Source organism: Microtus pennsylvanicus, chromosome 16 (assembly GCF_037038515.1).
Source record: "Microtus pennsylvanicus isolate mMicPen1 chromosome 16, mMicPen1.hap1, whole genome shotgun sequence".
In the NCBI taxonomy this organism is placed as follows: domain Eukaryota; kingdom Metazoa; phylum Chordata; class Mammalia; order Rodentia; family Cricetidae; genus Microtus; species Microtus pennsylvanicus.
In genome coordinates this window covers 13,071,805-13,215,983 of record NC_134594.1, presented here as the reverse complement: position 1 = coordinate 13,215,983, position 144,179 = coordinate 13,071,805, and the positions used below count along the sequence as shown (strand labels likewise).

At 44.5% G+C, this 144,179-nt stretch overlaps 1 protein-coding gene and 1 long non-coding RNA gene across 5 annotated transcripts; both read left to right on the top strand.

The window, feature by feature from the left end:
• Window positions 1-15,556: 15,556 nt before the first annotated feature.
• On the top strand, window positions 15,557-52,856 carry LOC142836270 (uncharacterized). Of its 2 annotated transcripts, none has more exons than XR_012908035.1 (3): window positions 15,557-15,691; window positions 26,216-26,280; window positions 52,765-52,856. It is a non-coding gene; the product is annotated as an uncharacterized LOC142836270 (long non-coding RNA). The 2 variants fall into 2 exon arrangements; XR_012908036.1 differs by lacking the exon at window positions 52,765-52,856 and adding an exon at window positions 42,813-43,022.
• A 15,387-nt stretch (window positions 52,857-68,243) lies between these two features.
• On the top strand, window positions 68,244-137,272 carry Trpc3 (transient receptor potential cation channel subfamily C member 3). Of its 3 annotated transcripts, none has more exons than XR_012908083.1 (12): window positions 68,244-68,570; window positions 87,886-88,657; window positions 96,634-96,822; window positions 105,714-105,878; window positions 109,053-109,269; window positions 110,467-110,700; window positions 113,092-113,356; window positions 116,643-116,838; window positions 118,739-118,948; window positions 121,940-121,976; window positions 132,406-132,481; window positions 136,435-136,452. XR_012908083.1 is itself a non-coding variant. In XM_075950707.1 (12 exons), the coding sequence occupies exons 1-12, from the start codon at window positions 68,389-68,391 to the stop codon at window positions 136,575-136,577; spliced, it is 2,733 nt and encodes a 910-aa protein (XP_075806822.1). In that variant the 5' UTR covers window positions 68,244-68,388; the 3' UTR covers window positions 136,578-137,272. The 3 variants fall into 3 exon arrangements, 2 of the variants coding, with proteins under 2 accessions (XP_075806822.1, XP_075806823.1); XM_075950707.1 differs by having other exon boundaries at window positions 121,893-121,976; window positions 136,435-137,272; XM_075950708.1 differs by lacking the exon at window positions 121,940-121,976 and having other exon boundaries at window positions 136,435-136,708.
• The last annotated feature ends 6,907 nt before the right edge of the window (window positions 137,273-144,179 follow it).

Sequence of the window (144,179 nt, the reverse complement as noted above, 5' to 3'; positions counted from 1 at the left end):
TTCTGAGAGTTTCCAAATGTATAAAGTCAAAGGATCCAGGTTCTGGCAGGATGGCTCAGTGGGTAAGAGTGCTTGCTTTGTAAGCATGAGGCCCCAAGTTCAAATCTCCAGCACCCCTATAAACAGCTGAGCATGGCCACCCAAAACCCCCGCGTTGGTATGCTAGGTAAATCCTGAGCTCTTGCTGCCAGCCTTCCTAGCCCAAGAGGTTAGCGCTCAGTTCAGTCCGTGTTCCCGCCTCAGCGCGTGGGGTGGAAAGCAATAGAGGGATGTGCATAGTCCTGCTATGGGCTCTGCATGTCCGTGCTCGTATGTGGGTGCCTATACATGCAATTGAAAGACAAAAACCTACTTTTGTGAGAATGGCCAACTATAACATAGATTCACAAGGAAATATTTTGCAGCTATTAACCGTACTGTGTTCAAGAGAAGATCCAGATTTAATGTTATTAAAAAGGTTTTATCGGGGTAGCCACAGAAAGGCCCTCTCATTTTCTTGTTTCTTAAGTGCACGCTGCGGCCTTTTAAGGACACGCTCAGACTTTACCAAGCAAGTTTACCGGAAGCAGTTCTGACGATGGCACCTTTCAAGGAATCATGGTAGCAATCGGGGTTTGAGTCTCAGCTTGCACAGCTGGTCAGGTGGAGAAGGAGAAGGAGCAGATCGAAGGGGGGTGGCTTTGAACTCAGCTCTGAGCGTGTGAGACGTGGTTTCTTTGCCACGGACAAATGGTGCTGTCAAGTACACATGCAGCTAGCGGGCAGGTCAAGGCTGGATGTGAATTAAAAAACAACAGTGATCATTTAGTTGGTTGCTAAGACGCAGGTCTGGAAGCCTGGAAGGATCTTGAACAAAACTTTAACAGGAGTTTTGCTGTTGATGTAAGTTTTTCTAATGTATGTCTTATTACTCTTTAATTAAATGTATTGTGTCCAAGGTATGTCATAGTATTTTAATATAAGAACAATGATTAAATTGTACTACAAAGATGCCATTTTTAAAATGGATTTGTATTATTTAATATAAAAATATATAATCTCAAGCTCTTCTTACACTAGAATTTCTAGTGTGTACTTATTCACTTGAGTTAAGTGGGCTAATACACAATTCCTATTTTTTGTTTAGTTTTTTTGTTTGTTTGTTTTTTGAGATATGGTTTCTCTGTGTAACAGCCCTGGCTGTCCTAGAACTAGCTCTAGACATTAGACTGGGCTCGAACACACAGATATAAACCCACCTCTGCCTTCCAAGTGCTGGGATTAAAGGCATGTGCCACTACCACCCAACAATTAGACAATTTCTAGCTACTTTATATAGGAATATAGTTATTGCACAATCACTAACAGCAAGCATACCTAAACCATGGGCAGAAAAGATGCCAGGCTGTTGAGAGCCTGAACTTATAGGTATTCTCAGTGTTTGAGAAAACGGCGCTTGTCTCCTGGTACCCCACTGCCTGAGAACACAGCATCTGGTTCAGCAATCAGGAAAAACTTAGTGTCGGTCACATGACCTATCAGACCACATCTGGAATCCTGCACTCCACTCTGTATTCCCAGGAAGCCACATTTAAACATGCAGTCCAAAGCAGTCTTCAAAAATAGGGTCTATAACTTTGTTGCTATACTACTAAAAGATGGGGCAAAAAAGCTGAGGAAAAAGAAAAGCAATAACAAAACAGAAAAACATAGGAATGAATTAAAGATATCAGATTATAATAATCTGATTAAACAAAGGGAATTAATTTTGAAAGATTTCTCTATTTTTGATTTATGTATGATTGTTTTTGCCTGCATGGGAGTCTGTATGCTATATGTATGCAGTACCTGTGGGAACCAGAAGAGGACATCAGATTCCCCTAGAACTGGAGTTATAAATGCCTTAGAGCTGCTATGTGGCTACTGGGAATTGAACCCAGGTCCTCTGGAAGAACAGCCAGTGATCTTAACCACTGAGTCATTTCTTTAACTCACGAAAAGATCATTTTTAATGTAGTTTTAAAATCAAATTTCAAGTCAGTGCATAAAGTAGAAGGTTTCATTGTGGCATTTTATACATAGTTGTCACTATGTTCATTCTCATTGGTGCATTGGTGTCACTTCCTCATTGCTGCCCCCCCTTGTCCCCTGGCTAGGTCCTTTCCTCCCAATGTCATGTTGTCATGTCATATGTATCTCATTCCCAATCCTTCCTGTTCCTCTCTCTCTCTCTCTCTCTCTCTCTCTCTCTCTCTCTCTCTCTCTCTCTCTCTCACACACACACACACACACACAGTTTTAAAGCTAAAAAGTTCCATATGTAAAATAATGTGGCATTTATCTTTCTAAATTTGGCTTATTTTGCTTAACATGATTCTAAACCCCATCCATTTTCCTTCATGCTTTCACTTGTCTTTCTGACTGAGTAAAACTCCATTTTGTATATGTGGCCCATTTTTGCATGCATCTGTTGATCAGCGTGCAAGCTTGTTTCATTTCCTGGCTATTATGAGTGCAGCAACATAAGCATGGATGCACAGATATCTCTGTGGTATGCTGGTTTAGAATTCTTCAGGTATTTCCTGGAGCAGTACAACCAGATCACACAGTAGCTCTATTTTCCATTTTCTAAAGACCCTCCATACTAATTTCATAACGGTTATACCAGCTTACATTCCTACCAACAGTGAATAAATAAGTTTCTCTTGAGGTTGGAGATCTAGCTCAGTTGGTAATTTTCCTAGCATGCAAAATTACTTAGATTTGCTCTCCAAGGCCAAATAAGTCAAGTATGGTGGGATAGATAGATGGATAAATAGATAGATAGATAGATAGATAGATAGATAGATAGATAGATAGATAATAAATGGATGGATAGATGGATAGATAGATGATAAATAGATGATAGATGTATAAATGAATGGATAGATAGATAGATAGAGATAGATAGATAGACAGATGGACAGATAGATAGATAGATAGATAGATAGATAGATAGATAGATAGACAGACAGACAGACAGATAGATAATAGATGGATGGATAGATAGATAGATGATAAATAGATGATAGAAAGAAAGAAAGAAAGAAAGAAAGAAAGAAAGAAAGAAGATGATAGATAAATAGAAATACAGATAGAGAGATGATATAAGTATGGGTATGGATATAGATATAGATCTATAATACAACACTCAGGAAGGAAAGGCAGAAGGATTGGAATGTCAAGGTCACCTCAGTTGCCTAGCAAGCTGGAGATGCCTAAGTTCCATGAGAGACCCTGTTTTAAAAATAAATACTCCTCAAGGGTTTCTCTTTCCCCACATCCTCGTCAGCAAGTTTTCTTGGTTACTGCCACTCTGACTGGGGTGAGATATAATCTCAACGCCATTTTAATTTGCTGTAAGCCAAACTCAATGGCTAATCGTGTCAACCGGTTTTCTCAAGTATTTTTTGTGTGCTTGCATTTCTCTTTGGAGAAATATCTATTCAGTTTATTAAAGCTTGTTCTTACGATTTTCAGCACAGTGCCGTCACACTCCTCTTTGCCTGGCTTTATTTATGTATATTCGTTCTCTTCTGCAGCCTGTGTACGTGAGATGCCTGTGTGGCAGTGGGCGGTAGCACACACGCTAAGTCACACACGTGGAGACCAGAGATCAACTTTGTGCAGTTGATTCTTTCCTTCTGTGTTTACATGGTTCTGGAGATTGCATTCAGACCGCCAGACTTGTGTGGTACACACTTCTTCTGCTGGTTTGCATGCCACCCCCACCTTGAGACAGAGTCTTGCTGTGTAGCCCAGAATGACTTTGAACTTGAGATCCTCTTGTCTCTGTCTTCCAAGCACTGAGATGATAGGTGTGCACCCAAGTCCAGGTTACATTTTTATTATAGCATTTAATTTGCTGTAGGAGGAGAGTCATGCAGATGGGAGAAATCTCCTAACAAATGATTATTCTTTGAGATAGTATAAGTTTCTCATAAAGAATAACAGAAAATCTGAAAGAAGCGGGGATGAGGATTCCAAAAGAATGCGACAGAACATTCCATGGGGTTCACAGCTCTTGCATCTGTTAGAAGAGTATGGAGTGGTCAAGTCTACCCCAGGTGGGCAGATATAGACTGATAACCACTGCGTGTCATTTGGTATATTATTCCTCAACCCAGATTATTTTTGCAATGTTGGGGATCGATCTCAAGGCTCATACAATGTAGGTAACCATGCTACCTTGAACTGCGCCTTTAAACCAAATTCTTTTTATGTAGTGGATAGTTCTGTGTTTACTTGACACAAACTAAAGGCATTTGAGAGGACTGAACCTTGATTGAGAAACTGCCTCTACAAGATTGGGCTCCACAAGATTGGGCTGTAAGCCATTTTCTTGATTAGTGGCTGATGGGGGAGGCCCAGCCTATTGTGGGTGGTGCCATCCCTGGGCTAGAGGTCCTGGGTTCTATAAGAAAGCAGTCTGAGCAAGTCATGAGGGACAAGCCAGTAAGCAGCATCCCTCCGTGGCCTCTGCATCAGCTCCTGCCTCCAGGTTCCTGCCCAGTTTGAGTTCCTGTCCTGACTCCCTTCCATGGTGAACAGTGATATGAAAACATGAGGCAAATTAACCGCTTCCTCCCCAAGTTGCTACGGTCACGGTATTTCATCACAGTGATAATATAACCCAAACTAAGATACTCTTATAACCCAGGCAGGCCTTGAATTTGCCATCCTCAGCCTCAGCATCCTGAACAGCTGCGACATACAGATGTACTTGTTACCAGATCAGACTTGAAAAGGGCCTCTGATAACTGATGTGTCGCATTTGCTCAGTAGATGCTACCGGTGCGGCTCTGTGTTCGCCTGGGTTTTAATACAGCTAATGCAGGGGAACTTTGTGGAACAAGGGTCCAATAAAGTAAGGCCCCTCTGGAAGCCTCTATTCCAGAAATTCTGCATCGTAGGCAAGGATTTATTGTTGTTTCCCTAGTCCTTCAGTTTGATGGCTGTTCGTAGGGTGCTGGCTGTATTATGTAGCAAGCACTGAGGATACAATGAATGTTTTCTGTGAGCTTCTGCGCTAAGCATCCTTTATTGGGGCGCTATTTAATACCACGAGATGCTAATGGAGCAAAATGCTTGGGGCAGCAGGGCCACCCTTCTCTGGGCTTTCTTCCTCTCCTCCAACACCAGCTTGTTGTGATTATTACGTTCTGTTCACTTCCCTTTTACCAAACACAGGCTTCCAAGGCGGGCAAGTGGTGCGCTATTTACTCTTTTCTAACTCAGCGATTAGAACGCTGGTCCGAAACTCAAGAGCCCCCGTGACTTTCTATACATTCGTTCAGTGCATACTGTTGTCAGTGCGGCCGTCTTCTACAGCAGGGAGAGGGGCGTGGGGCACAGGCGCATAATAGACCACCCGAGGCCATTGATTTCGTCCCACAGCAACGATTATTTCCATTTAAAGCTCTTTATTTCCCTATGAAACAAGATGAAATGTTTCTCTCCACGCCCTAATTCGCATTTTGGTTCATGTCGGTGATATTTTTCTATAAATACCCAAATTCAGAGTTTAACAAATGAGTTAGAGTTCTAAGGAGAAAGAACACGCAGGATTCTTTGGCGCTACTGAGGGGGGGTGGACCAGTGGCTGAGGATGCTGGCGTTGGTGCCCTCCCATGCAATCTCATCTTTCACGTTCCCTGACGTATTCGCTTCCATCAAATCAAATCAAATCAAAAGTGTCAACTGCATTTGTGTGTTTTGTTCACATCCATTTTTTTTTGAAATTTTATGTGAACTTTATGATTTTTCCAATATATAAAAGAAAGTAGAAAATGAAATAACTAAGGACAATAAAAGTTTGGATCCTATCGACGGGCTGTGCTAAGATATAGGAAGTGGGAGAATATTCCAAGCAGGTTTATCTCTATGGCTGGGAGGTACTTTGCATACTATGAGAAGAGAAAAGTAACCATCAATGTCACCCAGCTACATACCCTGCGACACACAAAGTGACCTGCTCATAAGATAGATGGGTGCCATTGTGATACAGATGCTTCAGGAGTAGCCAACCACTTTTTAAATTGGATTTAAGGCCCAGTCCATGAGATGGAACCCATACTTGGCACTGCAAAAGTGGCCAAGAACCTGAGACTAGCTAGATCATGGGCCTAGAAGAAAATCTACTACTCTTATTCTGCTAAAGGAACATATGAATAAAATAACTCCTAATGGCATAGTGCTATGCCCATATGTAAGAGCCTTCATCAGCTACCATCAGAGAAGCTTCTTTTTGCTATAGATCGTAATTAGCACAAGGACTCATAACTGGAAAATATGCAGATAGTGAGCAACTTTGGAACACTCAGTCTTAAATGTCTTCATCAAAATCCTCACCTCAAATCTCAGGAATCTTTGGAGGGGGGTGGGAAGAAAGGGGATCTTACAATCCTGTCCCTGGCTACAAGTTGAAGGAACTTGCCCATCTGTAAGTCAGCAAAGCTGGCTTCCACATACAGGCACCCGGGGAGGAGGAAGGAGGACCAGAGCGATGGATGATTCAAGGAAACAGAGTTTTCCAGACACAGAGGACTAATACACTATGACCTCGCAGAGACTGACTGCACAGGTCCAAACCAGACAAAGGCCCAGTACTGTGAAGGGGAAGTGGGCACAGAGCCTCACCCCCTACCAAGAATCTTTTTGTAGTTGATACCTGCTGGGAAGGGGAAAATCAGTTTTCTCCAGTGTACTGTCGGTGAGTATATCTGCCACAGGGCCGGGAGTAGTCACCCAACACAAAAAGGACTCCATGTACTTTTTTGTGCACTTTTTGTTGTTTTGTTTTTGCTTTGGGTTTTTTTTTGTCTTATTATTTGATTTTTAATTTGTTTTTCCTTTCTCTTCTTTCTTTCTTTCTTTCCCTCCCGCCTTCCTTCCTTCCTTTCTTTCATCTTCTTTTTTGAGAGAGGGAAAGAAAATGAAATTGGGTGGGTAGGGAAATGGGACAGACTTGAGATGAGTTGGGAGAGAGAAAATAATATATGCTCAAAATATAACGTATGAAAAATACTTAACATAATTTTTTTAAAGAGTTAATCCTCCTTTCATACACGACGAAAGCCTCCATCCAGGACTCAGACCAGCTGGCCTTCCTTCCTCCTCCCAGGGAGCCTCTACACTGAAGCCAGCTTGGCTGACTCACAGATGGACAAGTTCCTTCGACTCTGTAGCCAGGGAGAGGCCTGGTGGGAGGATTTACACCATGAAAACTGACCAACACTACACTTCAGGCTTTGTTTGTTCGTTAACTTTTGCTCCTTAGGATCTGTGAGTTAACAGCACAGCGTTTCTCAGACGCTCACAGACAGATGCCCCATCGTGTGTCCTTAAAGTGCTTTTAAAGATCAGCGTGACATCTCTAGTCGACGTCAGGGACGGGACTGTATTCTGTGTGCTTGTCCTCCCCCCCACCCAAACTAGATCTCTTTCTGTAATTCAGACTAGCTTTGAACTCTCCATCTTCCTGCCTAGGCCTCCTGAGTTACACAGTGAAGCGGATTTTTTAAATCTCCAGAGTGTTGGGCATACTGTATGCATTTTGTTTCCCACTATTCTAAAGGAGTGTGCTGCCTTGTCTTCCTGCCACAGCAATGCCTTAACAGCATCCACTTTGCTTGTGGAATCTGTATCTTGCATTTTAAAATATGATTTGAAATTGCTCTGATGGGTAGTTTCTTTCCCTCTCTGTATGAAGTAGTTTCATAAGCATCACAATGCTAAGCACTCTCTGCCTGCAGAGACCCACCCCGGGGGGGGGGGGGGGATGATGGTCTCTTGGGGCCAATGCACTCACTTCCTGGCATTGCTGAACTCTCCCGACCAGTGAGTCTCTTTCAAAAGTTTAGCTTGATGCTTTTTAACAATGGAAAACAAACAAACAGAAAACTAAACCAAACCAAAAACCTTTATGTTACTTTGAAACAGGGTTTCATGTAGCCTAGCCTAACTTAGAACGGACTTTGTGGCCAAGGATGACCATGGACATCTGTTCCTCCTGCCTGTATCTCCCAGGGCTGGGATTTCAGGTGCGCATTGTGGCTGCTGGCTCTGTTACTGAGATTGTTGGGGAAGGTTGAGGGCAGGTGACATGAGGAAGGTGCTTCTGGATCCGCAAAGGTCCCTAGAGAGACTACAGGTGAAACAGGTTCAGACACGGCCAGTAACAGTTCTAAACGTGTTTCTCGGAGTCACGACCTTTCCATATCTTCATTTCTGAAGTCCTCCTATTTGCAGTCCGTGGTCATTCTCCTGCTAAGTTCTTAGCCTAAAACAGAATGTTCTGTCTTCCTCCTCTTCTTCTTTGCCACCCTTCCTCCTCCTCCACCTCCTCCTCCTCTTCCTCCTCCTCCTTCACACCCAAGGATCAAATCCAGGGCTTTGTGCATGGGAGGTTAAGTGTTTGACCGTTAAACTGCACCCCCAGCTCCAGGCTGAGACAGGGAGACAGGGTTACTCTATGTAGCCCATGTTGGCCTGACATCCACCCTCCTGTTTCCACAAGAGCTAGGGTTATAGGCAAGCCCCGCCACACCCTGTTCTTGAGCCATTTGGTTTATGCAGCATTTGAGGAGACGCGGATCACAAAACAAAATTGAAGCATCCTCATTGAATTCAGACATGTGAGACAGACTGTATTAGCTCTGATGGGGGGGATCGTGGAGAGGATGCAGTGCATCGTGCCCCAGCATCCTTTAGCAGGTGGCAGAAGCTAAGCATGAGTTAGAGGGTGAAGGCAGGAAGATCTAAGTATGAAGCTAGAGTGGACCCCAGAGCAAGATTCCCTTTGGGGGAGGGGGTAAAAAGAGATACAGGAGAGAGAAACAAAAATATATGATTTCTTCTCCCCTGATTGGCATTTTTATTTCAACAGGCAACTATAATGCCCAATAACCTTGCTTGTTTTTAATTTCTTAAATGAAGTTCTCCTTATATATAAAGAACAGAAATTATGCTTTTCTGTCTATCCTGGGATGTTTAAAGTCACCCACTGGCCTTCTTTTCTGTCAGTCATATCTGGGGGCGGTGGAAACGGTGCTTTCTGATAGGCCTGTCTACTGTGTGCCATGAACCACTGAGAAGCAAGACATAGCCATTTCCCCACACACACACACAAATTCAAACCACTTAGCTTGGCTTGCTTTCAGTGTGGAAAGTTCCCTTGAGTTCATCCACTGCTCTCTGCCCTTCCCACTGCCTGTTAAGCAACAAAACAAAACAAAAACCTGATCCCTAGGGGAGGTGAGAAAGCAATCAAATTTATCTCAATTTGCTTATGCAGTGGTTTCAAATCCTTGCTCTTAAAGGCACTGCACAGGTAATGCCTTTCTCCCTGGGCTATGTGGTGACAGGTGGAGAAGTGGGGCCACCATACCACCCCAGTGGGCCGTCTGCAGGGTCTCATTTCCATTTCTAGACCCAATTTTGTGAAAACACCCAATCGCTCCCATCTGGCTTTCTGGAACCTAAGTCCATGATGGTTCCCAGGGCATGGTTTAGGGTTTATATTGCTGTGAGGAGACACCAAGACCATAGCAACTCTTGCGAAAGAAAACATTTCACTGGGGCTGGCTTACAGTTCAGAGGTTCAGCCCATTATCATCATGGTGAGGTATGGTGCTGGAGAAGGAGCTGAGAGTTCTGTATCTGCATCAGCAGGCAGCAGGAAAGAGAGCGAAGCCACTGGCCTGGCTTGAGCCTCTGAAACATCAAAGCCCACCCCCAGGGACATACTTCCTGCAACAAGGCCACACCTACTCCAACAAGGTCACAGGTTCTAAGGGTGCTACTCCCTATGGAAGCCATTTTCATTCAAACCACCACAGTAAGCATAGGCCTTTGTAGAGTTTTGGTGTTTCTTCAGTTATAGAGTAACTGAATCATGCCCCACCCCCCTGGTTCACCTGCAATTAGTTTTCTTGGTTGAATTAAAACAGAGAAAACAGGCAGGATTCTTTTAAAACTATTTTCTCTGTTTTACTGAGCACCAGAGGCCAGACCATTGTATAAGCTAAACAAGCACTCTCCCACTGAGCTATACCCCAAGCTCTCAGGTGTTGGAGACAGGGTCTTTCTATGTAGACAAGACTGGCCTTGAAGTCCATCCTCCTGCATCCATACATGATGAGATTATAGTGAGTATCACACCACATTTTGGATCCATTTACACAAAGGTTGACAAGACACCGGTCAGAAAACCAAAGCTGATCTCTTTCTAGCTTGAGTACAGGCATGCTTGCCGAATGGGGGCCACAGAAGCCAGTTTAATGGTTCAGAGAATGGCATGGGCTCCTTCCAGAAAACCCCCACTGAGACAGAAAGGCAACTGGCAAGACAAGCCAGACCCAGCAACAACACCCAAGCGACATTCGTGCCAGTGCTTAATTCAATGCCAAACTGAATGACATGACAAGATTCTGTCTCACAACAAAAACTAAGGCAGTGGGATGGGCAAATAGCCTAGTGACATAGTCCTTACCTATGTGCATAGAAATGGTTTCCATTCTCAGTAATAAGAAAATCTAGGGAGTTTCCTAAACAGCTGGACATTCCATGTCCTTGTATTACAAACACATCTATCTGCTGCTGAAATTCTCTAATACAGCAAATGTTTGAGATAGTATATAATGGATGTAAGCCCGGTATGTTGGTGCATGTCTCTTAACCCCACACTCAGAAGACTCTTGAGGAGCTTGAATTCATGCCCAGCCTTGGCTAAGAAGTAAAATCTGTCTCACAAAACAAGCAATTTTAGTTATAAAGACTCAGACTGTATGAAACTTCTTTTGTCCCTGTGATGCCATAATTCTTGACAAACCAACAAACAAAAGAGAAAAGTTTGTCCTTTTAAGATTCTGGGCGTTAAAAAATATCTCTGTATAGTTGTGTTCACTGTGTCCCAGTAACAACGTCTGAGGTCCCAGTGGCAGGATGGGAACTTCAGAACTACTCATCTCTTCCCGCTCACCTGTCCTGAGAACACCTCCAAGCCGGCATCCCGAAGATGCCACTCATGGCTCAGGTCCCCAGGTCGGGAGTTTGTTCCAGTTGCTTAGCAATATCAGTTTTTGTTGCTCTCTGGATCAATGGTATCATGCCAGGAGACGCTCAGTTTGCTCTGAACAAGGACAGGTGGGTTGCACTTCCAGGTCACTGCCAAAATAGTTTTGCCATTGTGTGCCTGATCTAACAGTTACTTTTCTCATAGCTGTGATAAAACACCTGGCAGATGAAATAGAGCGGAAGAGAGGTTTATTTTGCCTCTGAGTGTAAGAGGGGGTATGGTCCATTATGGTAGGATGCTAGGGTATGGTCCATTATGGTAGGATGCTAGGGTTTGGTTCATTATGGTAGGATGCTAGGTCACCAATGGGAGCATGAGAAGGCTGATCATTCACATTCAGAGTGAGTCTTCCCTCCCTTGTTAAACATCTCTGGAAACACGCACACAGACATACCCAGAAAGGAGTTTCCTAAAAGATTCCACATCTAGTCAGGACACAATGAAGATCACATCACGCTTGACGCATGAAGGGCTACCAACAGCACTGCGCAGCAACAGTAGCTACTACTGCTAGCAAGCCACGAAGAAAGTTGGTGGCTGGTGTGGTGCAGCTACTGAGACCTCAGGGAATTTGCTGTCCCTGTGGTAAAGTCATGATTGACCACTGAGATGTAGGACAGCCGCCACTATAAAGACAATGGCACACTGGAATATGGTTATTATGTGTTAAACTTAGCAACTAGAAGCCTAGATGTCAGAGGCTGACATGCTCTTGAGAGTATTGAACCAGCTCTGTAGTGATGCAGGAGAAAAAGCAATGCAAAACATCTACAACCAGATAAGGTTCTGGGCGATCCCAATCCTATCTGGCTGGTGTCCTTAGAAGACACCTGTGTGAAGGCATAGGCACTAGAAATCTATGTGAGGATGAAAGACATAGATTTGTCAGAGATTCCCAGCAAATAATCCAAGTCCTGGACAAACCACCAGATCTTTCTGATCACTTTAAAGAGGGAGCACAGCTCAAAAGACAACTTCAATTATATGTCTCATCTCCAGAATTATGGAAGAATAAACTTTCGTTGTCTTAAGCCACAAGTCTGTGGTACTTTGTTGGGGCAGCCCAGCCACTACGAATGCTTCGGTGTCAGTGAGAGGCAGAAGGAGGCATTACAGCCAGACAGCATGCAGGAGTGATGGATACACAGACGCTGCAGCAAACTCTCTCTCCAGGTCCTTGGACAGCCTCTCAGGCTGGAGGGTAGAGGGTAGGCTCCCTTAGGCTCTTTCCTCAGGCTCTGCTCTGTAGCTGGTTCTTCCATCAAAGTCTCCTCAGCTATACAATCTCTGAGCCCCTCCTGAAGAAGGAACCTGGCTCGTCTTAATCACATTCATTCACACATTGCTATTCTCAGAACAAATTTGTGAGAATTGTTGTCAATGAAAGATTTCCAACAAAAGAAATAAGCTCTTCTGGTTCCAACACATAGATTTTCCCTCTCAGTGGTAAAAGATGGGGTTTTGTATTATTATTAGTAGTAGTAGTAGTAGATCATTGACTGTGTTTCAAAAATCAAACTATTCCAACCCAGAAGTGAGACAGCCAAGCTTGAGATAGGCTACTATAATTTTAACAACAGTATTGTGAGGCCAGGGAATGTTTTATCAACTCTTCAACACAAGTACCATTTTCTAGACAAGGGATCTAAGTCTTCAAGAGCCTAAATTATCCAAAGTGACACATATAGAAACTGTTAACATTTAGGACTCACCCCCAAATCTGTCACACAGCAAAGTGACATTTTCCCCCATGTCAAATGAGGAAGGAAACCGCTCCCCTCAAAGGTCAACAATTTGGGTGAGGGGAAGAACTAATCTACCTTACAAACAGAGAGGGTTCTCTTCCAGGTGCTTAATTCAGAAATAACACCACTGTTCTGTAGATGAAGACACTGAGGCTTTTGTGGGGGTAAGCAGCTTCATTGAAGTCACAGAGGCATTCAGTAGCCCAAGCCAAATTCTCGCCATAGCAGTATCTCTGTAGAGTGTGTTACAATGACTCCAGCCTTCTGCACTGCACCGCCTGTAAATGCTCATGTTTATCAGAACGGTACGGGACCAGATCTAGCTCCTGGGGTTGTGTAGGGACACTGTTCCTCAGAGTAATCAAAGTTACCTCTTACACAACCATCTTTAAGAGCAGTTGGCACTGTGAAGAAATATTTAGTGGGACGAACCAATAGGCTTAATTAAGATCCGTTAAGATCCAAGACTAAATTGGATGCTCTGAGGAATAAAAAGCCCAATGGGGCAATTGCAGACACAGCCTTGATGGGGCTCAAACAAACTTGAACCTTATTTGATGGCCACAAGCATTTTCAGGTTGATATAAAGTTCGTTATTTGTAAACATTGTAAATTGGTAGGTACAGTATGGGTACGGCCTTAAAACAGACCAGGGATTTCCAGTAGCTGTCCAAGGTAGGAGCATAGGAAAGGCAATGGAGCGTTACAGTGCCAGTAATCACTATTTCTACTTTCAACAGGGCCTCCCTGCCCCATCTAAAGTTTCAGTGATTCACCTCCCACAGAGCCTTTTGAAGCAGCTTAAGTGTACCTGTGTAGGGGGACGGTGGGTCCTAGCAAGGCAAAAATTCAAGTTGGTGGTTCTGAAACTCTAATGTGATTCAGGGATACCTCGGGAAACACAACGTTTCGTACCTCCCCAGAGCTTCTGAATGGTCAGGTCTTGGGGGAGACCTGAGAACTGGTTGCCCAGCATCTGTCCAGATAAGAACCTGGCTAAAAGCACAGTGTTGTCACTTTAAGAACCTCGGGTCTCCAAGAAAGCCCTCTGTCACGACAACTGAACTTTCTGTTGTTGTAGGTTCATACACGCGAGGGCAGAGTTTGAGGTTTAAAATTGGAAAAAAAAAATATCAGCGCCTCTATTCTCACCAAAAACAGAAACCAAGGAATGTAAAATTAAAGCAAAGAAATACCAATCATCTCGTCACAAGACCAGTGTGTACCTGGCCATGCTGTCCTAAGACTTGCAGATACAGATTGTCCTAAAAGAACATCAACCGTTTTCCTCATTTAGCCACTGATGAAATTGCAGACAGGAACTGCGGTAAATAATTCACCAAGGCCGTCGGATTAAAGAAATGGTGAGAGAAAGAAATGAGAAAGGAAAAGAGGAGACACTTTCACTTTCATGCAGATTTAATGTAGCTGGGACAAAGAAAGACTCCTGGCCTGTGCTGGTTAGTTTTAGGTCAACCTGATACAAGCTAGAATCATTTAGGAAGAGGAAGCCTCAAGTAAGCAAATGTCCCCACCAGATTAACCTGTAGGCAAGCCTGTGGTGTGTTTTCTTGGTTAATAATTGATATCAGAAGGCCCAGCTCCTCGTGGGTAGTGCCACCCCTGGGATGGTAGTCTTAGGTGTTATAAGAAGGCAGTCTGAGCAAGCCACAAAGATCAAGACAGTAGTAAGGAGCACCCCTCGATGGCTTCTTCTTCAGTTCCTGCCTCCAGGTTCCTGTCATGATTGAATTCCTGTCCTGATGTATAGGATGAAATAAACCCTTTCCTCTCTGGTCATGGTGGAAACCCTGAGTAACACAGAAAAGGAAACCGAGGCTTGGAGATTAAACAAACAAACTCTCTGCTCCTATACAGCAATGAACGACTTAGAAGATGCCCAGTTGTCTCCCCCTATCCAGCATCCTTCAGGACAGTTCTAAAGAAAAAAAGACCTTCTGATTAAAATGGAAAGAGCATGAAGCTGGGGTCTGGGCTCTGCAGCTCCTCTTTGAGCTCACCACACAATGTAATGGGAGAAGAATTCTTCCCCACAGGGCTGCCCCAGGGATCCATGGTGAAGAGGATGTAATGTCACATTTTATAGACTGAAGAACACTGAGAGGTAGTGGCTATACCACAGCGGTGAATTTAATGCGACCAAGGGGCTCATTGACATTTCATTACCAGGGTCATTGGTAGATGGGATGGAACAATCACACTCGAAGCTTTTGTGTTGGTCACTATTTTATAAGTTCTTGGACTTAGCTGACTGTGTCCTGAACTTGGGGAAATTCTAGATCGGTGATATTTAGCTTTCATATGCTTCTGGCTCTTGATTGGTGGACTATTTGGCTACATCTTGGTCCTTCTAACTTAGCAGGATTTCAGCTTTGGCTGCACAGTCCATACTGAAGACCATGTTGACCTGAGCATCAGCCATGATAGACTTGAAACAATATGGAGACCTTCGTAGCGAGTCCCAAAACAACCAAGGTCAAGTCACAGTGGCATAAGGACTGCTCTGCTTGGATTAGCACCCATGATCTGCAGCAATGACAACAGGGTCACTTGTCCACAGTCTCTGCTTAGGGGAATGTGCTCATTCTAGAGTTGGAATGTGTGGATACTATTTATAGGAAGCATGGTACGCACGTCCATGACCTTTCTGCAGCATAAAAAAAGCAAACCACGGTGAAGCCTGAGGAGGGATTTATGGCTGGTGTAGATAAACCAAAAGCCCCAATGCTGCAGTAGCAGCTTGGTAACCGGGGTCATACCACCATCTGTCATGCGTGCAGGGAGGTGGAGCAAGGAAGATGCAGGGTAGAGTTGGAGGAAGGAGGAACTGGTAAGAAATGTTTGATTTGGGGGGATATGTTACTTCTGTTATTCTTTTATTTTATAATTCAAAAGAAAGCTGCTTCTATGAATCTAAGCAGCACAGTGGGTGAAAGCCACGTGGCCCAGGCTGGGTTAGGGCTTCTACTTATGCCCCATCCCCAATGGCATTGGGTAGTGTGTGCACTCTACACCCTTGACTGTGGGTGTGATGTGACTGTTTGAGTTTCTGCCCTGACACAGAATCTGTGGTCCAGAGAGGGCCAAGGCTCTACCTTTCACTGGCAGCCAAATTTGGGAACATTTAAGCCATTCCCAGGTAGTGCTGGTTTTGAAAGCATAAAGGGGTCATAGAAAACAGCTGAGATTTTGCAGTGAGAGAGGCCATCGTTGAAGGTGCAGCTCCAGTTGCAATAGACAACCCAGGATTGAAGGGGTCATAGACGTGAAGTTGAAGCTACCTTGGCAACGTGTGACAAGGTTAGAATCCCTAAGGAGAGCCCAGTTGCAATGGAGACCCCAGTAGTTTGGAGATGCCAGTACCTTTGATGACCGCAAGGACAATAGCAGCTGTAGGAGGGAAAAGCCTGAGCCTAGGAGACAAGTTGTGTGTTCTTCAGGTGGCAGAGCTGGAGAAAGGAAGCTGCCAGCTCTTTGGAGCCTCAAAGGGTTATGAATGGGTCTGACATAAAGCACTGAAATTTTTTACACTGTTGACTATTGTTATATTTGATATTATTGTAACTCTGCCCCGATGCTTCCATCTTGGAGTGAGAAAGTATATAACTCCGTTTTTTTATTCTACAGGAAGAATAGGGATCCATGAGACTTTGGAATTTTGGAGAGACTTTAGATATTTTAGAGGGATTTGATCTATAAAGGAGACATTTGATGTTTTAAAGGGACTGAATGCTTTAAAGCGCTTGAGTTTTAAAGACTGTAAAATCTTTAAACGTTGGAATGTGTTTTAGATCAAGATATATTAATACCTGGAGATAAACAGGAGTGGAAGATTATGGTTTAATGGTAACATGTTTGTGTGCCAAGCCGAACAGGGATGAATTATCCTAGTTCGTGTTTGTGGCAGCTTGACACAAGTTATAGTCCTTTGGGAAAGGGGACTCTCATCTGAGAAAATGCCTCCATGAGTCTGGCCTATAGACAAGTCTCCTGGACATTTTCTCTTCCTTCCTTCCTTCCTTCCTTCCTTCCTTCCTTCCTTCCTTCCTTCCTTCCTTCCTTCCTTCCTCCCTCCCTCCCTCCCTCCTTTCCTCCCTTCCTCCCTCCCTCCTTTCCTCCCTCCCTTCTTTCCTCCCTCCCTTCCTTCCTCCCTCCCTCCCTCCTTTCCTCCCTCCCTTCTTTCCTCCCTCCCTCCCTCCCTCCCTCCTTTCCTCCCTTCCTTCCTCCCTCCCTTCCTCCTTTCCTCCCTTCCTTCCTTCCTTCCTCCCTCCCTCCCTCCCTCCTTTCCTCCCTTCCTCCCTCCCTCCCTCCTTTCCTCCCTTCCTTCCTTCCTCCCTTCCTTCCTTCCTTCCTTCCTTCCTCCCTCCCTCCCTCCTTTCCTCCCTCCCTTCCTTCCTCCCTCCCTTCCTTCCTCCCTTCCTCCTTTCCTCCCTTCCTTCCTTCCTTCCTTCCTTCCTTCCTCCCTCCCTCCCTCCCTCCCTCCTTTCCTCCCTTCCTTCCTTCCTCCCTCCCTCCTTTCCTCCCTTCCTTCCTTCCTCCCTCCCTCCCTCACTCCCTCCTTCCCTCACTCCCTCCTTCCCTCTCTTCACTCCTTCCTTCCTCCTTCCCTCCCTCCCTCTCTCCTTCCCTCCCTCTCTCCCTCCCTCCCTTCCTTCCTTCCTTTCTTCCTTCCTCCTTTTCTTTAATTAGTGGTTGGTGTGAGAGGGCACAGCCCACTGTGGGTGGTGCCAAACAGAGGCAGGTGGTACTGAATTGTATAAGAAAAAAAAATTACAAAACAGGCTAAGCAAGACAGAGAAACAAGCCAGTAAGCAGCACCCTCCATAGCCTTTGCTTTAGCTCCTGCTTCCAGGTTCTTGCCTCGAATTCCTGCCCTGACTTCCTTCAGCAATAGAGTGTGATCTGAGAGGTGGTAAACCCCTTTCCTCTCCAAGTTGGTGTTGGTCATAGTGTTTCGTCACAGCAAGAGAAACCGAACTAAGACAGTTGGGATGGAAATACAGTGGTCTGTATGTCCCAGGGCACATCTAATATAACGGCATTCGGCTAAAATGCTCAGTGGGGAGAACCTGAGTTAACAAACATGACTTTAAATCTCTGCTTCCCCATTTACTTACTAAGTAATCTTGGGCAGTTATTTAACCTTGCTTGGTCTCAGTTGTCCTTATATTTAAAGCACTTTACCAGAGAGCCTGGTACACAGCAAGTACTTGACAAACAAGAGGTGTTGTTACTAACATAACTCACTGAGAAGGGCCGTATTGTCCTTACTGGGTTCATAAAATAATAAGATGTGTTGGTAAAGGTCTAGTAAAATCTAAACAGAAATCCGTAGTGTTTTACTTAGGGATGCTATGGGTACACTCATCAAAGTCGTCCCTGTTCTACCAAACATATTGTCTCAGCATGATTTTCTCAGTTTCCTGCCTAAGTCTTCGTGCCTCAGCTTGATCTAAGTCTCTGTGTTTTTGGATTCTGTGCCTCTCCCTGTTGTCCCTGTCGCTAACTCTCTGAGCACTCACTTTTCTGACAGCTCCTCTAGCTCTCCGTGCTCCACGCCATTACTGCAGTGACCCACCATGGAGAGTCGGGCGCTTTGGAGACCAGCAGCCACAGAAACTAGAAAGGGGAGGGGGTGAGCACAGAAAGCCCTTAGAAAGAGAGATGTGTTTCTCAGGGGACAGTACACAGTTGCCACAGGGCAGTCTAGTGTTTGGTCCAGAAAAGAGAGCAAGGCAAGAAAAGTGAAAACACACAGGCCCAGGATGCATTGCATGGGTGGCTGAGAGGGCTCGCTGTACTGAAAGGGGGCTTGAGAACCAACCAGACTTGGCAATGGGCAAGCAGTTGGCAGGTCAGGAAAATCAAGCAAATCCCCAACAGACATGGGGCCATAGATGAAACTAATAGAACTCCAGCTTCTGATCACTGTGCATCAACTCCTAATTGAAAGACCTAGGGGAGAGCAGTGGGCCCTGGAAGATGGAGTTGACCATGCTCTTCTGGGGCTTGAAGAGGACATCATGAAGGCAGGTCCTTGCCACTGTTGGCATTTCCCCTTTCTTTCTTTTCTCTCTTTTTCTTTCTTCCATCCCTTTCCTCTCAGCAGAATCCATTTTTTTTTAGATATAAATTTTCTGTAGACATTTTTTAAAGATGGGAAATAACAGCTACTGTGTTAAAAGGGATAGGGGTTGGGTCCCACGTTCTGGTACACATTTGGTAGCTGTGGCAGACCTAACCACACCATATACAAGGCTTTGAGAAACACAGCTTGAAAACTTCCGCTGAAACTCCTTAGGGGTGGCTGTTTTGAATCAACTAACCACACATGGAAAGGTAATTCTCACAATAGAATTTTCAGAGGTGGGGATGTGTGAGGTAGAATATTTGTGTCCTGTTCTGTCCTCCATTCTTGTCAACCAGAAGTTAAAGTATGGGCTAGTGCCCAAAATACAAGAAAACCAGGCAGTCCCGGAAATGTTTCCTGTCTTCTCGGAGATCCATCCTATGTTGTGGTATCACTTCAAGTTGTTCTTGAAAGGCTGGAAAATTTACTCTTCATCATTAATACATTGTACCGGGGACTTGGAAGGGACAAGACTGAATATGCTGTGATTGTTAAAGCCACTGTTAGAATCAACAGGAACTGATCTCCATACAAATGGCTTCAATGGAGAAGAAACTGCAGATTGGGGGGCACAAGCTCAACAATTACAGAAGTATTTTTTTTCTGGCTCAAAATGAAAATGCATTGACTGGACAGAAAAGCCAGTTGTCTGCACAGAGATCTTCTGAACGAGCAGGGGCATTCATCAGTGCTGGCGTATGAAGCTGGATCCTTGCAGGAGCAACATTTTCAGTGAATCTTTATTCACACGGTTTCCAGCATCTTTGAAGAGGATTATAGAAAGAGCTTAGATTCTGGGCTTACTCTGAGATCTGATGGTTCTTATCTTTACATTAAAGCAGTTTATTCAAACCCATTTGCTCAATTACGAATTAAGTAACAAGTAAGTAACAGTTAGCTAGAGGCTCTCTGAAAGAGAAACCTCGGCAGGGCGACCTTCCATCATGAGAGGAGGGGAAAGGAAGATGGGTATCACTGTCTACCATACGGGGTCAGAAAGAATAAAATCAGCACTGCAATGACATGTATAGCATTGCCGTTGTCTAAAAAGTAGATGCAAAAAGAATTGGGACTGGACCTTCAAGCTCCGCGGGAACCCACATGTTCACGGGAGAGAATCTAGCATCGGGAATTTTCAAAACCATCTCACAGTCTAATTCTTCCTTTCAAATTTGGGATTTTGTTCATCGTGCATTTCTGAGAGATGTGGAGGAAATGATAACATGAATTAGTCTTTGTGGAAATAAAGCAAATTGAATGTGTTTCTGAGCAACTCATTTATATACAGGAATTAGATTTATCCTCTGAGAATTCCTTGATGTACCTTTGAACCAGAACTGTGGGGGCCAACTTCTTATATTTAGTCCACATTAAAGTCATACGAGGATATTTTTAGGACATTTAGAAGCTTGACTTCTGACTTTCCATTCTTGGTGTGACGCCTACGCAGGTTGGCGATAATTGCTTCGGGGACTTAATAATAATAATCTTTTCCTGCGGGGAATTTATAATCTAGTTAGACAAGTAAATACACACACATCAAAAATCAGATCGCAAAGCAGAGCAGTGCCCATTTAAAGTATAATAGGATATGGAGCAGGTACCTCCAGACACGGGAGGCGAGAAAGGCCATTATCAGACCTAGTTATCGCTGGAAAGCCTGTGGATGAAAGATTCCGGCCGGATCTTCAAACACTGGTAGGGTTTTGATGACCAAAAATACAGGAAAGAGAGTATCCATTTGGAGGTACTTCCCGACACAGCGTGAAGAGTGAATTGGGAGTTGCCATAACAACCTCCAAGGCTCAGAGGATTAAAACGGGCAGGCTCTATCACTCACTCCATTCCCAGGGTGACTTGGTGGCTGTGACAATAATGGGACAATGAAGGAGTCATCTCTTTTGGGTTGTTCAGGGCCCGCTCACGCCCTTGGCTGGTGTGATCGGTATCTGCAGGTGGCTTCCCAGGTTATCACAGAAGGGAGCGAGTGGATCAGACATGGGACCTTCCCAGCAGCCCAGATTCACAGAGGTGTGAGTCACTTCTGTCCACTGTCCTGCAGAGTCTGTCAGCCCCAGCCTAACTGCAGGGAAACTGGGAAGTGATGCTCATCTGAGAGCAAATGGGCTCAGCTGGATTCAGCGTTGTTTCTGCTGATGCGATCACATGAGGAACATTATGGAGAGGGTACCACAGTGGCACTTATGGCTGTAACTGGTCACTCCATGAGGACTCAAACTCCCCTAACATCACCTTCAATTTTACCCTGTATACTCCTTTTGCTGGAAGCGATATTGGTGCTACCTTTAAGGACAGCTGGACCCAAAGGCTTAGACCGGCTTTCATAGGCACTGAATTGAAAGACATTGTTGCTTTCTTTGTGGATAAGTGGCCTGCTGAAATGGAAGCAGTCAGTAAGGTGAAGCTTGGAAAGAGAGGAGAGACCTGGAAAAGCATACTTTTATGATATTTCATGTATACCCCCATGACTGCTTATTATTATTAGCCTATGAAATTCTTGATTATTGCCCTAGAGAGGAGGGAGGCAAGTACTGCCTAAGAGAAAACATGCTATTATGATATTAAGTGTCTGAGAATTTGAGTGACTTCCAGGGGGAAGTGTAGAACATTCCTAACTGCACATTTAAGTGGTGGAGAAAGGAAGACTTCTCCCAACAGCAACAACAAAGTTGTGTGGCATCGAAAGGACTAAGTCACTGCGCACATTAGGATGCTCCTTTCTTGTACGCGTTGGATGCATGGATCTGAGGTTGACCGTCAAGGTGCACATAGTCTTTGGATAGTGCCACGGGCCTCAGCTTGCAATGATGCCCAACTGCATCCACACCAGGGGACTCATGGGTCAAGATCACTTCTCAAAATGAACCATTTATTGCAGAGAAGAAGCAAAAACTTAAACTTTAGCAGGATAAGCAATATGGCTGCAATATTTTTTAAAACCACATTCCCAACCACAGTGTTTAGTTATGAAAAAACTTATCTGTTGTAGAAACTTAGGAGACTGGCTTAACCCAATGTCCCCAGAAAAATGATACCTGAGTCAGCGTTTACGTTGAAATCATTCATTCTGAGCATCAGCGGCAGCAATAGCAATGGGGAACCCTACTTACTAGTGAAACACGCTGTGGAAGAAACCATGGTGTTTGATCAGTTGGTCACCATCGTGGGTAGCTAGAGTTAGTGCCAAGGGCACTGTCTGCAGGTCATATAGATTGAGCCTCAGATAAAATAGAAGAGAGGCACGTTTTGGTTCTCCGTTTCTGTGAATATATACAGGCTTCAAACCAAGGGCCTGTTTCAAAAATGAAAGAAGGAAAATAACGAGAGTTGTAACAAAGAGAAAGATGGCATACTATTGACCTCCTATCTGCAGGTCCTTCTAAATGCGGCATTCACCCAGACTCTGGGGGGGTGGAGGTGGGGGAGAGGTGGTTTTCATAGATCTTAATCAAATGTGCCTCTAAAGAGAAAAGCAAAATAGGAGGGGGGAGGGAGCTACCAATTCTTTTTTACAAAAATAAATCTCACTGATGATGAAAGCCTACCAGCTCAATTTGGGTCTGAGGATCCCAGCCTCCTTACTGAGTCTGGTGTTCACTGTGGTTTCCCCGGGGGTGAGTCTTGGCTAGAATGTTTCATTCCATCTTTCTGGGCAACTCTGTAATATTTATTTGTTTCTACAGAGAAAAGAATCGGTTTCAGTAGTCACATCCCTCACTGACCTCCTCCGTGCCGCGCCGCCCACTATAAATACAGCACTTTGGCTTGCGCCCACGGTCAGGCAAATGTTTTGGCCAGATATTGGCCCCTGGGTGCTGGATTTTTTCCTTTGGAAACTTTCTCAAACAGAAGCGCTTCATTTTCCGTTCCCCCTTTCTCTTGTGCTTTCACTGTTACGTGGTTCTGATGCCTGGGATTGATGGAGTCTTAGCTTACGGTGGCTTCCAAGACAGAGAAGCGTGACCCGGACAGGGATGTCTGCGTGGAGTTTGCCCGCTAATCCCTGCACTCTCCCCGGTTTCCTAAGCACAAGGATCCATTTAGCTGGTGACACCTCTTTGAAATGATTACAGCTTCAGTTATCGGGATGAAAGGATTTCCGTGCCGAGAACAGAAGACAGAAAATTGCATCAGGCTGTTTTTGCTAATGCAGTCATTTTCAGAGCCCCGGGAACACGGGGAGCTTTGAAGTTGGTATAGATACATCAGTCTTCTGATGTTTATTGAGGAGACACGTGTACTAAGGGTGATAAGGATACAGATTTGAGAAAGTCCCTACCCTGAGGAGTTTACGGTCTGGTGGGAATGATTGAGAAATAAATAATCATACTGCCTGTAGGAAATGCTCTAAGAGGAGCTTGGGCAATGTCGTTGAGGTTGGGGGAGGGGGCTCTAACTTCACTCTGTCACATAGGAGCAGGTGGGAAGTAGGTTTCTATAGGGATGTCTTAAGAGATAGGCAAAAGTTTATCAGAGAAACAAGGAGGTGACGCATGGGTGCCGTGGTAGGACAGTGGCTGTCGTTTTAGTTTGGATTTTATTGCTGAGACACCATGACCAAGGCAACACACGTTGAAAGCACATAGTTGGGGTGGCTTGCTTACATTTTCAGAGGTTCAGCCATTATAATCATGGCAGGGAGCACAGCTGTGTGTTGGCAGACATGGTGTTAGAGTTGAGAGTGTTACATCTTACAGGCATCAACAAGTCGGCTGACAGTCACATTGAGGGAAGCTTGAGCAAAAGAGACCCGAAAGTCTACCCCCACAGTGACACACTTCCTCCAACAAGGTCACCTTCTAATAGTGCCACTCCCTTTGAGGGCCACATTCTGCTCCTTGGCCCCCATATCATAAAGTCTCTCCTGAGACACCTGGCAATCTCTTAACTGTAATCCCCCTGCAAAAGTCAAAATCAGAAACCAGATCACATACCTCCAGCATATAACAGCACAGGATTGCATTACCTTCCAAAACATAGGGAAGGGAGTATAGCAAGGAATTACTGGACCAGTGCAATACCCAAGACCAGCTGGGCAAACTCCAAACTCTGCATCTCTATGTCTGATGCCAAAATGCTCTTCAGATCTCCAATTCCATTGGCTCTCTTGACTGCAGCACACTTCTTTCTCTGGGGCTGGTTCCACTCCCTGATAGTAGCTTTCCTTGACATCTATCCTACAACTCTGGCATCTCTAACAGCTTGGGTTCTCCAAGGCAATCCAGCCTCCAACTTCACAGCTTCACACAATGGCCTCTCTGCTAGGTCTCCATTCAGGGACACCCCTGACACATGCCTGGCCTCGGTGACTGTTGTTAGGTGCAGAAGCAATTTCTATAACCCATTTCTTCTACCTTAACTCTAAAGCCAGAACTACGTGGCTGAAACTGCCAAGTTCTGCTGCTTACTGGGGCTGGACCATGGCCCCCTCGTTTAGTGACTTTTTCATCAGCTTTCTGTTTTCCTTTACTGCTTGGTCTTTAGACTGAGCTGGCCTCAAACTCAAAAATCCATCAGCCACTGCCTTCCCAGTGCTGGGGTTAAAGGCAAGTATCACTACATGAGGGCTCTAAACTTTTCTTTAATTTATTGCCACAAACTGGAAATTTAGCTTGGTGGGATCTTGCTCTGAGGTAACCACCCCCTTTATTCCATTTCTCAATCTGGGTATCAAAGAGTTTAGACCCATTCTGCTTTCTGTTGCTCCTTTTCTCTTCAAAATGTGCTTTTTGTAACTTACCATGCTCAACTTGCTATTTTCCATTATAAATCTTTATTAGAGCTATCACTAATATCTACACGACAGAGTCTATACGAGGCTATTTTGAGATTTCCACTGCCAATGGAGCTAATCCAAAACTCTTCACTTTAGCCTCAGGCAGACTCTTTGGACGAGGACAAAAGGCAGTCACTTTCTTCACCAAAATATCAAAAGAATGATCTCCAGGCAACATGCTAAAAAACATCCTCTGAAACATCTTGAGTGAGTTCCAGGCAGTTCAAACAACTCTGAGCATCTGTCTTCCAAGCTCCCACTTGTGTGACCCATTAAGTAGTGCCTAAAGCATCCCCCTACTTTCATAAACCAAAGTCCAAATTCCTCCAAACAAGCACATGGTCCAGCCTCTCCCAGCAATGCCTCAGTCCCTGGTAACAGCTTCTGTATATGTGGGAATGGCACAGAAGTAGGCTCCAGTGCCAGTGAAGGAATGGATGTGCAGACTAGGTAGAGGAAACAGGTGAAGAACAAACCTTTCCTTCTTCCCTTGTCCTTCCTTATATAGACTTCTAGTAGAAGGTGTGGCCCAGATTAAAGGTGTGTCATCCAGCCTCCAGGTCTGGATTAGTGACCTGTGTCATCAAGGTCCGGATCAAAGGAATACTGTCGTCTTCTTGCCTAGAGATCCAGATCGCGAGCATGCCTTTCATTTTTAGTTGATAGTGCATTCCAGATAGAGTCAAATTGACAGCCAAGAATAGCCATCACAGTGACTTACTTGAAGAGTTGCATGAGAGTCAAGTTGAACCGTAAGGTAGGAGTAAGGACTTGCAAAGAAGTTAAAACTAGTCGTGAAGGGTTCTCAGGGGCTTAAACGCTGGACCTTGCGCAGAGTGGGAAGATGGTCTAAGACTTGAAACTGACCATTGTCACAATTATGTTTGCATCTTAGAAAGTAAACCTCAGCATTCAGGAGGCAGAAACAAAAGGATCTCTGCAATTTCGAGATCAGTCTGGTCTATAGAGCTAGTGCCAGGATAGGTTCCAAAGCTACCCAGAGAAAACCCTGTCTCGAAAAAAGGGAGGGGGCTGGAGAGATGGCTCAGAGGTTAAGAGCATTGCCTGCTCTTCCAAAGGTCCTGAGTTCAATTCCCAGCAACCACATGGTGGCTCACAACCATCTGTAATGAGGTCTGGTGCCCTCTTCTGGCTTTCAGGCATACACACAGACAGAATATTGTGTACATAATAAATAAATAAATACATACATACATACATACTTTAAAAAAATGTTTATGAAGGCTGATGAAATACCCAGTCAAAAGGTAGCAAGGGCCTGATGTAGATAGTGAGGATGGACTGGAGACAAGGATATGCTTCAGCGTACTGGGGCTTAAAGGGGATGGGTTCTGTAGAGTAGGGGCCAGGGTGTGAGGAAGAGGGCAGAGTCTGGACTAACCATGTTTTGCCCTTTCTTTCCTCAGAGCCACTCATTCTTCTTGTCACGCTTGCTGACTGTTCCTGCCAGCAAATCTCCCAACATGAAAAGGTAAGTAAGAGGATTTACAAAGTGATATTTGGGGCTGGAGAGATGGCTCAGTGATTAAGAACACTGGCTGCTCTTCCGGAGGATCCAGGTTCAATTCCCAGCACCTGCATGGCAACTACAGCTGTCTGTAGCTCCTGTTTCAGGGGATCTGATGCTGTCGTGCAGACATAACCATAAACATCCGTGCACATAAAATAAAAAAATGAATTAAAAAAAATGGTATTCAGAGCTGGGGGTGTGGCTTTCTAGTAGAGTACTTACTCCAGCTTGCACGGAGCCCTGAGTTTGATCCCAGTAATTTGTAAATCTGGGCATGGTGGCACAAGCCTATAACCTTAGGACTCAGGAACTGGAGGCAGGAGTATCAGAAGGCCCAGGTCTTTCTGGCTATAGTGAGTTGGAAGCTAGTGGGGATGGCTAGATTAGCTGGGAACACAGGTGGATCTGAACTCAGAGACTCGAGCGCCCATGGCATTGGTATCTGTGAAGATACTGGCACCAATCTCCCACAGGTACTGAAGGGTAACTCTACAAACTCATGGATAATAAATGAGCTTTTCTGTCCCATGGGTCCCTGTTCAGCATTTAACTTCAGTCTCGACAAGTTATTTGGTATCGCCATCTCAACAGGGAGTGTGGTGAACCAATGGAATTGCCTTGAGAGATGGTAAGAGAGTACGCACACCCTGGGTCCAGGGCAGGACATGCTGTAGCAAATCTTTTAATGTGTGCCAGTAATTATTGCTGCTAATAGTACAGGCGTCCAGTCTGGGGATGCATCTCAGTTGGTTGAGTACTGACCTAGCATGCTGAAAGATCTAAACTCCGTCCATAGTGGTGGCCTATAACTATAATATCAGCACCGGTAAAGAGAATGCAGGAGGATCAGAAGTTCTAGTCCATCCTTGGCTACACAACAATTTGAGAAAAATCTGGGCTATCTGGGGTCCTGTCTTAAACACAGAAACAAACTAACAAAAACAACAAGCAAACAAACCCACAATTACTGAGGCAAGTCTCATGCCAAAATTTCAGAGCCAATCTTGGGCTACACACCTGAATCAAGTTCTTATTCTACAGAATTTGGGCCTGTGATATCTTATCGCCATGGCTCTCCGTCACATTTCCTTGAATGTGGAACTCGAGCTGCTTTCTTTAATTTACACAAAGAATTCTGCAATGGCATTTCTATGTGTAGCAAAACAATATGAATGGCTAGAAGGTAGCACCCCCATATTTCTGGGGCAGAAAATTTAAATGCACCAATCCCTCCTTATCTATAGTTTTAATTTCTATAGTTTCAGTCATCCTTGGTTAATCATGCTTCAAAAATAGTAAGTGGAAAAAGTTCCACAAATAACTAATTCGTAAGTGTTAAATGGCACACGCTGTGTGACCAGAGGTTGTCATCCGGCTCCCTCCACCTGACACTGAGTCAGCTCCTTGCTCAACAGATCCGCACTTAATACATTGCCTTCCCAGCAGTTATCAATGGCCCCTCAGCTCATCGTCTCCACAGACATGGTAGCTCAGGGCTTTTATTTGGGGTTTGCTCCTTTCTATGATTTCATGCATCTGCAGGGGGTCCTGGGGCCTGTCCTTCTCAGATGATAGAAGATTACTCTGTTTGCTGAGTTGCTCCGGAAGAGCCTTGGCTACAACATCAGTTCTAGCTTCTGACTGGTACTGATCTTTTACTCTGCCTCTGTTTGCTTCCACAAAACCTAACAGCAGTTTCTTCCTGCTGTTGACAGCACAGGACATAATCCCTCTGCCCAATCGTTATCTCTCCGTGCAGTATCAAGCCCCTCTTGAAAAGAAAATTGAGATGAGATTTTACTGGGCACCTGGGCTAGGCTTGAACTTGCTATATAGCTTGGGGTCTTCCTTCTTCAGCCTCCTGGGTGTTGTTCTAGGTACACGCCACCATACACAGCTCCTGTGAATGGCCAAAGACTAAGGCTTCTACACCAGGTCTCTCTCCATCCTTTCCTCAAAGAAGCAGTGTTGTGATTCACTTCTCTGCTGAAATGAAATTACGATGCTTCTTCCTTACAAGGGAAAAATATCCATGGTCAATTTTAGTTTCATATAGTTGGGTTTTTTTTCCTCTGAGTAATATATTGCTGTACATTGTGATGATGGATGCTGACTCATTAATAGGATGTAAAAAGGCGATATTGAATGACTTGGAGGAGAGGAGTGGAGTTTTTTTTCCTGTTTGTTTTTTTTGATGTGTCATCATTTGGTCAAGACTCCCATGCAGGCCTCTGTGCACTGCCTGTAACACTGCAACGGTTCATCAGGTGATGACTTAAAAAGGAATTTGGTCTGCATGAGATACAAGGAAACTCCTAGCAGAGTCATGCCATAGTTTTGACTCAGATAAACCGCCTCTTAAATGGCTAATTTTTCTTCAGCCTTTGGAATAACATGGTGTCTCACAATTACAGGGTATCTATAAATTACCTCGATGTTTTCAAGGTACCGCTATTTGAAAGAAAGAATGTTTTGTTATTTTGGGACAAGAAACTAATGTCTTTGTCTTTGCGCCAATGGAGATGAGATGCTCTCTAATTCACGCAGGGGCTGCTTCTTTAAAGGGCAAATCCCTAAGTACACGTTACAACAAGGCTCTGTGGAAATTCAAAGTTGGCCTCCCACTTTACGGGAAGTCTTTTTGGGAATTTTGCCCATAATTCAGCAAGTTCAGTGTTTGAGACTGGAAGGACTGGATACACTTTACTGTTTAAGTAAAGAAAGGATGGGACCCACACTGTGTTCTAGTGTGTGATGTCAGCTCGCTAACTGAGTTGCCTTTCCAAGACAATCAAAGGCTGGCGCGAACCCAGTCACATGGCTGAGGCTACCAAGGTTCCTTAATTGCAGCTTTGATGGACTGTAATGGATGCTTTCCCTCCGGGGTCTTGCTTTGCCATTGCACATCTGCCATCTTTTTGATTGGGAAATACGCACACCGTCTCTAGTTCAATTTCATACCCTTTCAAATTTGAACTTGACGTTTAGACACATGTGACTTAGCAAATGCTCTTCCATTTAGAAGTGGAACTCATTTTCGGGAATGATTAGATAAAAGACTAAAGTCTTAAGCCAGTTCTCAAAGCTCAACTGTTGTATTAATTTTTTTTAAAAAAAGTCAAAATAAATTCGCATTGGATTCAAAATTCTCTGACTTCTGAATAGCATGTGCCTTTCCCTATACCAGGTAACTAAGAGCAAACGTCAGCTCTAATTCATGCAATGATCGCAATGATGTTGTCGTTTCTTATTTGTGTCTTCCCAGAAGAGTTCCGTTCTTCCTAAGACAAAACCCATATTCTCCTTGAGAAATGTCCCTTCTCTAGTCTCAGCCCAGGGACCTGGGGCAGGGGAACACATCTTGATGCTAGGCTGCTCACTGGAGGAGACCAGCCCCAGAATCAAAGATCTGCACTTCTCAGGAATGGAGGGAAAAGGAAAAGGTTTAATTATATGGAGCCTGTATCTAGCTGGCCCAGACCCCAGTTCACCTTGGAGTTTCCCATAAGTAAGCATCATTCAGAATGAGTTGTTTGTAATAAACAAGTCCTGACCATAACAAATATTTATTTGGTGATTTCTGTTTGCCTTATTTCTGTTTTGCTACTAAATTCTTGAAACTGGATGTAAGTCACAGTGTCCTTTCAAAGGTAACTCCCTAAAGCACATTCAAGATCTCCTGCTTGAGGTAGCTCTTACATGTTACCATCAGGGCCCTCTCTTCTGAGACATTTCTGCTACTGAGAACTATTTTAAGGAATCCTGTTTGCATCTTACTTACTGTGTCTGTTACTTGGCTTCTTGTTGTAAGGAGGCTGCTTGTTTGTTTCTGGCTGCCCAGAGCCTAAATAATCACACAGAAACTGTATTAATTATAACACTGCTTGGCCTATTAGCTTATGCATATTTCTAGCTCACTCTTATCTCTTAAATTAATCCATTTCTATTATTTTATATTTTACCACAAGGCTCATGGCCTATCGGCAAGGTTCTAGATTATTACTGCACGTATTCTACCACTCTCCTTTTTTAAAATGCTCTTTTGTTTACATGAGAAAATATTCTTACATAAAAATTTCTTTGACTGCTAGGATATATTAATTGGCATGCTTTGAGTTGTACATGAAAAAACAAAGCTAACCTAATCTAAATAATAAGAAAAAAATATTTCAAGAATCCTAAGAGGCCTTCATGGCTAATTAATCCAAGAACTAATTGATGGATTTTCCTTTTCTGCCCCGTGTCTTAGGAAAACATCTTTGATTTATATGGCTGGAGCAATCTAGTCCTGTTGGCCACGTGTTCAGAAGTAAACAAGAAGGTAGTACTCTATTGACTTCAGCCATCTTCACTGTCTTGTAAAGTAGTCAGCTTCTCCTAAAAGTATGGTAGGGTTGAAGAAATATCAAAGATGCCAGTGAGGGAGGTGGGAAAGAATCTTGATCAGAATTAGGTTCATTGTTCTCTTGTGAAACTGCACAGAGCCCAGCTCCTTGCTATGCAGTCATGAAAGTCATTGGTTGTTAACAATATGTTACTAGCATATCAATCAACTCCAGCTGGGCACTGGAGTACCATCTTCATCTTCCCCTTTCTATCTGTCTATCTTTGGGGAAATGTGAGGTGAGATTTGGCTTTGTGGGCATGAAAGCAAGAGAAGGTGGGGAAGAAGCTGCCCACGCGGGTGTGAGCAGTGGAAGAGCGCAGGCGATGGAGCAGACGGCGGGGATGGGGAAAGGAAAGCAAGAGAGGGACGTCCAGTGGGAGGAGGTAAAGCAAGCCAGCATTTGTCTCTGGCAATCTTGTCACCAGGAGAGACTGCCCTCCATAAGACCTGAGCCATCAACTGCAGTTGACTTCACAACTACTGAACAAACCCTTTGTCTTAGAGTTTCTATTGCTGGGAAGAGACATCACAACCACGGCAACTCTTATAAAGGAAAACATTACATTGGGGCTGGCTTACTGTTTCAGAGGTTTAGTCCATAATTATCGTAGTAGGGCATGGCAGTGTGCAGGCAGACATGGTGCTGGAGAAAGAGCTGAGAGCCCCACATCTTGATCCAAAGGCAGCAGAAGTAACTGTGTCACTGGGTACAACTTGAGCATATGTAAGACCTCAAAGCCTGGCTCCAAAGTGATATACTTCCTCCAACAAGGCCACACCTACTAATGGAGCCACTTTGTGTGGTCAAACAGCCAGACACATGAGTCCACGGGAACCTTTCATTTGTTTACGACTAATTTTTTTTTGTTTTACAAGTGGTTTTTTTTACTGTGTGTCTAACTTATGAAAATCATATAAATGAAGGTGAGAAACACATTATTTTTATCAACCTAGCAAACATGTTTGAACTTAAGAAAAAATCATTAGCTGCTACATTTGTATAAACATTCAGAGAATTATTGTTATTCCCAGGATTTAATTTTTCTACACAATGTCTTTTTTTATTGTTTTATTGAGCTGTATATTTTTCTCTGGTCCCCTCCCTTGCTACCCTTTCCCATGTTCCCCATGCTTCCAATTTACTCAGGAGATCTTGTCTTTTTCTACTTCCCATGTAGATTAGATCCATGTATGTCTCTCTTAGGGTCCTCATTGTTGTCTAGGTTCTCTGGGATTGTGAATTGTAGGCTGGTTTTTCTTTGCTTTATGTCTGAAAACCACTTATGAGTAAGTACATATTATATTTATCTTTCTGGGTCTGGGTTACCTCACACAATATGATATTTTCTAGGTCCATCCCTTTGCCTGCAGATTTCAAGATATCATTTTTTCCATTGTGTAAATATACCACATTTTCCTTATCCATTCTTTGGTCAAGGGGCATTTAGGTTGTTTGCAGGTTCTGGCTATGACAAATAATGCTGCTATGAACATAGTTGAGCACATGTTTTGTGGTATGATTGAGCATCCTTTTGGTATAACCCAAAAGTGGTATTTCTGGGTCTTGAGGAAAGTTGTTTCCTAATTTTCTAAGAAATTGCCCTACTGATTTCCAAAGCAGCTGTACCAGTTTGCACTCCCACCATCAATGGAGGAGTGTTCCCTTTACCCTACATCCTCTCCAGCATAAATTGTCACCAATGTTTTTGATCTTGGCCATTCTTACAGAAGTAAGATAGAATCTCAGAGTTGTTTTGATTTACATTTCTCTGATGTCTTAGGATGTTGAGCATTTCCTTAAGTGTCTTTCAGCTATTTTAGATTCATCTATTAAGAGTTCTCTGTTTAGGTCTGTACCCCATTTTTTATTGGATTGTTTGTTCTTTTGATGACCAATTTCTTGAGTTCTTTGTATATTTTGGAGATCAAGCCTCAGTTTGGTGTGGGGTTGGTGAAGATCTTTTCCCATTCTGTAGGCTGTCATTTTGTCTTGTTGACCATGTCCTTTGCTTTACAGAAGCCTCTCAGTTTCAGGAGGTCCCATTTATTAATTGTTGCTCTAGGGTTTTATCTAGGAAGTGGTTCTGTGTGCCAATGCGTTCAAGTGTACTTCCCACTTTTTCTTCTATAAGATTCAGTATCATTGGTTTTATGTTAAGGTCTTTGATCCATTTGGAATTGAGTTTTATGCATGTTGATAGATATGGATCTATTTTTATTTTTTTACATGTTGATAGCCAGTTATGCCAGCACCATTTGTTGAATATGCTATCTTTTTTCCATTTTATATGTTTTGCTTTTTTGTCAAAAATCAGGTGTGTGGATTTATACTCAGGGCTTTGATTTGGTTCCATTGCTTTTCCTGTCTGTTTTAAAGCCAGTACCAGGCTGTTTTCAGTGTTGTAGCTCTGTAGTAGAGTTTGAAGTTTGGGATTGTGATGCCTCCAGAAGTTCCATTATTGTTTTGACTATCCTGGGTTTTTTGGTTTTCCGTATGAAGTTGACAATTGTTTTTTCAAGGTCTATGAAGAATTTTGCTGGGCTTTTGATGGGCATTGCATTGAGTCTATAGATTGCTTTTGGTAAGATTGCCATTTTTACTGTGTTAATTCTGCCTACCCAAGAGCATGGGAGATCTTCCCATTTTCTGGAGTCTTCTTCATTTTCTTTCTTCAAAGATTTAAAGTTCTTGTCATATAGGTCTTCCACTTGTTTGGTTAGAGTTACTCTAAGATATTTTATGTTATTTGTGGCTATTGTGAAGGATGATGTTTCTCTGATTTCTTTTTCAGTCCACTTATCAATCCATAGGAGGGCTATGGATTTTTTTATTTAATCTTGTACCATGATACATTACTGAAGGTATTTATGAGTTGTAGAAGTTGCTAGTAGAATTTTTAGGGTCACTTATGTAAACCATCATATCATCAGCAAATAGTGAGAGTTTGACTTCTTTTCCAATTTGTATCCTCTTGATCTCCTTTTGTTGTCTTATTGCTCTAGCTAGAGCCTCAAGAACTATTTTGAATAGATATGGAGAGAGTGGTCATCCTTGTCTTGTTTCTGATTTCAGTGGGATCGCTTTAAGTTTTTCTTCATTTAGTTTGATGTTGATTGTTGGCTTGCCATATATTGCCTTTATTATGTTTAGGTATGTTCCTTGTACCCCTGCTCTCTCCAAGACCTTTATCATGAAGTGTTGTTGTATTTTGTCAAAGGCTTTTTCAGCATCTAATGAGATGATCATGTGTTTTGTTTTGTTTTGTTTGATTGTATGGTGGATTATACTGATAGATGTTCATATGTTGAACCATCCCTGAATCTCTACTTGGTCAATGTGGATGACTTTTCTGATGTGTTCTTGGATTTGGTTTGCTAGTATTTTATTGAGTATTTTTGCATCAATGTTCATGAGTGAGACTGATCTGTAATTCTCTTTCATAGTAATGTCTTTATGCAGCTTGGATATCAGGGTAATTGTAACCTCATAAAAAGAGTTTGACAATGTTCCTTTGTTTACAGCTATTTTTGTGACAAATAGGGAATAACAAACACAACCTACCCTTGGGTGGTACCCTCTGACTGACCAGGATTAATCACACCCAGTGGATTCAGTCCATAAGAACTGGGTGGATTCTGATCATCAGATGGCAAGGGGAGGGGGGTCATTTGCATTTACAAGATAGCAGAACTTGTGGAGACACTGTTGCGAAGATAATACGACAGCCCATTTTCCTAAGATAAAGTATGCATATGAAAGGTTTGTTTAAAAATTTAGGACTTGGACATTTGAAGTGCTGAGATCTGGGGATTTGGTAATACTAACATAGTAGAAACAATTTACAAACATATTTAACTATTATAAATATAGATCCATTGTTAATATGTCTACACTCAAAACCATAAGCTACAGACATGGCAGAAAGTTCTTCAAGCAGTGGAGAAGATTAAATAGTTGTAGAGAATTTTAATCAGGTTACAAAATTAAAATCTCAATAAAGGGGCAAATTAGAAGACTTGAACTTCTAACTTGGTCTTACGCATGCTTCCACTTAGCCTGGCTCTCCCCAGAAGAATAAGTAACATTAGAGCAGACACAAAATCCACCAACGAGGCTAAAGTCTCTTTTCTCACAATGACTGGAAGAGAGACTTCACTAATGAATGACATTATCACGTCCACATCACAGAATCCAAGATTTCTTTTTGCAAAAGTCTGTATATTTTGTGAGTAGAAAAAATACAGCTTATGTTGCTTGCTGTGAACCAACTATTGTCACTAAGACCACTACTAAAGGTAAGGAGTGCTTGTCTATTCGAAAACAATTAAAGAGGCCTTGGGTCTATTTCCCTGGCTTTGCAAGGGAATTTGCTCTGGGTCCAGAGCAGAGTGCAGAGCCTTTCTGAAGACAAGCCCAGTGTCACGTGGAACACGAGCCTCATGCATCTGAGATTCTGAACCGAGAGAAGACAGGTGGTAGATGGGCTTTCAAATTCCAAGTGACAAACCTGAGCAATCAGCCCCTGCTGGAGGCTTTCGCAGGCAGCCATGTTGGCAGCTCAGTCCTCTCAGTGTTGCTGAAGAGGGGGCCTAAGGCAGCAGTTCCACCAAAGTGTCATCACGTGAGAAATTCCCTGAGCCCCTGGAGACGAAGGAACGGTTCCACTCAAGAGTCTGTGCTCATGGTAAATGATGAAGGACAGAGATGCTGGGAAGGTGGGCAAGTGTGTAATTTTAAAAGAAGGGGCTTGAACTAACACCTCTTGCTCTTTTAAGAATTAAAGGTGCCAGTTAAAACACAGAAATCATATGCTATTTTGGCAATTATTCCTTTACTCGTCTCGGATCGAGATGGCTTTTTAAAAACTTACTCTTTTAAATGACAGGATGCTAGTGAATAGAATTTAGATTGCTAATTTCTCCACATAAGCTTGTCTGTGCTCAATTTGTGAGTCGCTAGGATTGATGTTTTTAGAATGCAAATTTGAATATATTGATTTAACTAAAATGGTACTTTAATTTACAATGGAAAACAAAAATGTTGAACTTACCTTCTATAAAAAAAAACTAAAAGACAATGAAAATCCAAATGATGACTTTTGAAGCTGGTCCCATGCAGGCAATCATTGTGGCACTGTGACAACGTTAACAATAAATGACCTGTAATTAATGACCTGCCACAGCGGATTGGCACTGTCATCACGTGGTGGGGGGCGGCTGGGAGTCACGTGTGCAGATGCTCCTGTGTAAAGGTCACAGGACAACCGCAGGTGTCGGTCCTCTAGCTCCTTCTACCTTCTCACTGAGGCAGGGTCTCCTCCTAGGCCACAAGGCCATTGAGCTCCCACTGTCTCCACACCCACCCTGGAATTTCAGTTTCCCACAACCATGCCTGGCTTGTCACAGAAGTTCTGGGGATACAAGCTCACACTCCCAAGGCAAGAACCTTATCCTCTGAGCCATCTCCCCAGTCCACATAGGTCGGATCAATTACCCTCACTTTATGCAGGAAAAACTGGAAACGTGTCCAAAGTCACACAGCCCCTCCACATTGGAAGAGAAGCTGTTTCTTCTGTGTTTGAATCGTTGTCTTTGCTGAGACATCTCTCCAAATCATCAAGGAAATAACAAGAGAGATTCTTAAAAGGTCAAAGGTGAAGAGAAAATGAGCACTCTGGAAGGTGAATGGATGCCACAGGGAGGTGGACAAGGGAACTGTTTTTGTCTTGAAGGCATTTGCCAGCCTGACTAAACTCAACGCCCGACTTTGGGGGCAACAGGGCAACACAAAGGACATATTGCCGGACAAAGAGTCCTCTGAAGACATCCCTCCATGAATGAGAAGCATGCCAAGGACAGTATGACCAGACAATACCACAGAACATTAAAGCCTGGATTATTTTTGTTGTTGTTATTTGTTCGCTCCAGACGTAGGTTCAGTTTAAGGTGGAAGCCCAGAAGAAGCAAAACTTAGTGGGCTTTCATCTGCATGCTTCAAATTGTTTCCCCAAATGAATTCTCAAATACACATCCTAGACAAAAAAAAAAAAAAACAGGAATATAAGAAAAGTGATTTAAATAAGACCCACCCCCTGCAGAAACAATAAACAATCAAACCCAAAAACAGTCAAAGCAAGCAACAAGAGAACTCTGCTGAGCCAGATAGAGTAATTGAGGCTCCTAGTCCTACATATCGGAGAGCAGAGGCAGGAATGTCCCTTGAGCCTGAAACAAGGCCAGCCAGGGCAAAATGCAAAGATTTGGTCTTGAATTAACAAGCAACCTAGCAGAAAGCTGTGCTGATTTTGTGGCTGTAAGTAAGAGATGAACTTGGAGACATCTGTAGGAAGAACCAGAGAAGTGTGGCAGAGCTGATTTTAAAAAATGCAACTTCTAAAACTTAAAGCAGAGGTAGCTAAAATGGAACAAGAACCGACGCATGAATCTGATACCACACTAAGCTAAAAGGTGAATTAATGATATAGAATATGGGTTGGGAGAAATTAGAGTATTATGTGGGATGCACTGGTCAGAAAGGCACAAAGGAAACTCACTAAAATTTGTAAAAATAAAGTGTTAAAAAGCCACCCCAAACTGAATGAATAGCAAGAATCTGCTTCTAGATAGATCAGAGCAACACATCAGAATAAAGCAAACTTTAGGGGACAGGCATGTAGCCCACACTTATAATTCTAGCACTTGGGAAGCCGAGGCAGCAGGGTTGTGAGTTCAAAGCCAGCCTCATCTACATAGTAACACCCTTTCTTAAAGCAGAGCAAGAAAGAAGAGAAATGCTTAAAAGCCCACCCAGGGAAAAAAGTCAAATTACCTTCAAAAACAACACCCTTTACCCGACCTCATAGCAGTTAGTAGTTGATCCTGGGGTGTAGAGAGGTGTGCACAGGTCTGCCAGCCACGATAAGAAATTTTCATTCTAATGAATTCAAAACCATTAAAAAATTGTAAGCGGAGGGATGACAGAATCTGATGTAAGTTTTACAAACTTAAATAACCCCGAGGGCTTTGTGAAGGGAGAATTTAAAAGAAAAACAAGAGAAGGTGATTAAAAGGCCATTTCTGTAGTCTACACAAAGGCCGCACTTAGAACACATGAACAACCAGAAAAAGCCTTTGTCTTGGTTAGCCTGTTTTTAGTTTTATAGAAGATTTTATTGACATTTTCATACGTCAATATAATATGTTTTGATCAAATCCACCCCTAGTCTCTCCCCTCACTCTTCCTCTCCCCTGACTACTTTCCCCTCTCCGTTTTAAATACTTAAAACACAAAACCAAACAGAAAACCGTTGCATCTATGTAGTGCTCTCTGTCTGTGTGAGTGTGGGCATCTGCAAGAAGATGGGCAGCCCCTCAGGGCCTCATGGGAAGACAGCCGCCTCTCCCTCCTATAGATCTATCAAAGGTCAATAGCTCCTGAGCAAGGGTGAGAACTTGTGGACACTCCCACCCCCCCACAGCCTCAATCCTCTGTGCTTTCATCCGTCGTCAGAATCTGAATTCACTGCCAATGACTGCAAGGGGAAACTTCTTGTATTTAGGGTGCAGTTTATTACTGTGCCTGTTAATTTTATGCATTGTATAAAATTCTTAGATCTAAATGTATTATTCTTATGGTCTAACTATGGAATGCCCTCATTAGGCTCATAGTTTGAATGCTTGATCAATCTCCTGGTAGTGACACAGTATTGGAAGGTTCTGAAGACTTGAGGAGGAGGGCCCAGTGGAAGGAGAGGGACCACTGGGAGCAAGTCTTTGTGCCTATCATCTTGGGTCCTTTTCTGTCTCATTCTCTCCTTCCTAGCTGCCACTGTGGGACCTGCAGCATGAGCAGGAACCATGAACCAAAGGAAGACTTCCTCCCTTAATTTGTTCCCATCAGGTTGCTGGCCACAACAATAGAAATAACTCGCACAAGTAGTCAAGATGCAAATACATCATAGAAACAACCTGAGTGGGGCCCAGAGAGATGGCTCAGCAGTTAAGAGTGCTGGCTGTTCTTCCAGAGGACCCAGGTTCGATTCCCAGCACCCACAAGGCTGCTTACAACCATCTGTAATTCTAGTTTCAGGGAAATCAATGCCTTCCCCTGACCTCTATAGGCACCAGGTATGCATAGAATACATAGATATAGAGGCAGGCGGGACACCCATACACACAAATGAATAAAATAAAAATAACTTTTAAACCTTACCAAATCTAGAGATAATGTGCAATTAGGAAGAAGAGACTAACTTTAGGTGATAAAAATCAGCATCTCAAAAGACTTCAGCTTTTTGGTATAGGGAACATAGAATAGTTTGAAACTAAACAGAATAAATGTAACTTATTGTGTATTTGCCTATGAATCCTAAATCACAAAATGATAGTCCTTTTATTTTGTTGCATTCTATTAGTTAGAAACAAGTTAGAAGGGGATCCTATCGTTCCTTCATTCCTTCCTTCCTTCCTCCCTCCCTTCCTCCCCCCTCTCTCTCCTTCTTTCCTTCCCTCCCCTCCTTCTTTTCTTGAGACAGGGTCTCACCATGTACCTCTGGTTGGCCTTGAACTCACAGAGATTCACCTGCCTCTACTTTCCTAGTACAAAGATCAAAAACATGTGCCACCATGGCCTGACATGCCATATCTTAATGAAGCAAGTCTACCACACCATAGATAAGATATCTCCACCAAATAAGAGTCACATTCAAGTTAAGGAGATTGCCCAAGACCATAAGTTGAAGGATGTGTGTCAGGGAGCTGTCATTTGGGATCTTGTCAACAGCTTCTTGACATTCTGTAGGAGTTTAAAAAGATGTGCTTAGAATCTCAAGGAAGTTGTACTATTAGAGGAACTGAACTGGGTCTAGTAAATAGGAGGAGGATTGTTTAAAACCCAGTCTGGGGTTAGGGAACTGAGATATAATGTTCTTTGAGAAAACATCTATTTTACCAAAAATTTACTCCAATTATAACCCTAATAACAAAATCCTACAAATGTAGCACAAAACAACTACCAAACGCAAGTGATTTAAATTATCTTTACACTAGCAGAGACATTAGTCAGGGCAGAGCAGTCACTGGGTACTGCACAGCCACGTGGAAAGGTCTGACATCAGAAAACATAATGGGAGAAAATGCCACTCGTTCCCACTTCACACAGGCCAAAAACGACAATGAATTCAACATTCATCCATCCCTGAATAAGAAGCCTTAGTTTAATAGGGGAAAGAATTTTCAGGAACTGTTTCAAGTAGCGAAGAGTCTGGGATGTGATAGGCTGATGGGTGTGGGCTCCAGTTAACAGCTTCCTTACATTTAGGACTTAAAATACCCTCCCAATCAAGAGTGATGATGGCCCATTGCTCAGGGTCCTGAGCCTGAGCTGGCTTGATTGATTGCTTTGGCTAATAGCAGGCAACGGGTGTGAACTTCATGCCAATTCCAAATCCAGCCCTCGAGCACACTATAAGCTTCCCTTGACACCTTGGATTCCTGCCTCCACCATAAGCAAGCTCTTAACAAGCTTGCAAGTGAGTGATGAGGCCCGTGAAGTGGGAGGGGAGCCAAGTAATCCAGACCCAAAGCCAGCCAGGCCCTGGGGCAGAGCTACCGGGAAATTACAGAGCTGTGTGTAGACCCCCAGGGCCAGGTCAGCCTAGCGCCAACTGCCAACTCATTTGCTTGTGTCAGCAGCTGAATAAATGGTTGTTTTAAACCATTAAGCTTTGGGGTTGTTTGTTATATGGCAATAACAAATGAGACAGCAAGTAAATCTGTGAGCCTTCTTAATCAATTCCTACCAATGGTAGTTTCTGATTGAGAATACTTCCGAGTCTCTGTTAAATTGAGCAGAAGTATCATGCATTGTTACTATTAAATTGATAACTAAAAGACAGATAAGTGTCACTTCACATCAGAGATCTTATTGTTGTTTTGTATAAGTGATAAGTGGTTATTCTTCTTGTAATAAAGTTACTCCTAAGAATGTTCTGATAAACTTGAATAATAATCATCAGCCAGGTACAGGGCCTTGCAACTGTAGTACCATCACTCAGAAGGCTGGACAGCATAATGATACCCTGTCTTAAAAGTAAGTTAAGTAGTCAATTAACTAATTCTCTAAAAAACATTTTTTCTGATTAAGAATTTTAGCTATTTAGTATTTTCCCCTCACACCTTGAGAAATAGATTTGTGATCATTACTTAGGCTTTGTATTCGTTTTTGTGTGTTTTGCCAACATCTTTGTTATATGTTACACTTTGGAGACACTGCATGTCTAGAGATGGATCACACCAACTACCTGATGCTTTCTACCCAGATGAGGTGGATCACACCAACTACCTGATGCTTTACACCCAGATGAAGCTGATCACACCAACTACTTGACACTTTACACCCAGATGAGGTGGATCACACCAACTATCTGACGCTTTATACCCAGATGAGGCTGATCACACCAACTACCTAACACTTTTCACCCAGATGAGGTGGATCACACCAGCTACCGAGAGAAAGCACACCAACTCCTTACTGCCTGAGACTTTTCATCCAATACCCCCTGTATTTTTTTTTTTGCCATAGAGAATTTTCTGTAAGGAAAATTACAGCTCAAGCATTTGAGATTGTGTTTTGAATATTAATCATTATTCTAGTTATTTTCTTCCCTAAAAATAGACCCCTGGATTAGTTCACGCAAGACAATGCAAATCTGAGTAAATAAATGGTCTGCGTAATAGCTAACATCACTGTTAAGAAGTTGAGTGATCCCTAGGCTCTCTTTAGGATGAATTTAGGCTCCTTGGAGCACCCAGAGCACAATACCCCTGAAGTAGATGAGTTTCAAACCTGCTTACATGCTCTGAAACTTAGATTTCCATCTGACTTTACACCCAATCTCACAATGAATGAATCAGTTATCTAGAGTGGACAATCTTTCTTCTTTTTACTCCTGAAAAATCTATTTTCTTTTCAATTTACAGAGAATAAGATGGGATTTCTTGGCATACATGCTTTAGAATTATGTCAGTTGAAAGCTTTTCTAACTTGGGCATTTTCATTAGGATTTTTATACTTATATTATCTTCTAGATGCTTAGAGAGAAATTAATATAATCGGGACACTAGACCCACGAGGAAGAGTGTACAGGAAGTAAATACTGATTTACTTACTGTCCTTCAACACCAGCCCTTACCCAGGAGGCAGACACAGGTGGACTCTGATTTACATAATGTATTATAAGCCAACCAGGGCTACCTAGGGAGGCCCTGTCTCAAAACAGCAACCAATCTACTTTTAAAGAGATAGTTCCCTGTATTATCGAGAAGATTTGGTGTATCTGGAATAAGGGAGGCATTCACAACACATTTCTTGAACAAAAAAGACAATTATGTGGTAGCGAGATGCTGCAAGCTCACTTTTGTTGCTTAGATTGGAAAATGAATGCCCTACGGTTGATAGCCAAATCCTGGAGACTTCACCCAGCTGCTTGGCGCTGGCCCAGTCGCGGCAGCTCTGACAATAAGCTGGAGGATGCTGAGGGGAAATGAAGTCCAAACATGCCTTGCTGTGCATCATGGTCTCTAAGATGCACAGCCTGCCTCCTGCCCAAGCTGTACAGCTGTTAATGCCAACAGAAAGGAGTCCGTTTCGGGCAATTCCACCTACTTCCATCTATATACATACATGTGTGTGTGTGTGTGTGTGTGTGTGTGTGTGTATACATTACTTTTTTGTTGCTTGCTTCATTCTGCTACATTTATCGACTCAAACCAGCCTGCACATTGGAAATCATTTCACTATCAATATGACTGTGTAGAAAATGTAACACGATGTGGAAATGATGGAGCTCTGGGACTGGATTTGGTGACGCTGATTTTAATCACATCAGACTGGCATCCAGCCTGAGCGCCGGGCTCAGCTTCAGGAGCTGTCTCTCCAGGCTGTGCCCGGCCCTGATTCCACCCTCACTCCTCTCCTCTGTGTTGCTTTGCCTCTGGCTCGCCCTCCCCAGTTCTAGCCAGTCCTGGTTTTAACCATCTCCCGGCTAGCCTCAGTCATCTCCCCCCTGACATACTTCAGATCCTTTCCTTTCTCTGCGCCCTAAAGGATAGCAGATCTCTGCAGCCCCCACCTGTCTGGACACGACCTATTCAAACAACTCTCTTCTCTCTGACCTTATATCTCCCAATGCCCTTTGCCCTTCTCCGTCCTTCAGCTTCTCAATGTCAGCACCCTCCCCATCACATCTGGGACGTCCTGTCTTCTCCTCACAGGTCACATCAGATGCCAGCATCTGGAGTCTTCCCAGTATCTCCCTACAAAAGGAACTGTTCTGTTCCCCTTCCCTTCTATGAAGCACAGGGAGACATTTTTCCTCCAAGCCTACCTGAGATACTTTCAGTTCTGACTCACATGATGCAGAATGGCTTTTCTGGCAGGCGAATTCTCCGTGGCGGCAACTCCGGTGGTCAGAGCATGCTTCCTCAATCCCAGTGGGCAGTGCAACTACTGTCTCTAGGAAGGTAGGGGGAGAAAAGATGGAGGAAGGGGAAGAGCAAGGGTGAGAGTGTGCCCAGAGTGCCCGACTGCACCATGGTACCCTCCTCCTAGTTTCTCACAATTCTCATTATTGCTCTATAGTAATTTTGAACAAACGAGTCTGCTCTGGTTGTCCCTGTGTAAGTAAGCCTCTTGCTTACTGGTCCATCCAAAGTCTTCACCACAAACCCCACTTCCTTGTAGCCTGCTCTTGGGTTTGCTGTGAGTCCAGTGGTACAGGCAGCTCTCCATTGTAGACATTCCTTCTTTTGCTGCCCAGCCCAAATCTCACTCAAGACCCAAACTTCCTATCCTCCTGCCCTAAGGCAACTTGCGGGCTATGGGGGAGAGAGCCCTCCTACACAATGATCCTGGTGGGAGTGAGAGGCAGTCACCACACCCACCGGAGAAGAATTTCACTCGTGCCTTACCCTAGCTGCTGTCTTTCTGAACTGATGCCATGAGAACGCCTCATATACGTTGATTGCAATCTCGGATAGTCCTGCAGTATTGCCCATTGTGTGGAAAGCTTCCAAAGCTCACAAACACAATGCCCAGCCAAGCAGAGGACACATATTACATGATTCCATTTATATAAAGTCCACAGACACTCTGTTGTATTAAAAATGGGAGGAGTAAGGACTGGAAAGGCGTAGGTGGGGATTCTGGGGTAACCTTCTATTTCTTGATCCATGCTACTCACTGCATAAGCTTTGCTTGAGAAAGCACATAGATTCATACCTGTGTGATCCATGCACTGTCCAGGATGTATGTACTACTGTGATTAAAAAGCTGAAAATAGGAGAAATGAAGTATTGTGATGGCTGCCCAGTTACTAATATGGCACACAGTTCTTATTAGATTCAAGGGCCTGCAGCTTGAGTAGAGTTTGGTTGCCACCGGCTAAGCTACTACTACCCACTACTCTACAGTCCCGGGTGCACCAGGATACTGGGTGGGCATCAAGCCAAAGGTGGGGCTGGAGTGGTGGTGCATTCCCATAATCCAGCACTCAGGTAGCTGAAGCAGGAGGACTGTGGTTTTGAGACAAGTTATACAGCGAGACCCTGTCTACAAACCAAACAAGCAGCAAAACCGTGGGGTGACTGTGCACAACACAGTCCAGTTTTGTCTGGGGTAGGAAATCTAGGGAAGGAAATGACCATCTCGGTTACGGCTTCTATTGCTGTGAAGACACCACCGTGAGCGCGGCAACTCTTATAAAGGAGAACATTTAATTGGGGCTGGGTTACAGTTTCAGAGCATTAATCCATTGGCATCATGGTGGCACGCAGGCAGACATGGTGCTGGAGAAGGAGCTGAGAGTTCTACGTCTTGATCTGCAGACAGCAGAAGCAACGGTGTGCCGCACTGGGCATAGCTTGAGCTAGCGGACCTCAAAGTCTGCCCCACAGCGACACACTTCCTCAAACAAAGCCACAGCTATTCCAACAAAGCCACGCCTCCTAATAGCCCCATTCCCAAGAGGGCTATTTTCTTTCAAACCACCACACAGACCTAAGAGGAGTTCCTTATAACTAAGTGTTGAAGGAATTTCTAGACTTCTCTCTAAGCCCTTCCATGTTGTTTCTTATTTAGATTATGCTAGGGGGGGTGGACTTTATCCTAAAGTAAAGAGCAGTCACAGACTGTCCCATAGCCAAGGCGCTTCTCTGTGTCAAGACACTGGAAACGGCATCCTTGCAGAGATTGGCAGGCAGCGGGGCCTGGCTGAGAGAAACCAGAGAGGAACTAACTGTCACCCAAGGTAGACACCCAGCTCGTCCTCTGCTTCACTGAGGAAGAGCAGAAGTCCCACCTCCCTGGGGCCTGACTCTCCTCACGGAGGTAGTGAAACGTCTGCCCTGCTCTGCCAAGGTCTTGTCGAGCTCCTTCCAAGATTCGTTGCTATAATTAGGGGGCAAATCCTTCATGTAGAGATTAAATGAAAGTAAGGGGGGATCGTATCGTAAGTTATACGCTGCCTTCTTAAATTTTATAAGAAAAAGAACAGCCTTTCTAACCTTTGCTTTTCAATTTTACAGGAAACTAAATATTACTTAGCAGTAATGAGGGAGACAGAGATTTTTCTAAAGCCAGACCTTTGTACATTTTTAAGCTCTATTATTAATATCCAAAATATCACTTTAAAATTATTGCAATTTGACAGAATAACTTCTATAAACACTTATGTATGACGTATTACTGTGGTTTGGGGCATTAAAATAGCTTTTAGTTTCTCGTTCCTTCCTAATTCTATAACCCTCACAAACCCATTCCATCTTGTTCTAATCCAGTGAGACCACCCTGGGGCCTTGAACATCTGGGTGCATAACCCTGGGGGCCATGGGTACATCCATCCAGGGATGTGAAAATCTGGGTGCATCCATCCCAGGTCTGTAAACATCTGGGTGCATCAACCTTGGGTCTGTGAACATCTGGGTGCATCAACCCTGGGGCCTTGGGCATCTGGGTGCATCCACCCCAGGGCTGTGTAGTAATATGGAGCGGCAGCGGGGCTACGTCCCCAAAACCCCCAGCCGCCTGCCCGGCTAGCTTATGCCCCAAAATAATTACACAGACACTGTATTCTTTTAAACACTGCTTTGGCCCTTAGCTCTAGCCCTTACTGGCTAATTCTGATATCCCAATCAACCCATCTCTAACAATCTGTGAGCACCGGTCTTACCGGGAAGATTCTAGTTCAGAGCTTCATCGCGTGTGTCTGCCCAGGAGCCTGGAGCATGGCGTCTGCTCCCGAGGCGTCTGCTCCCGAGAGCAGAGCTGTGGAGTCTGACCTCACTTCCTCTTCCTCCCGGCATTCTGTTCTGTTTACTCCTCCCACCTATCTCCTAACCAATGAGAGCCAAGCAGCTTCTTTTATTTTAACCAATGACCTTCCTCCATCACATCTGGGCATATCAGGTTGGGTTGGGGTGTGCTTCATTGTTTTGCTATTGGTGATAACAAATGAATACTCAATGACAGGCAGTGATGAGGTTTCTGTGACCCGACTTTCTTCTGCCTAGTGAAGGAAATGATCTTGCGACTTAATGGCCCCATCTACGTCAATCTCCCTGTGTTTGAATGGTACACTCTAGATCTGAGGCATAGTATCTGTGAGATGAAGGGGACTGTGGAGAAAGCAAGGAGAAGGAATCTTCTTGAGATACCGTAGCACTGTTAGAAAATGTTTCACAGGTCTGGAAAGTTGGCTCAGAGGCTAGGAGCACTTGATGTTCTTCCTAAGGACCTGGGTTCAATTCCCAGTACCCACATGGGAACTTAGAATCATCTGTAACTCCAGTCCCAGGAGCTCCAGTTCTGTCTTCGAGCCTCCATAGAACCTGTACAGGTGTGGTACACGTACACGCAGGCAAAATACCTGGGCACATTTTAAAAAGTTAAAAAAAATTTAAAAAAAATTATATTGCCTGAAAATAAGTAACGCAATTATGAAAACTACTTCTTTTATTTTTTGAGATTATAATGTAATAGCACCATTTCCTCCTTCCCTCCCTCCCTCAAGCCCTCCAATAAACCCCTTCAAGCTCTCCTGCAAATTCCTGTCCTTCTTTTACATTAACTGTTTTTTACACACACACACACACACACACACACACACACACACGCACACGCACACACCAAGGCTTACTGAAGTGCCAGCCCCCAAACCTCTCAGGATCCAGAGGAACGCCACAGAAAGCGAAAACTGGCTAAAACGGTCTGAGGATGAAAGGAACGAATCAGCCCACGCACATCTTCTCATCACGTGTCTCCGTTCTTCAGAAAGGTTTCTCTGAATGCTCTCCCTCGATTTGCTCTCCATCCCACAGGGTTTCCTATTTACATACCCACACAGACACCGCTAACAATTCTTTGGCAATAGCAGGGATACTAGGCGTGCATTTCACAGGGCCAAAATAGGCAGATAGGGCTGACAAGACTGGTGCCTGTTTACTTACGGCTCAGAGGGGGCGTGGCTGTGAAGCACGGGACACATCTGAAAAACATCTCTTTGTAACTGAAGGAGACCTTTCCAGAAAGCTTCAATTTACCAAAGCCCAGGGCTGTCAGGACTGGGCTCCGTATACAGCACAATCCCTGCTCAGGGATCATTTTGGAAGAGAGAGAAGAATGCTTATACGTGCTACAGGAACAGGAAGTTTTCTGTGAGATTGTATTCCCTAGAAATGACAGAGAAGCTATACCCACGACATTTTATCAGCATGGCTGCCTAAACAAGACCTGAACAGTGACAGCACCAAGGGACACGCTAACGTGAAAGGGAACATTTCTTGAAGCCTCAACTTCATAAAAATAACAACGGGCACCTAGGGAATGCTGAGAGTAGGTGAAATGTTCTTTCCCAAAGAAATGCTCCCCGCACCCTGATTCAGTATCCAATACTAAGTGGTCAGCCCTGAGATTATATACATATGGAGATATTATACAGACTGAGCAGATTACGAGTGTGTGCGTGCGTGTGTGTGTGTGTGTGAGAGAGAGAGAGAGAGAGAGAGAGAGAGAGAGAGAGAGAGAGAGAGAGAGAATAAATGACAACAGTTAAAGAAAAAGAGTCCATGAATTTGAGAGGGGGTGAGAGAGAACAAGAGAGGTTGCACAGGAGGAATTGGAGGTAAGAAAGGGAAGAGTTATGTAATTATAATTTAAAAAAATAAAAATTATATGAAACAATTTTAGAAATTGTTTAGAAATTTAGAAATTTTTTTTTTACTCTCACTCCTGCTATAATATTGCTTGTGATGAAGATTCATCATGTTTTTAAGAGTTTATATATCCTGGCTGGGGAATGTAATGGGAGAAGCGACTCTATTAAATAAAACCCAAATTCTCACATCTGAAGTCAAGAATTTCCCCCTCAGAGATAACCATAGTTATGGGGAACCATAAACACCCAAGAGGAGAGACAAGTGGGGCAACCAGCCTTCCGTCAGGACTCCTGAACTCGGTTTCATTCTCGGGAGATTTTCCTGAACAGCCACACTGTTCACTGGGAAGCATAGCTGGATGTAATAAGGTCCTGAAATTCCAAATGCCAGCCTGGTCTCTACCCAAGTAACCCCAGAGCTCCGCTTCCGCTGTCAGGAGTAATGCTGCCTCGGTATAAAGGAAAGAGTAACTAATTTCACCCCAGGAGAGGCACTGTACAGTGGTGGGATGAGACTTTCAAAGCAGCTGCCTTGAAGATGGCCAAAGGAAGAGAGAGAAACTGCCCCAGACAGGGATGAGGATGAGGAAATTCATTTCTTGGGCAAAGGGAAATCAAACATGAAGCCTACAGCACAAAGCACGTGACCAGGAGCCGGAACAAGATGCGCAGTCTCAGAGGTGGGAGTAGAGGTTGATGCTTCCTGAATGACAGAGCTGCGGCAGATGCAGAGACCCTGGCGCCCTCAACACGTGACTGCCGATTGCAGGAGAGGATGTGACTGTGAATGGCATATTTACCAGCAAATGGTATACTTTTATTTGTTTATTATTTATTTATTTACTATTGACGTACTCATTTTGAGATCTTGATATGTTGCCCGAGCTAGACTCAAGTTTGCAATGCTTCTCTCTCGGCCTCGGGGGTGCTGGGATTACAATATGGGCCATAAATCAGCATGTTTAGCAAAAGATACATAGTTTTTAAAGAATCATAAAATTATTATATTTTTAACTTATTTATTTACTGTTTATGTAAACACATGTACATGTATGTGCCGTGCCATGTGTAGGAGTCTGTCCTCTCCTACTGTGTGGCTTCCAGGGATCGAGCTTCATTGGCAGCCTTCACGGACTGCACCTCTCCTTGATGAGCCTTCTTGTTGGCCTAAGAAACATAAATACTTTAGGTGACCAGAAAAGTTTAAAAATAATCAGTAGGAATTCGAGGCCAGCCTGGTCTAGAGAGTGAGTTCCAGGCCAGCCTGGTCTAGAGAGTGAGTTCCAGGCCAGCCTGGTCTAGAGAGTGAGTTCCAGGCCAGCCTGGTCTAGAGAGTGAGTTCCAGGCCAGCCTGGTCTAGAGAGTGAGTTCCAGGCCAGCCTGGTCTAGAGAGTGAGTTCCAGGCCAGCCTGGTCTAGAGAGTGAGTTCCAGGCCAGCCTGGTCTAGAGAGTGAGTTCCAGGCCAGCCTGGTCTAGAGAGTGAGTTCCAGGCCAGCCTGGTCTACAGAGCGAGTTCCAGGACAGGCTCCAAAGCTACAGAGAAACCCTGTCTCCAAAAACCAAAAACAGAAACGAAAAATCAAGTAGGACATTTAGAAACAAAAGTTTTTAACTTTTAATTGATTTTTATCTACCTTCTATACTCTGTACACTTTTTCCACTTACTGTGTGTGTCTGTATAAACTTGTTGAAGGGAAGAGCCTCCTCAAGAGGGTATACCTGCTTTATCAGAACACCCAAGAACCTGAATCAACACTGGCCACCCAGTGTAGCAGGAGGCCTCTTGTTTTTCCTGGCCACCCAGACTCCCAAAATAACCACTATGAAGCTGTATTAAGTAAATTACTGCTTGACCTATTAGCTCTAGCTTCTTATTGGCTAGCTCTTACATCCTAAACTAGTCCATCTCCATTAATCTGTATATCTCTACGTGGCTGTGGCTTACCGACAAGGTTCCAGCTAGCTGTCTCTTTCCCTTCTGGCGGCTCCATGGCATCTCTTCAACTCCGCCTTCTCTCTCTCTCTCTCTCTCTCTCTCTCTCTCTCTCTATCTATCTATCTATCTATATATATATATATATATATATATACACACACACACACACACCTCAGCCTGGCTATATTCTGTTAAGCCATTGGCCGAAAGCAGCTTCTTTAATAACCAATGGTATACAGAGGGGAAACCTGCATCAACCCAGTGACATCCTGAATGAATGTGTTGAGTAAATGAATAAATCTGTAAATGATGCAGCACACAGACATAAAGGCATGAGTTATGAAGGATGTTTAAAACACTGAAGACGGAATGAGGCTTAGCAAGCATATCGTTTGAAATCCAGGAAGAAAGGAGAGGGTGTTCTTACATCAGCCTGGCTAGTGGTTTTCCTCAGGTCTTACATCAAAGTCTTTGATCCCCTTTGAACCCATTTTTATGCATTCTCCTGAATGTGGAAGTCCAGTTGCCCAGCACCACTTGTAAAGGAACCATCTTTGCTCCAGTGTGCATCTTTGACAGCTTTATCAACAAGTAGGAGGCTCTAACTCTGTGAGTTTATTTCGGAGTGTTCTGTTCTTCCAATCCAAAGGTCTACATGTATATTTACATACATGAACAGGGACATGGCATTCAAACAAGATAATTCTGGAATACAATTTGAGATTGGGACTTATGGTACCTCAACTGTTGATCTTTCTGCTAGGGGTTATTTTAGCTATCCCAGGCCTTTTGTATTTCCTTGGGAATCTTAGGTTGTTTTTCATTGGAACTTGTATGGAAATTGCATTGAATCTGTCGATTGAGTTTGATAATGTAGCCATTTCCACAATATTAATTTGACCTATTCATGAGCATGGGAAGTCTTTCGCATGGATGGAGCTTCGCGGCACAATGTTAAATGTAAGGGAGGGGGGAAGTTACAGACAGTTTGACACAAATTTACAAGGTTGAAAAGTAAGTAAAACTGAATGAGGAAATGCGCATGTGTTAGCCCTCTAGAGAGCAGCAAGGATGAGGTGGATGCGCAGTGGGTTCTTTGAAGTAGGCGTTCAGACAAGAAGACCCCACGTGGATTCGATGGCGTGAATCAGGAGTGCTGTGTCGTGTGCCTTTGCGGGTCAGCTGGGCTGACCATGGCGTGCACCGTTCAAATACTGTTTTCAGGTGTGTTGAGGAGGGTGTTTCTGGGTGAAGTGAAAAGCTGATTGGCCACTCCTTGAAACGCCCCTCCTCCCAGTGTGGGTGAGCATTATCCAAGGCACCGAAGGCCTGGAGAGAACAAAGGAGGAAGGAGGTGTTGACCCTCCTGCCTGCTCACTTGAGTCAGGACACCCAGCCCGTCATCTCCAGCCTCAGACCAGGGCCTGCATCAGCAGATCAGCTGACTCTCAGACTTTGAACCTGGCCTGAGCTATTCTATAAGATTTCCTTGCCATCAACTTGATTCTCAGCCTTCATAAGTAGATTGAGTCAACCCCTTAAGATAAATATGAAACTGTATTTCCGAGTATATAAGCACAGGTATATGTATCTCACACACACACACACACAAATACTTCCTATTTGTTCTGTTTCTCTGGAGAATCCCAATACAGAGGAGAACATGAAGGTTTATTTTATAATGTTCATAACCTATATATGTTTTATACCCACTTTTTATTACTTTATATTTATCTATTTTTTTTAAACACACGGTTCAGTTATGTATCCCTAACTGGCCTAAAACTCAAAATTTCCCCCACCTTCTTGTTATATTTGCCACACATTCAGCCCCTTTGGATTCATTTGGAAACAAAACACCCTGGGCTGCATGAGAACCTGTTTCTAAAACAGAATGCAAAAGGAAAAAGATCCTTGGCCTTAATTCCACAAGTATAAAGTATACTGAAGAACATAAAAACTCAAATAACAGGGCCAATCCAAAAACCATTAAAAATGCCATAAAAGTTACTGTCCTTTTTTCATATTTGCACATTTTTCTTTAATATAGTTGTAAGTTCTTTGATATAAGAAACCTTGACAAAACAAACTTCCATATTGTTTTGTATCTGCATATGACATATAGTAATAATGTCCTTATTGGAGTTGAAATACTTAAAATGGAAGAAAAGCAACTTGGACAACAGGAGTGTCGTAGGGGGTCACAGGAGAGTGAGGGCATGTCATCAGGTGTGGAGGAGTGTCGTAGGGGGTCACAGGAGAGTGAGGGCAAGTCACCCGGGTGTGGAGGAGTGTCGTAGGGGGTCACAGGAGAGTGAGGGCATGTCATCGGATGTGGAGGAGTGTCGTAGGGGGTCACAGGAGAGTGAGGGCATGTCATCGGGTGTGGAGGATGATAGTGGCAGCCAAAGATGCCATGAAGTAGCTGTTGGGAAGAAGAGACTGGAAGCCTGCGCCATCAGGGCAATTCGGGAAGCACAGCAACTCATTGCTGGATCTCAGGAGGCTGTGGGAGTAGGAAGCAGGAGGAGGGAGAGGGTCAGGGTGACCCGTGCTCTGGCTCAGGCAAGCAGAAGGACCAAGAGTGAAAGACAGGAAGGGGGCAGATCTGTAGGGAGTTCAGCAGTCCTTGGCTTTGAGAGGCCCCTCGGATTGGACCGTGTCTATCTCCTTCCTCTCCTCTGTGTAGGGAGTTCCCTAACAATGCAGCCCCTCTGTGCCTCCATACTGTGTCCCCCTAGCCCACAGCTGCAGCATGGCACCTGCTCTTCACATCTGCGTGAGGTGCAAAGACCCTTGTTCAGGTCTTAGAACTTCCCTTTCCTTCTCATGAAATTATTCAGGACGTTTTTTTTTGGGGGGGGTTGTTGTCCTTGTTTTCATTTTGTTTCATTTTGTTTTGTTTTTTTCAGATAAAAAAACTTTAAGAATATTTTTTAAAATTAAAAAAACAAAAGCATCAAGAATATTCAGTTGGTCAACAACAGAGAACAAAAGGCTGCCTCCCATCTAATAAAAATCTCGGAGTCCTGACTCTGTCCTGACTCTGTCACTCTTTGCCTCACTGAACCTGGCGGCGGGCTGACGTCAATCGGCTGCCCCAGTGATCCTCCTGTGTTCGTCCTCATTCCCACAACCCCTTCTTTTCAGGCCCCATGGGTGCTGGGATCCATGATAATTCTAGTGCAGTAAGGGCTTTTTTTTTACCCAGTGCACTGGCTCATGTCAACTTGATGCAAGCTAGAGTTATCCGAGAGGAAGGAACCTCATTTCAAAAATTCCTGCCATAAGAGCTGACTTAGAGCATTTTCTTAATTAGTGACAGATGAGAAAGGGCCCAGCCCATGGTGGGTGGTGCCATCCCTGGGCTGGTGGTCCTGGGTTCTGTAAGAAAATAAACTGAGCAGTCCATAGGGAACAAGCCAGTCAGTAAGTTGTACCCCTGCATGGCCTCTGTATCAACTCCTGTCTCCAAGTTCCCACCCTGTGTAAGTTCCTGTCCTGACTTCCTTCCATGATGGATTATGATGTGGAAGTGTAAGCCAAGTAAATCCTTCCCACCCCAACTCACTCTTGGGTCATGTTGTTAGATCACCCTAACAGACACCCTAATGAAGACGTGCGCTAAGCTGTCTCTGCAGCTGCATTTGTAACAGATTTCTTTCCATTCCACTGTGCAGCTGCTACTGTTTTCTCTTTGAACAAACTTACTTGTTTTGTCTCCATAAAGCAGTAGTTGTACCTTCAGGTGAAATCAGTGGGGGAAAGACACACTGTGGCAGTCTAATGGGGGAAGACACACTGTGGCAGTCTTTGTCCGAAACCGGCTTCTCATACCGATATTCATCTACTGCTTGGAATGAAGGGAGGAGTGAGCCAATAGGCAGAAGGAGACTAGAATTTTTATCGAAACCTCACATTTGCGCATAGCCCTAGTGAGTTAGAGAAGTATGTGGGGGAATACTTACCCTTCCTCATCCTCACCTACCAGCCTGGGAAACATAAAGACCCTGCTGTCCCTTTTCCTGAAGCCCTTTTTAAATTTATCCTGTGCTTAAGTCACCTCTGGGGGAACATGCACATTTTCACATGTGGTTCTGAAAATCACTTTGAAGGAAATGTGTGAAAATTTATGTAGCGTCGTGGGATCATAAGATTCAACAATTATTCTGTTACCTCCCCACAGATGATACTTGCGGAAAATTAAAGCATCGTTTTCTGATATTAAATGCAAGAAACACTGCATTTCTTTGTTGCTAACTGGGTCAACAAACATTGCTAAATTGAAGGGGAGATCGAACTCTGACTGTCCTTATTTGAATCTAGGGGGACCCCCTTGTGCAATCCTCTTTGTTTTGCCGCTTCACAGGCTGGCATGCAGCACTGAACTCTGAGGTCCATGCATATCTATGCAGCTCTTGAGAACTGTCCTCGGGCTAAATCAGTTTGCTTTATTCTCTTCCACAGCTGAGTGCCAGAGTAAAAAGATAATGTTTTCTCTCCCGCATCAGAAGTTAGGTAAAGAAGGGAGCTTCATAGCTCCTGTCTGTATTAAAGTTGTGGGTTTAAACGTCTGAGGCACCGTGAAAATCACTTACGTGTTAGTAGAGTGCCTTGTCATCAACGCAGGGGGCCTCCAAAAATGGTGCTTTACCAAGATACTGACACAGAGCCCGAGAATGGGGTTATTCAGAAATGATGAGGTCACTAGAGAAACATGAGGGTTTAGTCCAAACGGGAAAGGAAAAACAGGGGCCTGTTGGGTTCCTGGGTAAGATTAAAAGTGATCCCCAAGATAGCTGTCCATTTAATTAATTGCTTACTGTCCTCTACGGCTTTTCTTTCTGAATCACTGTGTTGTTATCACCTCTCTGATGTTTTAACTTCTTTTCTTTTTTCTCCTCCTCTCCCTCCCCCACCTCCTCAAAACAGGGTTTCTTGTAGACCAGGGCTGTAAATCAACATGTAGACACAGATGACCTTAGACTTCAGGTCCTCCTGCCTCCGTCTCCTGAGTGACACAGATGGCCTTAGACTTCAGGTCCTCCTGCCTCCATCTCCTGAGTGACACAGATGACCTTAGACTTCAGGTCCTCCTGCCTCCATCTCCTGAGTTCTGGGGTTATAGGCACACAGCAATATGGCTAGTATCCGTGCAGGGAAGGCAAGCAGCACTCTGCCAACTGAGCAACATACGTCCCAGACTTGTTTTTTTAACGTTTTGAAAGATGTTTGTTTTTCAGTTGTGTGTGGGGGGTGCTGGTGGTCAAGTGTCTGTGGGGGCCAGAGGAGGGCACCAGATCCTGTGGAACCGAACTTACAGGCAGTCAGGAGCCTCCAAATATGAATGCTAGGAACCAGCGCAGGGTTTGGAAGGAGGAGCGCATGCTCCTAACTGCTGAGCCACCTCTCCAGTCATTAATATTTTACAGTTACATCTTACATACAAATTCTTCAAAATGTATCTGAAAGTTCGCTCATAGGAAAAATTGTGGTTTGAAAAATATCTTCCTGGGGCCTAGGGAGAAAGCTCAGTCAATAAAGCACTTGACTGACAGTCAGGAGGAACGGAGTTCCATCCCTAAAATGCATGTAAAATAGCCAGGCATGGAAACATATCCCCGCAATACACATACTGAGGAACCGGGGACAGGTGGATCCCTGGAGCCTGCTGAACAGCTTCAGGCCAGCGAGAGACTCGGTTTCACAAAATGAGCTAGACAGTATCCTGAGTAAAGAGAGTTGAGGATATCTCTCATGCTCACACACACCCGTGTGCACAGGCACACACTGGACATGGGTGCACACACACATTTGCACAGGCACACACAGAAACATGGGAGCACACCCCCCCACGTGCACAGGCACACACAGAAACCCATGTACACAGGCGAACACAGGAACATGGGAGCACACCCCCCCACGTGCACAGGCACACACAGGAACATGGGAGCACACCCCCCCCCACCTGCACAGGCACACACAGAAACCCATGTACACAGGCGAACACAGAAGCATGGGAGCACACCCCCCCACGTGCACAGGCACACACAGAAACATGGGAGCACACCCCCCCACGTGCACAGGCACACACAGGAACATGGGAGCACACCCCCCCACGTGCACAGGCACACACAGAAACCCATGTACACAGGCACACACAGGAACATGGGAGCACACCCCCCCCACGTGCACAGGCACACACAGAAACCCATGTACACAGGCAAACACAGGAACATGGGAGCACACCCCCCCACGTGCACAGGCACACACAAGAACATGGGAGCACACCCCCCCACGTGCACAGGCACACACAGGAACCCATGTACACAGGCGAACACAGGAACATGGGAGCACCCCCCCCACGTGCACAGGCACACACAGAAACCCATGTGCACAGGCGAACACAGGAACGTGGGTGCACACACCCCCATGTACATAGGCACACACAGAAACCCATGTACACAGGCGAACACAGGAACATGGGAGCACACCCCCCCACGTGCACAGGCACACACAGGAACCCATGTACACAGGCGAACACAGGAACATGGGAGCACCCCCCCCACGTGCACAGGCACACACAGAAACCCATGTGCACAGGCGAACACAGGAACGTGGGTGCACACACCCCCATGTACATAGGCACACACAGAAACCCATGTACACAGGCGAACACAGGAACATGGGAGCACACCCCCCACGTGCACAGGCACACACAGAAACCCATGTACACATTTGGAATCTGAGCTGGGTAAGAGGCATATGGAGTAGAAGGGCAAAGTGGCAGAGTGGAAGTTTGGGAAGATGAAGCATTGCTAGAATTATGCTGCTAGAGAGAGTGGCTACAGCAATGTTGGGTGGCAGGGTCAGAGGGAGGGGCAGGAAACTGAGGTAATGAAGGAGTTTTAGGTAGTCACAATGACAAATCCCAGGATATGGTCAGAGAGCAATGGCTGAGGTACAGTGTAGAAGAGACAGATGGAAAGGATTCAGAAACCAAGGCTGAGAGAATGGGAGGGATGCTCTGCACAGAGACCAAATCCCTGATGATCACTGCCGCAGTCTCTCTAAAGAGAACGACAGACAGGGACTAACATCAGAGAGCAGTTACGAACATCTTGGAGGTGAGCAGTGACGGCAACAAGGACGAGTTTGTTAGGCCAGTGGGCATTAATGTCAAAACCGGGGACAAGGAAAGAGAAGGGTCCTGGAGCAGCACCCAGAAGGTATAGGGAGCTTCCCGAAAAGAAGCTGGAGCTGAGGCAGCTTGTGCTGGTAACAGACGCTGAGCTCCAGAGGAAACTATTGCAGAGACCTAGGAGTTGTCTGAACAACCTGTGGGAGGTGAAGGGTGCACTGTCAATTTGACCGGGTTGGGAGATGCCTAGGATGTTGATAACGTACACCCCGGGTGTGTTTATGCCTGTTTTATTTCCAGAGATGACTTAGCCATTGAGGGTGTTGGTATAATGGATAATTATTTTTTGATGGGTTCCCAGTTATGGTCTGCTGGGAGTGGTGAGAGGGGAGAAGATGGAAGCAATCACACTGTTTGATGTTTGAGGGTTCATTCTAGATTTCTAGGGCATCATCCTAACCCGTGTTCAATAATAAGCAAGGGTAGAAGAGTTTCTGGTGCTACCAGTGATGGTGATGATGAACATGGTGGTGGTAGCGATGGTGATGGAGATGATGAAGATAACGGTGGTGGTGATGATAGAAATGATGATGGTGGGGGGTGGAGGGTGGTGAAGGGTGGTGGAGGGTAATGGAGAGTGGTGGTGGGGTGGTGGTGGAGGAGGTGGTGGAGATGGTGGTGGAGGTGGTGGAGGTGGTGGAGGTGGTGGAGGAGGTGGTGGTGGAGGAGGTGGTGGTGGAGGAGGTGGTGGAGGTGGTGGAGGTGGTGGAGGTGGTGGTGGAGGAGGTGGTGGAGGTGGTGGAGGTGGTGGTGGAGGAGGTGGTGGTGGAGGAGGTGGTGGTGGAGGAGGTGGTGGTGGAGGAGGTGGTGGAGGTGGTGGTGGAGATGGTGGTGGAGGAGGTGGTGGAGGTGGTGGAGGTGGTGGAGGTGGTGGAGGTGGTGGTGGGGTGGAGGTGGAGGTGGTGGTGGAGGAGGTGGTGGAGATGGAGGTGGAGGAGGTGGTGGAGGTGGTGGAGGTGGTGGAGATGGAGGTGGAGGAGGTGGTGGAGGTGGTGGAGGTGGAGGTGGTGGAGGTGGTGGAGGAGGTGGTGGAGGTGGAGGTGGTGGAGGTGGTGTTGGAGGTGGTGGTGAAGGTGGAGATGGTGGTAGAGGTGGAGGTGGTGGTGGAGGTGGTGGAGGTGGTGGAGGAGGTGGAGGAGGTGGTGGTGAAGGTGGAGGTGGAGGTGATGGTGGAGGTGATGGTGGAGGTGGTGGTGGAGGAGGTGGAGATGGTGGAGGTGGAGGTGGTGAAGATGGAGGTGGTGGAGGAGGTGGTGGTGAAGGTGGAGGTGGAGGTGGTGGAGGAGGTGGAGGTGGTGGAGGTGGTGGTGAAGGTGGAGGTGGAGGTGGAGATGGTGGAGGTGGTGGTGGAGGTGGAGGTGGTGGTGAAGATGGAGATGGTGGTAGAGGTGGAGGTGTTGATAGAGGTGGTGGAGGAGGTGGAGGTGGTGGTGCTTCTGCTGCTCCTTCTGATGCTAATAAAGATGATAATAATGGTGATTTGAGACTCTGGTATGTAGAACACACTCTTATTGGATCTTTCAGAAATGATACACTATAGGTTTCCTATAGTCATATCAGACCTTTAATTTTTCTCCACATTTCTATCTTGGGATTGATTTTTTTTTTCTGAGACAGGATTTCCCTGTTTAGCACTGGCTGTGCTGGAACTCGTTCTATAGGTCAGGCTCAAATTCAAGAGATCTGACTGCCTCTGCCTCCCAAATGCTGGGACTAAAGGTGTGTGCTACCATGCCTGGCTCTCCCTTGGGATTTTTAATTCCCATAGGTATTGGTAATGATTTTCTCGCTGTACCTAACTCAGTTTTGTAATCTGCCATTATAGAAAATGAATTCTGAATCTAAATTCATGTATATCTTCTTATAAGTTTCCTAAGTGGTTATTCCAGCTAAACCCCCTCATTCTCCCCCACCTATCCCAATCCATAAACCCTCTGCACACCATTGCTATTCATAGCCACTTTGATCATTTCTCCCAAGTCAATTCGCTTCTAGATATTGGCTTGTTGCTGAGTTATCTCCAGAGCTGTCTGGGTTTTAATGCATTTGGCCACAGTGTGCAACATGATTCTAGCCAAGAATGAGCTGATTATTCTGAATGAAGCTTTATTGGTGGCAGAGGCCCTTCAGTGCGGTTTTGGTTGGAATCCACCTATGATTCACTAATCTGACTTTGCATGAAAATCGGAGCCATTTATGGCCTGGGAGCCTGCCACCTTCTTGCAGTTGTGTATGAAGCTTCTCTCCCCCTTGGGATTTTGGAGCTTTAAGTTGCTGGCTGAAGGGGTGGGGGAGTCCCCAGCAAACAAAATACCCTACTGAAACGATGGGTTTTGTTGTTGTTAGAACCAAGGCTGATACAACTTTTGTAAGAAATGCTTTGGTGCATAGGAATTGCTTGTTTGGCTTGGATCCCGGGTCTTTTATTGTTCCTAGGCTCTCAGAAGTACAGCCTTCCCAAGGTGTCAACAGAATCCACCAGACACAACTCCTGCTCCAGAATAAACCTCTGAGCTAAGATTCAAAACTTCTCCTTTCCAATTATAATTTAGACTACTCTCCTGTGTTGTAGCCAAAGCCAAAGCTATTGCATGCCAAGATATATAACCTGTCTCCTTTCTGGTTTACCATAAAAGATTCTTGTTAACAGCTCCCATCTCCCCTCACACTCGTAAATACAATGGAATCTCTGATGGAGTTGTGGCCAAAGCTTGAATTTAAGGAACACATATTTCAGAGAGGATTGGAGTGCTTACTAAATCGGTTATTTGTGTGTGTTTGGTCAAAAGCAGCACCCCAGCTACCTAACAACCCTTAATACAAAGAGTTATATTTGGGGGCCTCATCCCAGCCCCTGTCACCCATCTTTGGAATGGAGCAGGAAGCTCCATTTTAAGTCCCCTCCCCTGGGAGTTGCCTTGGTCAGGATTCCACCTCTAGGAAAGCCCACCAAGCAATGGGTGACCCCTCCCCAAGGAGGGTCAGGACCACTCCCACAGACTATTTAGGCTGCTCCCCAGAGAATGAACATGTGGTCTCTGGGTTTTGCTTGGTCTCCTCTTCTCTTTCTTCCCCTCACCATGCTTTCTGGGTACCATCCGGAAGCACTGCATTGAACATGGGCATCTTTTATCCGGTCTAATTTGGTCTGATTGGAATTATTTGCATCCATAGAGAGGCTCGTCTTAAGAAATATTCCTAACAGTGTGTCCAGTTAGATGTGCCCAGTCTTCACACATACAGGTGGTGCTGCAGGTCCGAGCTTTCCAGGAACCTGTATAGATGTGATTTAAAGTTCCCCTGATCGCTAACTCCAACAAGGACAGACACCGCTTCTTTAACAGGCAGTTACAGTTAAGTATCCATGAATTGCCGTAGAAGCCACTCTGACATGCTTTGTCCTGGCATCTAAACCTCTTCTGAGAAAGCATTGGATGCATTTTATAGTCTTAAAAAGTGTTATATTTTATTCCTTCATTCCTTCATTTCTTCACTCATTTTCTGTGTGCATACACAGAAGAATACTGGCAGGGTTGGGGGGGGGGGGTCCTACCTCAGCTCTCTCCTTCCCCGTGTGGATTCCAGGGATTAAATTCAGGTTGAGCTTGATGGCAAATGCTTTCTTTTTTTTTTTTACCTGCCGAGACCTCTAAGTGACCTGGACTCAATGCATTTTAAGAGATACAAAGAGGCAAGCAAAGTCACATTTAAAAATACATACAGAGTAAAGATGTTTGTTGTGTAAATTAACCTGGATCAGAGATTCAGACCTTGTCAGGTGATGACCTTGAAAATATTTCAGCCCCACACAGCTCATCGTTTTCTGCATCCATTAGTCTCCTCTCGTTATTTTTTCCTTAAGACCTTTAAAGGCATTATAATTTTACAACACAAGTATTAGCAATTGAGATATATCTTTGTGTGTTGTATGAATACATGACTTTAACATTTATTTTTAATTTTGTGTATGTAATATATGTATTTATGTGTGTGGGAGGGTATGTGCACATGTGTGCAAGTGCCCTTGGTTACCAGAAGAGAACATCAGATCTCTAAATGTGACATCGAATAGGTAGTTGTGAGTTAGACAATAAAGATGCTGGGAATGGAACTCAGGTCTTCCGTGAACGCAGGAAGTGCTCTTAATCACTCAGCCATCCCTCCAGCCCCTGTGACTTTAATTTTTTTTTTTTTTTTTGGTTTTTCGAGACAGGGTTTCTCTGTAGCTTTGGTGCCTGTCCCGAAACTAGCTCCTGTAGACCAGGCTGGCCTCGAACTTCCAGAGATCCGCCTGCCTCTGCCTCCCGAGTGCTGGGATTAAAGGCGTGCGCCTCCACCGCCCGGCCTGAGACTTTAATTTTTAAACAAAATTGGCATTAAAGGGACCACTGACATGTGTGTAGGTGTCTCATAGATCTTTGAGACAATTTATTCCGTGTAAATACAGGGAGAAGTAGAAAACACTTTTGTTTTCTCTCCTGTTTGTCGTTGTGCTTTACTTTGGCCTCGAGTTAAGAGTCACAGATAACATAGGAAGTCCAGGATAGGAGCAGGGAGATGCCGCCCTTTGTATATCCTAAGTGTGGCAAGTTCCACGTTCCCTTCCCTAAATCTGTGCTGCTCAGACAGGCAGTCTTGAAATGGTGTTTGCACCTGCCGCGGTGAACGGCAACTCATGCTTCTAAGCACAGGCTTCTAAGACAGCTGCTTCGACACTTACCTGGTCATCTGGAGACAAGAGGGCCACCCTGATCCTATCACAGAGCAGATCGGAGCTGAGAGGGAGACTGTGCTGTCTGGGGGTTGTGAAAGACGTTTGTGTAGCACAGAATAATTGTGACACAAAAGGGCTGCGCAGTCGTAAAAACAGACTACGCTTGGGTTTTAGTTCTTAAGGGAAATTTCTATTATTAGGAGAATGGGGCCTGGGTAGGATGGATAAGCTCAATGACTGTTTCGAGGGACTGAAAAGACTGGGCTGTTCCCACAGCCTCTCCTCCCGACAGGTGACATAGTGACGTACAGGATCTGCCTCTGCCGGTTCCCTGTGTGTAAGCGATTGGAACGCTCACTCGCCCTCAAGGAAGCACAAATATAACTTTGAGGAACACAGCTTTAAATAGCTTTTGGGAGAAGGTCGGCAGGGATCGCGGGGCTTAGGATGAAGCGGAGCCGTTTTTAACCCTTCCAAAAATAAAGGCTGGCTAGCCTTCCTCTCTGAATGTTCACACTGAGTGGGGTCAAGACCAGTGCAAAGGTTTTACCCACTTTTCCTCACATCTCCTAACACAATGGCTTTAGAAAACCTGGCTTAGTGAGGTGGCTTTTGAGTCGGCTTCTTCAGATCATCAGGAAAGCATCGTGATACTCATCAAAGCCGTCTACGAGGTAGAGAGCCATTGATTCCTTTGAGTGTGGATTTCCCGTCTCAAAGGATATGTTACTAAGTATGCAGAAGAGTCCTTGGGTATAGAGAAGTGGGCTAATAATAGGTCCGCTCGTGTGGCAAAGTTATCACAAGCCCTCTCTGAACCTCGTTTATTCTTGTGGGGTTGTGCTCTTCTGGGGAGGGTGGTGGGGTTTTTTCACTGCAAGATCTAATAATCCTCCAGAGCTGTGACGAGTCTGGGTCCCCTTGCTTGTAAGCTAACGAGGGACCACTCACAATTTCTCAGATGGTCGCTCAAGGATCAAAGCTCCTAGGCCAAAGACAAAGGACAGTTATGGCAGCAGCAGCAGCAGCCAGTGACATGACGCAGGCCAGAGGGGCTCTGCAAATGGAGTGGGTGGCTCTTTACTAACACACAGCTAGTGTTTCTACTGGTGTGTGTGTGTGTGTGTGTGTGTGTGTGTGTGTGTGTGTGTGTGTGTGTGTAGAATTATAAACCCGTTAGCTATTTATACACGAGTGTGTATCTGTGTGAGGCGTTTCCCCTTTAACAGCTAAGAATGGCCTGCTTGGAGGAGGAGCAACTCAGACCAATGGGGCTGCAGAGACCACTGTGAAGCCTGAAGCTCAGCCTTGCAGAGATGAGCTGAGAGGCAACTCTGTGGGTGGATCAAAGTGAGAAGACACCAGGGAAAATGGGTACCAAGAACGTAGCGAAAGATGGAGAGGAAGAGCAGGAGACGCACCCAGGAGAAGATCCCGCCCCTTCTCAGGTGGCACGCACCGCTGGCACCATGCTACCTGCCCCTATCCAGGGAAGGACGGTGTCTCCCCACTCCTCACTTAGATCTCTTCGCCTCACACATTTGCCAGATATCTGCTGTTCCAACTTCTGCTGCTATTTGCCACCATCTTTTGAACACTCAATAGCTGCAGCTTCACGATTACACGAGTGTGGCAAGGCCAAATAGGACGTGTACTGACTCCCCCGGTCTCCGTGGCCTGTCGGGATCTAGAGCCTAGTAGGGGCAACAGACAAGCGGCCAGGGATCCAGCATAGAAACGCACCTCGCTGAGGCAGGACCTGCCTAGCATGCAGGGTGTCCTCAGTCTGATTCCCAGCAAAACTAATGTAAACGAAATGTTTGGGGTTTTGCTGTTCCTTTTTTGAGACATCTCACTGCAACCCTAGCCAGCCTGGAACTTGCTACATAAACTGGGCTAGCCTCAAAGTCACAGCGATCCACTCAACCTCAGCCTCCCAGATCCTGGGATAAAAGGCAGGCACCGCCACACTCAGCCTGGCTTTGGTTTGCGTTGTTTTTACGTCACGCACGATAGCACGTGCAAATAATCCTGGTGCTTGAGGAGCAAAGGCAGGAAAGTCAGGTGTTCGAGGTCATCCTAAGAACACAAGTGTGATGCCAACCTGAGCTGTGTGAGATACTGTTTATAAGCATAAATTTCAAAGCAAACTAAAAGTAGAATTTAAACTTAACACGATGGGTCCTGGCTTTAGTACCAAGACTTTACAATTCTGTCGTCCTGAAGGTCACGATGGTGGGTGGCTAGTAGTTTATGTAGTAAAGTTTACATAGCGCCTGAGGTGAGCTGGGCGGGACTGGCGTCACCGTCAACATAATATTCTCACTGTTCTTACTGTGAGAATCACTCCCGCGATAGAAGCTCCTGGGCAGTCTTTCCCAAGGCCCCTGAACCCTGGAATGGTGGGGGTGGGATTTGATTCCTGACCTCTGGACGATTTGATATGCTCTTAGATTGTTTCTTCATACGGTTCCTGAAAGTTTAAGCTAACTGTCCTGGAAGTACAACAATCGTTCATAACTTACTTCTACAATAGAATAAATTTCAAGCTCCAGACATATATGAATACATATATGCATAAATAGATCAACACTCTTGAGTCAGTTTTTGTAGTTTGTGCATAACGACTTCAGGGCTGACCACTGAAATGACCAATAAGAGGCTTCATCCTTGGGAAAGACTAATTCTGTCTCTCCCAGCATCACTAGCTGCCTGTAATTCTTTGTCTAGGGATGGGACTCTGTGAAGTCTCTCTCTCTTCCTTGATACAGCAGAAATCTTCAAGGAGGCCTAGGGTGTCTGCCGTTGGAATCCTTGCCGCTCTCAGCAACTCTTTCTCACTCTTCCTTAATAAATCTCTTTGCTCTGCTCACAAAAGAAAAAAAGAAACAGGTACAAAATGTTCTTAGAAATCGAGGGGCAAATTTGGAAAGCATCGTCTGCTACCAGTTTTTTTTAAGCACTATTTTACTTGGAATTAGCATTAAAGTTCTGTTTCACGTATTCCTCAGCGACTAAGTCTCTACTTGAAAATAGTTCAAGCTTTGAATATTGATTTTTGGTTCCCCAAAGAAGTAACAGGTTTTGAATGTTCCTCCGGCAAATGCATACTTAACAGAACACATAGGCAGCTGGCGGCACTTACCTGCAGTGAGAAAGCCTCTTCTGCAGATGAAGAATTGGGGCAACGCTGGCTTATGCCAAGAAGGGACCACGGTTCCTCTTTTCTAGGAACTGTTTTCTTTGAGTTCTCCTCTCCTCTGGCTTTTCTTTAAGCCCAAGCCACAGTTCTTAAGAATCAGAACCACTAGACTCTGACTGAGGACGTAGCTTGGTTGGCGGTGTGTTTGTTTAACATGCAGCAAACCATGGCTTTGGTTCCCATCACCTTCTAAGCTCGGTGTGACAGCACACTCTTGTAAACACAGCACTCAGGGGGTTGAAATAGGAGGATCATCATCAAGTTCGAGGCCAGGCTGGGCTACATAAAACAGTGGGCCAATAAAAAGATTGTCAGCCTCTGATGGAATAGATTCCTTGGACCAGCAGGGACAGCATGTATCACAGGCTGAACTGTGTGTGTGCCCCAAACTCATGGATTGAAATCTTAAACCCCAAGATCTCAGAATAAGACAATAGTTATAGATGGTCTTTCAAAGACACATGAAGCTAAAGTAGGGTGACTGATTTAGTTGACCCATAATCTAATATGAATAGAGTCCCTATAAGAAGATTAAGATGGTAGACGGTGCAGAGGGAAGGACATGCGGGGACACAGGGCAAAGGTACACACACGCACACACACACACACACACACACACTCCAAAGACACCAGAGAAGCCGATAAATAACCCTTGCTCACACTTATAACTCAGATATTCAGGACTGTGAGACTTGAGAGACAACAAAATTTTGGTTGTTTAAGCCACTCCATCTTTGAAATGTTGCTATGGTAATCCTTGGAAACAAATGCTGGGGACTCCGACAACCCCAGAGCCTTAGAAAGCCAGGTCCTGGATTCAACTCATTGTGTAATTTTAAGGCACCCACGGACTTGCTAATTCATTCATTCAACATGTTCTGTCCTTGTCCTGGGCATGATAGAGTCAGCTAAATGGCAAAGGCAGAAGAGAAGCTCTCAAATAGCCCAAAATAAGAAGGAATTTACAGTTGAAATGGGAGAGCAATGCATAAGGAATTAACCTCAAGTGGTAAGACTGAGGGGCACAGACACACAGTAGGCAACCTCCAGTGTCTCGGGGGGGGGGGGGCGGCTATCAGAGATCGTCAGACTAGAGGTCACCTCTCACCAACTCCTTAGGGGAGAGAGATGAAAAGACGGTTCAGTGTTGGCGAATGGCACAGGCAGAGACAGGGGAATGGGGAAGTGACCTCAATGGCCCGTGATGACCAGGCCTTACAGGGTTAGAATGTCCATGATGCAGAGCAAGAGGGGAGACTGAAGAATCTGAGAATCAGGGTCAGATCACACAAGGCTGTTGACATGTTTGGTGGGTACGATAAATAAACAGACCAGCTCAAGAACAACAGTTATATTTTTAATAATTGAAAAAGGGGGGAACTCACACTACCAGAGTGGGAGGTCCGAAATGCAAAATGGTCCTGCGAGCACAGCATCGCCCGCCCGCCCCGTACCCGGTTTTTCTACCTCCCGGCTCCAGGCAGCCACACCCTAACCAGATGTGATTGGTTGAGCTTCCCCATCACAAGGCTTGCATGCTAAATGTGGATTTTGAAAATGAGAGCATGGGGGGGGGGGTCATTAGAGGGTTTTTGGTTTTTTTTTTTAATGGAGACAAGTCATGACCAGACTTGCTTGGAAGATGATCTCCATCTTAGGGGAGAGGTGTACTCCAAAAAGCTAGGAGGGCAGTGGGGCCTGGCTGGAGGCAGGGCTGGTAACTCATCTGTGGAAATGAACGCATTCATATGAAGTAACTCATGATAGGGGTTTCCAAATGTCCCCACCTTCCCTGAACCATGGCTTCCTTAGACATATGCTTGCTTACTGCCAGGGCAAGGCATACAGAGCACTCTGTGACTTCCTGAGAACTAACTTAAAAGGGAGCCGGTTCTGTACTTGTGTTTGTCTTGAGTTTGGAAAGAACTGTTTCTCCATGAAGCATGGTGTCCACTGGATAAAGTTAGAGGTGAACAAATCTTATTTCTCATTGTAGCCCAGCTGGTTTTTCTATGATTCTTCTGTGGTGCATTAGAGAAGGTGTCTGTCTGAGGTAACAGAAAGTCTTGAACACGCCCTTGGTCTGATGGGAGTGTTCGCAGTACTTGCTTACCTGGAGTGACACACTCGGTCTCTCTAGCCCATGGTGTCCTCATCTGTAAGAGGCATACAGGCTGGTGAACAGCTCAGAGACAGAGGCACCTAGCCCTGGGTGCTGGGTTCCACTCCCAACTCCACTACAAACAGAACTACCATAACAAGGCACCTAGGTACTCTGATCCCTAAAACGCTCAGAGATCAAACTTTATAACCCTTTCCTCCCAGAAAACTGAGTGACCTTGGATTTTAAGGTGCATTCCTTTAAGTTTTAAAAATAATTTAGTGGGGACCTGAGTTCCCTACCCAGTCCACTCTTTAATGCCTGGTGTGGTGATGCAAGCTGGGGAGGTGAGGCTAGGTGGACACTTGGGCTCCCTGGCAGGCCAGCAAGCCTAGCCCAAGGCAGGAGCGCAGGACCCAGTGAGAGATCCTGTCTCAAAAACCAGGCTGGATCATCCTAAGAAAGGGTACCAGGGTTTGGCCTCTGGCCTCCGCACACATACAAACACCATGTGCATCAGTCGCTATAATTGAGAGAGGCGGAAGCGGAAGCGGAAGCTGAAGGATTGTGGTTGCGGTCTAGGCCAGCCTATGTCAGATACTGAGTTCCACGCCATCCTAGGCCACAGCGTGGGACCATGTCTCCAAAGAAAAATAACAAAACAAAAAAACCAAACAAAAACAATTTTCTTTTTTTCTGAAAAATATTTCTTGGAAAGTACAGAACGCTAGTTGGATGCTTGGCCACTGTAAGAACTAAAGCAGAGCGCACATTTAGAAATTGACTTTGACTCGCTGTGAGGAGCTGGGACTCGGGAACCGCACTTAAACCCCTGTAGATTCTGCTAAGCCTGACATCAGGGAACTAGCAGTGCTTTGTAAATCTGGAGAGCTGAGCGTGCGTAAAAACCGATTCCCGGGAAACTAACAAGTCGATGACTCCTTTTCCTTCCCTAGGACTCTTGCGTCTGCAGATGCAAAGGGGGTTCTGGGGCTCCGGTAGAAAGGAGGGTGAGGGAAGTTTCTGCTGTTTCTCAGCTCCCCACCTGCTGGTCTGTCTGCTTCCTGCGCCGCGCAGTCTGCCAAGAGACTGGTCCTCCCTCCCCTTCCTCCCTCCCCCCCCCCTCCCTCTCCTCGCAGGGAAACCACGCCGTCTCGCTGCGATGCTGTCGGGCCGGCAGACCGCGCGCAGCCAGCATCGCGGCCGCGGTCCCCGAGTTCCGCTGCAGGTCGCGCGCTCGGCCGGGGCGTCCCCGTCGCCGCAGCCCCCGGGGCTTCTCGCGCGGCGGCTGGGTTGCTGACCGCTGCGCTCGGTCGCTATGTCCACCAAGGTCAGGAAGTGCCGGGAGCCCGCGAGGGTGACCTTGCCTGCGCCGGAGGAGGAGGAGGATGGCGAGGCCGAGGGAGCCGAGTCGCAGCGCCGCCGCCGGGGCTGGAGGGGTGTCAACGGCGGGCTGGAGCCGCCCTGCCAGCGCGCGCCGCCGTCCCCGGGGCCCGACGCGTGAGTACCCGAGCGCGGCCGAGCGGGGCGGGCGGGACCTGGATCGGGACCTGCTAAGCGCGGCTCCTTTCCGCTTGCCTGGCGGATTCGGGCTCGGCGCCCCGGTCCTGCTGAGCCGGGCCCAGCCGGGCTCACCGGCTCACGTGCATGCACTGCCGGCAGACGGTCACCGACGGCGGGACCGGCAGAAAGAACGGCCACCCGAGCTAGGACCCCGGGAATCGAACCCGGAGTTACCTGGAGGTCGTGGACCCTACTGTATGCGCACGACCCGCAGCGGCCCCGCGGCGGGTGGCGGATGCCAGTCGCCTCTCCGGCCCGCCCGTCAGGGTAGAGGGCTCGGCAGGGCACGGTGCGGTGCTGAGCGCACAGAGTGGGTGGAAGGCTTCCCCGACGGCGCACTCACACCCAAACCCCGAGGACAGCAGCTGAGAGGGTCGCTTAGGGCCAACTTGGGGCGGTGGTTCCCAGATGGCACAGGCCCGGTGACTCTTCCCCTTCCCTCCTGTCCTGATTTCTTCCTCCTCCAATCTCTGCTTTCTTCTTGTTTCCTCTCGGCAAAGTTGACAAAGCAGTTGACAACCGAGGGAGTGAGCAAGAACCCCTTCCATTTCCAACACTGACAGCATCCAGGCAGCTTCCAGAGGCAACGACGCAGAGGGCGCTGCTCTGCTTTCCCTGGCGTTGCGCTGCACTGGCTGGAAGAGCCTGTCCTGGGAGGAAGGGTCTCGGGCCTGGGGACCCACGTCCGTCGTGGCTGCCAGGTGGCTTTCCGTCCGGGCACGGGCCCTGCAGCGCCGCCTACTGCCCCAAGTCTGTCCGCTGCCGGGTCCGTGGCTAGGGGCGGTTCGACCCACGGAGAACTCAGGCCCTAGTCAGGCCCCGTGGGACTTAACGGGCTGGTAGGGAATATAAACAGAAATCAGTAACCGGGAGCTGATCTTTCAGGAAAGGCCCCGATTTAAAATCAGCTGCGCATCCTAGCGGAATTCAGTGACTGCTGAAAAAGCGTGCGGAGGAAATGGCCCAGGAAATGGAGAGAAGGGAGGCGCATCCTTTGGGATTACATCCCTGTTGGCTCGCTTCCACCATATAAAGTTTCAGAATATCGTCCGCTTTTTTCTTTGTGCCAGACTCGGTTTTATGAACATGTATACTTTCTTGATTTCTAGAAAATTATTCTATTACCCCAAACAACAAGTAAATAGGTAATACCCTTATCTGCGAGTAGGGCAGGTTAGAAATTACTGCTCTTGCTTCTGAAGTTTGAGGTCAGTTATGCCAAGCCAGGAGCTGGTTCTCTTGGAGTCTGACTACGTGACTGCTGTCATCGCTCCCTTCCCACGTGTACCAACTACACAATGCAACAATTGTGTCCTTATTTTTTTAAGGTCACCCAGTGTCAAGTAAACTTAAAGGAGCACTCTTTTCGCGTTTACTTGACGCTTGGTGACATCAGAGACGGTTTGCTCCCTGCTGCAGAGCGGCTCTGTTCCTCCTCTTGTGTTGGGTAAAGCCACGACGTATCTGCATCAGGCACTGTTTAAAGTGAGAGGTTCAGCCTTGGACTCAGCATGCGTGTCAACGGAGCGGAGCCAACCCCAGGGTCTCACTCAGTGACCCAGTGGCACAGCTGAGCTTAACACTCAGCAGAATCCTCAGACTAAGACCCCACTTTCTTTTCAAGTCCTTATTTTTTCATTTTTTTTTTTTAGGTTCTCAAACAAGTCATGGGTTTCCTTACTGTCTTTGTCTTTCCACTCTTCCCACACTATGCTCTCCTGTGCCGTTTCCTCCCCTGCACTCTGTCTCCTCCTTCTCCTAATTTTCCCCTCTACTTATTGAATGTATCCCATTGCTATATTTCCTTCCTCACCGGACATTTCTTCCTCTCCACTCAATCCTCATTGTAGTTTTATGACAGAATCAACGTGCGCGTGCGCGCACACACACACACACACACACACACACACACACTTCTGTTGCTTATTTGTTTGGTCCACATTCCAGATTTCCACTTGGGAATTCTAATAGAACTGAAGGAGGAAGAGTACCATCTGTTCTATCACAAGTGAGACAGACATCTTCATCCTTTGATGGGACTCTTGATTCAACCATTGCCTCAAACAAAGCTGTTCTGTCTCATTTGTTTGCAAACTGGGGCCAACTAGCATCATCAGAGAAAGCTCATTCATAAAATTTTCAATTATTAAATACATCTGACAAGCATAGAAAGGGTTGGAGGTGTGTTCTCATGAGTTTCTGCTCCAAGATGTTCTCAAGGGGGCCCTTGTGCAGGCATGAAACAATAACCCCCAAACATGAGGAGAGAAACTTCCCTCCATTTGTGAGATGGAGTGGGAAAGAGGCGGGGGCATGGACAATGATGACCTCAGTGTGAAGAATGTGAGTATTATTCAAGACCATATGAAAGTAGGGCTGTGACGTGCTAAGTGCAGAGGAGAGAAGGTGATTTGTTCGTGGAGATATTAAGGAAACCAATATGGGCCTGGAGGGGTCACAGGAGGAGACGAGGTGGGCAGTTAGTCCACGTTCCACCACTAAGAATGCCAGACATGTTTCAGGAGCGCATTAGCTGAGTCTGGTTGGAGCATAAAGTATGTGGAGGAGAGCATGAGATTTGAAGACATTTTGATGGGCTGCAGGGAGCCTTCGATTGTTTAGAAGCAGAAGCAATGTGATCAAAGTCACTGAGCAGCATGCGTGGAAGTGGCCGTTGCCAGAACGTGAAGGAACAATCAGGAGGCTGCTGTAGCTGTCGGTGCCTGGGATCGGTCACAGGGTAGTGTCAGTGCGGCAGAAGGAGTCTGGGAGAGGGAACATGCGAATGAAATCTATGAGGTTTTTTCCCCAATATACTCCGCATGAAGAATTTTTAAAGAAGCTGGGTTAGGGACAGTTTGGGTATCCTGACATGAATAACCAGGGCCTTTGGTGCCATTGTTGAAAAGAAAGGAGCCGTGGGAAGATTCTGACTTTTCAGATGATTCTCCTCACGGTGTCCAGCAAGAGATGGGAATTCCGGGCTGGGACTGGGAAGAAGGTGAGAGCTGGCTGTCAGGGGACTTGTTCAGGAGTTGTATGATCACACGAGACTGTCCCAAAGAACCGTGAAGACAGAAACAGAGGGAGTGTAAATTAGTGCCTTAAGGGAAAGCTGATCTGATGGAGAGGCGGGGAAGAGGGGCAAGGGCAGGGTGGTGCCAACCCTGGGCTGCCCAGAAAACTTGGGTAAAACGGAAATATTGGCAGAGTGGTGGCAAATATCAAGACAGCAGATGCTTATGAGTCTGCCGTAAACACGAATAAACCTAGTATGTGTGAGTTATCGCAGTTCTCAGAACGCTCTCATTAACAGAGGCTGACTTCTGGAAAAGGGAGCTCTGTGCCCAAAGCTAGTTATAATGAAAACAGCAGTTTGTGTTTATGTAAGCTCTGGCTTGAATCACGGCTCCTTGGAGCAGGTCTCCTCACTGTGGCTGACAAATGAGGAAATCAATACACACAGCCACATAGTTCCTAAAAGTTGCTAAGCAAGTCACTGACAGCTGTTGATGGGCAACTATTTGAAAGGGTGGCCAAGGGCACAGCGCGTCGTATCCCATGCGACGTAGTAGGATGTTAGTTTCTGTGGGCTGATTTGGCTGTGGGATGAGGGCCTCTGGTAGGGATTGGGTTAGTTATCAAACTTAAGTAACCCTCCTCCCTCCCCTGGAGGAGAACTCAGGCTCTCGAGTGACTGTTGCATCTCTCTAAACTGGGAAAATTCTGGTTACAAAGGAAAAGGCGGGCTGCTTTACAATGATTAATTTTCAAGCAGAGCGCAGAGTGGCCCTAAGCTGAAGACCTTTAGTAATTTGGCACTTTGCATTTTACTATCAGCTCTGTACCCTGGAGGCACAGCTTCCTCGTGTGTAAGAGAAAGTTGTCATTTTGTTGGTTTGTTCTAAATTATTTTTATACAATGTCAAAGTAATACACAAATATAGCTTTGCCTGTTAGAGCACTAAAAAGCGTTTGCGAATGGCAAGCCCCAGCCATTCCCTTCATCCTCCTGTCTTTGGCCACTTTTCCTCCCATCCACTCTGTTCCACCTCATCGGGTACTGACATTTTGTTACATATAGCACTGAGATACCATCAGGAATCTTGAGAAGTTTTGGTAACATATACCTCTTATTTTCCCCTTATCTCCCACAACACGATTTGTTACAATTTCTGGCCAACATCTTAAAGTCTTCATTATTGAGTTGTGTGACCAAAATACAATAATATGACTACATTTCTTCTATAGTTCCATATTTTTTTTTGTCTTTTCGAGACAGGGTTTCTCTGTGGCTTTGGAGCCTGTCCTGGAACTAGCTCTTGTAGACCAGGCTGGTCTCGAACTCACAGAGATCCGCCTGCCTCTGCCTCCCGAGTGCTGGGATTAAAGGCGTGCGCCACTATCGCCCGGCTCAATATTTTTTTGAAATAACTATTTGACACATTTGGGTTTTGGATTTTGAGCTAAGTCTTCTACAGTCTCCAATTGAGAATATTTTCCTGAAAATATTCCTTCCAGATTTCTCTGACTTGCTTTGCATGTGGCCTTTTAGAATGGTCTCTGTATGCATGCTCTTCTGAGGCTGTGCCTTGGGGGGTGCCGCCTTTTCACTGAGGAACCGAATACTTGGTGGACCTTTTGACCTGGAGTTCCTTTGTCCTGAGAAAATTGTCTTGTATTCATTCCTGAAATGTTCCTTTTGTTGTTGCAATGTTTCTTAATCACAATTTTCAGTTTTCCTTCTCTATTTCTTTCCAGAAGTCCTATTATTCTAATGTTATATTTCCTAAGCTGGTCTAGTTTGTCTACCTCTTCTCTGCTATTTTTCAATATTTATCATTTACATTATTCTCCCCAAAAATCACATGCACAGGGTCTGGGTATTAAATGGAGGGTCCTGTGTTTGCTAAGGACATGGATTTACACTAAGCTCCACCCCCAAGGCCCAGCTAACCGTTACAATGTTTATCTCTAAAACCTCTTTTCTTAAGTGTCTTCTTTTTGTATCATGTTTTTTCTTCTTATTTTAGGGATGTGCTTTTAAAAATTACATTTCTCGAGGTGGGAGTGCGCACTGATAAAACTGCTGTTAGTGTTATGGAAGTGGGCATTTGAAATTCTTACTGATTCATGCCTGCCCTGGAATACCCACTTCTAGTGTGTCTTTTTTTTCTGTGTCTTCAGAGAGTCCATATTCTCTCTTTCATAGAAGAGTGTAAGGATTGTCATTTGATTGTGTCAGCTGTGGTTCAGAACCTAGGGAAGCACTTCGACCTATTCCTTGCCCAGACTTCAGCAAGTCACTCCTTTCAGATGGAGCCTGATTTTTCCTTTCTAGAAGGCCCTGAACTTCTCTGCCAGTGCCGACCTGCTTTCTGTGGTGCTGTCTGGAATACAGCACCTTTCTTCTAAGTAATGAGCTACTCTATGACCTCTCTTGTTATCTCCCTCATATATCATGATATCACAGATGTCTCTTGTTTTTTATGGGCTTTGCGTTACTCTTTGTTTTCTTGTCTGTGTAAGAATTTTGGAGAGAAGGGGGATAAGAAAGTCTTTTATTCCTTTGCTTGAAACCAAACACCCCTATGTTTATGTTTTGTTTATTTACTTACTGACAGTATTTTTTTTTTAATAACAGAACCAAGACTGCAGAGGGAAGAATGCTTGCAGCCATGACCTGGTTTTTAACAAAGGGGTAGAAAATGTTTCCACAGTGGTGTAAGGACCCCCATGTCCCCATCCCAACCTATCTTAAAACTCCTCTTCACTTAACAGACACTGAGCGTTCTGAAGAGGGGTCTCATCTTTGAGATGGAAGCCATGCCCCTTGCTTTCTTTTGCAAATTAAGAAGTTGAAGCTACAACAGAATATCTAAACCACAGCATCTGAAATATCCAGGTTCCCAGGGCTGTGCTCTTTGAGCTGTGGCCTCCTTTAGTTAACACATTTATCTCTTCCTCAAAGACATTTTAAAATAAGTTTACTCCAGGGAAGAGCAATAAAGGGAACTATTAATTAGTATTAACTCATTTGTGAGAGCCAATTAAGTCATGGTCGCCATGCAGCTGCTGATGGCAGATCAACTTGAGAACACTTGGGCGGTGCATGAAAGGATCAAGCCAGGTCAAAGGAGAGAAGAGGACCTCTCCAAAAGAAAGTGACCTTGCAATGTGTTACTGCCATTATTTGGCTCAGTACTGCAGAGGTCCCAATCCTACACTGCCCATCCCCTGAAAAGGAGGATGTCAGGGATTTTCATTCCTGTGATGGGATAGCAAGTTTTTCATTCTCCTCGTTCTCTCTCTCTCTCTCTCTCTCTCTCTCTCTCTCTCTCTCTCTCTCTCTCTCTCCATTAAAATTATCTTTAACCGTTAAGCTTTTCCTGCTTGCCATATCCCATAAACCATAACCCCAGTTTACATTACGCAATAGAACACCATGGGAAATGTGTTAGAGGAAGAAAAATGTTGGCAGAACTCCTGTAGCCTTGGTAGGAAGAAGCCCTGGTCAGCCTGGCTTCTGTATGGTAGGAAGAAGGCCTGATCAGTCTAGCTCCTCGGGGAACATAATCACCTTGCCTGAGCACAGGCGTCTGAGGAGAGAGCTCTGGCTCTTAGCCTACCTCATGCTGCCCTTAACATATAATGGTATTACTCTAAGTGGGGAACCCAGGTAGCGCCTGTGCAGGTGACCATCAAGGAGTCTGGCCTTCCACAGAGCGGCTGGGGTGTGGACTGGGACTGGCTAGCTTCACACTTGTACAGAAGGGAAACAGCAAAGACATTGTGAGAATAACTAGGCCTGCTACAGCACCCGGTCTTTAATTTAGCATCTAGGTCAGGAATATTTAACTATGGTTAGCTAGTTAGAAACTATCCTATAAGGAGAAAGCTAAGCTTCGCCGAGTGACATCCCTGTAATTCCAGCATTCAGGAGGTTGAGGCAGGAGAATCACTATGAGTCTGACGTTTGGCTACATAGGAAAACCATGTCTCGAAAACAAACAAACAAAAGATATAGAAAGAATCCTCTCCTGTCCTCAGCATTCAAAAATTAAGCGGTAAGATATATTGGATACAGGAGTTTTTAAATGATATTAAATTGCCGACAGATGTGAAACCTGTTGAGGAAAGACCTTGACCAATGGTTTTTCTCACTTGGCTTTTACACCTCTAGATGGATATTGTCAAATAAAGTGATCGGAACTTTCTGATGAAACACAGCTTGCAGGTTGACGAGATGGAGAGATACAGATATCTGAAAACCTCAGGCTCTGGGCTTTGGACATGAGGTCCGTGAGGGAAAACCAGGTCTCTTTGTTTCTAATAAAATAGGAGGCAAAGCATGAAGAATTCATTAATAGTGATTAATATTTAAGTAGTCAAATATGAGTGTCTGGGATCAGTCGACTTTTGTCATTTGAATTCATTTTGTCTCTAGTCTTATTCCAGTATACAATGAATTCATAGGAGTTTCTATTTTATTATCCCCAATCTTCTGAAATGGTAAAAATCAGTTTCAAATGGTGTCATGAAAATGAATTTATTTTATAAGGAAGGATGTATTATTGATTAATCATCAGGGATTATCAATCTCACGATGTACCCCTTACTTGTCCTCAGATTTCCCTGGTAAGACATAACTTTATGTAAGGTTAAAATAAAAAGGCATCTAACTTAGCAAATGCTTCCGGGTTGGGGTGTACTAACGAGCAAATGCAATTCAGCAGAAATCTATAATTGAAAAGTTGATTGAAAGGGTGGTTGTTTATATTACTTTAATGACTTGTTACTAATTTTCATTAATACATTATTTATTCTTATTGAAAAGCTACCATTATTTGAACATACTGTCATATTGCCTAATGGTATTCTTTGGTCTGAGGCAAAAATCTCTCTTCCTTGAGTCTTCAGACGTAGCAACTAGTATTGACGCTATCCGTACACCCCTTTTCCAGCAGGTATTCTCCATCCTGTGTGAGAGCTAGGCTTGTGGGCAAAGAGGCAGTCTGTGCTTATCCACGAGAGGTTTTTAAATCCTTGAGGAGGCAGGTATTGAAAATAGACAGACACGGTATTATGAAAGCTGGTTTAATGGCGTTAGACACAAATGCATTCCAGGAAGCATACATAGGTACATTCTAGAAGGTGTCTGCCTGATGTGTTCTTGAGATTTAAGAAGTTTCCTCAGGGGTCAGGCAGGAAATGCTGGCGCTTCCCTCTCTGTTCCTAGTGGGCTTTGGAGGGAACAGCAGACAGCTCGGATTTTTGCTTTGTCTGGTTTTAACTGCTAAGAATCTGAAAAATTCCCATTCATGCTTCCGGAAGAAGATGAAGGGGAGTGAAGACTCACCTGAGCTTCCCTCCTCAGAATCTTCCTGTCCCCCACGGATAACACACACCCAACAGGTTTGCCACACATTAATAACTCTGAATGTTGACTGGGTACATACAGTGGTACACACCTTTAATCCCAGCACTTGGGAGTTAGAGGCAATTGGATCTCTACAAATTCAAGGCCAGTCTGGTCTATACTGTGAATTCTAGGCCAACCAAGGTTACACAGCGAGACCCTGTCTTAACAAAAAAGAAATTCTGATAGAATTCTGACTGGCGGTAACTTAGAGATCCTTCACTAGAAAGACCCAACTCCTTTCCAGGTCTGATAAGTGTGGCAGTCTCTACATATTGTTTTTGTGGCATGGACATCTTTTTTGGTAACTTTTATGTATTTATTGGTGTTGGGGGGGGGGCCTGTGGAGGTCAGAAAACGACTTGCTGGGGTCAGTTCTCATCTTTCACAACACGGTCCAGGGAATCAAATTTGCCCACTTGTCAAAGAGCACCTTTATCTGCTGAGCCATCTCGCCAGCACGCTATAGGACTCTGATGGAAGGTTACATGAAGCGTCTTCTCTTGCTGGTTTGGTTGTTATGGTGATGGGCTATGGTGTCCAATGTGTGCAGGTATTCGCACCCTCAGGCCCGCAGAAGTTCAGAGTGGCTTCCCCTCCCTGATCACATGTTTAGAGACACAAGTTTGGGGTAGCGCTGTGAGCTGTTTGTGGGATTTCTTCTATCGTCACGTGTATGTAGGCAGGCTGAATAACATCAGATGTTTCTGGCAGTGGCTACGTTGATTGGCAGGCACTGCTTGCTGGGTCGTCTGTTTCTTGCCATTTTTCATTGCTGATTTTCAGGTCCCGTGTCAGAGCCTGCAGTCACCACTGTCCCCAGTACCTCAAGTAGCAGAGTGGTTGATTTGTGATACATTTTCACTGCTCACCCATAGCTCCTTCCGGTCTTCCTGCCCCTCATGACATGGGGGGGGGGGGTTCCCTTCTCTCCTGTAGCTCCTGGTCTTCTGTCCCTCACAACATGAATGGTGCGGTTCGCTTCTCACCTGTAGCTCCTGGTCTTCTGTCCCTCACGACATGAGTGGTGGGGTTCGCTTCTCACCTGTAGCTCCTTCTGGTTTTCCTGCCTCTCACGACATGAGGGGGGGGGGTTCCCTTCTCACCTGTAGCTCCTGATCTTCTGTCCCTCACGACATGAGTGGTGGGGTTCTAGCCCACAGGCTCAAACCTTCTTCAGTGTTGCAAACAGAGCCATGAAAGCATTTTTGTGTTATTCTCGGTGCCTTGACAGTCACTGGTGGTATTGCTTTGTTTACTTGCTACAGGGACTGCGTGTTTGGCTAATTCTCTACCTCATTTTAATAAGGAATCTGAGGTGACTAATATTGTTCATTTGTCACTGAGTGATAGTCTCAAGGCATTTAAGAGCCAATCCAGAGAGCCATTTTAGAAGCTGTTCACTATGGAATCAAAGTTTTCCGACACGTAAGGTTAGTATATAATTTCACGATGCTATTTTGGTTTTCAAATTGGTGGGGGTTTTTTTCCCTTGTTGGCATATAACATACAGAGTGTCTGACAGAAGACTTCTGAGCTGTGATCCCTATGTCTCCGTCACCTCGAGGACCTTACTTAGCATTCAGGCCGCCTTTTCTGCAGCAGTAGTATATCACTAGCAAGTGTTTGGAATAGTGACGAGACTATTCTACACCTCGCAGAGAGCAAGAAGTTTAAAATAAGCGTTGAACACTTATCCTCTACGAAACGGTGCCACTCAAGAGCAGACAGGAAACAAGGAGGGCAATACCGTCTCAGTTTATGAAGCTATCCACAGCCCAGAAGTGCAGGCCCAGGTGGTCAAGAGTAATTGCCGAAAGGGCAGAAGCTCCCCCCCCACCCCCGTTTCAGAATGAACCCCCGGGCTTCACCCTGGGAGCTTAGCCTTCTATGTTAAGGTACAAATGTGAGCTGGAGCATGGCAAGGAAAATTGATGAATGGTAGAATTAAGACGTTCAGGGATGGAAGCAACCACAGGAGGAACATTCCAGAAGCAGGTATCAAGAAAGAGTCAAGAAATCACTCACCACACCTGAGGTGCACAGAGCTTTCTCTTGACCTTCAACGGGCTGACTACAAGAGACAAAATAACCCAATATCCAATATGTGGTGTAAATGAGTTTTAAGCTTTTCGTTTTGTTTCTTTGCTTACTAAACAGATACTTACGCAGCAAGTGAATTAAGCAATCAATCAATTAAGCAATTAAGTTAATTAAGCAATTAAGCAGTTACATGAGCTGACAGGGAGAGAAGATCTGTTCTGTGTCACCCAGGCATGTGACAAACTAGATAGAGCAGTGTCTTTCTGTATTCTGAGCCAGTGCGTAAGGCTTTTTCTTCCTGAGTCTCCGTCCAGCTTCCAGAGAGGTTCAGCCCTGCACGGCCCCGCTTTGCCCATCACTGAGCACGCTTGGGGAGATGCTGGAAGGCTGGCCCCGTTTCTCTGTTTGATGATGTAATGAAAGGGTTCTTTGCGTGGTTTTAATACTCCGGGGAATCTGTTAGATTACAGCTGGCATCCCTGGTGTCCATGGCAGCCTCTGTCTCCCTCTCCGCACCAGTGGTCCACCCGCCCTTGGTACATCACCCTGGCTTTGATGCAGACTCCCTGGCCCTCATCTTCCATGGGAGTCGGGAGTGGCAGGAGAAAACTCCTACTGTGCACCAACCTCTCCACCGACTCTAGGAAACACCCACTCATCCTGACCCTCCTGAATCCACATGTCACTTGTGATTGATGTTACTCTCCTTGTTCTTTTCTTTCCTGGGACAGTGAGCGTCTGCTCTGCTGTGGAAAATGGGAGGACTACCCTGTCCGTGTGATGCGATCATGCTGTGGTGGGGGTCCTGCAGAATGAATATAAAAGGGAATTGAGCAGGTTCAGCCAAGGATAGCTTCTTTTTCTGCAAATTCTTCTCATGAAGCCTTACTTTTCCTTACAAAACCCAAAATAGTCATTTGATCTCTTGTGTTTCATGTTCGCTCTCCCGTAAGAAGGAAAGATACTCACTCAACAAGGCCAAAGACCCTGTATTTGGAAACACAGAATAAAACAGTGTCCTAACATAGCTTTAGAAAGTATTCTTGATAGTACAGGAGGAAGAAGGGTGGTGTGTTAACAGGATGGAGAGGGATGAACTTGAGAACGAGCTTGGCTAGGTCAAGCGGAGGGAGCTTCGGACATCCCTGAACGATAATAGGAGAGTATTGACTCTGAAATATCTAGCAGGGGACTGTGAACTGTGAATGGTAGACCAGCGTCTGATGAAGACACCGTGCTGGGGAGACTGTGGGTGTAAAGAGGACTGGGAGCCCCAGGAAACACCAAGTGAACAGATTCCATGGTCTCGCAGACCTGCACTTTACTGGGCGTGTACCCTTAAGAAAGGATTTCTTGTTTTTTTTTTTAAGGTCAAATTTTATATTTATGAGGTAGAGAGGGGGAAAAGGTTTACTTCATAATATCGTTGGGAGAATTAAATCTGATAGTGCCTTGAAAAGCCAGCATGCGTGTCCCGTGCTAGCCAGGCTGGCCTGCTTTGCCTCCTGCTGCAGAGCTGCTGCAATAACCTGGCGGGGATTTGATGAAGCCCTGAAGGGGGCTCAGGCAGGGGTGGAAAGACGGATCCCTCCTGAGAACAGCCCGAAGCTTCAGGACGCTGCAAGGGACCCCAGATGACCTTCAAGCTCCCAGCCTGACTAGGACCTTGAGACGCACAATCTAGGAATGCCAGTTTGAATTGGGTATCTCTGAGTTACAGGGTGGGTAGCAGCTGTATTGGGGAAACTCAGGTCTCATGGCAAGACGGGTTACTCAGACGCACAGACACTGCTCTGCGAGCTCCTCTCCTCGGGCACTGGGATGGTGGCTGCTAACAAGCTGCTTTAACATTTAAATAACTTTAATGTTCTTTAAAATGCATGGCGTATAAGCTAAAAGACGAAACAATCATCAAGAAAGCGGCTTCTTGATGCACAGCGGTGAGCTGACTTTGGCATTTGAACTCTTTTTTTTTTATTGATTTTTATTGAGCTCTACATTTTTCTCTGCTCCCCTCCTACTTCTCCCCTCTCCCCTTCAACCCTCTCCCAAGGTCCCCATGCTCCCAATTTACTCAGGAGATCTTGTCTTTTTCTACTTCCCATGTAGATTAGATCCATGTATGTCTCTCTTAGGGTCCTTGTTGTTGTCTAGGTTCTCTGGGATTGTGGTTTGTAGGCTGGTTTTCTTTGCTTTATGTTTAAAAACCACTTATGAGTAAGTACATGTGATAATTTTCTTCTGGGTCTGGGTTACCTCACTCAAAATGATGTTTTCTAGCTCCATCCACTTTCCTGCAAAATTCAAGCTGTCTTTATTTTTTTCTGCTGTGTAGTACTCCATTGTGTAAATGTACCACATTTTCCTTATCCATTCTTCGGTCAAGGGGCATGTAGGCTGTTTCCTGGTTCTGGCTATGACAAACAAAGCAGCTATGAATATAGTTGAGCACATGTTTTTGTGGCACAATTGAGCATCCTTTGGATATATACCCAAAAGTGGTATTACTGGGTCTTGAGGAAGGTTGTTTCCTAATTTTCTGAGAAATCACCACACTGACATCCAAAGGGGTTGTACCAGCTTGCACTCCCACCAGCTGCAGGAGTGTTCCCTTTTCCCCACAACCTCTCCAGCATAAGTTGTCATTAGTGTTTTTGATCTTGGCCATTCTTACAGGTGTAAAATGGAATCTCAGAGTTGTTTTGATTTGCATTTCTCTGATGACTAAGGATGTTGAACATTTCCTTAAGTGTCTTCCAGCAATTTTAGATTCCTCTGTTGAGAGTTCTCTGTTTATGTCTGTACTTTATTTTTTTATTGGATTATTTGTTCTTTTGACGACCAGACCTCTGTCTGATGTGGGGTTAGTGAAGATCTTTTCTCATTCTGTAGGTTGTTGTTTTGTCTTGTTGACCATGTCCTTTGCTTTACAGAAGCTTTTCAGTTTCAGGAGGTCCCATTTATTAACAAAGGCACCCTCATATGAAAAAAAACACTTCTAAAGCTTAAATCATACATTAAACCACACACACTAATAGTGGGAGACTTCAACACTCCACTCTCAACACTGGACAGGTCAGTCAGACAAACAACAGAAAAATAAGGGAACTAACAGATGTTGTGACTCAAATGGACTTAACAGACATCTATAGAATATTTCATCCAAGCATAAAAGAATATACCTTCTTCTCAGCACCTCATGGAACCTTCTCAAAAATTGACCATATACTCGGTAACGAAACAAACCTCAACAAATACAAAAGAACTGGAATAACCCAATGTACCTTATCAGATCACCGTGGCTTAAAGCACTTGAACTCATATGAAAGGCCTAGTATATCAGTATCCTCGGCTGAATCTGCTCAGTATCTTCAGCTCCTTAATTCAGTAACCTTTGTAAAATCTCATTGATGAAGCAAGAACACACCATCGAGAGGTCACAGGTAAAAACAATTGTAGGCTGCTCTGGCAATCACCTTATGGAAATCAAATTTCCAATAGGAACAAACAACAGCAGCAGCAAAAACTACATGGATATAGGGTCATATGTCCCTTAGTCTTTGCTACTCAAATACGGCATTTGAACTTTAATTTTGACAGGGCCAGTGTGACAAGTGCTGAAAACCCTGCTAACCCAGGGTCACTGCTGCAGAAGAGTTCCACTGGTCTATGGTGCAGAGTCCCATATTTCAGCATATAGGAACTCCTAAAGGGGTTCATTTAAAATACATAGCCCAGGTTCCCACCCCTGGAAGATGTAGAATAGTCAGTTCCCCTGGAATAAGACGGAAAATCTGCCTCTTAGCCCACGCTTCAGGTAGAAGTTAGGCCACTGTTGTAGAAACAATATTAGAGAGGTCAGATGACCCCATGGAAAGTTATGACAACTGAGGAGTGTTGCTTGTATTTTTGCTTCTGAGAGGCGTGGAGCAGAAGGTTCCCAATGGCCGTACAAAAATAGTTCCCAGGAGAACTTTTCACCGGCTTAAATGTTTGTACAAATACAAAGATCCCAAGGAACACTAAAAAAATTACTTAAATGTAAAGGGTCTTAGTTAATTCTGGCTGTGCCAATAAGGCCCTATGGATTGTATCTTCAACAGAAAAACGTTTTCTGACCGTTTTGGAGCCTGGAGTTCCAAGATCAGGGTGCTGACATGGTCAGGTTCTGGTGGGAACTCTTCCTGGCTTGCTCACAGATACCTCCTTTCCCTGTATGTCCTCATATGGTCCTAGCAGCAGACTGCAGAGGGAGAGGGTTCAGTCTGCAGCGGTCAAATGCTCAGGTTGTCCACCTTAGCACTAAGGAAGGCACCAAACACGGCCCTGCAGGATTTGTACTTCAGACAGTACCGCTCCAGTGCTTTGTGGGAGCAAAGTCTCTTCGGAGCGCCCTCCAAGTGCTGAGTGGGTAGACTCACTGGTTGAGGGTCTGCGGAGAGGAAAATCCTGAGATGTTCTGTTAACATTGTGGGAGGCTGGCATCCTCTCGCCTTATTTCAAACGCTGAAAGTGACATGTAGAACACCTCTGACTCTGGACCTGTTTACCCGCGGAGGCTGACTTCGCTGCATAGGCGCAGAGGAAGGAAGCTTATTTCAGCTCTGTAAGGAAATCTAGAGAATTCACCTACTATGAATCCCATGAAATAAGGAGTGCTCACTCGGCTCTTTCATTTTCAAATGACCGTGTGAGGTATAGTTTGCTTAGCTTGAGAGATCAGGCCTCACCCTTAAGTCACACAGGACCTTTTAAAGACAACATGGGCCTGGCTCACTTGGCTGACTTATGCTGTATAGAATTCATCTTAGTCACTGTGGAGAGACACCACAACCAAAGCGACTCTTATAGAAGAAAGTGTTTAATTGGGGATTTGCGTATATTTCAGAGGGTTCGTCCATGCCCATTATGGGGGGAACATGGTAGCTTAGAGGCAGGCATATCTGGAGCAGCAGCAGAGAGCTTGACATCCTGATCTGTGGGGAGCAGTGAGGGGGGGTGTGAGGAGTAGGCTTTTGAAACTTCAAAGGCTACCCCACAGTGATACACCTCCTCCAGCAAGGCCATACCTACCCTAGCAAGGCCACGCCTCCTAGTCCTTCCCAAACAGTTCCGTGAACCAAGCATTCAAACATCTGAACCTATAGGGGCCATTCTCTTTCAACCCATGACAGTGCTAAGATCAAACATTTTCCCTCCAATATACGTTGTGGAGATAAAGGTTCTGGAAAAAATAAATATTAAGGAAAACATTGACATACTAAGATAGTTGGTTTATACCACAAGGACTTTAGGTAATAAAATTGTACAGTAAATGAGACGCATGACAGATGAGTAGATTTTAGCTGCTCTAATCAAGAACAACAAAAGTAGTGCAGAGCTGTGCGGTGATGTGTGTATTCTCCAGAATCATGTTCTTTAACTCGCATTTTTAAAAAATTAAAAAATATATAGCTGATCATGGTGGCTCATATCTATAATCCCAGTACTTTAGAGACTAAGGCAGGCAGATGACCATGGGTTCAAGACCAACCTGGACTATATAGTGAGTTCTAGGACAACCCTGGCTACAGAGTAATTGGAGAGACACTGTTTTAAAAGAGGGAGGGGCTATGGGCTGAAGAGATGGCTCAGAGGTTAAGAGCACTGGCTGCTCTTCCAGAGGTCCTGAGTTTAATTTCCAGCAACCACAGGGTGACTCACAACCATCTATAGTGAGATCTGGTGCCTTCTTCTGGTGTTCAGGAAGAACAGTGTATACATAATAAATAAATAAATCTTTAAAAGAAAAAAGGGGGTCTAAAAATACTAAGAAATATCAAGAGAAAAATTCATGAAATAGTTGTTTTCTAGTATTCTCAACTCAGGCTCTTTTGCAAAAAATTGTAAGGTTCTTTATAGCTAGTTTCTTTGTAAGCAAGTCATTAAATTAAAAATCTTGTTCATTAAGATGAGTGATAAAAATTCATTTTCCAAAGAAAAACATGATCCCTATGTGTATAAGTTGGAGTTCCATAGACATACTCCGGATATATATTTTGTTAGGCTTTAGGTTATATCAACATATTATCAATGGCAGAAACAAGACCTTTTATACAACATGGAAATTCTAGCCATTCCAAACCCAACTTATAACTTGACGGGAAGAGCACTGACCCAATGAAATTAGTACTATCAATACCAATAAAATCATCCTCAATAGTACAAGATTTTCCTGAAGTCCTCACTATAGGGTTTGAAATTCTTCTGTACATTCTGTCGTGAATGCCACTTTCTGCTTTGTGCCATCTAAAAACCATCCACCAACCTTGAGTCCCTCCCGTGTTCCCCCACCTACAGAACCTACCCCCTACACTCCACGTTTTTAACTGCGGAAAGATTGTAATGGAGTGGTCACCAAAGATACCTACATTTTTAAAGAATTGTCAACGACATGGTTAAAGGACACAAATATTTATACATTCTTAACCCTGCTCATAATTGTTCAAACTGTGCGTGCGGGCACAAGGGCAGGGGGAGAGTCCCTTCCGTGTTCTTCAGTCCCATGCCCCAGAGTTCCAGGGAAACTGCCGCTGAGAATACCTGCCTTGTTTTCTCAAGCACGGAGTGTTGACCTTCCATGCCATGCGGACGTGGAAGTGGGATGTCCCTGAAGTACGATCTGCCCTGGGGTACATAAACACCGGCACTCGGCACCCCCGTTTTCTCGGCAGCAGGAACGCCCTCACTAGGCACCCCCGTTTTCTTGGCAGCAGGAACGCCCTCACTAGGCACCCCCGTATTCTCGGCAGCAGGAACGCCCTCACTAGGCACCCCCCGTTTTCTCGGCAGCAGGTACACCGTCACTAGGCACCCCTGTTTTCTCAGCTACCGACAGCCAGGGTCGCTGTGTCCCAGGAGTCTACAGAACTGAGATGATCTGGGTGCTGGCACCCCTCTTCCTTTGCTGGGGAAGCTCCCTAATTTAGCCAGCCCCCCAGGGAGGCCGGTAAAAGGAGGCCTTTCCCATGAATTTTCAACCCCAGCTCTGTGAATACATTTTCAGTGGTAGGAGATGTTTCTGAAATACATGATAGAAATAGAGTGCCGGCTTCCCCAGCCACACACTCTTAAGTTGGGTTTATTTGCTTCAAAAGTCAGTAATGTGGAAAAAAGCTTAAATGACATCTTTTGATATAGCTCATACCAAAAAAAATCTGCAGTTTTTTTTAAAAGAAAGTTATTTTGAGCATTGAATCAGAAAAAAAAATTCATGCAACTAGATAAAGGTAGAGATAGAGATTTGTATATTTGTACAATATTTGGCCAGCAAAATGTATCGGTCATTGAGCTGTTACAGATAACCACAACGTGAAAATTATATAATTTATTTTGCAATTTTCAGAGACTCGGAACATTTCCAAAGCTTTTATTTATAAACTCACAAAATCTGGGCCTTTTCATTTTGTTCACCGTTTTTGCAGAACCGGATGTTGAAACTGGGGCCTCGTGCACACTAGACAATTGCTTTACAGCTCATCTGTTTCCCCAGACCTTGTTTTAGTTTTTACCTTGAGACAGAGTTTACTAAGTTGCCCTCACTGGCCTTGAACTTAAGTGTGTTAACACCTCCTCCCCACACTCCCTCCACAATTCCTTCCCTAGTAACTGAAACCATAGGACTGTGCCACCATGCCTGGCGTTATTTATTATTTTAAAATGTCTTCCTTCCTTCCTTCCTTCCTTCCTTCCTTCCTTCCTTCCTTCCTTTCTTTCTTTTTGAGGAGACAAGTTCTTGGCTTTCTGAGTCCTGGGATCAGCAGGAGGAACCCCCCCTCTGGGTTTTACATATGGGGTAAGAAGACCCAGGAAATAAAATCATGTACCCAGACTGCACACACCAGTCCACGGCGTTGGCTTTGGGGCCGTTCGGTCTCAGCTGGTGTGGCTGGTGGCGGGATTGCAGGGCACATCGTTCTGGCCCGAGGAGCCGTACCTGGAGCAATGCTCGTGAAGTAACACTAGTTATTTTTAATCTACTGATCAAGTAATTTCCTTCTAGTTCTACAGGCGAATGTGTAGTTTAGGAATCAATCAGCCCTTACAATGAGAGTTATATTCAATGACGTGAATCTAGGTTGATGCTTGGGTTTTCTATTTGGTGAATCTTGTCTAGGTCACTGCAAAGATGAGCGCTGTAAAAACAAACAAGCAGGCAAGCAAACAAACCGACCTTTGGTAGGGGAAGGAAAAAGCTAAGGCCTTGGAAGATGATACTCGACTTAATACCCGGCTGCGTGTATAATTTTGGTTTAGAATGTTATTCTGTCCTGATTCTTGACACAAATTAACCTCCGTTGGGTACTCCAGCCTGGGGCATGGATGCTGCGTGTCCATAGACACTGTTCCTAGGATGGGTTTTCTTTTTGTGGTAGGAGAGATTGAATCCAAGTCCTCACACGTGCTTGGCCAAGTGTCTGTCACTAAGCTATTGAACAGCAGGAACCAGGCTGAAGCGGCAGGGTACAGAGTGGTATGGAGTGTTTTTCGTCCTTTTGTGTTTTTGACTAGGGAGGGGTATGTGCATGAAAATGATTCTGTTATTTTTCCATCCGAAGGCAGAATGAACTGGACCTGCAATTGGGAAGGGCCATGGGCTCATGAAGCCTGTGTTAGGTGAGGGGTAGCTGGGGTGGTCGATCTTAGCAGTTTCCCCAGCCATTCCCTGGCTTCGGGTCTGCAGCCGGGTCTGCTGGGGCAGAAGGATACAGGCCTCAAAGTCCCACATTGTTTTGTCACCCCACTGATCAGGTCCTCGGAGGGCAGCCCGTCGAGGTGGCGCACTGCAGGGATGCGTGACAAGGGCCGGCGCCAGGCGGTGCGTGGCCCGGCCTTCATGTTTGGTTCTCGTGGGCCCAGCCTCACAGCCGAGGAGGAGCGTTTCCTGGACGCTGCAGAGTACGGCAACATCCCGGTGGTGCGCAAGATGCTGGAGGAGTCCCAAACGCTCAACGTCAACTGTGTGGACTACATGGGCCAGAATGCATTGCAGCTGGCTGTCGGCAATGAGCATCTGGAGGTGACTGAGCTGCTGCTGAAGAAGGAGAACCTGGCACGTATAGGTGATGCGCTGTTGCTAGCCATCAGCAAAGGCTATGTGCGCATCGTGGAGGCCATCCTGGGCCACCCAGGTTTTGCGGCCAGCCGGCGCTTGACACTCAGCCCTTGCGAGCAGGAACTGCGGGACGATGACTTCTATGCCTATGATGAGGATGGCACACGCTTCTCGCCTGACATCACGCCCATCATCCTGGCTGCACACTGCCATAAGTACGAGGTGGTGCACCTGCTGCTGCTCAAGGGCGCGCGCATCGAGCGGCCCCACGACTACTTCTGTCGCTGTGCCGACTGTGCTGAGAAGCAGCGGCTTGATGCCTTCAGCCACTCGAGGTCTCGGATCAACGCTTACAAGGGACTGGCCAGCCCTGCATACTTGTCACTCTCCAGCGAGGACCCGGTGCTCACGGCCCTGGAACTCAGCAATGAGCTAGCCAAGCTAGCTAACATAGAGAAGGAGTTCAAGGTAGGCCAGTGGAAACCCCCTGCCTGCTGTGCTTCGGGTATGCACAAGTGTCAGTTCTGCCCCTTGTCTGTTGGGATTTTGTCTGTTTGTCTGTTTTAAGATAGATCCTCACTTTACCGCTCCGGCTGGCCTCGAATTCACAGCAATCCTCCTGTCTCAACCTCCCAAGTGTTGGGTTGACAAGAATGTGTTACCAGGTCCAGTTTCTTTCTGGTATAGACAGGGTCCTAGGCTGTCCTCATACTTCATAGCTCTTGATGATGGCCAGCTACTCACAACAATCCCCCTGCTTCAGCCTCCCAAATGCTGAGCTTACAGCACGCCTTGCTTTGTGGTTTTTCTCCTCTCAGTGACATGCTGCAGCAAACTCTTTGGTGACAACATAGCACACAGCATTAGAGAGAGGTTGTGGTGGCGGCTGCTCCGTGTCCTGGATAAGTATTGAAAACCCACAAGTTCTGTGTCTCCCTTTGATGAAAGAGAGATTTGACAAGAATGTCTGCTTTCCAGATTCTTTCTGTTCTGTTGCATGGTGTCACCAAGTCAGAAGGCAGCACTGTGGAGGGGGCGTGGGGGGAGGCTTCTCTTTCTTGTCTCGGATGAAGCGTTCATTTCTTTGAAGTTCTACTCATGACCCCGAGCTTTCGTGTATTTTTAGATGTAGCCATGTCCAACATGCGCTTCATAGGCTGCGTGCTTCCTGGGAAAGCTATGATTTCTACTCAACACGTTTGTGGATGGTGGTGTCACATGGCAAAGTCAAGACTGGGCGCCCCTACTTGAATCAAAATTTAAAAAGCAAATATAGAATACCATGCTATTGTTAATATTAAAGTCACTTCATTAATGGGACAGATGCCTCGCCTTGAATTCCATGAACGTGTTTAGAGCCATGAGCTGTTGACTGTTGGGTCAGTCCAGAAACACAAAGGACAGCAAAATGGTTTGCTTCATCATGGGGCCTTTTCTGTTTCCCCGGTTTTCTTAATGGGTTACCTTTTTCTGTCAATCAGTATTATTTTATGAAAATCCTATATTCATGATCGAGCATTTTAAAAATTGTATTCCAATGCCACCCCTCCTATGGATTTTAAATGCTCCTAGTCCTTAAAACTAGGGTAGAGTGGGTATCTATCACAAAGGTGAAACTCGCCAGTTCTCGGCAGCCCATTCCCGCTGCTCGCCTTCCCCCTCGGCGAGAAGGTGGTTACAAGCCTTTGTTCCTCAGCTCCCCATCTTTTTAGCAGAGTAATAGCATTAGAGTGGGTGTTTATTCTGTCCTTGACGTCTTAATAAATACTTTTGTAATTAAGTTGGGGGAGGAGTTCAAGTGCAGTTGGCAATGTAATTCAAGGTAAGGAAAATCTACTTTCTCGAGCATTTCAGGAAAACAGCACAAATTGGCTTGCCCACCCCCAGTCTATAATCGTCTGCCCACCCTCACTGTGTCTTGGAGGAGTTCTGGCCTTGGTGTAGCAATCTTGTTAATCTATTCATGTTTTATTCTTTTCAAATCTGAACGTTTTGTTGTAAAAAAAAAAGGGGGGAAATGTGGGAAATTTGAAGAATAAAATAAGTCTTGCTTATGTAAGGACATCTATTATGGACTATTTGAAAAGAGTTCTTTCCTCAAATTCAAGATGAAATTTGTTTTTGTTTCATATCTGAGTTTTTAAGACAGGGTCTCATGTAGCCCAGGCTAGCCTTGAACTTGCTATACAGCTGAAGATAACCCTGAGCTTCTGATCCCCCTGCCTCCACCTCTCAAGGGCTTGGTTTACAGACATGCACTACCACACCAGGCTTGAGAACTTTTTAGACAGACCACAGGGAGAACATGTTTAAAGCTTCAAACTTATCAGGCAGAGTAGAAAAATATCTGGGCAAAATACTCTTAAACATCATTTCTTTATTTTTGAGATAGTCATAAAAGCATAATTCTAAATTATTTATTTGATACTTCAAATGTTACAGAAACTTGCTTTATGTACTTTTTTGATATATGTTGAAACTCTGCAAGAGAACTTCCATAAAAGGGAATATTTTCTTGGATTACATTTTAATAATTTACTAAAGATGGTGATGTTTGCCGTTCCACACAGAGAAGTCGCCTTGGTGGAGCGGTGAAAGAGAATTTGTTATTCATAGTTTCCCCCTGCAGCCAGCTAAATCCACGCTGGAAATGCTTAGACTGGAATCTCCTTTACTCTGACGGGAAGGGTCACCTCTGAGAACCTTCCAGAGGTGGGAAAACACCACAAGGGAAAAAAAGCAAAGCAGGAGAAAACGCACCTGAGTTCTCAAGGCTAGACACCATAGCCAACGCTATGCAAAATCCATCTGTATCTCAGATGTCCCCAGTCCAGCCTACAGAGTGAGCTTGACAGTCACAGAGACCTTGTGAGAGGAACAGGGCAGCTCCTGGGGAGTCGGTCTCTGGAGAGTCACTCTGCCTCACCACGCGCCTCGTCTTCCCCCTCCTGGGCTGTCTTTTTCGGTTCCTTCTTATCCCATCTCTCCTTTGCCCTCTCACCCCACACCCCTGTCTGTCATCTGTCAGGGCTGTAGGCAGCCAAAGTCCTAGCCCAGCCGTCCGGGCCCTGACAGGACAGGACAAGCAAAGATGGCTCCTGAGGAAAGCAGGTAACCTAATTTTCCCTGTTCCGTGCTGTTTGCTGTACTTCTTCCCAGAGGGATTTTCAGCTCGGAGTCCTGGCCTGAAAATGAGGTGAAGCACGGGCGATGTCTTCCCCTTCCAGACACCTGTTCTAGCGTCTCAGCACTGACCTGGAAGGCACACTTTCTCACCATTGCCACATTCCCCACAGTTCCTTGGGGAGTACAGAGAACACGTGAAGGTCGTTGTCTCAGAAACCCGAGCCCTCAAGGTCACGGATTTAGAGGAACTGACTGAGGCTAGCCAATGGCTGTTATTCATGGAACAGTGTGGCTGTGCAGACGATGTCTATCGCTGTTCTGAGAAATGGAGACTTGGGTCTCATCATCTGCCAGTCAATGGCAAGGGAGCCTGCCATTTATTAGAGACGAGAACACAAATAGGAATTTCCAGATTCTAATTGGGCCGGTGATGCGCTTTTCTGGTGAAAACAAACAAAAGAAAGGCAAGAGATCCCATCCCCCCTCCCTGTGCCTCTCTTTTCCTTCCGAGTAGAAAGCAGTTTCAGTTCCTACCATAGCAGACCTAGAAGGAAAAGGGGAAAGGAGCAAGATCACAAGTTAGAAGGCCTTTTTTACAGCAGGAGGAAATGCCGGAACGATTTTGTCTGGCAGACCTCTGGGTTTACAAGCTGGGGGGTAGGGGAAACAGAGGCCAAGGTCATACTGACTAAACTCCATCACGGCATCTTGGTTCCCTGGCCAAGGTTTTGTTTATTTGAGATTTATTTATTTTTACTTTATGTGTACCAGTGTTTTGCCTGTGCATGCGTTGTATGTGCGCCACATGTGTGCCTGGCGCCCTCAGATGCCAGAAGAGAGTATGGCGTCCCCTGGAACTGCAGTTACACACAGTTATAGGCTGCCGTGTAAGTGCGGGCAACCAAACTCAGCCCTTCTGGACGAACATCTAGTGCTCTAAACCACTGAGCCACCTCCACCCCCGATCTTGGGTTTTATGTTCGAAATAGCATGCCTTCTGACACTGACGCGTGTCTCAGCCTCCTGGTGCATACCAAGCATGCTCTTGGCATTTAGTCCTCTCAGGACAAACAGAAGGTAGGATTCTGCTTGAGGGAAAGGCTGAGGAAATCCCAGATTAACCCAACTGGTACATGGTCAAATGGAGATTAAACCAAAAAATTATAAGGGGTGTGGAGAGGCCGTGATGAAATTGGACGGCATTGCTCTGCCTCGGGTTTAATAGTTCCTTGGAGTTTTTCATTTCTGCTCTGGTCACCTGACTTGGTAGAGAGACCATGTACTGAGAAAGAGCTGTGAAGCGGACTCCACAAAACTAAACTGAGAGCAGCTTGGTGTCTCTGCTGGTCTGATCTGGGTTATGAAGCAGTGCGAGGTGGGGAGGAGCCCAGGGTAGACTAACAGACAATACAGATGTTGGCAGTGGAGGGAAGAGTGGCATTGGCCAGAGTACTCCATCCTTTTGTTTTGTTTTTCTTTTTTTCTCCTTTTTTAAAATTGACTTTTATTGAGCTCTACATTTTTCTCTGCTCCCCTCCTGGCTTCTCCCCTCCCCTTCAGCCCTCTCCCATGGTTCCCATGCTCCCAATTTACTCAGGAGATCTTGTCTTTTTCTACTTCCCATGTAGATTAGATCTATGTAAGTCTCTCTTAGTGTCCTCATTGTTGTCTAGGTTCTCTGGGATTGTGATTTGTAGGCTGGTTTTCTTTACTTTATGTTTAAAAACCACCTATGAGTGCGTACATGTGATAATTGTCTTTCTGTGTCTGGGTTGCCTCACTCCAAATAATCTTTTCTAGCTCCATCCATTTTCCTGAAAAATTCAAGATGTCGTTATGTTTTTCTGCTGTGTAGTACTCCATTTTGTAAATGTACATTTTCCTTATCTATTCTTTGGTCGAGGGGCATTTAGGTTGTTTCCAGGTTCTGGCTGTGACAAACAAAGCTGCTATGAACATAGTTGAGCATACGTCCTTGTGGCACGGTTGAGCATCCTTTGGATATATACCCAAAAGTGGTATTACTGGGTCTTGAGGAAGGTTGTTTCCTAATTTTCTGAGAAATCGCCACACTGACATCCAAAGGGGTTGTACCAGCTTGCATTCCCACCAGCAGTGCAAAAGTGTTCCCTTTTCCCCACAACCTCTCCAGCATAAGTTGTCATCAGTGTTTTTGATCTTGGCCATTCTTACAGGTGTAAAATGGAATCTCAGAGTTGTTTTGATTTACATTTCTCTGATGACTAAGGATTCGGAGTACTCCATCTTTTCCTGAGCACTCTGGATAGTTCTAAAAGCCATGACTGAAGCAAGGAACTCAGCAGGGGCCAGGTGAAGTGGGACCTGCCTGAAGGCTAAGTGGCTTGAGGAGGCTGGACGGAGGACCCCGGGACCTAGAGTTGGAAGCCATCTTGGGCAGCAGAGTAAGACCCTGTGTTAAAACAAAAAACAAAACCCAGCATTATCTGTTCCTTGATTGTTTTCTGTACTTCTGCACAAACAAAACATTATCCCTACAACTTACAGGATCCCTGAAGCCTTCTGTTTGTTTCTGTCTTGAGTGATCCATCGGTCAGGCTATGTAAGAAGTCACCTGGATTCCTTTAAACTGAACAACTTCCAGGTGGTGATGATTTTAAAAGCTCGTAAAGCGATCCTGACCTGTCACAGCACGGAAGTCTCTCTGACTTCCAAGTGACAAAGAAAGGGTCCACCCACCTCTGCTACACCAAATCCTGCAGAACACCCCGAACCGAGGAATGGCAGAAGGAACCTCCATCTATGAGGCTGTGTTAGGAAAGGAGCGTGTATGAAAGCCTCATGGATGTAGTCCTGTAAACCATGATAAAACACCGCACCAGCCCAGGAACGGCAGGCAGATGGGTGTTTAACTGACACGCACTCTGCATAGGAACCAGAGACTGCATATTTGATTAATATTATCATGTTAATGGAGCCAGCGTGAATGGAAACTGGGGTTTTATTCATTTTATCCGTTCCCTTATGAGGGCATAAGGATTAACTGTTATGTTCTTTGTCTGCATTTGCTGATAATCGAAGTGGAAACTATTCCAGTCTGCGTATCCTTTAACGGCCTCCTCTTCTTGTTTATTTTAGTTGGTGGTGTGGTTTCTGCCTACCAAATCACATTGTTTAAGGGAGAAGAAAATTGGAATTCCTTGTGTCTTCCTGAAATACAATATTTTTGGAGGCTAGAAATTTTGCTATGTGAAGTATCACTTAGTTATCAAGACACTGTATCTCAGACCACATTGAAGCGAGGGATTCTATTTTCTCAAGTATATCAATTAGATTGTCATGTGGTTAATTTTTAAATTTTTTTCAAACAGGGTCTGGCTATATAGCCCAAACTAGCCTCCAACTTGTCATCCTCCTGCCTCAGCTTCTTAAATGCTATGGTTATAGAGTGTCTGGCTTAACTTTTTCTATAGGTTAAAATTTTAGTCAAAGCCGCCAAGGTAGAAACGGGGTTTCCGAAAGTAAGGCGCTTGCCCAGGAGACAGCCAGTGGTACCTTAACTGGACCCAATGGGCTAAAAATAGAGCTCCCTTCTGAAGGTAACAGGGAGGCTGCCAACCATCCATCACACCAAATAAATATGCAAATGGAATTAAAGATTCACAGATTATTTTTAGCAAAGTGTTAGTTCCAGTGGCCTGGAAACTTTTCTCTCAGGTATTGATACTCTGTAACCCTGGAGAATCCAATTCCATAGAATCAGCCATTTCTCTCCTTCCGTTCCTGCAAGCAACCATGGCATGCCCTTCAGCTGAACCAGAAAGATGGCTCTCTATTGGGACAGGCCCGCCTCCTCTCCAGTTACTGTCAATCGTTCGTAAACTCTGAGCTGGATAGGAATGCCGGTCCTTCCTAGTTTTTACTTCGGGGCAGGATGTAAGCTTGCATTTCTGGCAGGGTCCTTGGTGTCGCTGACACTGCACTAGCAGATCTGGGTTTGAGAGGCAGTGTTTCTCGCAATGCCGCAGATAAGAAACTGGGTGCGTTTTCATATAACGTCGCCTTTTTGCACCAGTCTGCCACATTAGAAAGTTTCCAGTATGGAAGTGGCCCTGATTTCGCTTCAAAATAGCTATTGCTTATACAAAGAGATAAAACTTGTTTTGACTTTGGCGTTCAGTATTGGCACTTAGCCATGGTCTCTTTTTTCCTTCATATAACAAACTTTTATATAACAGAAGGGTCCTTTCTGGGTCTAGCTAATTGCTTTTATAAAAGAGCAAAAAAGTAGGGAGAGAGGGAAAGAAAAAAACCGCAGAAGAGGAGAAGATCCCAGTGTTCCAAATCAGCTTGTGGAAACTCCAGTTTCCAGCGAGGGGTGCCTTCCCTGCTCTCTGGACCTGGAATCCTGGCATTTCTGCAGACTCCACAGGCAGGAGTGTTTGTGGCATTAAGATGTGCTATTATACTTCTGTTGTTATTTAAAACAAACCAGTGACTTATGTGCATACCATATTTTTGTTGGAGCTACTTTTGTTTTTTTAGGCTTTGTTTTGTTGGTTGGTTGGTGTTTTTTTTGTTTGTTTGTTTGTTTGTTTTTGAGATGGGATCTTACATAGTAGCCCAGGCTGACCTCAGATTCACTACACAGCCCAAGCTGGACTCAAATTCAGGGTGGTGCTCCTCCTGTGAGCTCTCACGCCTGGCTCTTTTGGGGAAGTTTTGTTTTTATAAGCTGGTGTGGTGTTGCGCAACTGAAATCACAGCACTGGGTAGGTAGAACCAGGAAGATTTCTAAGTTAAGGCCAGCTGTGGCTAAAGGGTGAGTTCCAGGCCAGTATGAACTACATAGCGAGACCCCATCTCAAAGGCAAACACCCCTACAAAATCTCAGCACCAAATACACCTTAGGCCCAGCTACACTTTGAACTTGATAAATAATAATTGAACATATTATGATATGCCATATAGTGTGCTGATACAGGTATACAATACTGAATGGTTAAATCAAGTAGATTAGCATATTGTGCCTCTCTACCTCCTGGCCTCTTGCTAAGCACCATTCTGTTCTTCGTTTCTAGGACTTTGACATTTTAAGAGCCCACATATGTGTAAGATCATGTCCATATAAGTTTCAGAGCTCTCATTCATCTGGGCAGAAGGAAACTTAGTGGGGGAAGGAAAATCCAACTGTATCTGCCTTAAGCAGCCTTGTATCCAGGTAGGGGCTGCCTACCCTACCCAGGCAGGGTTACCTTTATCTATTCCCCCACCATCCCCAACCATGGGCACTGAATTAGAGAGATTCTTGACATTAAATACCAAACCTCTCATTTTAGAACGACTACAGGAAACTCTCCATGCAATGCAAAGACTTTGTGGTGGGCGTGTTGGACCTGTGTCGGGACTCGGAAGAGGTGGAGGCCATTCTGAACGGAGATCTGGAGTCAGCAGAGCCCCTGGAGACACACAGGCACAAGGCTTCCCTGAGTCGGGTCAAACTTGCCATCAAGTATGAAGTGAAAAAGGTGAGTGAGCCAGTCATCCATAGACATGAACGGGTGATGCTGCCATCCAAAGGAACGCTTGGAAAACAATCAGAATAGATTGAGGATGCATCGGGGCAAAGTTAAAGGTTCTGTCCCTTCTCAAGGGTTATCCATTACAGGATCCAGGGCTTCTCCATGGCAAGGATGAGCCTTCTCTATATTTCCATTTTTTTCTGATAAGAGGATTCTGTCTCTAATGTATCTCGGAGTTTTAGTGTAATTTAAATGGATTAGGATAAGCCAAGCACTCTGCAAACTGTGCATTTCAATGCCGTTAATAATAACAGCATGGTGGCACACATGTCTAATACCAGCACTTGGAAAGTGGAGGCAGGGGAATCAGGAGTTCAAAGCCTGTCTCAGCTGCCTAGCAAGTCTGGGTCCACCCTGGGCTACATAAGATGCAGTCTCAGAAACAAAACAAAACAAAAAAATAAAATAATGATAATGATAAGGCTGCTGCTTGCATGCATTTGCAAGGTACCACAACATAGTCCTTGTGTTGATCCTTACCACAAGCTTGTATCTATTTTACCTACAAACCAGCTAAGACAGATGATAGGATTCTACTATAGAAGGAAACTGAGGGCTACCAAGCTTAAATGACATGTCCGCTGTGACATGAATATGGAGATAGTCACGCCAGGGCCATAAATAAAGACTACGGTTACTTTTATTATGAATTCTACAGAAAAACTGTTCTGTGTTTTCATTTTCTAGTTTGCATTGCACTATTAAACAATTGATAAAAATAGTAGTTAAATTATCTTATATGTAAAAAAATCTGAGTTTCTGGAATTGGATAATTTAAGTATATTGTGTAACAGAGAGAGTTTTTGTACTTAAGAGAAGCTGGCCGGTACTAGAGAGAGCTTAGTGGTCAGAAACATGTACCTTTCTTCCAGAGGACCCAATTTTAGTTGCTAACAACCATGGTGAGCGCCTCACAACTACCTGAACTCCAGCTCCAGGGGATTCAGTGCTGGACAACAAACTCCCACCTACACACACACACACACACACTTAAAATAAAATAAATCTTTGATAATAAAAGCTAGAAGCTGACAAAGCAGCAGCTATGTGAAGGGTGTGTCTTGAGTATGATCTGGTCGTCTGTGAACAGGCATGTCTTCTGTTCTTCCTTCCTGTGTTCTCATGCTTACAAGGAAAGGCATAGATCCAAGCTGCCAGGGTCACGTCGAGATGTCACCAGGGGCTCTTGACTGGCCATGGACATCACTTAGACCCCGGTCTATTCTTCAGTAAAGTGGGGGAGATAACAGTTGTTTAAAGATTCTGTGAGGTGATGCATATAGTTATCACGAGGACCATTTTGTGACATTCACTAATGATTGGCTTACAGCATCTCTGCTACAACGTTTCATGTCAGAATGATGGCTCTTCTACAGGTTGAAGAACCAGAGACAATTTCGTGTTCCTTGCTCTAAATCCAACCCTTGTTATCAAACTAGTTTATCAAGGAAAGAAGTCAGCAAAGGTCCCTTGGAAGTTCTTAGACTCGAAAGGAAAAGCAAAGGGACCTGTGTGTACAACCCAGACATCCAGAAACCTCAACCAGATCCAAGTCCAGGACTCCCTGGGGTCACCTGCTGTGAGTGGCCAGTGATGACTAGCAGTAGGGACACTGAGCCCTTGTCTGGTTGTCCTAAGACCTCTTGCAACTCAAGCCTACCACTGGCCTCTGGCCAATGAAACCTAAACCAGCATTCACATTCTAACAAAGCAAGGGTGGAGAAACATCTCTCCCGCACCTTCCAGGTGTGAGAAGGCTGCGTGGACACACACACACATGCATGTCCACTCACAGGCACACACACTTCCACCACAACACAGAGGACTTTGTGTCATATCCGTGGGATTTGGGTCAGTCATTAATGCTGTGAAGATTTATTTTCACTGGAAATTGGAAGAACACAACTTTTCTGGGAACAGATCCTATCAAAGATAACCAAATGCCTCTTGTTGAGTTCTTCCTGGGAGGTTTTGCTTATGCTGGGGGGGGGGGGGGGGAGGAAATAATTTTGAACAAGACTGATGGCAAGCCAGTTTTAGAAAAGCGTCCAGACAAAGTCATGGATCTTGCAACATGAGTCTCTTGTGTTTGACACCTGAGAGGGGAGAATTGATTTCAGTTGTCACAGGCTTCTTATCATCTCGTCGAAAGTGTCATGCTAGCAGAAACAGCTCATCTGCAGAGATGCTCTGTAGCCAACCCACTTGCAGACTGAATGGCTTACCGGATTCCAAACAAGTGGATGCATCGATTACAATGTATGCAGTATCGTAAGCAAAAATTTGTTACCAATCAACACGCATGGATATGAATTTAATATTTATTAGGAAAGGGCTTTTTATATAATAATATTAGACATCTTGAAGGACTGGAGAGATAACCCAGAGGTTAAGGGCACTTGCTGCTCTTGCACAGGACCCAGGTTTGGTCACCGTTATTGACATGGTGGCTCACAACCATGCATAACTCCAGTTCCGGGAGATCCAGCGCCCTCTTCTGGCCACTCTGGACACTAGACACACATGTGATGTACGTACATGCAGGTAGAACACTTATACACGTACAATTTTTAAAAATCTTTTTAAGATAAGCCTTAAAACAAAATTACAGATAACTCGACAGTATATAGTTTGGAACTTCCAGACACTAGAAAGATCATCAACAAAATCTAGAAAGAAGGGGCTGGAGAGATTCCCTCGCGGTTAAGAGAATTTGCTGTTCTTGAAGAGGACCTGGGTTAAGTTCTCAGGCTCACAACCATCCGGTGGTTGCGCAAGGTGCACATACATACATGCAGGCAAAACACGCATACACGTGAAATACATAAATCTAAAAACATTTATTAATGAAAGTAAATAAAAAAATGTAAACCCTGTGGTAATAAATATCAGCTAGGTGTGATGGCACGTGCCTGTGATCTTAGTGTTCACGAGGCTGAGGTAGGAGGACCACTAGCCTCAGGCTAGCCTGGGGTCTGTATTGAAACCTGTTTCAACCTTCTTTCAAAGTAAAGAAATGCTAATGTGTGTGTGTGTGTGTGTGTGTGTGTGTGTGTGTGTGATCTGCTCTCAATGAGTAGTTACAGTGCTTGGTGGTGCTGATGAAATCAATAATTCACTTCTGTCTTCTCTGCCTTACAGAACATTTACTCCTTTCATTCTAACTCTGTTCATCCCTCTCTGCTATTCTGTGCTAGGAGAGCAGGGTTTGTCCTCCCTGCCCCATCCCCCCCCAGCACACCCCCCCCATCTGTACCTACATCATGGTGAGCAATCTTCACTATAGATTATATATATATATATTAATATAGATATTTAATATATATTAAATTTGTTGACTGGATGTGGTAGGCTATTTAGTCTGTAACACTAGGCTCTAGAGAAAAATAATCTCCGGAGTTCTCTCCCAGTGCCCTAATTTCATCCTTAACAGAACAGTAATCTAAAAATTAGACCTGCGGCAATACGGACACATTCAGTTATCCTGTGTTTCTCTGCAGAAGGTGTAAGAGGCCTCAGACCTGAGGACGCAGAGGGAGAATGAGGGACGTACACATGACGAACATAAAATGTCATTAAAACAAGAGCGGAAACCCCCAAGAATTTTGCACAGCATTCTACACTTGAGAGGAGTTTAAATAGATAGTATCACACAGTCATTTTAGGTATACGCTTATTCAGTTGTCTTCCATCTCCTTGCTCTGGTTGATGGGGCAACTACCATCCTACTGCTCATTTGACTCTCTCTCTCTCTCTCTCTCTCTCCCTCTGTGTGTGTGTGCGTGTGTGTGTGTGTGTGTGTTCTTTAATGCTGTGTTAGTTTTGTTCCATTGAAAGATTGGAATGTTCTTATGTGTCAAGCACTTTCTCTTCGAATCAGAAAGCCTCCAATCAGGGTATTATTTCTGTAATGACTTCCATTTGCTGCTCCACTGCAGTTGGGAAACAACACACGAATCTGACGCAGCCAGCTATGACCGTGTGGCATCATAAGGACATTTTCCCAGGAAATAGAGTGGTTTAAGAGATAAAGGCTTCTGCCCTCTTTTGAAGTTGTTGGAAAGAAAGAAAAAAAAAACCAATCTCCTGATGGATTAGGGTGTTTTGCTCTCACTTGCTAATATTGTGTCGATTTTGTTTTTGAGATGTGCCTTGTGTATTTGTATTAGGAGTTTTAAATTGTTGAGGAAGTTCTATTTGTGTGGGTTTTAAACATATTCAGCAGAGATGATATTACATAGCTCAGGAAGATCATAGGCTGTGATCCTAGTGACAGGAAATTGGCCAGTTATGCTGAGTTTACCTTCACAGCAGGTGAGGTGCTAGGATTTAATATGTACTAAGTGTTGGCACCTGTGGTACAAGCCCCAAGGGTCGATGTGTATCATCTCACATACTCTGTGTGGAAAAGGTGGCCCAGTGTTGGGAGTGGCTCAGACCTATAATCCCGGCATGAGGGAGACTGAAGCAGGAGGCTTGCTTTCTGCTCTAGGCCAGCTTGGGCTATAGAGTAAGACCCTGCCTCAAAATCAAAACAAACCAAAGCAGGCTGGTGGGATGGCTCAGCGAGGAAAGGTGCTTGCTTGGGAAGCATGGCAACCTGAGTTCACCCCCCTGTGCCCTGGTTGGCTTTTCAACTTGACACAAGGCAGAGTTATCTGGGAAGAAGAACCTCGGTTGAGAAAATGGCACCATCGTTGCCTGTAGGCAAGTCTGTGGGGATATGGGAGGGCCCAGCCCATCATGGGCAATGGCATCCCCAAGAGGATGGATCTAGGTTACACAAAAAAGTAAAAAAAAAAAAAAACAACAGCAACAACAAACAAACAAACAAAAACCAACAAATTAAGCAAGCCCCAAGGAGCAAGCCAGTAAGCAGCACTCCTCCATGGCTTCTGCTTCAGCTCCTGCTCCAGGTGCCTGCCATGAGCTCCTTCCCTGCCCCCCATCAGTGATGGAGAGTGCGCTGGGGTTTTAAATTGCTTTCAGTAGCGGTCTCTGTCACAGCGATACAAACCCTCACTAAGACACTGCAGATCCTGCATGGAGGCAGAAGGAAGCCCACTGGTTCCCTTCCGACCCTCACATTAGTTCCACGGCACCCCGATGCTCACACACACACACACACACGCGCAGACAATAGTAATAAGACAGTGTTGGTACAGTGTAGGTCCTAAGAAAAGCAGTGTCTCGGTTCGTTTGTACTGCTGTGACAATGACTGAGTCTGGGTGTGTTACAAACAGGATGTATTTTTCTCACAGCGCCGGGGTGGGAAGTCCAAGATGAAGGCACTGGCAGGCAGGGCTGTATCCTTCGGAAGCACTAACAGTGTCCTAGCGTGGGTGGAAGCATGGGAGCACAAACTGACAAGCACCAAATGGCTCTTCTATGGTCATCTTCATCCTTCAAAGGACTGTGTTGTTTTTAATTTATTATTGTTGTTGTTGTTGTTATTATTATTATTTTATGTTCATTGGTGTGAGAGTCAGATGCCCTGGAACTGGAGTTACAGACAGTTGTGAGCTGCCAGGTGGGTGATGGGAATTGAACTCAGGACCTCTGGAAGAGCAGCCAGTGCTCTTAACCACTGAGCCATCTCTCCAGCCCAAGGGCTGTGTTGTTTTTAGATACCCGATCTTGCTGAGTTACCCAGACCAGCCTTGAACTTCTAGACTCAAGCGATCCTTCCTAGCTGAAACTACAGTTGAACAGTACTGGGGACTTTCACCACCTCCTCTAGCCCTTCCCTTTCCCACCTCTTCAGAATGTCACATGACAACACCAGAATTTTAAAGGAGATGCTTTCGAGCCATAGCAAGCAGGTACTCCCTAGAAGGAAGTGAGTTCATCCAACCACGTGGATGCAGTGCATTTGTCTCCTAGCCCTGTGGATACTCTGTAACTTAGAGATACTCCCTAGTGGGAAGAGAGTTCATACATCCAAATGTATGCAGTGTATTTGTCTCCTAGACCTGTGAATACTCTGTAACTTAGAGATACTCTCTACAGGGAAGTGAGTTCATCCATGCATTTGTCTCCTAGACCTGTGGATACTCTGTAACTTAGAGATACTCTCTTCAGGGCAGTGAGTTCATCCATGCATTTGTCTCCTAGCCCTGTGGATACTCTATAACTTACAGAAATCTTTGGGTTGTCCCAGAAAAGTACAAGCTTGACTCCCCAAACAGTAATCTCATACGATGATATCCTATGTTCACCCTGTGGCTTTCCTGGTATGCCCAGCTCCTTGTCCTCAGCCTGGCTGCCTGGGGTCTCCAGAGAGCTATGACTTGGATCCATGCAGTGCCTTGTCTCTCAAATGTGGAGCCCTTAGTACTGAAACATTTCCACTAAGACGATTTTGTTCCAACTTACTGTCTTGATGAGGATATGGAGTCCAGTTTTATTATGACTTACATAGCATTGATTGACAACCTGCTGTAGCTGGAATTTTCTTTGGGCCACCAACCAGCTCCCAAATAAAGACATGGAGACTTATTATTAATTATGAATGCTCAGCCTTAGCTTAGGTTTGTCTCTCTAGCTCTTTTAACATAATTGAACCTGTTTCTATTCCTCTATGTTTTGCCTCGGGGCCGTTTACCTTTTTTTTTTTTTCATTCTGTATGTCCTGCTTTCCTGCTTCCTCCATGTCTGACTGACTGGTCCCTGATGTCTTCCTGCTGTCTCCTTTTCTTTCTTTTGCAAACCCATATTCCTCCTCCTCCTTACTCTCCCTGCCTGGAAGTTCCACCTACACCTCCTCCCTCACTATGGGCCATTCAGCTTTTTGTTAGACCAATCAGGTGCCTTAGTCAGGCAAGGTAAAACAGCAACACATCTTTACATAATTAAACAAATGCAACACATCTTTGCACAGTTAAACAAAAAAATCCTCAAAGGCCTGCTTTGTGCTCTGAAGAAATGACTGTTCATGGTTTAAAGTGATACAAACTCTCCTATTTTTAATTAAATTAATTTATTTTACAACCTGACCACAATTTTGCCTCCCTCCTATCCTCCTATTCCCTTGCCCTCCCCTCTTCCTCCATCCACTCCCCCTCTGTTTCTGTTCCGACTCCTATTTTTATCTTGTGCCAAATGCCCAGAGCGGTGGCTGGCTGATAGTATAGAAAGCCTTCTGAAGGGTGAATGAATAAACATGATAGACATTTAGGAGCTGTAGGGGGAGGAGTAAAACAGAAAAGAAATGGTCTGAATATAACACAGGGGGAAAGTGGAGATTTGAGGCTCTTCACAGACTCCGAGGGAACACAGACCTGGGAATTCTGTTTGGATTGAGTCTACAGCATTTTCCAAGAAGTCATCTCATGACTATGCTAGTGTGTGAGATGGTTTTGAAACCGTGAACTTTACAGGGTGTGGGTGACATGCATCTTTAATCTCAGTATTCACGAGCCTGAAGCAGGAACCCAAATTCAAGACCAGTTGGGCTCATAGTGAGTGAGACTCTGCCTTAAAAGAATAAGGAGAGGAAGAGAGAGAGGAAGACAGTAAGTAAATTGTTTGGAAAGAAGACCTAACATACTCTTAGCGACTGGCAATGGTGGAACAATCAGAAGGAACCTCTGGCCAGGTATTTCTGGGCTCTTTGGGTGCTATAGCAAGGCACCCTAACTGGGGTGATTTATAGACAACAGAAACCTGTTTCTTACAACACTGAGGCTGGGAATCTGTGGCCAACAATGGCAACAGGGCTGTTTCTATTGAGTTGCAAAGTACTGACTTCTCTTTGTAATACATGTGGTAAAAGCAGAGCCTTGTGTGTGTGTGGGGGGGGGTGTCTATAATACATAGGCACCAATCTCACCATCTCATGTACTCTGTCCCCAGACCCCAAGTGTGCCCTGAAGTCCTGCCCTGAGGGCCAGCACTTTGGGAGTAAGGAGTTCAAAATGTGAATTTGAAGACAGCCTTTGACCCAAAGCAATGCTGTTTTCACAATAAATTATCCAATAAAGAGAGCAATCGCTAGGCCAGCCTGGGTTACAGTAGGAGACCCCATGTCAGAAAATTAAAAATGTTTTAGAAGCAAGATAGAAGGGTATAGGAATTATGGATAAGGTTAAAAAACAAAAACAAAGCCGGGAAGATAGCTCGGCAGTTAAGAGTGGTGCTAACGGGGACCCCGCATGATACCTGCTGGCGTAGGAACAGCTCTGCCGGAACTTTCCTTTCGTATTCAGCCACAGCACAGGAGTTCAATTTGCATCAGTTTTGTATTTTCTCATACGCGTAGTATTTCAGGAGTAACTCGCAAGTTTATTAACACTTCTCTTACTTCTGGTCAGCAATAAGCCAAATCACCGTTTGCCTTTTCCATTTTGAAATGAAGGCAAGAAAGCTGGCAAGAGATATGGTGGGGGGCACGGTTTCCCAACAGAAAGCCAGTGTTAGGCATGGCCAGAGAGGAGTCAGCTACCAGAAAGGACTGGGGGTGAGGGTGACTTCAGCTTTCTCCTTTGGTTTCCACCTCCGTTCTAATAGGAAGGGAGGACCCAGGAGGTTTTAAGAGGCTGTGTTCTACAAAGGCATGTATTGGATATGGTGGCACAGGCCTTTTTTTTCTTTTAAGATTTATTTATTTGTTTGTTTGTTTGTTTAGTATCCTGCCTGTAGGCCAGGAAAGGGCACCAGGTCTCATTACAGATGGTTGTGAGCCACCACATGGTTGCTGGGAATTGAACTCAGGACCTCTGGAAGAGCAGTCATTGCTCTTCACCACTGAGCCATCTCTCCAGCCCCAAAGGCATGTATTGGAATGCTCTGCTGTGGACAGGGCCTACTAACTTGTCTCTCCCTCTACTCCCAACAGTTCGTGGCTCACCCCAACTGCCAACAACAGCTTCTGACGATCTGGTATGAGAATCTCTCCGGCCTTCGGGAACAGACCATCGCTATCAAGTGCCTGGTCGTGCTGGTCGTGGCCTTGGGCCTTCCGTTCCTTGCCATTGGCTATTGGATTGCACCTTGTAGCAGGGTACTAGCCTCCCCCCTCCCCTCCGTGCTTGGTATACTGTGTATCTCTGTTGGGAAAGTGCAGCAGCTAATGTTCAGGCTCCCGGCTCTTTGGCTCCGCCTTCTAAGTGACCACAGAATGCGGTCTACTTTGTAGTGGGTGAATCAACTCGAGGAGACAGCTGGAAAGGATTTGGGGCTAGCAGAACAGATCATATTTGCAGGCGTGGCATTATAAGGCTTTCAGGGTAAAATTCCCATGGTAGACAAGAAGGAATAAGTATCGAGAGAGAATGGAGTTACTTCTGTCAGCGTAGTAAGAAGAGAATATGGTCATAGCTGGCTGAAGGAAGAGAAGGGAAGCAGACAGCTGTGCTCAGTGAGATCACAAAAATGGCTATTTTCAGAGCGCTCATCTGAACCCATTAGAAACATGGTGGGGGGATGAGTACTGAGCTCATGGATATCAGAAGTATTATTTAACCTTTAATCATGCCCATGATGGGTTCTCAAGTCCTTTATTCTTCTAGAAAGTTCCAACTCGAGTAGTATTGAACTTAGGGTGCTTTGGATTTTGTTTGAACTGCTTGACTTTGCTTGGATGACTCCGGTACCTTTCTCCTCTCAACCTGCCCAAGTAGAGCTAATGTGGTCGTGATTAAGATGTGGACGAGAACATGAATCCTGCTAACAGAATCTGGTAATAAGGGGCACATCCCTGGAGAGGAGCTGCCCTAAGGTCCTTTAATCTCGTGTCTATATTCTCAAGTCTGGTTTTATTTAAATCAGAATCTGTTTCAGGCAAAATGCCTCAAGGTCACTAAAAAATGACCCTGTAAGTCTAATGTCGCCTGTGGCTCAGCTGTCTTCTCTGGGCGTGTGTATCCAGCTCACTTCCTTGTTGAGCTGCCCCATTCAATAAAAGGTAGAAAGTTTGTCATTTTTACCAAGTTTGATGACTGCTGGATTCTTTGTTGTGTATCATGGAGAAGCTATTTTACAGTTCTTTACAAACATAATCACTAAAGACTAGAACACAAATCACATAAGAGCCTGAAGTCAGCAGAAAATTACAACCCAACCAGATTCCCTTCCTGGAGGAAATGCATCACCAAGTTCTGGTACCCAAGAGTCCGTCTTCAGGTTTTCAGTCAATTAGAGAGGGTTAGGGTTGCAGTGGGCATCTTGGGGCATACATTTTTACCTCTTATAAAAGAGCAACTCTCCGAGTAGCGATGTTTCATCATAAGAAAAGAAACGTAGGCACTGAACCACCCATGGAACCCATGCATGGCTGTGCTTATTTCACAGAGAAAATAAGTAACTGGGGAATTCTCGGGCTGGGCACACCTCAGTTGATGAAGTGCTTGCCTTGCAAGCATGAATACCCAAGCTCCACCCCTAGAGTCAGCGTGCAAAGCAAGGGATGATGGCAGAGCCTGAAGTCTCAGTGCTGGAGAGCTGGACGTGGAAGGTTCCTGGAGTTGCTAGGCAGCCAGTCCAGCTTACTGGTGAACTCTAGGTCCAAAGACTAAGGTGGGGAGGCCCCAGAAGAATGGTGCTTGATCCTGACCTCCAGCCTCCGCATACAGACTTGGGCAAGGAGGTCTGAGGCTGGGACAAACCTCAGCATTAGAGCATTGCCTGGTGTGCATGAGCCTTGACTGCAATACTGTTTTTAAAAAAAGTAAAACAAACGAACAAAAAACTCCGCGTATAATCCATTTTAAAAATGAGTATACTGTTTTATTTTCTTCTTATTTAAAGTTTTAAAGATCGTTTTTTGAGAAAAGCAGACTTGGCAACACCCAAGAAATTGCATGTGCCTTGACAGCCATGCCAAACACACCCTCTGCAGCTGAATCAGCACTGGGCTGTGTGGTTATTGTTGCTTGTTTTTCTGTGTCCGGTATGGAAACGTAACAATTGTCTGTGTGCACGCATGTTCAAATTCAGAAAGACTTGACATTGTTTGATCATTTATTGATAGCAGATTAAGGTTCTGGACATTGGTATGAAAATAGCCTTCCAAATGTGAACCAGATCTGTTTTTAAGTTCATAGACAGAGTTAAAAACCAGGCTCTGAGTGTGCAGAATAGAGAACATACTGGACAAATGTGTCCCATGTACCTAATCCTTGGACTGTGGATACCCTGGGGACAGAAGGAACTGCTTCTCATTTCCTGTTAGAGCATGGGACTTTTAAGGACAGTGTGTCACAGGATGTTTATAAGGCACCACCTTTAAACAATTATAAGCTGACCATTAAAACTGTCTTTATTATATGCATCATTTTCAAAGCTCGGAGATTATTTTTAATCAAGCTACCTTTCTTGGAATTTCTAGTTATTTTACATCTCCCTATTATGTAGGTAGTAATTGATAAGATATTTATCTCAACTCTAATGCTTTCTTCCCTTTTTTCTTTCATCCTTTTAAAATATGATGATACGGTATGATGGGATTATTTGGAAGTGAGAATTAAATTTTGTTTACAGTGCAGCAATTATTTTACTCTTCGAAAAACTTTTAATGCCCTATTTTTTTAATTAAAAAAAATTTGAAAACCTACAAACTAGGGTTTCCTTTTCAGGCCTACGAACTTTGACTTTGCCATAGCTTTTCATGCAAAAGTAAGAGTAAGAACCATCCTCCGTACAGAGTTTCCAGAAGCGGGCAGTCAGTGCGGCACGGTTTACAGTGTAGTAGGCATTTAGGAACTGAATTTCCAAGACTTTTGAAATCAATTTTAGAGGGAAAATCTCCCTTAAAAAAGAGTGGTTTTCACAATGCATAACCGTCAGGGGAGTTCAACCTTTTGACATTATGACTTGATGTCTACAAATGTGTTGGGCAACGTTCATAACTATCCAAAAGTTGGACAAGCCTGAATAGTTCTTCCAAAGCAAACAGAAATTGTTCCAGCTCCCTTCATGTATCCATTTTATCCTGGATAGTGATTGTTGCAAGTAGAAGACAATTTTTAGAGCATCTCCTTCTCCCCCATCTCCCCCTCCTTCCTATCTCCCCTGCCTCCCATCTCCTCCTCCTTCCCACCCTCTCTCCTTCCCATGCCCCCTCCCTTTCATCTCCCCATCACTCCCATCTCTCCCCTCCCCTTCTCTCCCTCCTTCCCATCTCCCTCCCATCTTTCCCTGCCCACAATTTTCCCCCTCTCTCTCTGTCATATCACAGCTGGGGAAAATTCTTCGAAGCCCTTTCATGAAGTTCGTGGCACACGCCGCCTCCTTCATCATCTTTCTGGGTCTGCTTGTGTTCAACGCCTCAGACAGGTTTGAAGGTATCAGCACGCTGCCCAATATCACTGTTATTGACTACCCCAAGCAGATCTTCAGGGTGAAGACCACCCAGTTCACATGGACGGAAATGCTAATTATGGTCTGGGTTCTCGGTAAGTCTTTTTAGTTCCCTGATTGCTACCTCTCCTCCCCCTCAAAAAATAGTTACTGAAATGATGCTATTTTCTACTAAAACTGTTAACACTATAGATGATGAGAACATCATATATGACTATTAATTGTAAGTTAAATAAGAAAGGAACTGAACGATTCAGTACTAGATAATGCTGAAATGTTGACACTGAGTTATTAGCATAGGCCTCACTAAATTGAAATACTCGTGACTAGAAAGGCTTCGTCACTTATTTGTTTCAGGGATTTTAGGAGTGTTCTCATTTTCAGGATGTTTGTTACTCTGACAGCTCATTTTGAGTAGCTGTGTTTGGAGTACTATGAGGGATAAATTCTCCTCCTTCTCAGGAGATGGGACCACTCTGTGTCTTGATTTCTATCCCCGAGGCGTTCTGTGTTCTGTCCCCACCAGTGTGTCCTCGCTGCTCTTAGTGAGGAGGTCAGCTCTTCACTCCTTCACTTCATGGCCTCAGCCAGCTGTGGCCCTCAGTAACACGTGTCCCACCATGGCTATAAACATAGCCCAAAACATCTGTACACAACAACACATCACAGTACCATAAGACTGGACATCTACATGTACAAAGTTGGGATAATTTATTAAACTGGATATTTCATCTTTTTTTTTTTTCGCTCAAATGACAGGTTTTTTTTTCTAGAGTTGGGTCTTTTTCTGATGATGTTCTTGGCCTCCCCAGTAGGTAGGGTAGTGGGAAGGGAAGTTAGAGGAGAGTGAATGTTCCTGGGTGACAGGACATGGTTTTTGTTACATGTCTACAGTGAATTTCCCACTCCAGGGCTTACTCGTGCCCCTACATTACTGTGATCTGAATTAATTGGCCTCTTTGTTTTCCTAGACTCCCTTTTCTCTCCTCCTCCAAAACCCTCACAGAACAAAGTCTTGGACTGGGGCATCCCCTCGCTCCTCTCTTGTCCCCCTTCCCGTGTCATCTGCACGCACAGGGCTACCCGAGCGGCGATCCTGGCGTCGTATATGTTTCTTTAAGTTCTGACGTGATGGAGTCCATTGGCTCCTAAGCGGCACCCAGCTCCACGGAGCCTCAGTGTCTGACCGCACCTCCCGTTGGTGCGGAGTTTCACCATTTTCCGGGTGTGGACAGAGTATCGGTTCAGCCCCGGCTGTAGACTCTACTCTACGGCTCTGGTTTCTTGTGCAGGGATGATGTGGTCTGAGTGCAAGGAGCTCTGGCTGGAAGGACCCCGGGAGTACATCGTGCAGCTGTGGAACGTGCTTGACTTCGGCATGCTCTCCATCTTCATCGCCGCCTTCACCGCCAGGTTCCTGGCTTTCCTGCAGGCCACGAAAGCGCAGCAGTATGTGGACAGCCACGTGCAAGAGAGCGACCTGAGCGAAGTCACGCTTCCACCTGAGGTTCAGTATTTCACCTATGGTGAGTTGTTAGCTGCGGGTCCTTTTACATTTCAGGAAGGGCATTTTGGAAAGAAACAGCTGGGAAGATGGTTCAGCCATTAAAAGCTAGGCTGACAACCGGAAATATAAGACACGGTACTCTCCTATCTGAGTCGAGGATGTTCCAAGATGCCGGAAACCATGGATAGAATCAAACTCTACATATAATGTGTCCTTTCACATATGAAAATATATCCTTGTGATAAAGCTTGGTTTATAAATTAGAGACTATGACTGATTAATAACTAATAAAACACAAAAATTATAATGGTCTATGGCAATAAATTTCCCAGCATCACTACTTTTGAGTTGTAGGATTGTTCTGAGTAAGATAAAAGTTTCTTTACCGCAGCCCCTACTGTGTAGAGACTGTCAGTCTGAGAAGCTCCACCGTTGCTCAGCCACTAAAGGGAAGACAGCCTATCAGCTGTGGACACACTGTGGTCCTATCGCCTGTGGACACACTGTGGTCTTATCGACCGTGGACACACTGGACACAGGGCGGAGGATAGGAGGGATGGTCCCACTCGAGACTTTAGATGGCTGGGCAGTCTAAAACACACACGTTCTTTGTTTCTGGGATTTGCTGTTTGGCATTTTCAAACTACAATTGCTCATCAGTCACTGAAATTATGGAATACCAAGCCTCAGATTAATAGGCCGCCACTGTCCTTAGCATGAGAAATGTGTAGAGCGTTTGTGGGCAGTAGGGAAAGCATGAGCTCTGGAATCTGGAAACTAGATGCTCATGAGCATGGAATAAGAGAAATGAAAATCCAGCAGAGGCAGGATGTGGGAGCTAAAGCCCCAACACATGAGAAAGTTGGCGTGGAGACGGTAGACACTGGAGAGGGTGTTGTATCGTCCCCGTGGCAAGGACATCCAGGTGAAAGGACACTGATGGCTTCTTTGCCAGCACGAATCAGTATTATGCAGCTATTACTGGCAAGTTTTCATTATGGTTGTGTGTTTGTCAGGCCTGCAGTCCCAGCTACCCAGGAGGTTAAGGCAGAAGGACTGCAAGCTCGAAACCGGCCAGCCTTCACAGACCAAGGTCAACCAGGGCGACTTAGTGGGCTCCTGCATGTGAATAGATGAAAAAGTAATGAATTAATTAAATAAGTAAAGGCATGGGGATATTGCACAGTCCTAGAGTGCTTGCCTAACCCAAATGCCACAATAAATTAATTAAGATAGAATAAATTATTGTCTGGCATTCTTAAGCCTAAAATAGAGGATTCCGAAGTGTCGTGGCCGGGAGGAAAACCGTAAGTGTGTCTAGGACTTGGTGACGTGAGGAGAGCAGATACTTTAACATCTGTAGGAAGTCTCCAAAAGATCCGGTATCGCAGAGCATGCAATTTAAACCCATCGTCTGTCGTCATCGGCAAGCAAGAGTTTTCATGGCCCGAGGACGCTGGCTCAAAGGAGCAAATGGGCACCATTTATAGTGAAAGAATTTAAACCTTGTTTGGTAACATATTAGTTTTACTGTTTCTGTAAGCTTTTTCTGTAATATTCACGTTTATTCTTGTGTATTTAGTAACTTTTGGCTGGAGGGGGATTTATTAATTCAGACTTCCCTGCTTCCTATGTATGTTCTTTTTTAACGTTTCTAAGTCTTGACGTCTGTTTTTATGAAGAGAAATGACAGTGGGCCATTGAAGGCAGTGTCAGCGGATGTCAGGTTTGCTGCTGCGCATGTCTACAGGGCAGCCGTTCTTTCGGCAACGACTCGGTTTGCACAGAGTTAGCTGTCTGTTATTTCATTGCCCTGCCGGGGACCTGGAGCAGCTGTATGCTATTAGCGTCCTTACTCTGCGTCCACCTCTAACGTACTTACGCTGCCTGGGAGCCTGCCGCATGGCTCACATCCCACAGGGTCAGCATCACGCTGACTTGGAATACTCCCCCCCCCCCCCGCGCTGCTGAACATTTTACTAGCGTTAATTGATAGATGAACTGGATTTCAAAATAAGTTCCACTGAGGTTTTGTCCATTGCATGGCAAAAGAGCCAGTAAATAAAAGCTGATACCTACGGGGAGAGTGAATATCAATGGTCTCTTGTCCTGGGCACAGTCCGTGTCCGCGAAACATTGAATCTCCCTCTTTTGTATATTATTCTGTTTCTGTGCCATGTGAGGCCACCTTGGTGTCTTCATAATAGGGTTTTTTCATCAATTGAAATAAAGATGCTGCTTCTAGTTTAACATTTAAAAATCGTATCCGGACGGTTCATTAAATTGCCAGTCATTTCAACCGAAGCAAGAACCCCTTGTCTTGATAATAGGTCAGTTTGCAGTATTTGTTTTGCATAGTTAGGCATAAATTAAAAACCCCATTTTTTTCTCTTTCTCTCCCCTCTTCTAGCTAGAGATAAATGGCTCCCTTCTGACCCTCAGATCATATCCGAAGGCCTCTACGCCATAGCGGTGGTACTCAGCTTCTCCCGGATCGCATACATTCTCCCTGCCAACGAGAGCTTTGGGCCCTTGCAGATCTCCCTGGGAAGGACTGTGAAGGACATATTCAAGTTCATGGTTCTGTTCATTATGGTGTTTTTGGCGTTCATGATTGGCATGTTCATCCTTTATTCCTACTACCTGGGGGCCAAAGTCAATCCTGCTTTTACCACGTAAGTAAGACATCATCCTAAAAAGGTATAAAAAGAATTTCCAGCAGGTCCAGCAAGTGAAGAATGTCAGCTGTCATAATGAAGCCATTCTCGAGGGCAGAAAACCAACCCATCAAACCAGTGTCCCTAGCCAGTCATACAGGCCACTGTCATAAAGGTCATTGGTCCACTCTTGGCATTTAGTGAGATTTCACCACAAAAAAAAATTGATCAAGATTTGGAAAAATACCAGTCCAAAAGGGCTATTTAAAGAAAATTGGATGGCAAATGTTTCACAGTGGATGTCTCTTATATAGACACTAAATTTAGCTTCATCATTTTGAGGTCTCTTTCGGCTTCTATGTTGATGTGTCCATCAGTAGTGAGGACAGGGGATAAATAAGAGAAAGGATAGCTCCTCCGAAGAGAGCTCCTGCCCTGGAGATTCACCTCCTCTCCGAAGCCTTTCTTGATTACCCTCCATAGCCACTGTCACTGTAAGGTCCCCTGCCATGGAGCTTCCCCAAATGTGAGGTTCTCTCCCTCACCCTTAGGCGTTTGGTCGTCGTGGGGATGGGGCCCTCCCTGCATGCCTCAGCCCCTGCAGACAAGAACATCACAAACCCTCACCAGCTCCCCTTTGTTCCCCACAATGCCAGCTGCAAGCCAGCTACAGTAAGTTCCCCATAGATAGCACACAGCATCGTGTCCTTGGAGACGTCGGGATTGAAACAGTTCTTGTAGCTCAGGCCTTAAAGGTAAAAGAGACCAAAGGCTCACTTTCTTGTAATACACGACAAAACCGAAAGTCCCGACTCCATTAGTGACTAGACAGGACCTGTGCAGTTCCCTGCCTTCCGAGCCTCACAATAGTTCATACGACAGATCACATTTTTCTCTTCTCTTTTGAAGGGAGGCCTGGCAGCATAATGCAGTGGAAAGAGTATCGGCTGGGAAGTCTGGCAGGCCGGGACTGCAGCACGGTTCTGCTATTTTCTAGCTGCGCCCTTTGGTTAAATTACTGAACATTTCTCAGTGTCATTCCCCTCGTTTTTAAAAGAAGCATGATAGATTTTAAATAAGGTCGCTGCGAGGCTTACGTAAGGCTGGTTATGTAAAACCTCTTGCCCACAGTAGGAGCTCAGAGCTGCAGTGTTCCTCTTTTCCTGCACATACCCAGCCCACAGAAGCTGCACGGAGTCCAGGCGGGGAAGTCCGCAAAGGAACAGAGGAAGGGGCGGGAGGTGCCACGGCAGGTTTCATAAACGCAGAAACAGGCTAAACTGTGCTGTGCGGCCTCCTGCCTCCCCGTGCCATAACTTCACGCTCTAAAGTTTTAGAAACTTGCTCTCTATGAGAACAGAAGTCTTTACTCTCAGCCCTCTGTCCCCAGGGACTAACAATACTTCTAGAACATACGAGATGCTTCATTGATACTGGTTGAGTGGTTAAATGAATAAGTAAGTAAACGAGTATGGAAAACCGTGGGTCTATAGGCTTCATTATGATTTAGAATCAGTTAAAAAAATATTTTAAAGTACCGTTTTCATAAAGAGTTTCCTGGAGGGGGGAAAGAAAATTTTCCACCTGTGCTTCCTAATGAACTTGACCTGTGTGGCCGTCTGAGGGTTCTTTATTCACGTCACAGATCTGAAGGTCCTATGGCATCATGCACTAAATGCCAGTGGAGAAAAAGTCATGTGAGGGATGAAATTCTGTGCTCGGTGTGGCCAGGGCCTGCACACTACTTGTGCAGGAAGGACTGGGATGCCCTCATTCTGTGGTCTCCCTCCTCTTCCAGCTGAGCATGGTTTTCACGGAGGAGGTGGAGCCGGCTGCCACAATCTGTGTCCCACAGGCAGCCAACTGTGGATCGAATGATTCTTTTAAAAAACTGTGTCTGTATTGAACATGCACGTTCCTTCCCTGCCAGTATTCCCTAAAGACTGTAGTGTTTTAAACACTTATTTGCATGGCTTTGCATTATATTTGTTACCATAAGCAACCAAGAGATGGGTTAAGTAATTCCAGGGATGATACCCTGGTAACCTGAAAGTACAGTACCATTTATTTGGGATTCCCTTGCACATCCTCAGACACTGGTACGCATGCGGATCTCAGGAACTAATTCCCCACAGATGATGCGGGGTGACTGTGTGTTCTTGGGCCAAAAAATTCAAACGCGGCTGTTTACAGTGAGAAGCCTCTCCACCACGGGCTGGCTGGCCCTCAATCTATACATTGTCTTTCATTCTTGGAAGCCATGGTTTGGGGGGTTTTTTTTGAACACTTTCAGAGATTTCTTTTTTCCCCCAAAAAGAAGACTGTAAGTATTCATATAGCCCTCTCTTTTGTACTCAGATGACTAAGCAGGTCACACTTGCTGTGTTTCTTCACTTACTGCATCCTTGCTATCGTTTGTGTTATAAATGCATGCAGATAAATCTGCCTCGTTATCCCTAGTGCTGTACAGCATTCTGCCGTCTGGATGCACCGAAGCTCTTTAGCCTGTTCCCTGGGCATTGAGTTTGTTTTTATTCAAGGTGCAAATTACTTCATGGCAAGTCATAATGAATGGTGCATCGTTTTTTGAAGTGGATGTTTAGTTTTAAACCTAACCCAGGAATTCTGATTTAAATTTCCAAACAATTTCCAAACTGCCATCCTTTCGGGGGAAAGCATGGGTATGGTGATGTCACGCCAGCTTTCTCCCGATGAGTGAAGCTGAGCGCTGACACCAGCTCCCGAAAACCTCAGGGAATACCTGCTAAGTACAGTAACAATATGGACATGGTCTCATGTGCCTGGAATCCTGCCACTGAGAAGCTGGGCTGGATGCAGGAGGACCACTTCAAGGCCAGCCTGGGCCACATAGTGAAATATTGTCTCAAAAAAAAAATTGAAAAGTAATATATCAGGACAATTATTCTAGTTTTAAAATCTATGTTAGAAGCAGTTTAATTAGAGAGCTAGAGAGATGGTTTAGCAGTTAATAGCTCTTGTTGCTCTTGCAGAAGACCTGGGTTCGAGTCCCAGAATCCACAGGCTTAGTAACTCCAGTTCCAGGGTATCCGGTGCCCTTTTCTGACCTCCACAAGCACGGTGTACTCACGGTGCAGAGACATGCGTGTAAACAACACCGGTACACGTGAAGTAAGCAGTAATAGCTTTTTAAAAGGCAATTGTTCGGAGTTTACGATGATAGTATTTTATAGGAATATTTTACATCTGTCCAGCATCAGATACTAACTTGTTTTTATTTTTTAACACCGAAAGCTATTCATTACTGTGTTTAATTTTTCAACAGTGTTGAAGAAAGTTTCAAGACTTTGTTTTGGTCCATATTTGGACTGTCTGAAGTGACTTCTGTGGTCCTCAAATATGATCACAAATTCATCGAGAATATTGGATATGTTCTTTACGGAATATACAACGTAACCATGGTGGTGGTTTTACTCAACATGCTAATTGCTATGATTAATAGCTCATACCAAGAAATCGAGGTAAGTGTTTCCCACCCCCTGTGTCTCAGAAGTTTTAAGTAAACTATTACCTAGAAATACTGGCTGCAGGGGGATTACTACTCCTAGGCCACCCAGCCCTGCCCCTGGTAGAGGATATGGCAGTTGAGTTGATTATGTTCTTTAGGCAAAATATTCCATCCCTGGAAACCACCCTTCTTTGGGCTCTGGATCTGTTGGTTCCATGCATGGCCTTCTTAAGTGGTTTATACTTTTTTAATGTCTTTCTCATTTAGATATAGTGTCCTTGCTTAGCCGTGTGCTATCTCCACCAAACAGCTATGCTTGTCTGGGGTGTTGAAAACAGTGTCTCATTCTCCAGCTGACTTCCCAGGACCTCCCTATGTCACCCGGTCCTCCCACTCAGGGTGTTCCTTCTGCGCCATGTTCCCGGGTGTGGGGATCACAGGTGTGCAGCACCCCACCCAGCTTCTACCTGTGCTTCAGCGATGGATGTCCCTTACATAGCGTCCTCAGCACAGATGGCAGACATATTAGCTATCTTCTTGTTGCTGTGACGAGAATCAAAGTAAGGGAGGAAGAGTGTGTTTGGGCTGACAGTTCAAGGGTACCATCCATCATGGCAGAGAGAGCAGCAACTTCAGGCAGCGGCTCACACTGCATTCTCAGCCTGGACACAGACGAAGACGAGCATCCATCCTCAGCCCATTTTCTCCACTTGATGCAGTCCTGAGCCACAGCTACCCGCATTTACGGCAGACCATTCCCACCTACGTAAACTCTAAAAGCTCCCCCACAAGAGTGCCCCGGAGTTTATCTCTTAGGTGATCCTAGATCCTGTCACAGTGCTAACCAGTATTAACCAGTACAGCAGGTCCTACAGAGCCAAAGGCGCAGCACTGTGGATGTCTATGTGCGGGGTGACATCAGTGCAGCCTCTGAGGACTGCGGGAACCCGCTTGCTATACATACCTGCAGCCCTGCTTCATGTCCTCTGTCAGTGAGGAGGCTTGTGCCAAGCACCCTGGGGACCACTGGGAACAGAAAACGGTGGAGACGAGTCCTGGCCTCTGTAGGATATGTGACATTTGAGGACATGCAGTACAAGCACAAACTTCAAAACGTAACTGATCCAGTGAAGTGTGCTGGCGTACGTCTGTTATCCTGCACTTAGAAGGAAGTGGCAGGAGGCTAGCCTAAGCTACGGTGTGAGTCCCAGGCCAGCCTGTGCTACTGTGAAATCCTCAAAACAAAACAAATTAAGATGAATGAAGCAAAAATCAGTGTATCTAAATGCCATTTTTTCCCCTCTGCCTTCTAGAGTAAGATGCATGACTTCTATAGCAACCTGGGGTAATGGGCCTGGCAGAGGAGGGAGGGTGCCAGGGAATGAGAAGAAGCATGATGAATTGAAGGAATGGTTGGCGTGACAGAGGGAGACAGTGATTAATAGTTTTATCCTTCTTTGACCCTGAATTTTTCCTGCCTTTTTGCTTTACCTTGGAACAAAGAACAGGAAGTGCTGGTTACATCTAAGGAGGTGCAGACAGAGAGGTGTGGAAGAGAAAGCATTTGAGTAGCATATGTGTGAGTCTACGTTATGTAAACATGTAGGAATTACATGCCAATATGTGTAATTAGTTCCTTAACTGTTTAAAACATAATGTAGTTACTCTAAAAATATGTGTCAGGTCTAGAATGTCTGGTAAAATCTAGTAACTGTGGGACTGGAGATGCCTTAGAAGTTAAGAGCGAACGCTGTTGTTGAAGAGGGCCAGATTTAGTCCCCTGAACCCACATCTGCAATTGTAACCACACTCCTCTCTTCTGGCCACCACAGGTATATGTGCACGCACTAAAGTAAAAATAAAATCTTTAGGATTTCGTAACTACTTTAACAGTGAGCTTTGTCTTGTGCCAGGATGACAGCGATGTGGAGTGGAAATTTGCACGGTCAAAGCTTTGGCTATCGTATTTTGACGACGGGAAGACGCTGCCTCCGCCCTTCAGCCTGGTCCCTAGCCCAAAATCCTTTGTTTACTTCATCATGCGGATCACTAACCTTTCCAAATGCAGGAGGAGAAGACTGCAGAAGGACCTGGAGTTGGGAATGGGTAACTCCAAGTCCAGGGTAGGTATTGAGAACACACCAAGATCCTAAAACAAATGCTTCATGTCTTTCCCCTTGTCTTTTGACGCCTGTTTGTTAATTTCCATGCGTGAACTCGCACGATATTGAAGGTAGCTGTCTATTCCGTGGTCTCTCATAGACTAATACTATCTGCAGAGTGTTTCAAATAGTCACTTAGTCTATGTCCTATTTGGTGGGGGTCAGCTTCTCATGTAAACCCCCATAACATAAACAAGCAAATGAGAAGCAAGCTATTGCCACAAAATGCTTTGACTCGGCGTGCCCCACGCTTTCATCCGGCCACTCTGAAGTTAACCCTAACTTCCGGTCTCCCCCGGCATATGCACGTTCGCTAGTGCTATATTTAGAGAGGCTGAGCAAAGTCATCTTCCTATAGTGCCATAGACAGGAGCCTGGGCATTTTCTCAGTAGCAATGGATGCCCTTCGTAAGCAGGAACAAACGCCTCTGGCTTATGGTGGGACTTTGTCACTATGAACTTAGCTTCCATATATAGTGTGGGGGTAGGAGACACAGTGTTACAGATGTATTTAAAATAACAGGGAGCAAAGCAGACGGGAACAAATGTGTGAGATTCAAACACCGTTTCTGTTTAAAATTAAAAATGGGGTCCGGCATAATGGTGCCTGCCTGTAATCCCAGCGCTTGGTAGACTGAGGCAGGAAGATACAAAGTCAGAAGTCAGGTTGAGCTACATTGCAATTTTGAAACCAGATAGGACTAGAGTGAGATTCTGTCTTAGAAGAAAAATATGAAAATGGTGTCCAGCTATAATACTATAGACACCCAGGGAAACAATAAAACCCAGGTCTTGAGCAAAGGTAGAAGCTTTTTCTCTGTCGAAACTGGGGGAAAGACAAGATGGATGCAATTTAATCCCTTATGTTTTAAGGTAGACCTGTGTTTTCAAGAATTGTAATGACCCTAGAATCTTACTTCTACCGAAAGTGACCTTGCGCTGGGAGTGGGGTTCTGTGACACAGAACCTCCAAGATTGCACAGGGTTCTCAGTTTGAACCCCAGCACGGAAAAAAAAAAAGCGTAAAAGGAAGTGGTTATTTAAGGCTGTTTGTGTGACGTGGATGTGATCTGTCACTGCTGTCAGACTCTGGGTCAGTGGCTGGCTGTCCGTGCCTTGTTCAAATAACATCTCACAGATACAGTGAGTTGCCGCGGCGCGTGAGCGAGGAGGCAAAGCCGCTGGGTTAGGCTGGGTCTGAGCTCTGGCTCATCAGCAAGGCTCACAGATAAATGGCCTCACTGAAAAGAGGCGATCCACATGGCTTCTGTGTGGACTGAATGGGATTACTCTCCTCCGGCTCGTCAAACGTCAGTGCTCGTCCTCGTCAGATCCCACACCGCTCTGCTGTGTGTTTGGACCTGGTGCAGTGGTGTGAGGCAGATATCCTTAGCTCAGTTTTATAGCTGAGACACCGGAAGCCGTTCCCCCACACCAGATCACTTGTCCAGCAGCCAGTGCAGGGCATATTGAGGTTTTTCCATGCTTTGCCCTTTTCGGTCAGTGGAGATAGCCGGCTCCAACATCCTGGGTAGCTCCACCTACTGTTAAGATTGACAGTGTTTTGATAAATGTTTTGTCGCTTTAGGGAAGCTCAGCTTCTTAAGTCTTTATTAGCCTCTCTAACGTGGGGCTTACAATGTCACATGCCTCAGAGAACATATCTGGAAGTTTTCTTTTTGTGGGCAGCAGAGTTCATGGATCTTGTACCTGAAACGGTTATAGTGCAGGTGGTGGCTACCAAAAGCCAGGTAATCAGAGTTCTTAGACCTCTCCGAAGGCGCACAAGGAGAGCTGGCCACAGGGTGCTCACTCCTGCCATGTTGAGGCATTGCCAGGAGGAAGGAGCTTTTTTTCTCAGCTAGGAGAGCCTACCTTGGCCTCAAAGCTGACCTTGAACTTGTTATCCTCCTGCCTCACTCTCCCCAGCTTCTGGGGTTCCAGGCATGTGCCACTACATCAAGCTAAAGCTTTTCGATCTTACTCTTGGGCATAGACTTCCTCCATTAAATGAATTAAATAAAAACTCAAAGAAATGCCAATTTTTTTGTTGCTGCTCTGTTTTAGAGGAACGTTAAAAAATGTTTCCCTGCTGGGGCAGCTAAGCTCAGTCAGCAGGCAGATACTGACCCCTAGTGGCGGAGGGAAAAGTAACACCATCAAGCGCAGGCCCTGAATTGCCAGTGAGGCTCAGGAGGTAGAGAAAATATAATTGGGTGGGGGAGGGAACTTTTGAATCACATGGTATACATGGTATACATGGCAGCTTGCCCTTGAAGGATGGGAAGTCCCTGCTCATGCCTGCGTGAATAGGGACAGGGGTAGAGTCCCTTCTAGTTTTCTGCTCCTACCTACTCAAAACTTAATACAAGAGAGAGGATATGAGATAGATGATAGACAGACAGACAGATAGATAGATGAGACAGAAAATAAAGCTCCATTCTTGAACCCAATTTAAGAGTAAGGAAAGATGTTTGGGAAGAGGAATTACTTTAGGTGATATTGTAGGGCTTCAGAATGCTTTTAAGGCTACCAACACCTGTGATAGCTTCTGTTCAGCTTTAGGAGAGAAACTTGGGCTCAGCAGCCAATTAAAGCACTGAATAGTAAATGTTGCATGACCCCAGGAAAACTTATGCTAGGTAGGGGCCAGCTTCTAAGATACGTTCTTAATAAACAGCTCTGTTACACTGCGTTTTGTCAGTGCTTTGACGGAAGGGAACGTGTCTCTCACATGGATGTTTGCATTCGGGTATACTTAACCCCCTCATAAACGCCAACCCATACAAAATGTTCCTCAGAAGGGCTGACTCCAGAAATGCCAGCCAAGAGAATCAAATAGACTATATTTCTTATTCCAAATGATTGTATTCTAATTTACTAGGTTAATTGTATTTTTTCCTAGTTAAACCTCTTCACTCAGTCTAACTCGAGAGTTTTTGAATCACACAGTTTTAACAGCATTCTCCATCAGCCAACCCGCTACCAGGTAAGCACTCCTCAGCCCTTATCTATTTCCCTAACCATTGTGTGTGGTTCCTGTGTGTCTCTCTGGATGTGTGGAGTAATGCATCCTAAATTAGACTGTAAAGCCATACAGAACAGGGAGAGGAGGGCATTGGGGACTTCAAAAATCAGAGTTCAACCTTTTTTTGTGATCCTTTTCTTTGTCTCTCTTTTTTGGTTGTTAAAGAAGAATTTTTGTTGTTTCTTTAGTTTTTATTTTTTTAGGATTAAAATTCTTTATTTCTTATTTTCTTTTTTTTTATTTCTTATTTTCTTAAGATTGAAATGTGAACTCAAAGCCTTGCCCATGATACTACCCTGTTTGTTGTTGTTGTTGTTGTTTATTTATTTTATTTTGAGCCAGAGTCTCACTAAGGTTCCTGGCTTGACTTCCAACTCGGGCAGGCTATGGATTTTCAGTCCTCCTACCTCAGTCTCTCCAGAAGCTGGGAATGAAGGTCTGTGCCACCAGGCTCAGCAAGAAGGGTTGCTTTTGCAGTGTTGACAATGAAGTATTTCTATGGTTTTTAAAAGTTAGATTTTGGCCTGGGTCGGAAAAAGCATGAGATAAATCCGGACTAGCTGAACATAGAGGACAATGAGGAATACTGAGAACTCAGGAACAATCGCAGTGGGTTTTTGATCCTACTGCACGTACTGGCTTTGGGGGAGCCTAGGCAGTTTGGATGCTCACCTTAGGAGACCTGGATAGAGGTGGGCGGTCCTCGGCTTCCCACAGGTCAGGGAACCCTGATTGCTCTTCGAGCTGATGAAGGAGGGGACTTGATCGGGGGAGGGGGAGGGAAATGGGAGGCGGGTGAGGGGAGGAGGCAGAAATCCTTAATAAATAAATAAATAAATAAAAAATAAAATAAAAGTTAGATTTATATGTTTTATGTGAGAGTGTTTTGCCTATGTGTACATATGTACACCGCATGAATGTTTGGTGCCCACGGGGGTCAGAAGAGGGCATTGAGTCCCCTGGAACTGGAGTTACAGATGGTTGTAAACCACCACGTGGGTACTGGGACTCGAACTTGGATCATCTGCAAAAACAAGAACACTTAACCACTCAGTCATTGCTATAATTTCCAAAGAACAGATATTTGCATAAGCCGTGCCCTGGAGGAAGGAGTGGAAACTATTAGAATATTAGGATTATATTAGAATAGTGATGCTCTCATACAAAAACACTAGTATGAGTTTCACGAGGTTTTATTTCCATGAAATCGATTTTGCGAATGATTGCTATTGTTTTGTCAGTACAACCTTAAAATATCTTTTGAATGGTGATGTTATGTGCAGATTTGGACACTGTTATCTAGCACGGAAGAGGCTATAGTTCTGTTTCATCTGGCTAGTCATTTTGACCCTCGTGGCTTTAAAGTCTAATATGTCTAAGGTGTAGAGAGGATCAAGACATTTATAGCATCTGTGGCATTAATCAGTGAGAATAACCCACCTCTGCGTACTGTTTCCTTAGAAGAGAAAAACTTGGCAAACCTGATTGACCGTTGATTGTTGAAGCCTTCCTTTGTTTTGATGACTTTACAGTCTGTTAGATGGTGGTGCTTAGTTTATTTCATCCCCATCTTCGACTGATAGAAATAAAGCCAGGATTTTTATTACAGCCTAACAGAAATAGTCAAGTGTTTTTACTGTGTGTTTATCATGGATGAACTTGGCCATGTTATGTTTGATGATCCACATGCCCTTCTTGATGACTTTCCAATTAAGAGGAATTTTTAATAGTTAAACTATCAACCTTTACCTGTGATCTGAGCTAAGGACGTTTTTACCAGTGTGTGAATGCCTTCAATTGTTTTAGCTGTTATTTTCCTGCACTGGACTTTTTAATTTTTGGAGTCAACTTGACAAGCTCTTGTGGCTTTGGGAATTTATGTGCTATTAAAATATCTAGTATGTAATGACCTTTAAACTTATATACATTCGGTTCTTTCACTTTTCATATGAAATAGTCAATGTATGTAGAATATACTTGAAGGTCTAGATTTATTTTTTTCTGGATGATTATGTCCATCTAGGGTCATTATGTTGAATATTGTTTTGTTTTCTGTTGACATTTCATTTACTAAATTCCTATAGCAGGTTGACTTATTCTTAGGTGGGTGTTTTGTATTAGGCTCCGTTTTCTGTCTATGAATGCTATGTGACCATACATAGTTTAAAACAAAGTCAAACAAATCGTATGCAAGTTGATATCCTTCTTTTCTTCAGGACTTTTATTTTGCAAGATTACCTGGCTATTCTTTTTTTTTTTTTTTTTTTGAGTTTTAGTTAGCCTGTCTAGTTCACACAATCTCTGGCTGGTGTTTTAAGGAAGATTGGGTTAATGTTTCATGACTTGACTCTTTCTGGTGTCTCTTTTCTGGATTTTTATTTTTTTGTGTGTGGTTGATTGGTTGGTTGGATGGATGGATTTTTCTGATGTTTATTTGGTTTGGTTAATCAGAGATAACGTCTTCTATAGTTCAGATTGTCTTCAAACTCAGTATGTAGAAGAAGCTGGCCTTGACCTCCTGATTCTACTTGAACTCTGCCCACTGGATGCTGGGATTTACAGGTGTTTGCCATCATGCCCAGATCTGTACAGGCCCTTGTGTCTTGTATCATTATCTGTAACATATTCAGTTGGTTAAAAAGTCTCCCAGAATGGTTAAACAGCAACTACTGAAGGGCTAAAAGACGATAGAATGAATTATTATTTCTTCTTATGTTCAAGAGCTCAGGTCACCAAGCCCTTCTGGAATGTGGCTGAGAGTGTCTGATGAGACCCAGACCTTCTCTGTCTATTGCTGTTTCTGTGACAAAGGGCGTGTACCACTGAACCTGACTTTAAACACAGCAAATTTTGAAAGGGAAAGTTTTATGCCTCTATACATAAATTTCCCTGAGGTATCTTGTTTATTTTCCCTTTTGGTGAGGTTTCGTTAAGGAGAAACTTTGCTCAGACTGCCTCTAGAGACTCTTGAACTCCAGAAGAATTTTACAGGAGTCTATTTTCCATCATTGTCCCTTTAGGCTGTGAGTGCAAAATTCCATAGACTTTTCCTAAGCATAGTTTCAAGAGACGTAACTATCTCGCAGCATCTTACACTAGAGCATGTGGAAGTTTGGCTTCCTGGATTTACTAAATAATACCACTAGCCCCTAATGTATCTAAGCAGCAACTGCGTGTCTTGACCTACGATGGTTTGTGGGCCGAGTTCTGTGACCTGTCATGGAGCTGGAAAACAGAAACTCATGCGTTCTTTAGGATCACCCTTCTGCTAAACAAAGGCTTTTTATCAAGCTCAGGTGTTCTCTCTTTACTCCCAACACGCCTGCCTCACCTTAACTCTTATTTGTGTATGCGTGTTGTATGTTCATGCAGGTATGCGTGTGTGCAAGTGTATATGTGTGTGAATGTGCTAGGTGTCTTCCTGGGTCACTTTTCACCTTATCTCTGAATGAACTCATAACTGTGGATTTGGCTAGATGGCTGACCAGTGAGCCCTAGGGACCCACCAGTCTCCCCCTCCCTCCCCTCAATGGTTTCATGAGGATGCTGTAAACCTGAACTCAGATCCTCATTCTTTTTTCAAGGTCTCTCTTTGTAGCCCTGGCCATCCTGGAACTCACTCTGGAGACCAGGCTGGCCTCGAACTCAGAGATTTGCCAGCCTCTGCCTCTTGAGTGCTGGAATTAAAGATGTGTGCCACCACACCCAGCCTAGGGCTTCATTCTTACATAGCAAGTGCTTTACCAATTCAGTCATTTCCCCACCTTAAGTTTTAAGAAGTTTTAGGCTGAGTGTGGAAGCAAGTACACATCTGTAATATCAATATTTATGAGACTAAGAAATGAGTATAGTGGATTTGAGGCCTGACTGGGCTACATAACCAAGACCTTGTCTCAAAACAACAACAACAACAGCAAAAGTTTTATTTTATTCTTTGGAAAGAGGTTTCTAAGAACATCATTTTACAGAAGACTGTTTTAAATCTATACTTCGTCTTACTTTCTTTGGCAACCAAGATGCTCACAGCGCGTGGATGCTTATTTACTTATCATGACCATATCATGCCGCTACACCTTGCTTTAATAAGTGCTAATGTTTTGACATGTTCTTTTGTCATTCTTCAGTCATTGATGCAACGAAAACACTCTGCTAACTTGTTTCCTTCCCTAGATAGAGAGCTTCACCTTCTTCTTGGGTCTCATGTCTGCTTTTCTCATCCCTACTTTTGTATATTTTACCACTTATAAAAATATACCCATAGCATTATGCATCAGCTTGGGGGGGGGTGTTTGTTTGCCTGGGTTGGTTTGTAAAGATTTGTTATTATTTTTAATTAGAAGAGGTGGTGTGCATACATTGAGTGTAGTGCCTGTAGAAAAAAAGGCATCGGATCCCCTGGAGCTGGAGCTGTATACAGGTGGTTGTGAGTTGCCCAGCATGGGTATTGGGAATCAGATTTGGTTCCCCTGGAAAAGCAGTACGCACTCTTAACTGTTGAGCTATCTCTCCAGCCCCTTTCGTGTGTATTTCCTATGTATGTAAATAATATAATAAAAATTGTTACAGATACGCCTTTTTGCAGTCAAAAGTTTTCCATATTGCTACATGGATATCTCATTTTTAACTGTCGTGTGATTTCCCATTGTGTCAACAAACCACTTTGTTAACTTTCTCCAAAGGACATTTACTTTCACTTTCTACTTTTGACTATTATCAATAGTATCATATGACTATCTTAGGATATGTCTCTTTTCACATTATAAGAGGTTTTTTTCTAATTACATTCTTAGGTAATATATCTCTAATTACATTCTTTTTTTAATATTTATTTATTTATTTATTATGTATACAATATTCTGTCTGTACGTATGTCTGCAGGCACCAGACCTCATTCCAGATGGTTGTGAACCACCATGTGGTTGCCGGGAATTGAACTCAGGACCTTTGGAAGAGCAGGCAATGCTCTTAACCACTGAGCCATCTCTCCAGCCCCCTCTAATTACATTCTTAAAAGTAGCTGTATTTCTATTTTCAGCAGGAGGTACACATAAAGACTTCTTAGCTTCCTCACGAGCACTTGAACTTATAATTTAAAAAAAGAGATAAAAGAAAGAGAATGTCAACTACAAAACAACCGGCCTATACGCTCCAAAACTGATGCATCATGGTGTCCGTCTATAACCTTAACACCCAGGAGGCTAAGACAAGAAGATTGCCAGGAGGGGCTAGTGAGATGGCTCATTGGTACATACTGCTCTTGCAGAGGACTTGGCTTCACTTCCCAGCAGCCATGGAAGGCAGCTCATAGCCACCTATAACTCCTGATCCAGGGAGTCTCAGTCCCTCTTCTGGCTACTTGCATGCACATACCCCCACATAGGAACACACACACACACACACACACACATATATAGTGAAAAATAAAAGTTTTAAAAAGTAAAAGTGACACTGTGTTAGAGATCAACACTTGCTTGGGGAAATGGCTCATCGGGTAAAGAACTTGCCGCACAATTATGAAAACTTGAATTTGGATTCCCAGAACTCATATAAAACTTAACACAATTGTGCTTGCATATCTGTAATCCCAGTGCTCCTCCAGGGAGGGTGGCAGAAAGGAGGCTCCCAGAAGCTCAGGACAGCTGCCCTGGTGTGTGCAATGGCAAACAAAACCCCCCTCACACAAGGTAGAAGACAAGGACCATTCCTCCGGCTTCCACACACATGTCACATGTATATGCAATCGCCTTCACACAGACGTGCACACATCACACACACACAAGTTAATTTATTCATTAATTAATTAACAAATCAATGATGCATGATGTCCAAAAAGAACATTGTGTGTATCTATAACATTTAAATCTAGGTTCTGTATAGGAAAGAAATCTTTCTCTTACCACAATGATCTCCAGTTCTGTTCTTTTTTCCTACATATGTTATAATTCCATTCTTCTTTAGAACAAAACTGAATTCCCTATGTACGTATACATTTTCTTAATCCATCCGTTGATGGACATTTCGGCTGGTTTCATGCCCTGTCGACAGTGGAGAGTGCAAAAATAAACTAGAATGCGTGGGAACCCCTGTGCTGTGTTGACGTGGGGCCCCTACACCATACCCAACAGAAGTAGGCCCAGAAATGAACTGGGTCATTTGCTAGTTTTCCTTTGGTTTCTCGAGGACCTTCCACCCTGATTTCCATAGTGAGATCATATGTTTGTCAGGCAATAAGGGCAGAGGTTAGTTCATCCTTGTTCCTTCCTATGTCTTAGGTCTGTTTTCCCTCTGACTTAATCACCTGGAGCAAACCTGCAATCCCTAGGACCACACAGTTAGTAGGGAGTAGGTCATTAGCTCCTTTTCTCAGAGACAAGTACAGTTTTAACAAGCTGTAGAGGAAGCACTCCTCGCTTTCTCGTGGAACAATCAGAGAACAAAAGAGTTGTAGGACCCAGGAGTTCTTGTTTCTCAGGCGTTTTCCTTGTGGGAATGAGCAAGCCCCAAGGGAGCGGTATGGACCCAGATGCTGGTGAAAACGTCCTTAGACTGTAAAGTAACTGGTGTTCTCTGTAACCAGCATGGAACTTACTGTTAATCCAGGGACAACTGGGAGGGGGGGATCTCATTTGATTTAAGACAGCATTTCACAGATATTTTTCAGAGCAGTGGTCCTTGACCAGCCTAGTGCTACAAACCTTTAATACAATGTCTGGTTTGTGGTGACCCCAATCATAAAATTACTTTGTCGCTACTTCATAACTAATATTGTTACTGTTACGAATCATAATGTAACTATCTGACATGCAGCCCACGGGTTGAGGACCACTGTTTCAGAGCATCGAGAATGTTTCCCTAGATGTTTTCATTCATACAGTTACACCTTCAGTCCGCTTGCCTCATTTGTAGCTACTGTGTGCGGCAAGGATCAACTTCTTGGCTTTCCTACAGGAGAATCTATGACCCAGCACCACATGTAAATGATCTTTTCTCCATCTCTTTAAAAAATAGTTATTGTTTATTATCATTATTAATCGCCATTTTATTTTATTTGGATGGGTATTTGTCTGTGTTTATGTCTGTGCATCATATGCATGCCTGAAAAAGGCATCGAGTACCCGGGAACTGATGTTACAGACAGCTGTGAGCCACCGTGTGAGAGCTGAGACTTGAACTCGCAAGAGCAGCCAGTTCTCTTGATTATTGAGCCATCTCTCCACCCCTGTATGTATGTATGTATGTATGTATGTATGTATGAGTGTATGTGTGAGGATGTGCATGAGCGTGCATGTGTGTGTGTGTGTGTGTGTGTGTGTGTGTACTACAGTATAAAACTGGCTCTCAGTAAATGGTAAATGAATAAGTGAGCTTAAAAATCTGTCTTTCCTGGTCTGGTTTCCTTTGAAGGAAGAGCCAGGTCAATCCCAAGATTTCTCAGAAGCTCTGATGGAAGGACAAAGGGAACACTAGTTCTATGTCCTTGGCAAGGTTGTGGCTTGAGCTAGGGTTGAGGTCTCGAAGGAGTTAAGGATTCAGCGCCTGTGAACCCAACTTTTCCTTCTGAAGGCCTTGGTCATTAGTCTTAAGGCAACTGTGCCTGAGGTATCCTATGTTCTCTTTGCCAACATTGTTTGATTTAGCTCTCTGCTGACCTTGGCCCATTCTCCTCTTGTAAAATAGAATATAACATGATGTACTTCTTAATAACTTGCTTGGCATAAACCCTCAGATTATGCAAAACCTCCTGGTCCTAGCTCTCTATCGTCTATATTTTCTCATCCCCAGTCCTCCCACCTGGCAGTTTGGGATGCTGATTCCTGCAGGTTTGGGTTGGAATATGACTGGGGACACAGGATTTTTAAGAGCATGGGATCTCTGTTGTCACATAGCTGTCATTTTTCTCTGACACTGGCATTTCAGATTGTCCTCCCCCCCCCTTTTAGTCACCTTAATATCTCACAGATCACTTAGATTCAAATGTTTTACTGCCTTAAAACTTGAGTAGTTTTTTTTTTCCATTCTCATAATGACTACCTTTTATCTCAGGCTCCCCCATCTTTTTCCTGAACCATCTTTTAAGTGTGATAGTTTTATATATGTGTGCACAGAATGTATACAGTGCACCCTGAATTATGAAGCAACTCATGAATGTACAAAGCCACACCCACCTGAGTGACAGCAGTATTTGCTTGTTGCCATTAATTTGCATTTTCTTTTATCACACATCTCTGCCAACATCTAAGAGGCAGCTGCACTCCTAAAATTTGGGTTCCTAATCCTCTTGCTTTTCTTTTTTTTTTTTTAAGTACCTGGAGGGACAGCCGTGGGTGCTGGGAACCGAACTCTTATATTTTTGGTTGTGAGCCTAGCCTTTAACGGCTGAGCCATCCCTCCAGGCCTCCTCTTGCTTTTCTTTTCAGATGTAGGTCTGTCACACCTAAGAATATTCCAGGAACACATAGAGCCTAGATTTCCTGGGTTCTGAGCTCTGTAATATAGCTTTATACCGTGTGAGATATTTTGCAACTGGACATTTTCATTTACTGTCATGCTTCTTTCTGTTTGTTTGGTTTGGGCTTTGGTTTGTTCTGAGACATGGTCTCACTATGCAGCCCTGGCTGCCCTGGAACTCACTATGTACTCCAGACTGTCCTCAAACTCACATATGCACCCAAATGCTAGAATTAAAGGCAGGTGCCACCGGGCCCGGCTTTAGCACCATGCCTCTAAGATCCATCCCGTGTGTGTGGCTGTGGTTCATTTATCAGATAAATGAGCACAGGGAGCTCACACTGTGTGAGGCTCTATTTCCCTTTCTTCCTGATGCTTGTCTAGATTGTTCGGTGCTTGCTGTTTAGGACAACATGGCTTCTAACTCTACTGTCATGTCTCTTGGCCACTTGTGCAGTTTTGGGAACATTTTGCTAGTGCTGGGCTTTAGAAGATAGCACCAAGTTGTTCCCAAAGTGTCTTGTCCATTTGCTCTCAAGCCAGGAAAATGTAACCGTCTCCATTGGCCCATGGCTTCTTTAGCAGCTGTCTTTATCGAGTGTATGCCTTGTTCATTTTCATTATTAAATGTCAACCTGCATCTCCCCTTTGTTACAATATGCACGTCCTCAGGAATAGACTGTATGTGTGTTCTATAAGTTTGGTACCATGTATGAATCCATTTCTGTGAAATACTTAGGTGTCTTTTTTCCTGTTTAAAAATATCAATTATTTGAAATTTTCTTTGTTAAAGAAAATACAATAGTTGAATAAAGTAATATTTATTCTAAATTTCTTACAGCAATTACTAATATTTTCTCCCATTTTGTGATTTCCTTTTCTGTTTTTAATAGTATCTCTGTATGTAGAAGTTTCTAAATCATAATAAAGTTCAAATTATCTTTTTTCTATTAATTAGAATGTTTATTGTGTTTTTAAAAAAACCACCTGGCAGTGGTGGCACACACCTTTAATCCCAGCACTCAGGAGGCAGAGGCAGGTGGATTTCTATGAGCTCGAGGCTAGCCTGGTCTACAGAGTGAGTTCCAGGAAAGCCAGGGCTACAGAGAAACCCAGTCTCAAAAAAGTAAAACCAAAGCAAAAAATATGTATATGTATTTTCTGAAATAATGATATTTTTCTTAAAGGATTAAAAAGCTTCATCTTTCACATGTAAATTCAACTGGAATTAATTTTTTATACATGGTATGAGTTTGCCATCCAAATTAAGTTTTTTCTCATGAATAAATAATTATCCTACAAGAATATTTATTTTGGCTTAGAGAAATAGTTGAAATATATGTTGTTATGAGAACAAACATGTAATGTAACAAAATATGTGAAATTCAGAAAACACTAAATATAGCAAATAATTATACACACCACACACATCATACACACACCACACACACACACACCACACACACACCACACACACACATCATACACACACATAAAATTTTAAACAAAGATGCTAGACTACCAGCACCCAAAAACCAACAGTAATTCTCTTTGAATGGTGGGGTTATTGGTGATTTTGTTCTTGTCTTTTGCTGTTTGCTCTAGAGAGAAATAACCTTGTGTCTATGGTAACAGCAGAGCTCAGAGCACCGCAGAGAGAAACCATTGGAAGATAACCTTTGATATCTTCCAACCCAAGTCTTACAAAAAGCTTTTTCGTTCCTGAGATTAAAAAAGAAAGGAGCACAGGTGGGGGTGATGTAGTAAGTTCCAGCAGGAAGTGAAAGGGCTAAGCTCTGCCCCCGGGGAAATTCTCTGAGAACAGTCATCTAGAGCCCTGCCTGTGCTGTCTGTGCTACAGGGATGTAAGGCTGTCTGCAGAGCGGCCTGGACGTTCTCATGTGTCGCATTGCTGATTTAATCATTTCTTTTCGCCTAACAGCAGATAATGAAAAGACTCATAAAACGCTATGTTCTGAAAGCACAAGTAGACAAAGAAAATGACGAGGTGAATGAAGGTAAGCATCTCCAGCAGAGACACCTTTCTTCATAGCTAACTTAGGGAACACGGGAGCTGAGGCAGGGCTATGCTGCAAGTTCAAAGCTGCCTTGGGCTACAGAGTGCCTGCTAGACCAACCGGAAAGACCTAGCAGAACACTGTTTCGAGAAAAGGGTTTTAAGTCCCAAACCAAATAAATTAAAATTGGAGGCTAGCACCACAGCACAGATCTAGAGTCAGAAAGAAATAAACCTGGGGCGGGAGAGGTAGCTCAGTCGTGAAGAGAAAGTGCTACTCGGAGAACCTGAGTTTGATTCCCGTCATTCATGTTGGGCAGCTCACAGCTACCTGTAACTCCAGTTGCAGGGACTCCAGTGCCTCTGACCTCTGCAGACACCCGTACTCATTTGCAGACACCTATGCAGACACACGCAGACATGCACAGACACACACATGTACACGCACACATAGAGAGAGAGACAAATTAAAAATAAATGGAAGCTCCTTTCCAACCCAGGTAAGTTCCGACTGGATCTGCCTGTCCTGATAAGAGAAAAGCTAACTTAGCAAACACTGTTGATGAATGAGCTTTGAAGCCGTTTCCAGGTGAAAACAATGAGTCCTTTTCAAACCTGAGTCAACCCCGCTGGAATGTTTTCATAGAAAAAAAAATCTATCAATATATAATAAAGGACCAGGAAAAATTCCTATTATGCTAGCCTATACGTAGGCTCAAGAAGGTAGTGTTGGAGGCCAGGCGATGGTGGCACACGCCTTTAATCCCAGCACTCGGGAGGCAGAGGCAGGCGGATCTCTGTGAGTTCGAGGCCAGCCTGGTCTACAAGAGCTAGTTCCAGGACAGGCTCCAAAGCCACAGAGAAACCCTGTCTCAAAAAACCAAAAAAAAAAAAAAAAAAAAAAAAAGAAGGTAGTGTTGGGATGGAGTTAGAATGGAGACAGAAAACTTATCAGTTGCCCCACATCTTTGGAGTACAGAGCTAGCTATGGACGCGGGAGGAACTGTGTGACTGTAAAAACGCCAAAAGTCAGCAGTGTTGAACCCTTGTCCCAAAGAGGGATGTCAGTGAGAAGCAAGTTTAAAGAAAGTTCTTTTCCTGTTGTTGTTGTTTTTTGGTTTTTGAGACAGGGTTTCTCTGTGAAGCTTTGGTGCCTGTCCTGGAACTAGCTCTGTAGACCAGGCTGGCCTCAAACTCACAGAGATCCGCCTGCCTCTGTCTCCTGAGTGCTGGGATTAAAGGTGTGTGCCACCGCCACCGGGCTGAAGAAAGTTCTTAGTAAGAAAGTTGACTACACAACATATAAGCATATTAGATGAGGTAATTCTTTTTATCCAGGAAGCAAAAGTTCAAGGCTGAATTCTGTATTTACTGGATTCAGAATCAAAGAAAGAAGGTCTGGGGATGAGGGGCTCACTGTGGGAGAAACTTCACTCGGGCCTCTAGACTTGTTTAAAACCAGACCCACAATATTCCTCCATTTTCTCTCTTTCTTTCTTTCTTGCCACAAAATGAATCTGGTGTATACTCTTTTTTTTTTTTTTTTTTTTTTTTAGTTTTTTCGAGACAGGGTTTCTCTGTAGCTTTGGAGCCTGTCCTGGCACTAGCTCTTGTAGACCAGGCTGGCCTCGAACTCATAGAGATCTACCTGCCTCTGCCTCCCGAGTGCTGGGATTAAAGGCGTGCGCCACTACCGCCTGGCCCTGGTGTATACTCTTGAATAAGAGTTAAAACTTCCATGGACTGGAGAGATAACTCAGAGGTTAAGAGCATTGGCTACTCTTACAGAAGTCCTGAGTTCAATTTCCAGCAACCACATGGTGGCTCACAACCATCTGTAATGAGATCTGGTGCCCTCTTCTGGCCTGCAGGCATACATGCAGACAGAACACTGTATACATGATAAATAAATCTTTAGCAGGACAGTGGTGGCTCACACCTTTAATTCCAGCACTCAGGAGGCAGAGGCAGGTGGATCTCTATGAGTTCAAGGCCAGCCTGGTCTACAAGAGCTAGTTCCAGGACAGTTAGGACTGTTACACAGAAAAATCCCTCTCTTGAAAAAACAAACAAACAAAAGAATTAAGACTTCCTTAAAATAAAAAGATTTTCATGGTATGTTTAAATTTTTTTTGTGTCCAGGGCTCCATACATGCTAAGCACATGCTGTATTACTGAGTTACAGCTCATTTGATATTTTATATAATAAAAGAACATACAGAGCTGGAGAGATGGCTCAGTCATTAAAGGCTAGGCTCACAACCAAAAGAACATACATGCTGGAGCATGGTAAAACATGCCTGTCATCCTAGCACTCAGGTGGTAAAAGCAAGAATATCAGGAGTTCAGGGCCCATCTTAGCTACACAGTGAGGTTGAGGCTTGGGTTACATGAGACCCTGTCTCCATAATAATAATTACCAGTCATAGAAATTATACTTTAAAAGTCTCATAAAACTGTCATGATAAAAAGCCACCCTACATTGTACCCCATACATATATATAAAATCACTATTTATCAATTAAAAATAAAGATTATTAATAAAAGGAAATATCTTCAAAGAGACTTCTTCATCATGCTATTCTATTATTTAAAAAGATGAATTCTGAGTTCCACTGAGATCCAGAATGGAGTCTTAGGATATAGGTAATGTTCTGCCTCTAAATTTGCTTTTAATGTCAATGACTTCTCTGCATCCCAGTTGGATAGCTCCCAGAACAGCCCTGTGTTCCACTGTAACCCGTGTATGCTCAGAGTGCTGCCAAGCTGAGTGCGGGAGCAGCTGGGTTTTAACCTCTAAGCGCTGCGTCCCCTGAAGAGATAGGAGCCTGCGTGGTGCAGTGAGCATCTCTGCTGGCTTCCTCTGCTCCTCACACCCTGGCCTCTGTACCAGACAGACCCAGCCCTGTGTTCAGGCCACTGACTAGTGAGCAGCTCCCTTTGTGTCCTCTCTTTCTCTTCATCAAATTTGATTTCAACATCTATGTACTTGCAAATTAATTAAATTCATTTTTAGTAAAGCAATGGACAATAACTGATGTGGGTATGTCAACCCTCCAGGGGGAACAAAAGGACTCCTTATGTCTAGCAAGGGGATAGTGTGACTGTTTAGGGGAAGGTGTAACTGGAGGGTTTTTTTTCTGCCCAGTTCCTAAATAACCACTCTGAGACTTAATATTAATTACAATTGCTTGGCCAATGGCTCAGACTTATTACTAACTAGCTCTTATATTTAAATTAAGCCATTTCTATTCATCTGTGTATCACCACGAAGCCCATGGTTTAACAGGAGTCTTACTCCTGAGGCTGCTGGCATTTCTCTGGCTCCACCTTCTTTTTTTCCTGTTCTCAGTTTGGCTTTCCCACCTAGCTATATTCTGCCCTGCCATAGGCCAAAGGAGCTTTATTCATCAACCAATAAAAACAACACATATCCACAGCATATAGAAGGGCATCCCAGGGGCTGGAGAGATGGCTCAGAGGTTAAGAGCATTGCCTGCTCTTCCAAAGGTCCTGAGTTCAATTCTCAGCAACCACATGGTGGCTCATAACCATCTGTGGTGGGGCCTGTAGGCATACACACAGACGGAACATTATATACATAATAAATAAATATTTTTAAAAAAAAGAAGGGCATCCCATATCAGAAAGGGTTGTTTGTTTGGTTTTGGTTTTGGAGGTATAGTCTTTCTGATCTACATAGAACTTGTTATATAGAACAGATTGATCTCAAGCTCACAGACCTGCCTCTGGCTCCCAAGTGTTGGGATTAAAGGCGTGCGCCACCACCGCCCAGCTAAGGTGGTGAACACCTTAAAGGAAAACTTGAAATATCTACCTTGGAGACTTTCTGAAGCAAATTTATTCAGACTGACTGAATTTCGCTTTGTCTTTTTGTCTGAATATCAAGAACAAATCATGACTTACACATATTTTTTAATACAAATACTCTAGGTGAACTGAAAGAAATCAAGCAGGATATCTCCAGCCTCCGTTATGAACTTCTGGAAGACAAGAGCCAAGCCACGGAAGAACTAGCCATCTTGATTCATAAACTCAGTGAGAAACTGAACCCCAGTGTGCTGAGATGTGAATGAGGTAGCATCCTGCAATCAAGCTTTGACAATAGCACAAATGTGGGCAATAATATTCTTAAGTATGAAATACTTGAAAAACTATGGTGTAAAGCTCTAGTCTTAACTGTGTTTATCATGCAGAACTTTAAAATTAAGCTAGGTGGCAATGATTTCCATTACATGAAAATGATTTCAGCAATTGACCTCAACATTACAAACAGTGACATGCTATTGTATTTAGAAGCCCAGGATTAATGTCACTGACATTTTTGTTATGTTTGTCTTTATATTACCTGTTAGCCTCTAAGAGACTGTAAGCCCCTTAGGGGACAGGGACCACATCAATGTCATCTTTATGTCTCCAACATTTAGTGCAGTGCCTGATACATAGTAGGTGCTTGGTAAATGTTGACACCAACTGACCTGAACAGCCAATAGCATCCAAGAACAGACAAAAGACCATCGCTATGTAGCATATCCTCTCAGCCGAATGCTGAAGTGATTTTTTTAAGAATAGAAACTGAAGATGTTCTACAACCAGCTATGACTTGTTGAGATTTTTCTTAGACTTTTAGGCATCACTGACAATCCTCAGAGCTTTGGAACTCAAGTGGCGAATTTCACAGTGAAATGAGCTAACTGAAAATAGAGTGACCCCACATATTTAAGTTTCATAGGATTGTTCAAAAACAATCATTAAAGATTTTTCTAAAATATATGTGTTTGTGTCCTTTCTCTTCGTATCTTTGGTTTGATGATGTAAACATAGTCAATAAAGAAGTGGTTTTTCAAGTTGGGGGTTATTGTAAGCTTTATTTTGGTATCTTCTAATGTGTACCTCTAATGTTTTGATGCTAAATTTCAACAACTGACTCCTTGTCTTGCCTTCTGCTCCTTTCTGGGGTTTATATCTTAGATACTTAGTTACTGTTCTATTGCTGTGAAGAGACTCCATGGCCAAGGCACCTGTTATAAAAGAAAGCATTTCAGCACTGGGAGGCAGAGGCAGGTGGATTTCTGTGAGTTCAAGGCCAGCCTGGCCCACAAGAGCTAGTTCCAGGACAGGCACCAAAGCTACAGGGAAACCCTGTCTCGAAGAAGAGGAAAAAAATAAAAAAGCATTTAATTGGTTTCAAAGGCTCAGTACGCTATCATGGTGGGGAGCATGGCAGTACACAGGCAGACAAGGTGCTGGAGAAGGACCTGAGAGTTCTACATCCTGATCCTCAGGCAGCAGGAAGGGACCCTGGGCCTGGCCTGGGCTCACCCCCAGTGCCCAGCAGCTTCCTCCAACAAGTCCACACTTCCTAATCCTTTCAAATAATCCTACTCCCTGATGGCAAAGATATGAGCCTGTTGGGGTCATTCTTATTCAAGCTACCAGAGGAGCAAAAGCAGCCGCTAGGACTGTCTGTGGAGGCAGGGCCATTCATTCCTGCCATACCTTTCCTAGCAAAGAATGTTAATCTCTTCTATAACCGAGCTTGTGAGGGGACTTCCTGGGACTTGTTTACATAGCAAAGCTGAATTGATTACACTCACTCACGACATCTGTGGTTCCCATAAAGGGACTAGAGCCAGGATAGACTATAAAACCTTTGTATCCTCCAGGTTTGGATCTCCCGTGCAGTTGCGTTTAGATCCTGTACATCTTCAGTGTATTCCTGTCAGCTCTCACTGGGACACAAACTGGGATCACAGGATTTTCTAGTCTTAAAAACCAACAATGATACTATAGCTATCACACAGAAAGACTTACTAGACATGAAGACAACAATGAATACCAAATGCAGCTTCCTAAAGCTCTGATAGGTTAATTAATTTCTGTCTTAGGGGAGTTAAGAAAAGGATTGTATGCATATTTTGCTACCACTGTAGAATTATGTCATCAGTTTCTGTTCTAATCTAAAAGTACATGTTTTAAACACTTCAAATCTTATGCATTTTATGAAATGCCTCTGAACGGAATAAAACCGATTTTTTTTCCCATTGTGACATATTGCTATAGGGTTTAAACCAGGAGCAAGGTAAAAATTTATTTTATGGCATGACCAAACTTGCAGTCTCCCCAGAATTAGGAGAGAAAAGCGGTCCTGATCAACAGTAGGGAATTTTTTTATTTTTTTGTTTGTTTGTTTGTTTTTTCGAGACAGGGTTTCTCTGTGGTTTTGGAGCCTGTCCTGGAACTAGCTCTTGTAGACCAGGCTGGTCTCGAACTCACAGAGATCCGCCTGCCTCTGCCTCCCAAGTGCTGGGATTAAAGGCATGCGCCGGCAGGAATCTTTTTATAGTCAGGCTCTGAACTTTAATTACAAAAGCATAATTTTTGTAGTTGTCAATTTAGTTAGCTATTTTTATGATGATAGGAAAAGCATATGTTATGTTTTTATAGTCAGCCGGTTCTCAGAACATGCCATGAAACAATGGAAACTATTTACAATGTGTAAATCATAAGATAATAAAGTCAAAAAACATGGACATAATTAGAGAAAAGCACCATAAGAAACAATATAGAAATAAATCAAATTCTAACATGCTTAACTAGGAAAAGGGAGAAAAAACGCAGTAAGCTGGCCCTTTGTAATGCTACAGTGTATTGAAACAGCCATGGCAAGGACTTTCTACAACGGATGATGCTCTTTTTCATATCAATATCTAAACTCCCAAAAGTCAAAGTTTTTGTTTGGGAAATGGAGTTTGTTAGAGAGAACGAGGCACGTAGTTAATAATTTTCCTAACTGAGGTTAGAAAAAAGCTGAAAACAACGTTCGATTCTCAGAGCTGCTGAGGTAATGAAGAGAAAGCCCATGGCTTCCCTACCATTTACGTACATGCATTTTTCTTTTCTTTTTTTTTTCCGTGACTTCCGTGTAGCTAGAGAGCTTGTAAGATAAAATTTCTATTTGTCTACCTCCCTCGTATAAAGCTGGCATCCTAATGTTTTATATTTGCCTCACTTACTGGTATTGCTTGGGTTAGCGACGGACTTAATTGTGGCATTGTCGTAAGTACTGTGTCCTTATACTTCTCCCTGGTTCTGCTCGCTGCGCTCCACCATGCCCCGCCCCCTGCTCCCTCCTGATAGCTTCTCCTCTTTGCCCAGCTTCTCCCAGTTCATTGTCTTAGCATTTCATTTTTCCCCTCTTCATAGTTTTGAGTTATTCGTAGAGAACGGAGATAACGACAGGCTTGGTGGGTACTGTTTTTGCTCTGCCCCAACCACTGCGCTGGGCTGCACAGCCAACTCCCTGAACCTCCTGAGCAGCTCCCAGCTAGTCACTCTCTAGAGATCCACCCTCTGCCAAAAGGAAGTAGAACATCCCCGGTGGTTAAGGACTGCCTGGCCATGGGCAGAAAAGGCTGCCCTTGTGTCAAGGTAAGGCTAAACTTTGGCACAATCCTTGACCCAGAGAGCTTGCAAAGGAATGAAGAGAAGCCAGACTCAAACTTGAAAGGGTTTTGTGGCAAAAGCATATCTTGGTGATTAGAGCCAAGGAATGCCACAAAAATCACACCACGCAACAGACCCCATGCAAGAGATTTATTGGGGAGGGGCGTGGAATGCAAAAGGTAGCCTCGGAGTGGGGATGGGGAAAAAAAGGCAGATCAGGTCCTTTATTGGGGACGTCAAAGGGGGTACGGACCATGAGCAGGGAACATGTGTGAACATGGAAATGGAAGCATGTTGTGTTACTGAGTGAGTCAAGGCAGAGAGAAACCTGGTTCCAGAATATAAACTGTGTTCTTAGTTAATCAACAAAACTGATCCAAGTATGTAAGCGGAGACTGCTCATTCATTTCCCGGCTGCCCAGACTCGAACAATCACACAGAAACTATATTAATTACAACACTGTTTTGCAAATAGCTTAGGCATATTCCTGGCTAGCTCTTACATCTTAAATTAACTTATTTCTATTAATCTGTATATCGCCACAAGGCTATGGCTTACCACCAAGGTTCTGACTGGCGTCTTTCTCCTTTGGCCGCTACATGGCATCTCCTTGGCTTTGCCGATTCTCTATCTCCTCCAACCTGGCTATATTCTGCCTGCCAACTTCTTCAACAACTTTAAAGCAACTTCTTTATTAACCAACGGCAATAAAACATATTCATAGCATAGAGAGGAGGATCCCACATCAGAAATGTTTAACTTTTTTTCACTGTGAAGAGGCCTAAATTAGCATCAGTGAAGCCATGACAGGTTACCGACTAACAATACTGGGACTAGGGCTCACCATTATAACAACCAGGAAAAGCCACAGACTATACCCTGCGGGGAACCAATCAGAATTGAGACAAACAAGTACTAGATGCTCCAGAACATTAAGAAAAGCTTGCCTAACTTGTATATAGGTTGCCAATTTCCATTTCCTGTTTGGCAAGACTTCTGTTACCTCACTCTACCCAATCAGGAGTTCAACCCCCATCTGAATCCGGAATTCCCCTTCCCCAATCCTTTGCTCCTTAAAAACATTGCCATAGCTGAGCTCAATCCTCTCCCTGATCCAACTGCTGCGTCGCAGTGGACAGAGTCCAAAGCTCCAGCTCGCAATAAAGGTTCTTTGCATTCGCATCTGAACTGCTGGTCTCTGCGGGGCTCATGATGCGGGCATAACGACCCTCCCTTTTCTCTCTCCTTTCTGCCTGGGAGATTCTCACAAGGAATCGCTGCTCCGAGTCTTACCAAGTTTTGCTTCTGGAAACACACCCTAAGGCATAAGTCACTGTGAGGGTTAAAGGATTACTGTCGGAATTAATATTTCTTCGGGTCTTAAAGAGGGCTGCAAGTCAGCAAGCATCTGTTCCAGCATCCGTTGTACAGGCAGAGAACTCCGGAAAGGAGCAGTCAACGACATAGTGGCACAGCTCAGAGAGGAAACATGCTAGCAAGACCAAAATCACCCTGTCCAGAAAAGGACATTTGGATGCTTTTAGTTCGAGGATGGCCACAGACTCGGGACTTCTCTGGCATCTCTTGCTTTTTTTACTTTTATTCTGTTCCTTGCTCCTTTCTCAAGTCAAAAACAAAATAAAAGTAACAGCTCGTGGTTTAAATAGTATGTTTAACAAATTTGACAATTTTTAAAGAAATGTATAAGCTTTTGTTCTTGAGAAATGTCTATTCACATTGTTTGTCCATTTTAAAATAGATTATTAGGGGGGGGGGGTTGTGTTGCTGCCCTCGCTGTCTCTCATCTCTCTCTCTCGTCTCTCTCTGTCTCTGTCTCTCTGTCTCTGTGTGTGTGTGCGTGCTTGTTATATTGTTGATGCTATCACCTCAAAGAAAACGTGGTCTAGGAACTTGGATTCAGGTTGCCCTGTCTGAAGCATTCAAACATGGAAAGGTTCACATGAACTTCTATGGGTCTAAAACTAAAGAAAGTCATAAATCAAGGTATTTGCCAAATGTATTGGTGGGGAATCAGGTGTGCGGTTTCCAGACACTATCTGATGACATCCTTAAGTTTAGGGTGGTGGGGGAATAATGCTGATGTACACTGAAAGGTGTTTTAGCTGACAGTTGAAAGGAAATTAGGTCAGGTACAGATGTGGGAATAAACAGCTGTTAACGGGACTAAAATGACTCCAAATAATTTTGGCTGTGGACCTGCAATTCTCCACAACTACCAAGGCCTAATCAATTATCCTTGCAGAAACAGTGTGACTTTCTTTTTCCTTTCTAAGAAAGTCAGTGCACAATATTCTGAGTATTACCATCTCCTGCTGTTCTGCAAATCATCTGTTTACTCTTGTTTGTTCCCTTTCTGCCCAAAACAAACACCTTGGCCCCCTACACTCCCATTTGTCTATTTTGCGTTCGTTTCCTGTGCTTTTTGAATTTTGTCAAAAAAAAATCGCCTATATCAAAGTCCTGATTATTTACCTTGTCTTTCCCCTCTGTAGATTTTTGCTTGCTTGTTTGAGATGGGATCTCTCTGTGGATACTGTCCTGAAACTCGCTGTGTAGACTAGGCTGACCTTGAACTCACAGATTTGCTTGCTTCTACCACTGAGTGCTGGGATTAGAGGCAGGGGCCACCCTGCCCAGCTTCTCTCTGTAGTTTTATAGTTTCAGGTATTACAGTCTTATCTTTGTTTTTAATTGGTTTGTGTGTAGAGTTGAAGATAAGAATTAGGTTTCTTGTGGAGTGAGCGGGGGTGGGGGGAACCACACACATATCCAGCTTTCCCAGCACCATTTATCAAAGAGTTTCTATGTTCTCTAGTGCTGTTTTGAACACTTTTGTTGGCATCAATTGGCTGTAGATTCTTTAGATTATGCTTTTTATTCTCTTCCTTTTGTCTATTTGTAGGGCTCTGTGTATCTTGAGAACCCGTGTTGTAATGCCTCTGGCCCTGTTCCCTTTGATATTCAGGGACTTTTCTATTTCCACACACTTAGGATTTTTTCTAGTTCTTTGATATTTTGATGACGTTGTATTGGATCTCTGTATCAATGAATAGCATGGGCATCTTAACAATATTAATTCTCCCAACTCAAGAATATAGGGCAAGGCTCCTTTTTCATGTGTGTGTGTGTTTCAATTCTTTCATTACTGTTATTCACATTTGCTGCAGCCAGCACAGCCTGGATAGCCAAGACTGGCGGGGGGGGTGCCGGGATTGAGACATGGATGGCTTCTTTTCAGGTGGAAGAACAGCAACCTTTATTTTGTCCAGCAACCTTTTATACCTCTATTCCTTCTGTGGATACCCACCGGCCAGAAAGAACACAAACATCCCTGTCAATTACAGACCACAAACCACAAGGAAGTTCTGCTGTCAGTCAGGGGGAGTGAGGGCAGCTGGATCACAACATTTCTGTTTGTTTCTTGAGACACTGTCTCACTATATAGCCCTGTCCTGGAACTCATTATGTAGACCAGGCTGCTCTGGAGCTCACAGAGATCCCCCTGCCTCTACCTCTTTAGAGATTGGAAATGTGTTTGCCGTCACCTGCACATTCATATTAATAAATTTTTTAAGACAGGTTTTCACCATAATGCCCAGGGGTTTTAATTTGTGATCCCTTACGCAAATCTTTGAGTACCCAGAGATACAGGTGTGCATTGCACACGGAATGGCGTGTGGCTGGAGTGGTGTCTTTGGCGTGCTGTTGAATTCATTGCTAGTTGGGGGGGGGGCTTTTTTTGAATTTTTTTTAGATCTTTGTTTCGTTGATGATCTCTGCCTAGAATTTTGATTTCATTTTCTTTTATTTTTCTTCCGTCTCCTTTTTTTGTTTCTATTTTTAAGTTTTAGAGAAAATAACCTTTGTTTTAACTCAGAATTCTGGTACATACCAGTTGGAAGGGTTGCATCTGGTGAAGTTTTTTAGGCCAGCAGAGTCTCAAGGTAACACACGACATCACATGGCAAGAGGTTGTGTGTGTGTGTGCTCTCTCTTGTGTCCTTGTCTGAATTTGGCTTGAGGAAATGCTGGTCTACAAGAGTTTGGAAGCTTCCCGTTCTTTTCAATTTTAGGAAATTGTTTGGGAAGAATTGGTGCTTTTGTTTGAGGCACACTTCTCTCTTTATATGTTATTGCTTTATTCAGATTTTCCGTGTCGTTACCATTTAGTTTCTCCATTTATTTTGTTGTTTCAAACTTGTTTCTTTAG

What these genes read in the sequence shown, in the direction of transcription:
- Trpc3 (XM_075950707.1), top strand. Translation starts at nt 68,389, where the DNA reads ATGTCCACCAAGGTCAGGAAGTGCCGGGAGCCCGCGAGGGTGACCTTG. An exon ending in ACATAGAGAAGGAGTTCAAG is followed by an intron (nt 88,658 to 96,633) that starts GTAGGCCAGTGG and finishes CTCTCATTTTAG; the next exon opens with AACGACTACAGGAAACTCTC. An exon ending in GTCAATCCTGCTTTTACCAC is followed by an intron (nt 113,357 to 116,642) that starts GTAAGTAAGACA and finishes ATTTTTCAACAG; the next exon opens with TGTTGAAGAAAGTTTCAAGA.